Source organism: Octopus bimaculoides, chromosome 2 (assembly GCF_046866305.1).
Source record: "Octopus bimaculoides isolate indiv1 chromosome 2, ASM4686630v1, whole genome shotgun sequence".
Lineage (NCBI taxonomy): Eukaryota > Metazoa > Mollusca > Cephalopoda > Octopoda > Octopodidae > Octopus > Octopus bimaculoides.
In genome coordinates this window covers 34,597,074-34,712,606 of record NC_142929.1, presented here as the reverse complement: position 1 = coordinate 34,712,606, position 115,533 = coordinate 34,597,074, and the positions used below count along the sequence as shown (strand labels likewise).

The 115,533-nt window shown below is 36.1% G+C and overlaps 1 protein-coding gene and 1 long non-coding RNA gene across 2 annotated transcripts; one reads left to right on the top strand and one right to left on the bottom strand.

Moving 5' to 3' along the window:
• The first annotated feature begins 29,925 nt into the window (after positions 1-29,925).
• On the top strand, positions 29,926-114,441 carry LOC106879526 (BCL2/adenovirus E1B 19 kDa protein-interacting protein 3-like). The gene is made up of 6 exons (XM_052976195.2): positions 29,926-30,503; positions 77,135-77,294; positions 92,775-92,826; positions 96,763-96,827; positions 97,646-97,792; positions 112,030-114,441. The coding sequence occupies exons 1-6, from the start codon at positions 30,461-30,463 to the stop codon at positions 112,094-112,096; spliced, it is 534 nt and encodes a 177-aa protein (XP_052832155.1). The 5' UTR covers positions 29,926-30,460; the 3' UTR covers positions 112,097-114,441.
• On the bottom strand, positions 47,991-49,365 carry LOC149137027 (uncharacterized). Its single transcript, XR_016238556.1, has 2 exons — positions 49,228-49,365; positions 47,991-48,140 (listed from the first exon to the last, which is right to left on the bottom strand). It is a non-coding gene; the product is annotated as an uncharacterized LOC149137027 (long non-coding RNA).
• Positions 114,442-115,533: the final 1,092 nt, after the last annotated feature.

Sequence of the window (115,533 nt, the reverse complement as noted above, 5' to 3'; positions counted from 1 at the left end):
GATGATGATGATGATGATGACGATGACGACGACGATGACGACGACGTTGACGACGACGATGACGACGACTACGACGACGACGACGACGACGATGATGATGATGATGATGATGATGATGATGATGATGATGATGCATTTACTTTCCAGAGGTGTAGACAATAGATCTTCTGCCATCATATCACCAATCAGCATTAACACCAACTTTTAAATAAACTTCAATTAAATTTCAGTTTCCTTCTTCCAACGGATAATACACAGAACACGATACTATTCTCTCCGAATTTGACCTTACATCATTGTTTTGTACGATGTTTATATTCACATCTTAAGTCCTGTAGGATACCCCAGTGTATTTTTGTTAAATAATAGCAACTGCACAAACATGTGATTATATTGCCGATTCTGGCTACCCTTCTCCAGTTTCATTGCTAGCAACTAACTGTTTATTGTTTTATAACATATAAAAACACAGTTATGTCCGTCTTCTCATATTCTATGAATGTCCTTGTAATACGAGGGTCGGCTTAGGTTTAAGCATGTCACGTAGCTATTTTTTCCTTGCTTATTATCCTATTTTCCAGCGAACAAGTCAATGTGCTCTATAGTGAAATCATATAGTGTAAACAGACATCAATACTATCTTTCAAATCTTGCGGCATTTCACATGTAATTTTTGGGTCCTCCAAAGTTGTCTTCATGTATAAGTCCACCTACTCTTTTTGGTTGCAAATTTTGGTCCACTATGAGTGTGTGTGTGCGTTTGTGTGCATGTGTGAGGGCGTGTGTACACGTGCATACAAAAAGATGTACGCATGTGTACTGATGTATGTACGTATACATGACAACACAACCCTTCACTCACACATTCTTTTTCTTTCTCTCTCTCTCTCTCTCTCTCTCTCTCTCTCTCTTCCTCTCTCTCTCTCTCTCTCTCTCTCTCTCTCTTCCTCTCTCTCTCTCTCTCTCTCTCTCTCTCTCTTCCTCTCTCTCTCTCTCACACACACACGTCCATTTCATACACACACACACACACACACACACACACACACACACACACACACACACATATATATATATATATATATATATATATATATATATATATATATATATATACATATGTATGTATGTATGTATGTATGTATGTATGTATGTATGTATGTATATATAAATGTATATATGTATGTATTATGATAGTTTGCATACAGAGACAGACAGGCAGACACACACTCACATACACACAAACACACACACACTCACACACACACACACACACACACACACACACACACACACAAAGAAATAGACAGCTCTTCATGTTACTGAAAGTTTTGTGAACGTGAAAAGACACTAGTTACTCGGATATATGAAGACAAAAGTTTGAGTACCACAAGGAGCTAAATCAACTTGTTGATAAATACAACTGCAGCTATGTACTGAGTGCAACATCCTTTCGTTTGTTCATACACACACACATACACACAAACGATGTTGCACGTGTCGCTGCCCATGACCATCCTAAGAGGAAGCGTAAAGAGAAAGAGGATAAGAGGCCGTCAAAGTCGTTTATGGACTGACGACATCAAAGAATAAACTGGAAAGAAGAGCTGGCCGAGCAAAACAGGGAACTGGAAAGTCTTGCCAAGTCAAATCCTAAAAACATGGAGGGTACTTGGCTCTCGGCTGATGGCATGTGTGTGTGTGTTGTGTGTGTGTGTGTGTGTGTGTGTGTGTGTGTGTGTGTGTGTGTGTGTGTGTGTGTGTGTGTAATGAATATATCCTTTATAAATGTCATATTCCTATGGCCCAGCGGTGGTTAGGGTGTTGCACTCACGATCGGGAGATTGTGGTTTCAATTCCTGGACAGGGCGGGGCGTTGAGTTCTTGAGCGAAACACAGCATCTCACGTTGCTCTACGATCGCTTCGACACCTGACTTGTAATACACCGTTTAACTTTTCAGGCAACATCGATTTGATGGGGGGGAGTGACCTAATGTACAGCACATGCATTTGATCACCACAAGCAAGTCATTTGTGCAGGCTTGTTCAGCAAGACATTACAGAATCGTATCATATCATCATATTCCCGCACAAGTTTTTATTCTTGGAAAATACATTTCATATTAAACCAGTCAGCATATTCTTCATTTTGTAGACACTGGTATTTTAACAATTTGTTCTTATTTTGTTGTATACCATATTTCATGTAAAATCGCTTGTTACAAAAGATGTCGTAAGGCCTTAGTCGAGTAAATTTCGGCTATTAAAATCATTCCTTTATTCATTTGTTTTTGCTTTTACTTTTTTTTAATGTCAACCTTATACAAAATTCTCAAATTTGTACATGTATGCTTTCGTTTATAAAAGCAAAGTTCTGATACATTCAATATGAAAAAAATAAATAGTGCAAATATAACAGCATGTGTTAAATTACTGGAATTATTTTACAGTGATGAAGCTCGTCTATTATCTCTCATTAGTTCTCTGAGTAAATAAGCCACTGATGTGCTTTCTTCTAATTAAGACAAATTATGCCTTAATGCTCTTTTAAATAGCAAATGGCATTTTAAAAACAACGTTGTTCTTGTCCAACATCCACATGGTTGCTATAATAGATAACTTATATAGACGTTGACAAATTTTGGAGGGTTTTTTTTCTTTACCAACATGAAATTTCTCCCTGTTTCTTGAATATAAATTTCGTTTTATTCATATTATTTTGGACTGTTATATCACGTGTTACGTGTGGTATATATGAGTGTGCAATGTATGTTGTGTTTCTGTGAGTAGTGTCTGTGTTACTAAAGCTGTAATTAGATGCCAAGCACATAGTACGCTGTCATACGTCATTATCCATTATCTTCTCATTTTCGTTATCGTCTTATTTATTATCATCACCATCGTTCTGTGTTCAAGCAAATCAGTTACAACTTTCATCTCTTATAGAGATGAAAGTAGCAACTATACTGAGAAGTAATGTTTGTCGCCACTTCAACATGGCTGTTTCGTACGAACCGACAAACATTATTTCATTTTGTGTTCGTTTACGATCGGACACTCGTCATAATCATTGAGCGTCTGACGCATACCGGATATCCTGTTTTCTTTTTTTTTTTTCTTTTTTATAGATTTTACAGCTGGAGGTCTTTCCTGTAAGAAACCATTTAACAGTAAACGTATATTATTTATTAAGCCACCGGCCCTAGAAAGGTTCTATCCGACAAGGCTAAAGATTTCCCTCTACTCCATGCTGCTTCTGTTCTTTCGCTCTTCTATTTATTTATTTATTTATTTATTTATTTATTCGGCATGGTGTTAACAGTCGGATGCCTCTTCTATCACAGAATCAACATACAATGTAGATTAGGTGTATTTAATTGAGAGTTTCTCTGTGAAACGACTACCCTGAATAATTTACCCAGAGATTCCGCTTTCCTCGACATAGGACTAAATTCTGTAGATATAAGGATTGGGCTAAAGGTGACAAACCATTATTCCCATTCTCGAGCCACTCGAAATAATGGTTTGTTTCTGTGATATGCTGGGAGGGTTGTTAGTTACAGTTACTACCAAGAGTGACAGTGATAATTCCCATCAAATGTCCCCACTTTTTTCTTCCTATTTTTATTCTAGGTCCCTGCTTTTCTAGATGGGTTGTCTTGGTTTCCATCTTTCAGAATTCATTTGCCCATATGATTAAGAACTATTTTCATATACGGTTGCGTTTGAATAGGTAGTCCGTGTGTATGACAGAGCTGAGAAGCTATGTCACTACATTATGATTCAAAGATGGCTGAGCTAACGTGGGAGCCACTTTTTAAAGTTAAGTCAATAAAAGGGGTTGTTGTTGTACACGTAATGGTGATTCTATTTAATTTGTCATGGTCAAGGTTGATGAAGGGTAGCGGGCACTGGCTATTAAATGACGTGGTCGTTGTATCGTGTGCGCATCTCAATAATACTAAAACTCTAGAAATGTTTGAGTGTAGCCGAAATATCTCAGAAACAGCACATTCTATCTTAATTTTTTTTTTCTTTTTGCATATTTATTTTCATACTTACCTTCGGCAGTGTAGTACAAATTTTTGTCATATTTGTACCTCTATTTAAACGATTAAATAAATTGTTGTTTCTTATTTCTTGACGAAAAAAACATGGCTTCCGTGACGTCAACACACATAAACACATACAGAATACACACACATGTAATGAATGTCCTGGCGTGTCAATCAACACAAACACACGTCCACTATCTGTGACATATTCACACACATAAGAGAGAGAAAGAGAGAGAGAAAAAGAGAGAGCGAAAAGAGAGAGAGAGAGAGAGAGAGAGAGAGAGAGAGAGAGAGAGAGTGAGTGAGTGAAGGGGTGTGTTGTCATGTATGCATACATACATCTATACACATGCGTACATCTTTTTTGTACGTACGTGTGCATGTGTGTGCGTTATAGAGAGAGTGTATGTGTGTGAGAGAGAGTGTATGTGTGTGAGAGAGAGTGTATGTGTGTGAGAGAGACTGTATGTGTGTGAGAGAGAGTGTATGTGTGTGAGAGAGAGAGAGAGAGTGAGTGAACGTGTGTGTTCTCTTGTATGTGCAAGTGGCACTCTCTCTCTCTCTCTCTCTCTCTCTCTCTCTCTCTCTCTCTCTCTCTCTCTCACACACACACACACACACATGTCCATTTCGTATACACGTCCATGCATCTTTCACTTTCTCCTCTCTTTCACTCTAAAACAAAAGTAACAGGTGATTTTCAGGAAATAAATTGTTAACAAAAAGCTTCTACTCATGTAAAATTCGCACACAAAAGTTTTCAGAATTGCCGAAATGGCCAGTGGGGAAGGGTTTTCAATTTAGTTGAAGTTAGCATAATTCACTTACTTATGATTAGATTTTATTAAATTTTCATTAGATTTGTAGAGAACGACCGTGCGAACCAAAGGAGAATGGTGACGAATGGAAACAGGCTCCTTTTAACGCGTCGCACGGTCGACACAAAAATATAATATATTATATGTAGTAAACAGTTGAACGATGGTGTTGATGTCGTCGCTGGAAACTGGCTGGTTGGTGTTACGTGGTCAACGACCAGACCTTAGAAGGTCTGAAGCCGCGACCTAGTGGCGCGGATAAAGCAGGCTATTTATAGGTACAGATAGGCTCCAGAAGTAACAGAAAAACACTCTCTCGCGTGACCTTATTAGATGGCCACGATTGGTCGGTATGCACCCTGGCGCGAAACAGAACTGGAGACAAATGCCGCACAAATAAGAATCAGTCAGGTGATGACACAGCGGGGGCCAAGGCGGGAAAGAGTTGTTACCTGCTACGTTCGCATTTGTAAATAAATAACCGAGAGAAGTGGTTTCACTACATAGCGTCGCACCAGTCGGTTTGTCAAAGACAAACAGACGAAACAGGAAATAATAGTAGTGAAAAAACTGAAAGAACGGTTGGTCCTATATCTGGCACTTAGTCACCATTTAAGAGAAGCTATGTGAACAGAATCACGTCGGCTGTATGAACAGAATCACGTCGGGTGCGTGAACAGAATTACGTCGGGGTCACCAGTTTGTAGAGAACGACCGTGCGAACCAAAGGAGAATGGTGACGAATGGAAACAGGCTTTTAACGCGTCGCACGGTCGATACAAAAATATAATATATTATATGTTATAATACTATAACATAGAGAACTAGGAAATGCCAGTAAGGAAAAGATAGAGAGTCAACTGATAAAGATGTAAACAGTAAGGTTGATTAGAGCATTAAACTGTATGTCTGTGTGTGAGTGAATGCGACATAATATAACACAATATAAGACAGGCCGTCATGTAAACAAAAGAGTGTATGTATACAAATATATGTATGTGAATGCAAGAGATACAGACAGACAGGGAGACTGCTACTATGAGACCTCTGCTACTATGAGACAGAGATCTTTCGCCGGCCAAGCAAGATGAGAGAACGAACACACACACACACACGAACATATCCTGGTTCCATCATTTTTCTAGCAACTCGAAGCAAGTTGTTAGAATTGAATGTAGTGGCTAATATTATTTATTAACACCAGCAAATAAAAAAATGTTATAGTTAAACAAGTCATCGTTTTGTCATTTCTCAGGCAAACACATGTCTATCGCACCGACACTAAACAAAAACATACCACATTTTGGTGACTCCACTGCAGATTTAAGCCCTTATTTTTTCTGTAAATCCTATTTTGACATTAAATGAGTCAACTTCCGGTACAAATGTTTACATTTTGTAACTCTCTAAGAAAAAAAAAGCGTTGATAGTTCCAATTAAATAAGTCCAGAAGTTAGGTTAAATATAGATACATGCATAAGTACCAACTGGCAAACAATTCTGTGAATACTTTATCTGGCAAACAATTCTGTGAATAATTTCTGGCAACGCTGGTTTGTAAGTCTAGTATATAATATAATTATTATATAAGTCTAGTATATAATATAATCTAGTATATAATATAGTGCAGTGAACCAATGATTGCAATGATAGAAGACTGTAACCAAACAATTATTATTGCTCACTAAATGAGATATAAGATATAAATATTTTTCTAAATCTACACACTTACTTGTTACGATAAAATATGTTGTCACCACGTACCCAATTGGTTATGGGACTCAATCATAATAACTTCACCAATTCAAAATCTTTTAGGACTGATTTGTCTGGTATTGCAATATATCAGATCTCATAACTTAATAGCCATGAAATTTGAGAGATTCACATTGTACTTTTACATATTTATATTGAATAAGATATTATAGTCAACTAATCCCACTCGGCCAAATTGACAATTACGCGTCCTTTATAATTTATAATTGGGAGAGGGGATCAGAATCCACTTGTGTAACAAAAGCTAATCTATGAGTCAATCTTCATAACACTATTAGCTGAACAATCCAATCAAGAGTGTTGAATAAAATATTCATATGAACAGTGACAAATAGGTTCTTCATTTATTCAATATCACCTCAGTTCTGCAAGCGTGTGTGAAACTAATACGATATTTATCAATGATTGTTCTTCTCATGTTGTTCATAATGTTTATTGTACTAACACTATATAATACATACATATACATATATACTCGTGCGTACGTACGTACGTACGTACGAATGTATGTATGTATGTATGTATGTATGTATGTATGTATGCATGTATGTATGTCCCACCGGTAACCTTTGAACTTTTTTCCCCTTAAGTGTCTAGCAGCAGCTGTGGAGTTGCTATATCCGGGATTTCTGCGTATTGGTGTGTTATCGGTAGCAAGTATCCAGCCCGTTAGATATATGTAACGCCAGTGACTTGTTAATCACTGTTTTTTCTATATCAGAAGAGACGAAATTTGTCTAATCACGCACTAATAGTGGATACGTGCTACCGATGACGCGCAAATACGCAGAAATCCTAGATCTAGCAATTCCAGTACCGCTCTGGACGTTTTTCATCTGCTACTGATACTTCTGTACCTTTTAGGACAATACGTCTATACGAGATGCTTTCTCAAGTCCAATACCGCAGTGCTGTGGCTTTCATATAATATATTCACATTAAGTAAGATATACGGATTACATTCCCTCTCTTTCTCTCCTTCCTCTCTCTCTCTTTCTCTCTCTCCATATATACATACACATATAGATACACACATCTATTTATATATATATATATATATATAGGAAAATGTAAAAAAGCCAGAATGCTGAACTGGGAGCATAATTTAATGAAGATTTTTTCTAACCGGTTTTCATTGCGATGAAGCAAATTATCAAGAAGAAGGAGAATGAAAATGTTTTTTTACAAAGAAGTACAAAAAAGTACAAAATGAAGAAAATAATATATAAAACAATAATATATAAAAAAAATAAATATACCCATACATTATATTGTCTTTGAGCTTTTGTAGTTCAATAGTAGTTCATGTATAAATTGGTAGGAAAAATAAGGATGCATGAGAGTTGAGAGTTTTGTTAGGTTTAAAAAAAGGGGTTAAAAGTTTGTGTTAAGCAGGAAATGTGGTGTCAAAACAGGAAGTGTGTATATATATATATATACATATATATATATATATATGTGTGTGAGTGTGTGTGTGTGTGGAGAGAGAGAGAAAGAGTGAAATATAGATAGATAGATAGATAAATAGATAGACTGATATATAGATAGACACACAGGCAAACAGACAGACAAGCAGACAGACAGACGATTGTCGTGTTCTTCTACTTCCACGTTGTCAATGGCATTTCTGACTCTCCGTCTATGAACTCTCAAATGGCTATTCAGTTCAGTTGTAGATCTGCATAGTTTGAAGAATAGGCAATAGACGAAAGTTATAGCTTACTGTACGCTTGCAGCTGGTTACGCCTGCGCACGTTGCAACCATTCCAGCGTCGTAAGACTTTTAGTTGATGGAATAACAAATGAGGTCACCATAAGGAGATATCTGTACATCATTGGATTATAGTAATAAACGCTTGTACAACACGAGTTGTATAAGTCTCTGAGTCTCTGTGGTTAGTATCCAGTATCAGGCCGAACCAAGATGACCAGTTATCGCTTGGAGCCGCTGGTTTTACATGAGAGCGTTCCTCTTGTAGAAGGATGCAGTGACAATAGCTAGGGCACCCTCACATGCATACATGCATATAACATACATATTACACACATACATACATACATACATACATACATACATACATATGCATTTGAGAGTGAACGCGTGTATGCATAGACAGAAAGAGACAGACAGACAGACAGGCATGCAGGCAGGCAGGCAGGCAGACAGACAGACAGACAGACATATAGATAGATAGATAGATAGATAGATAGATAGTTAGATTTTTGTTTTTGGTAAAAGTAGTACTAAGTTAGCAAGGCAGGGCTCTTTCTAACAAGAAAGAGCGAATCAAGTCTACAACACATGGTTTAAGGCAAAGTATAAATAAATCTATGTCTCAAACTTCGTAACGCAAATTATTTGAACAATGCAATCATTGTCGGAAACTTTTTATTTGTTACTTTTCAACGTCTCTTTCAAAATGGCTGGCTTACTATACAAATCAAATAGCAACACAAACAGTTAGAAAATAGGAACAGTTGTCATGAAGATAGCTTTTATTGTTGATTAGATTCAAAGGATTCTTTTTGTCTGTGAGAAAGAGAGTGAGTGAAGAGAGCTATGCTTACGTGAGTCCCAATGAATTATTGCAGAGCTTTTTTTTTTTTTGATACTGAACAAACGAGAACTAATTTGACAGTTCAGATTTGAAATCAGAAATGTTAAATATCGACTACATGTAGCTGTAAGGTTTTGAGTTACTCTGTACTGTCAAAATTAGTTCTACCACTAGAGTTGAGGAATGGAATGACAGAGCGGGGTGTGTACGTGTGCGTGCGTGTGTGAAAGAGAAAGTATACATGGGAGTTCAAAATTAGCTGGTTGCAAGTATATCGAAACTGAGCCTAGGTTTCATGTCACATCCGCTGGGACACCACTTAAGAATGGCATAACTAAAGCAAATAACTCTGTGGAATCTATTTCCACCTCTTTCATTGTGTTTTTGACCGTGAATTTAGATCTTGTAGCGAATTTAGAGTAAGGTAAATGAATAGTTCCACCACGAAGTTCAGTCCTTATTGCATCATGGTGGCTTGTGTGCTTTAATTACCCTGAGAACTATCTAGAGGAACGCAAGCTCTTAGTAGGATCTTCAATACTGGACAGGTCAAAGGATAGAGACCAGATTAATATGGACCACCTCTTTCCACGGGTAAATAGGGATTTGTGTAAAGCTAACACCCCTACCTAGAAAGAAGTGAAGTTACAAAAACATCGATGACAATTCAAAGGCTTTCTCTTTGAGAAAAGACATCCCAGAGTCGAGATGAAAAAAGTTGTCAACGGTTAATACTCCATAGGAGCGAAGGGCTAAAGCAAGTAAAATGAACAGTTAGATGTAGCATTCGTTTTCCATATTTCAAAGAGGAAGTCGTTGTTTCCTCCCAGGTAAATCCTAATTCAGGAAATCTAATAATCACAAACGTTTCAACCGAGACCACCACGTCTTTTTGTGTATTTAAGTCGACACTGCCCAATGTGTCTTTTTTCCTTTCGTTTTTAACGGTAAGATGCAAATTGAGGAAGTTTTGACTACTCTTTCTAACAGGTCGAACTACCACATAACTACTATAGGCTATCTAAAACTGGCTAAGATTCGCATTATGAGAAGGAAGCAAACCGCTACTTCACATCGTCTGCCAATATTTGAAACTGGATTCCTGTTCTCTTTACTGAACAGTTATTTTAAATATCTCTGTTCCTACCACATTCATGAGTATTTCATTCATATACTAACACATTTATTTGTTAAAAAAATACAATTGGACAAGTTTTCGGATTTCTTTTAGATTCATTCCTATTGTGATCACATTGTTGAGGAAGATAAATTTGGCCAAATAAATGGCGGCATGAGTTTTGTTATCATGACCCAGACTCACATTTAAAAGCTAATTATTTTGTGAATCATAAGTATCCATGGAGCTTTGCTTATCTCCGATTCTTTTGGCAAGAAACGGATGAGTTAGCTCGTTATCAGATTACGAAGCTAGTTTGTCTAAGGTAGTTCTTTTCCTAGAGTAAGATAAATTTTGTATCATTAAGCAGCGAATCACTTGTAAAATGAACTGTGCTGAAGCTGCTCTATAGCTATGAATGATACCATTTGAGATATCTTATTCGAACTAGGTGGACTCGTATTATAGCCACATAACTCAGAGTTAGTTGACATATTGACTAGTTGTTGAGTACACTATCCATTCAGCCATCTGCATTGTACAAAGCTCATTGGAAGACTTGAAAATAGCACTTGCATATTAATGAACTATTCATTAAAATATACAATGCTTCTGCGGTTAGCACCGTGGCACAAACGATAAGTTTCTGTGAGGCAATGTTTTTTTGGTTTTTTTTTCACCGAACGAAATCAATTCGCTTCAATGGTGTCGTTATTGCTCTTTAGAAAGTCATGGACGACGTGCAACTCCAGGCGATGGCGTTATACTACTATAACTTATAGTAGAATAGCATGGATTTTATCCTCCCTATATGGTAGCCACATTGGCCACCCCCTTTCTTAAATGTAAAATACCTCTGAATACATCAAACATAAATATATATATAAAGATGCTGTTCAGTGCGGTTCGCACAACCCGCACAATCCACGCTACACCACTGAGATTTTTTCTTTAAACAACTTAAATACTTCTATCAGTCAACATTTTGTGCATAGTTTATTTTCCTTCGCTATGTATATTCTGCTAGTCTGGTATGAAAAGGAAAACCAAAAGCCACTTATAAACATAGATTCAAGATAGAATTTTTATTAATCCAAATGCAGTAGATAAACCACTTGTTGAAATCCAAACCAGAAAGTCAACGAATGGAGACAATGAAGTTTCAAATATCCTATGTAACCTAAATAGCTTTGTTCTCTAAAATTTATTATAATTATCTAATTCTATCTTTACTCCTATCCTCCCTTCTACTATCTCTTTAACACCCTTTCATTTGGCTCTCCTTTCTTCACTCTTTCCTATTTAGCTCTGAATACTTACTCTATTGGCAGTTTAGTAAGCTTGCAGTCAACCTCAGAGCATCGTTTGATGGGAACTTGGCTTCTATAGCAACAGTGAAAGCGACATGTGAAAACAGCAAACAACTGGTTGCTGCAAACTACAAACAATCAATACATGGTAGAAGGGTTTATAAGTCCAGTAAGATAATCTCCCTAATGATGGAACCATACAACATCACAAGCCTTCTTGAGTGGACGGTTTAATAGGAGTAACTCCAGCACATAGCTGTTTAAATTTAACCTGGAATTTACTCTGTTGCAAGCACTTGAACCAGGCTTCTGGGAATAATTCGGTCCTCTTGATGCACTGATATTGTGTGTCGGAGGAGGGGAAGGTCTCCCAGTAGATCCCCAACGTCAAATAGAACAGAGGGTTTCGCTCCGTGAATAACGGCTCGGATGTTTTTTTTTCTTTCAGCTGGTGTGTAACTCCGTATCATTCCCATTCCCACCATTCACACGAGTTCTTGACTGGGGCCGCTAAGAACAGATTCCCGCGCTCATGTATATATCTAGCTGGATTACTTACAGGAATCAGAAGTGTTGGTTAACGCTTTTCTCTTTCCTCTGCGCAAGCAAAATCTTCCATCAAATGAAATGTGAAATAAAATGAGACATGACTCATGATCATTCTGCTCGGCAGTTCTTTCCCGTCTTTATGAACATTCGTGGACTTCGGTCCAACCTAGATCCCCGTTCAACACTTCTTCCTAACACACAAACTATGCATCTTTTCCCTTTCCAAAACACAATTCTCTCACATTTTATATGTAACTCATTTCTACTGCTCAGGTTACTTTCTTTTTACCAATTTTGATCTGAAAGTTAGCGTCAGTACATATTAAAATCAACAATTTTCGTTAATTTCCACTCTTATTTCGATATCAACAAGAGAACTTCTAATTACAGTGGCTTAAAATCTAGTTTGCCGCTCTCCGGACACCTCCTGTCATAAACACAGATATAAAAAATAAGTATTGTAAAATAATGATTCATAATTTCGTAGACACAGTTCACTGAGGAGTCCTACAGTTTGCTCTATGAACACGTTTCGCCGAAAATCGACTGATGAGTTCTTTAAATATAAGGGAGAGTGGATAGTATCATTGATAGCTTACAACAATGAACTAAGCTAGAACTAAAAGAAGAAAATCAAAAGACGTAGTAAACACTTATTAAATATCGATTTCTTGTGTGAAGGTGGGGAAGAATATATTTGAATACGAAGTAGGGCGTGTAAATGGTTTCGAGTGTCTTTTTGATTTCTGAAGTTATTTTCATTGCTTTCAACTTCGAATGCCTTCTTTGAAACCATCCTTGCAAAACTTTGGTCTTGTTACATATCAAAAGCAACGCCATTCAGTTGTTACTGAAGAACTCTTCAGTGACAATTGAACTACGTTACTTTTGATTTGTTTCAAGACCGAGGATAAAAGTTATGGTGAACTTCAAATCAATATTTACTTCAATATTTCAAATACCATAGTAGTAATGGAATGACTGAAACAGCTGAGTGCTTTATAGTATTTTGTTTTATTTCTTCTGCTTTTGAATTGATACTCTTCTCTCTCGGACCCGTCTTAGCTTTTCACTCCACAGAAATTAAAAAAACAAAAATAAAATGTCATAAGAGTCTGTTCAATTAACTAGACTTTAACTCTGCCATACTAAACAGCAGCCTCGTCTCGATGTAAACAGTCGATATTTTGGAAAGTTCACTGAGATTTCAGATGATAAAAATACAGTATAGATGGCAACAAATTTAATCTTTTGGATTGAAAGAAATATATGATATACACAAACCAGAGCAAATATGCAAGATATTTCGACTGTTAACTTTTAACAGCATAGACCATCAGAAACTGGTGATTTTCTTAAAGAAAACTGGTTTCGATCCACTTTCAAGCATCGGGTCTCTCTTTTGTACAGCGGTATCTTACCGATAGTCAGAATAGGTGGCCACATCACGTTTTTTGGTTCAACAAAGATGTTCGTTTTTGCTGCTTTAGTATGTATTGGTCTTGGAGTCTGTACTTCAAAAATTTAACGTTTTCAAATGTAATAATCGTAATATCTACCTATGCCCACCATGTAAAAGTTGTGGTATCAACTTCTCGAAAATTGAGATGGTGTATGTAAAATAGGCGAATATTAGACGACGAGTGCAAAGACTATCCTGAACAAATCGATAAGCTTGCAACTTGACTCTTTAATACGTAGGTTCATGCCAACTAATATTTTCTGTTAGAACTGAAGGTATTGTTATATTGTTTGAGTCCTGTCTTGATCTAAGTAGATGAAATCCAGGACGAGATAAAACCAAGATGAGGAATCACATCTAGAAAGGTCGGATAGCATCAGCGAGTTTATACAGCGTTCTAATAGTGTTCTAATACCCGACCACTTCACTTTACTTCTAACATGAATATTTTACTAATCTGGAAAGTTTTAATTTATCTTGGGGGTTGAGGGGTTATTTTTGTTTTTTGTTTGTTCTTTTACACTTTATGGAAAGGACAGCATCCGATTCGAAAGCTCTTAGTCCTTATTTGCTTCTGCTTTGACGTTTGTCGTGGTTGTTACTTTAAAAATGTCATTCCTTGGTCAGGCAATGGTTAAAGGCTTTTATATGTAAAGTGTGCTTTGTTGCAACTGGTCTCCTTGCAGTCTTCTAACAAGAGATGTTGATTTCCGAAATAACGATCCAATACCTCAGGATAATATACTAACTTCATCCGAGAAAGTCACTAAATACCGATGATCAACTTTGCCGAAAGTAAACTGCTGAGAAGTCTGGAGTGGATATCGTTCAGTTTATACGCCTTGATTATTCTTTCGTCTCGGATGTAGTTATCGAAAACCAGAACAAATCGACGATATAGGTTGTAAATTCAACTGACGACAGCATGTTCACTTTGCAGAGCAGCTAGGTGAAATTTTATCAAAAGGTCCTTCATATCATGCGCGTATGTCAGAGAGAGAGGGAGAGAGAGAGAGAGAGTGAGAGAGAGAGAGAGGGAGAGAGAGAGAGAGAGAGAAAGAAAGAAAGAAAGAAAGAAAGAAAGAAAGAAAGAAAGAAAGTTTGCTGTGTTGCCATGCTGCACTTCTACCATCTGAGCCCAAAAAACTGTAATTTTCCTCAAATCTCCGTTAAAATGCCTTAGCACTAAGAATATAATTTTTTCCCCCTTAATACCAAAGAAGCAGTCCACAATGCTTGTTTCTACCAATTGTCAGTAATTCTTCTATGTCTAGAATTACTAACTAGTTCCCACTCTATTATATTGTCTTCTATATTTAACTTCATAGCAAACATAACCGTCTTTCTTTCCTTTTCAGACTCACAGTTACCTTTTATAAACGTGTAAGACTGACATAATTTTCTTGGGTAATTTTTATTAAAAGATTACAGTAAGCTTCCTGCTCCGAAAACGATGCGCCCAGTTGCCAGTAATTGCATTTCTAAATAAACATCATAACTAAGTCGACCGTACAGTTTACAAATAATCTACCTAGTCTCTTATATGAAATTGTTGATAACTTACACTATTCCTATCCGCTAACTTAATGGGGATTTATCTAAATAGGCAGTAGCCAATACGCTGTGGTTTGGTCATATCTATTTTGTTAAATCTGAGCTTGATTTATCTAACTGCTGGAAATGTCAGAAATGATTGAGAAGGAACTTGCATGGTCTCCTACTGACATCATACAGTCCTAATATATCTAAGTTGCCATTAAATCTAATGAGTGGAACACTGACAGGAATGACTCGAAATGTTACCAAGAATGCCTGAAAAATTTGTACCGTTTACATCTGTAGGAACGTAAACGGCATTATGACAATGTTTTGGTCGCCTGATATATATATATATCAAGAACAAAGAGCCTACCCATCGAGTCTAGGAATATAGTTTTTTCACTTAAAAGGCTTAGCATTTCAGAACTAACACTAAAAAATACTTCAGACCAGATTTACAGAGATAAAAAAATAGCAGTCTTCAATAAGAAAAGAGTGTCTATGACTCGGAAACCATTCTGGCGACTTTATATCTGTTCTATATCGCTAAAGATCATGTGGAAAATTAGCTTGTTTCTACATTAATTCCACATCACACATATTGCCATCGATATGCTTGTACAATAACTGCGGCTTTGGTTTTGCATAAAATATTTCAAAAGTGTTTGAACGTTATGATTTAAAGAGGTGGCTGTTGTTTAGTCCCATGTCAGCTATGTTTGAGAAAACCTATTGCCAAAGGCTTTCCAACCGTAACCAACCTGTCTTGTTCTTATGTATAGTGTATCTGGGATACTTTTTCAGGTAAACTGTATCTGTCGTCCTTTTTTATTATCATTAAGTATTTATTTGTATTCTTTAGGGTGACATTCTGTACTTTGATGAAACAGCATTGAGTAGTCGCATAACAGAAGTTCTAAGACCTTTTACTATTTCAGACACTAAAATTATTGTCTGTCCTCATTCTGTCTTTGCCAGACTATCAAAATACCAATCTTAAGAAGCCCGTCAGACACACACGCCCACCACCGTCACCACCACCCCACATACACACACATACACACACACATACACACAAGCATGCACACACAGAGACATTCACAGATTTGGGGGAAAATTGAAAAGCGGCTGATGATACTAATTTACTCGTTTCATCTATTCGTAAACTATGTATTCCATAAAATTGTGACCAACTTTGAAAGTATTAGAAGTGTTTGTTTTTCAATTTATTACTGTAGCTCGAAAAAAAACTTAATTTTCCGTATTGTGCACACAAGTCAACTATCGCAGATAAACTTCCCAAACGAAATTGAGAATTTTGTAACATTTATTATGAAGTTTTAACGTATTCAGAATTTCTGTATAAGATCAGAATGCAAGAAAACGGTCCGGAATTATTAACTGCAGTACTATTTGTGTATCTTTTATTGAAACATGTAATTTCTATTAACAGATGCAATGATATATTTTCATTCAAACATGTTAAAATATATAATATATTTATTAAGAAATATAAACCATTTGAAAGTTTGAAAGAGCATTTTACTTAATTTGCATATTTGAAATAGCTAATTTGCAACCTTGACTCGTTAGAATTCAGATTACGCTATCAAATGTAAGGCTTATTTATTCACACTATTTTGAATTAATCATGCATTATCTCATAGCTTCGGGATTTTGATGAAGTGATTGTATATTTTAAGAGTGACGTTATAGGGTAGGTATGAGAGGCAGGATTTGGCTGGTTTGAACATAAAACAGAATATTTAGACTAGATATGGACAGTTTTAATGTTAAAGAATTAAGTAAATATCGAACTTAGTCTTCTTAAAAGGACACTTTAGCATAAGTGACCAACGTAATAAGTTTAATTAGTGTAAAGCGTACAAGACTTGGTATATTTCATTTACACATATTCATTAGCTGAAATTTGTTTTTTGACCATATCTAACATTCGCAGATGAATTGTTTTGCTGTAAGCTGCATTTTCAAGTCTGTTGTACAAATACACAATAAGTTATACGTTTGATTTGAATACGAAACTGAAAAACTTGTGAAAAAATGTAATAATTGATGTACTTTCTTGATATCTCAATTATTTAAATAAAGGGATTAAAATTTTTTTAAATGGTTGACCAAATTACATTTTATAGCAGGTTTTGCTTGTTTTTAAAGCAGAATTTTTTCTCTTAGGCTATAAAGCTGTCTACTGCTGGACGTATCTCTCTTTAAGACTTTTCTACGAGATGCATTCCAAGTGTTGAGATTTTTTAAGAAGAGGCCGTTATAACTGTCCTAGATTATTGTAATTTACTATATCATTATTATATATCTAATAAGGTGACCTGCCAACTTTCATTATTCCAGATTGAACGAACCGGCTGTAACACCACTTTGAACACACCCTAGTAAACACTGCTTCTCACAGTTGACTAATTTGCCGAATGCAATCGGGACTTTGTAAGGTCGCCATGCAATAAAATTTTGTATTAAACTGGCTCAAAAACCACAACAGAAACTAATGAAATGCTCCAGACTGCTTACGGATTAAATTTTTCGCTGACACAAGCGGTTCAATGACGGTAGAGAAGAAGTGAGAGACAATGAAAAGCGTGGGAGGGAGAGGGACGTCAAAAAATTCGCATATAGATTTCGAGTTAACGTAGCAACTGTACACAGAATTATTCATGAACATCTGAACATGCGCAAAATTTGAGCAAAATTTGTTCCCAGGGTGCTCAGTGTCGATCATTCTGGAAATCAACAACTTGTCATAAACGGGCATAAAAACTGTCCCTCGTCTTCCCTACATTCCAGACCTTGCTCCCTGTGATTTTTGGTTGTTCCCCAAGCTGAAGGAGAACCTCAGGGGCAGTTGTTTTGGAGATGAATGAAGCTGTGACAAGGGTCCTGGACATCTTCACTTTGGAGGATTTCTATGGGGCTTTCACGGGGTGGGTGGAGCGCTACAAGTGCATTGAAGCAAGAGGATCCTACTTCGAAGGAGTTTAGAATTTTGTGCTTCTTGGAAATTAATAAATGTCTCTCCTGAAAAAAATCTGAAAACCTCTGGACATCATCTTGCACATTCACCTGCCAGTTGCCAATTCAGTCCAAACCAGTCTTGTGTATACCCTTATTGTCTTCATGTATTCCTCGATGCCATCTCTTCATATCATTTTCTCTCTGCTTCTCTTTTTCAATCTCTGTCGTGGAATCCATCCCTTGATCTTTATCGTCCGTTTAAATGACCCGTCCAACTGTGATTTATTTTTTATCATTTCTTGAAGGATAAGGGCAGCAGAATCGTTAGCACGCTGGACGAAATGCTTAGCGTCATTTCTTCCGGCTCTTAGTGTTCTGAGTTCAAATTCCGCCAAGGTCGACTTTGCATTTCATCCTTTCGAGGTTGATAAAATAAGTACCAGTTGAGCACTGAGATAGACTTACTCTTCCCATCAAAATTTCAGGCCTTTATGCCTACAGTAGGAAGTATTTATTCTGGAAATATATCCCTAACTGATGCCTTCCTCTTATAGCCACAAATTCAATTCTATCTTTCAGCATAATACTAGTTTCAAATTTTGGCACAAAGCCAGCAGTTTCGAGGGAGGAGGCTAGTCGATGACATCGACCCCAGGGCTCAACAAGCACTTATTCTATCGACCTCGAAAGAAGGAAAGACAAAGTCGACCCCCGGCGGCATCTGAACTCAGAACATAATGTCGGACAAATTTTTTCGCGGCATTTTGTCCGGTACTGTAACGATTCGGCTAGCACGCCACCTTATATTTCAGTATGATATTGAGCATTCTTCTTTCCATAGTACACTGTATTGTTCTAATCTTCTTTCTCATCCTCTAGTTCACCCTCCATTTTCCACTTCAAAGTATATGACAAACTGCATGCAAATGCAACACACATGGAAAGATAACGACAGAAAGCACAGTAATAACGAAAATAGATAATTGTGAGTATCTGAGTTACACAGTCAATATGACATGCAAAAGAGTTGAGAAACACTGGAGTCAGATAATGTGACAGACACAGAGGTAAGGCAGCGAGCTGACAGAATCGTTAGCACGCCGAGCAAAATGCGGTATTTCGTCTGTCGTTACGTTCTGAGTTCAAATTCCGCCGAGGTCGACTTTGCCTTTCATCCTTTCGGGTTAGATAAAATGAGTACCAGTTGAGCACTGGAGTCGATATAATTGATTTACACCTCCCCGAAATTGCTGGCCTTGTGCCACAATTTGAAACAATATGACATAGAGGCAGGAGTGGCTGCGTGGTAAGTAGCTTGCTTACCAACCATATGGCTCCGGGTTCAGTCCCACTGCGTGGCACCTTGGGCAAGTATCTTCTACTATAGCCTCGGGCCGACCAAAGCCTTGTGTGTGGATTTGGTAGACGGAAACTGAAAGAAGCTTGTCGTATGTATGTATGTATGTATGTATGCATGTATGTATGCATGCATGCATGTATGTATGTTTGCGTGTCTGTGTTTGTCTCCCCCCCACCATCGCTTGACAACCGATGTTGGTGTGTTTACATCCCCGTAACTTAGCGGCTCGGCAAAAGAGACCGATAGAATAAGTACTAGGCTTACAAAGAATAAGTCCTGGGGTCATTTCTTCGACTAAAGGCGGTGCTCCAGCATGGCCGCAGTCAAATGACTGAAATAAAGAAAAAAGAAAAAAAAAAGAATACAGAAGAGTTGAGAACTAAATCAGATAGTTAATATGCCAGACACAGGAAGGCGGCGAGCTGCCAGAAACATTAGCACACCGGACGAAATACTTGGTGGTATTTTGTCTGTCTTTACGTTCTGAGTTCAAATTCTGCCGAGGTCGACTTTGCTTATCATCCTTTCGGGGTCGATAAATTAAGTACCATTTACGCACTGGGGTCGATGTAATCAACTTAATCACTTTGTCTGTCCTTGTTTGTCCCCTCTTTGTTTAGCCCCTTGTGGGTAATAAAGAAATAAGAAACGTTAGCACGCCGGGCGAAATGCTTGGCGATATTTCGTCTGTCTTTACGTCCTGAGTTCAAATTCCGCTGAGGTCGACTTTGCCTTTCATCCTTTCGGGGTCGATAAATTAAGTACCAGCTGCGTACTGGGTCGATCTAATCGACTGCCTCCTCCCAAAAAAAAGTTCGGGCCCTGTGCCTAGAGTAGAAAAGAATATGCCAGACGCAGGAGAGTTGAGAAGAAGAATAGCAAGATGGATTTGTTTCTTAAAGTATAGCAATATTTTTTGCATCAAAAAAAAAAATAATAATCTTATTAAAAGGAATTTGAATTCCGATTATTTCAGAACATGTTGTCCATTATACATATATCTTTTACTTGTTTCAGCCATTTTACTGCAGCCTTGCTGGGGCACCGCCTTGAATGGTTTTAGTCAAAGAAATTAAACCCAGCAGTTACTGGGGGTTTTTTAAGGCCTAATACTTATTCTATCGACCTCTTTAGCAGAACCGCTAAGTCACGGGGAAGTAAATACACCGACACCGGTTGTCAAGTGGTGGTGGGGGACAAACACAGATACAAAGACACACACACACATACAAATATATACATATACATACGACGGGCTTCTTTCAGTTTCCGTCTACCAAATCCACTCACAACGCTTTGGTTGGCCCGAGGCTATAGCAGAAGACACTTGCCCAAGGTGCCACACAGTGAGACTGAACTCAGAATCATGTGTTTGAGAAGCAAACTTCTTACCACACAGCCACGCCTGGGTTTATAAGATGCCACCAGTTTTCTACATGTTCCATATATTTGAACTTCCGTTACTCTAATCGATTATTTGATTCTCATAGGACTGCAAAAGATGTCAGCAACTTGGTTTTAGTTTATAGATGGATAATCAATAACAGAATAGGAACGAAGATTATGAGGATTTTACTATATTTATTTATAGGGAAACGGCAGACATATATAAGCTAGCTACGACTATTTTACGACATAAATTTGATTTAGATAATAAATCAGTACATTTACGTCTTACATCACAAAACTAAAAAAAAAAAAAAAGCTAAATGAGCAAATAGGTTTTCTTTTTAATTTCTCGACTACATCTAAACATTTAGTCTTACTAACTGAGAACGTTGCTACTGTTTTGATGTAGTCAAAAAATTAAACAAGAGCACAGTTGCTGACAAGGTTTATGATTTGTCATTTGGCATACCAAATCAACTGCACTTTTGATTTCACGTTCAGTAGTATAGATAAACTTGCCCTTATCGCCTAATAAGGTTACGCTGCTATCTGCTTATACCAAAACTGTCTGCCAATAAACCCAGCATTTTCGAAATCAGCATTTTAAAATTTATTTTTGTTTTCTTTTCTTTTCTTCGAAGTCACTGAAATCATCCTTTGCTGGATCGTTGTCATCAGACATGTTTGTATGTATATATATATATATGTAAACATATATGAGTGAGTGTGTGTGTTGTACGTGTGTGTATTTGTGTGTGTGTGTGTGTGTGTGTGTGTGTGTGTGTGTGTGTGTGTGTGTGTGTGTGTGTGTGTTTTGGATGTGTGTGTGTAGAAAGAGAGACAGAGAGATGAGTTTGTATTATGTATATATATATATATATATATATATATATTGTTGTTGGCACTCCGTCGCTTACGACGTCGAGGGTTCCAGTTGATCCAATCAACGGAACAGCCTGCTCGTGAAATTAACGTGCAAGTGGCTGAGCACTCTCCACAGACACGTGTACCCTTAGCGTAGTTCTCGGGGATATTCAGCGTGAGACAGTGTGACAAGGCTGGCCCTTTGAAATACAGGTACAACAATATATATATATATATATATATATATATATATATATATATATATATATATATAAAAACAAATAGTAAATGAGTATATGCATATATACGTACAGGTATGTGCATACCGACATCCACCTGTATGTATAGGTGCATATCTGGGTACAGGACATTGCAAACAAACGTAGACGAGAACACACGAGCCACATAGAGAACATCTCCTTCATCAGCCACCCACGTTTTAACACCGGCGGTTCGACGAGCTTGGGCAGGACGCATCGCTAAAACGGCTCGTCCCATGGATCGCAGATTAAATTTGTATACGCAAATTAAATCTCGCCATGGAGGAGTGTTGTGGCGGACAAAAAACAAGACAGGAAAACAAACAGAAAAGGCTTTACGGCCAGACGAGAAAAATTATGTGTGTAAGAACGCGATGAGGCACGGACCCGAGAGAGACAAAGTGGTGCGTGCGTTGCTTGGCGAAAGCCAAGGAAGGAAAGGATTATTGACCGGAAGCATGTGACCATGCCGGTGTAAAGGGAAGAGAGAGAAACAGAGGGAGGAAGTAGAAGAATAGGTGAGCAACGAGAGGAAAAGAGAAAGAGAGGAAAAACGAGGAGGAAAAAGAGATACGTAGTAGTAACAGAGGAAGAACGAGAGGGGTAAAGCGAGATACGTAGTAGTACAGAGGAAGAACGAGGGGGGGAAGGAAAGAGAAAGAGATAGAGTAGCGTCGGAGGATATGAGTTACGAAAACTACTTACATTTGGAAGATGCTGCGTTCAATCATGTAAAAACAAATAGTAAATGAGTATATGCATATATACGTACAGGTATGTGCATACCGACATCCACATATAAGCAAAATAGTTAGTTGTAAAAAAGTGACTGTTGAATGTTACTACTAGTTTAACCCCAGGCAGATTCTCCGCCAGCTGGTTATCAATGCAATACTCTGCACCCTTTATATACAATATATTGTTAACAGATACCACTCTCTAGCAAATAACAGGATCGCGAGACTGACTCAGTTTCGAGCTATTTGGCTCAACCTCAGTCACAAGCACCTGCATGCCAGAGCGATAGAGAGAGTCCGCCACCACAAACAATATATTGTAAACAAAGTAACCATCGGTCACTGATCTGCAACAAGCAAAATAGCTACTTGTGAATATACATACATACATACATACATACATACATACATTCATACATACATACATACATACATACATACATACGTGTGTGAGTATGTGTGTGTGTATGTATGTATGTATGTAGGGTTCAGGAATGAAATGAATTTCATTCCAAGGTCGAGAAGTTACACTCAAAATTTATTCTTAGGACTTCCAAATGGTTTTTCAATATCTTGAAGTATTTCCACAAGCAATGTTTTGTCATCTTCACGGACTAGGTCCAGAAACTTGAGGAACTGTACAGGTCTTTGCTTTCAACACGGTGACTCCGCATTGATAATATCCTTGTAAATGATACTTGTGACATTTACAACCTGTTGAAATTGAAAATTCCACAGGTAACGACATGTTCAAATCGTTGAAAGACTTAAAATATCAGCCAAATATCCCAGGTTAACGACAAAATATTTATCTTGAAAATTGTTCACAAAAGAGAAAATAGTTAACTCCTGAAGAATTTGAAATTTCATCCCAAACTTCCTCTATACATGCGAAAACATGGCTCAACCAGCGTAACCTCCATGTGGTACATTAAAACACAATGTTCCGCTCCAAACTGAACAGAGAATTTTCCAGATAACTGATAAAAATGATCGTTTGCAGGACTATTCCAATCACTCTTTTAAGCTTATTTGACAGTATTTTAGGTGCTAAAGTGTAACGACATAGAACACAAATGTAGTCAAGAAAAAGGTAATTAAAATTCAATAAAATGACAGATCTATCGAACTTTCAAAGAGGTCAAATCACTTGGCAGGCGCTAGCGTAACGAAAACAGCCGAAATATTTGGTGTATCAAGAAGTACTGTCTCGAAAGTAATGACAGCCTTTGAGAAAGAGGGAAAAACCTCCTCGTCGAAACGAAACACCGGAAGAAAATCAAAACTTTTAGATAGGGACCGTCTGACTCTTACGCGAATTGTTAGAAAGAATCACAAAAGTACAGCTCCCAAAATTACTGCAGAGTTCAGTGACCACCTCGAGAACCCAGTTTCCACAAAAATTGTTCGTCGTGAGCTACACAAAGCCAGATTTCACGGGAGGGCTGCAATCAGAAAACTACTACTTTCAAAAACAAACGTTGCAAAGCGTTTAGACTGGAGTAAAAACCTACAGAATTGGTCCCTAGAGCAGTGGAAGAATGTTATTTTCTCGGACGAGTCATCCTTTATCCTATTTCCGACTACCGGCCGAATATACGGGTGGAGATTTTGACCCAGACTGCCTTCTTCCAACTATTAAACATGGAGGAGGATCTGTGATGATCTGGTGGTGGGGGCTATATCTTGGAAATCCGCCGGCCCAATGGTTTCCCTTCATGGCAGAATTAATAGTCAAGACAATTTAAGCATTTTATCGGATCAAATTCATCCGATGGTTACGGAACTGTTTTCGAAGCGAAATGCAATCTTTCAGGATGATAATGCACCAATTCACACAGCTGAAGTTGTTACTGAATGGCACGAGGAACATTCTAGTGAAGTTGAACATCTTATCTGGCCACTACAGTCCCCATATCACAATATTATTGAACATTTATGGTGCATTTTATAAAAAACAAGTAAGGAGTTGATATCCTCCACCATCATCACTGCAAGAACTGGAGACTGTTTTAGCTGAAGAATGGACAAAAATTCCTTTGGAAACAATTCAAAGTTTGTACGAGTTCATAGCTTGTGCAATAATTACTACCAAAGGCGGTCCTACCCAATATTAAAATAAATTTGTTTGAAATTTTAAGGTGCTTCCATTATTTTGTCCAACCCCTGTATTTGTGTGTATATATATATATATATATATATATATATATATATATATATATATATATATATATACAAATATTCTATAATTATAAACATAATTTATAATTAGGAGTCAGCTAACTGTTTCACCATATACCGAATTTAGAAATAGGAGTTAAAAATTACTTTTCAACTACCGTAAGAATCTCCCAGACAGTAACACACTTTTTTTCATGTAGGCAAAGAGAAAACTAATGAACCAACACGACTTCGATTAGCCACAGACGCGTTTCGAGATTAAAATATTTAATTTACTTCCCGTCATCAGTGTGGCATTTCCATTACAAAATTTGAAAGTGCTGGGGTTAAATACGCACACGATCGAGCGACATCGTGCAACCGATATCCAAGATGCCTACGTAAAAAAGTGCGTTACTGTCTGGGAGATTCTTAAACTAGTAGAAAAGGAATTTTCAACTCCTATTTCTAAATTCGGTATGTGGTGAAGCAATTAGCTGACCCCTAATTATAATTATGTTTATAATTAGAGAATATTTGTATAATTTTACCTATAAAGGTTATTTTAACGTACCGATCTACTTGGTAAAATTATTAATAAATTGATTGATTAATTAATTTTACCCCTTTGTTATTAATTTTAAATTACACACACACACACACACACACACACACACACACACACACACAGACGACTCCAGTACTGAAACAAATACCTCAAGGAAATTAATATACCTTAATCAATATACCCACTGTGAAGATGCGTGGCTTAGTGGTTAGGGCAATCGGCTTACAATCGTAAGGTTGTGAGTTCAATTCCCGACGACGCGTTGTGTCCTTGAGCAAGACACTTTATTTTCACGTTGCTCCAGTCCACTCAGCTGACAAAAATGAATAGTACATGTATTTCAAAGGGCCAGCCTTGTCACACTCGGTGTTATGCTGAATCTCCCTAAGAACTACGTTAAGGGTACACGTGTCTGTGGAGTGCTCAGCCACTTCTACGTTAATTTCACGAACAAGCTGTTCCGTTGATCGTAACAGCTGGGATCCTCGTCGTTGTAACTGACGGAGTGTTCATTCTTCCTTCATACCCTAACGACTTCACAAGTTCGGGTTGTTGCAAAAAAAGATGTGTTGCATTGGTAACCATATCAATTGAACTTGCTCAAGCAGCAGAACCTTCTGTGATTAAGTGGATGTGAAAATTTGCAAACTAAAGGGTTGGAAATGTGAGGTATTGATACACCTGAAATTGAAACTTTTATGAAACCATTTCTTTTTTTTTGTTCTCTCTCTCTCTCTCTATTCTTTTCTATTCTAGGCACAAGGCTCGAAACTGGTACTTAATGTATCGACCCCGAAAGAATGAAAGGCAAAGTCGACCTCGGCGGAATTTGAACTCAGAATGTAAAGACAGACGAAATACCGCAAAGCATTTCGCCCGGCGTGCTAACGTTTCTGCCTCCTCACCGCCTTTCTCTCAGCAAAATATTCTTTTCTACTCTAGGCACAAGGCCCGAAATTTTGGGGGAGGAGGCCAGTCGATTAGATCGACCTCAGTACGCAACTGGTACTTAATTTATCGACCCTGAAAGGATGAAAGGCAAAGTCGACCTCGGCGGAATTTGAACTCAGAATGTAAAGACAGACGAAATACCGCAAAGCATTTCGCCCGGCGTGCTAACGTTTCTGCCAGCTCACCGCCTTTCTCTCGGCAAAATATTGTCGTAGCAAGACGGGATGGTTGCAAAGTAACCTTAAAAGACTTGCAGGATTGAAGGTGTGTGAAAGGATTTAATATTGTATTCCCCGAAGTAGAGATGTTTGTGGATGCATTCTACCGAGTACTTTTTAGTTCTGAATTATTTATGTTTGCCAAAATACTATATTTTGTGTCTGAGAAAGATAATCAAAGATAATTTATTATTGATTCTTGTAGTTTTGATTTCAAATTTTGGCACAAGGCTAGCAATTTTGGAGGAGAGGGGGAAAGTTGATTACATCGACCCCAGGGCTCAACTGGTACTTATTTTATCGACCCTGAGACATCCTCTCAAAGCAAAGTCGACCTCGGCGGAATTTGAACTCACAACGTGAAGATGTACGAAATACTGCCACGCATTTCGTCCGGCGTGTTAATGATTCTTCCAGTTCGCTGCCTTAAATTGATTCTTGTAATATTTAAAATATTCATAAGCTTCATATATCTCTATAAAACATACGTTTTAAAATTAAGTTGTTTTTTAATCATTTTAAGCTGTTGGGTGGAGCTCGAGTTTCTTTAGCTGTAAAATAGTTTGGTATCGGTTCTGAAGCCATGGCATAAAGGCACCCTCATTGGTTCGTTATTGTTATAGTTATTTCCGCTGATATTGGATATTGATAGCAACACAATTGTAAGAGTTGAAGTTGTGCTTGGTAATGGTTGTTTTTTTGCAATCATTGCATCCATTCGTTGATCTTCAACTTGATTTTACGATAGCATACTTCTCTTTCTTTCTTTCTTTTTTACATGAGCTCATAGCCCACAAATTGCATATATATGTAAAAAGAGGACCAACTTCATGGGAAAGTTTGAAACAAGTTGATGATGAGATTTGCAGAACATATCGAGAAGCGTGTTTCAAGTTAGGTTTGCTTGCAAATGATCAGACAGACAGACAGACAGGTATATCCCTTTTACTTGTCCCCCCACCACCGCTTAACAACCGGTGTTAGTGTGTTTGCATCTCCGTAACTTAGCAGTTCGGCAAAGAGACCGAAAGAATAAATACCAGGCTTTAAAAAAAAAGTACTAGGGTCGATTCATTCGACTAAAAATTCTTCAAGGTAGTGCCCCGGCATGGCCAGTCACACGACTATATTCCCGCGTATCTTACTCCTATTTCTATCAATAGTAATGATTGCGTAAAAGTAAAAATTTAATCGTGACAAAAGCTTTCTCTCTCTCTCTCTCTCTCTTTCTCTCTATCTCTCTCTCTCTCTCTCTCTCTCCCTCTCTCTAATAGTCATCAACTAACTGCTCAATGGTTCACGAATACATGAAATTGACATTTCGGTGATCCACTTGTGAGCCGCGATCTTCCTGTTAACAACATTAATTTTTGTTGTTTGAATGCAATGTGGTTGAATATGTACTGTCGTTATTATTATTGTCTACAATAATTATCATTTCCGACAGAGCCACCAGACCACACATTTTAGAGGATGACCTAGTCGATTATAGTACTTTTAACTGTTAGTTTAATTTATCAATACGAAAAGGATGAAGAGAATAAAAAAATCTAACCCGGTTGAATTTGAACTCAGAATGTGAAGGGACATAGCTTAATACTGCGATGGATTTTGAAAAAAATATTTTTACATTGGTAAAAAACAAAAAAATTGATAGTGAAAAAGTTTAGATCATTAAATCGATTCGCAGTGTATTGTTGAACTTATTTTATCGATATCGATCCCAAAGAGAATGATAAAGTCGATCCAGATGGTATTTGAACTCACTCAGAACGTCGAATGACAAACTATAGCAATACGATAGTACGTGGGTTCATTGAAAACTGCTGAAATATTCAGTTACATAAACAAAGCGTTCTTAACTGTCCTTTTTCAACAGGCTATTTACCTTCTCGCCAATGGTCTCTCCTATGAGCCATTTTGTAATCACGTCAAACATCACACACACATACATACGTCTGTCTATTTATATTATATGATATAATCACAGTAAAGCTCGAAGGCTGTCAGCGTTCGACAAGAATGAAATGTGCACAAAACAAAACTCAGGGTTATGTAATTTTACTGTGCACAATGTAGGAAAGATATATTTAGTTGATTTACCTCAATTTTGCAATTTTTAAAAATTTATAACCCTTGGTTATGCTACCTGACGATATGCCACGTGTGTTTGTTTCTCTGTCTCGCATTAAAACATTTTCAGGGAGGTAATTCTTACAAACCTTCACTGGCTACATTTTATTTTTCCTTATTTTTAATAAATGAATGAATACTATTATGCATGTGAAAAATAATCAGACAAAAGATTGATTAGAAAAAAAAAAGAATACTTTTAATGTTTCACTTATTTTTTTAAATATTACTTTTCATAAAAATAGCAAAAATCCAGGGTAAAGTCAAGACAAAAATCAATGTTTTTATCTAACAGAAAAAAAAAATTATAAAAATAATTTCTTCTATGTAAAAGGTGAGATATTCTAGATTTAATTGATTTCAGTACATCACTGGAAGAGTTTTTTAATCGCCCAGGTACGGTAGAAAAATTTACCACCACAGTTGCATGCGAAATCAAAGCGTAAAATGACGTATCTTAGAACCACAAGGGATTAAATTACTGCTTACCCGCAATTCGGCCCTTATCGAACGGACTATGATCAACGTTTCCTAACTCTGTCAACAGTTTTGCTAGAAAGAGATGGGGTCTTTATATATATATATATATATATATATATTTAAAAAAGCACCTAAGACATTATAAAAAAAAAAAAAGACCCACTGTACCAAGGACTATGTTATTCTAAGTCTCCATCCAGTTTTAAAACGGTAGGGTGTGACTTTAGGAAGATTTGGCTGTTTTTACTCTGTAGAGTGATCAAATAAATAAAGGTTCTCTCACGTCGTCTGAGATTCTACTAAGATGAAATAGACGTCATTTTTATGGCATGAGTACTCTAGTGTAAATACGACAGTGTGTTTACAACCTTATTTTTATGAAAACTGGCCGTTTACGTTGTTATACCTATGTTACCTTGACATATAATACTATCAGTAGTGGGATCATGATAGTAATAATAATACTAATAATTCTGAGATAGATAAACAAATTAAAATTGTCTTCTTTCGTCCCTAAGATTGTTTATTATGGTTAAAAACAGTCAATCCAACAAATCACTTTGATTTTATTTTATCCAATCATCATCCCCTAAAGAGGTCATGTGATCGACTACGTCATTACCATCACCACCATCATCATCAGTAATATATTGAACAAGAAGCTTACATTTGGAAAACATCAACAAAGTATCGTGACTCGGTGGAATTGTCTGCCTGCTTCTTGAAAAGCAGATTTGTTTGATACTGCTACTGTTATTATCGTCGTTATCTGTAAATCATTAATAATATTAGCAACGTGATTATTAATTGCAACACAAAGCCAAGTTGCTGGCTGACTTAAAGCAACGAGATTAACATAAAGACGTACACTGCTAGATAGACATCTGTTTCTAACAATTTTCTATTTATTTTATTATTTCGCTGATTTCTTTAAAGAAAAAAAAAGCTGAAGAAAATTGAGGTAGAAAGTATAAAAAGGAGCAAAAAAAATATTACGTAATTAAATTGAGAAGAGGTTTTAACCAACGAAATTGATTTTAAACTTGTATTTGTCAACAAAAAGCGAAAAGCGAAATATCAACAAAGGTGAAAGAAGAACGAAGAAATAAACAACTCCGAACTACACAAACAACATCGACAGAAGCGAAGTGGAAAACAATCGCCACGATGGCAGATAATCAGTTTTCTGAATTGGATGACGATCTAACCGGTAAGTAAAATATGGTTGTCTCCATTTCTTTACATATGATAAAAGGTCTAAGCCATTTTCCCTCCACCTCAGATCCTTATTTATGAATGATGCAAGGTTCGGTATATTAGCAAAACAAGAGGGGAAAAAAGCTATAACAGTATTGTTGATTTATAGGTCTTCTTCGTTGACAGGCATACTGTTTTCGTGTTTTAAAGAAGGAAAAAAACATGGGTAGTCGCCACACAGAAACATACGAAAGAAAAGCTGTAATCTATGTTAATTCAAATAACAAAAACAAATCGAGATGAAACACTGTTGGAGCATCTGCGTACGTGATCTCTCGATCTCCGAAAAACAGCAACCTAATCTCCTCCAGATCCCACCGTAATGTCTTTAAAAAAGGGACGGGTAGATACCTTGGATAATGTTAATTCCTAGTTACACAATGTTGAACGAATTAAAACGCAAGAGTCGAGGCTGGTATGTCAGCATGATCAGGACATATATATATCAACAAAAATAAAAGACATGTTTATTGCTTAGAACTATGATTTTTACTACCTTAAGTAATTACATTGTTTCAGTTCAAATTTTTTCCTTTTTTTTTTACGTTTACATGTATATATATGTGTTGTTTTTATTTCATTGATATGTCTGTTTCATTTGTTCAGTCCTGCTGCTACAGCTGTTTGTTGTCATTATTTCAGTTGTGAGCGTGTGTGTATGTGTGTGTTTTCTCTCTTTATTTCATGCCAGTCAATGTCTATGTCATCACTTGTTTCTGTTGTTTAGCCCCGAGACACTCCTGACCGAGTAGATCTATGATGATAGACACTCTTGCCGTAACTACCCTGTCTATCTTTCCTTTTTTTTTTTTTTTTACAAGAATATTGTTATCCAATTTACCTATGATTTTAAGGCGCGATAGAGTATGGTTCAAGGGAGTTTTGCTGCATTTCAAACAGATCCAACCAAAAAAGGAGTCGGCCTCTATATTCGCTCGACCTGCAACAAATAACAACCAAATCTCAAATAACACCCTACCTACACTCCAAAAGAAATGATGCATTGGATAATGTAATCCCAGATGCATCCTGTCTAAATGAATATCAGGGTTGTCAAGGCTAGAACGCCTTTGATTTACAGATCTGCTTGTCTTTTTTCTTCTTTTTTTTTTTTTACAATTTTATTTTTTTCGATATCAGTCTGGAGCTGAACAACAACCACGGATACTCTTTACCGCGTCATCTGTTTATTATTATCGTTGGCAGATATCAATGAGGTTCTGCTTTTGTTTTTCCTCAACAATGGTGTTATTAATAATTAGCAACAAAGATAAACATACCGAATCGATGCAATCGATAAATCTTCCTCACTAAATTATTATTGTTATTAAAATTGTTATATATGTAGGTAGACAAATAGGTTGGTATATATATATATATATATATATATATATATATATATATATATATATATATATATATATACATGCATATATATGTGTATGTGAGTGTATATACGCACATACACATACCTACCTACATACATGCATATATATATATATATATATATATATATATGTATACATTCACTAGATTATATTATGTGAAATGTAACGAGCTAGGCTGATACCACCAGCTCTCTCTCTCTCTCTCTCTCTCACACACACACACACACACACACACACACACACACACACACACACACACACACATACTGTGTGGTGTGTGTTTACATACATGCAGTGTCAATGTTTTTTCCACGCGCTTAATCACCCTCATTGAAAAAGGTGACAGAAGGCCCGAAGAGTAATAAAATTTATAAAGAAAAACATTCGAAAGCTGAATAGCTTAATGTTGACACATTACAATCAACAACAGTTACTCGGCTGTTATTATGGCACAAACTATTCTAGACAATAAATGTCAGAAATCTTGGAAAAAAAAAAAAAAAGAAAAAACAAGTTTGATGGGTTTGTTTTTACGCACACCGAATAGAAAATATAATCTTTGCCTGTCGAAGTTGTCGTTGTCTGTGTTGTTTAGCCCTAGGTCAGTCCTGATCGAATAGAGCTATGATGATCAAATACATTTTAGTTGTGACCGTCACGTATGCTTCCTTTGTGCATGCAACCCAAGACCGAATTTGATTGTTAAAGTGTCAAATATCTTAAAATCTCCCTAGAGTCCTTTCCTTTCGCGCCAGCCATGTTGCGGTTATTTCAGCTAAACAACATCCAGACATACATGCATACTATACATTAGCTAGCTTCTCTTCTTAAAAAAAAAAATTATATTCTTGGCCAGCAGTACTGGTTGTTTCATTAAAATTTCCTGATGGCCAAATTGTCGCTGCTAACTTGCTTTCTGTCATGCAATTCTTCTATTACGTATCCTAGAAATTGGTTGCTGCTGACGCTGTTGTTAAATATGCTATGTTTAATAGCCTTTATACCCCATGGGTGGAGCCTCCTTAATATATTTATATATGGTATGATGGTTCACTTAAATAGGTTTGCACTCATATCATGTATACTTGTATGTTTACGTATGTTTCCTGCAACTATACCTATCCTTCCTCGCCTGTAGTATAATAATTGAGGCAGATTTCATCAGAAATTTCTGGATATCCATGCTGTAGCTGTTGACTTCATTGTATTCGCAATAAAATTTATCTTTTCTTACAACAAAACATAAACAGACAAGTGCATTTCTCTCTCTCTTTCTCTCTCTCCTTTCTTTCTTTCTATCACATTTGTGGTTAATTTTCATAAACACGATTGATTTCTAGTCAGTATTCACTATAAACAAGCTCACATTAATGTTTGTTGATATCATATGCGTTTCCTTTTTCCTCAGTCCTTGTCAGCCCCATTTTCTGTAGACATATTGATTCCTAACTTTGGCACAAGACCACGCCCTTTTATGAGCGTATTTTTAAGAGTACATCTGACTTTTGTGTTTTAATTGTCTAAATAGCCTCAACATTCAACTTGATAATAATTATTACAATGTACGTATATTTTATACAAACTGTCCACATATTTAAACAGTAAAAAACCTAAATGTGTATCTACTTTATCTTCCATATAATAATGGAATTTCTGTCCAAGATTTGAATTTAAATTTCAACACTTTAAATCTCTAATAGGCTCATTCGGGCGGGTTGGTGTTGCACCAATCCGAAAATTAGGGAGTCAACAAGCTAAAAATACTCCTAGATGAAACCTGCTCTCAGTTAAGACAACAGGCGAGGAATGATATAACTGCAGCAAGCAGACGTAAACACAGTCTGCAGAGACGGCAACAAACCGAATCCCCAGAACTTGTCTGGAGTACTTCCTTGCTTTATCGATCCTAGAAAGATGAAAAACAGAGCCAGTCTTTTCCGGGTTTTGAAATCGCAACGTAAAGAACCGTCTAGAAACTACAAATCATATTTTGTCCGACATTCTATAGTTTAATATATATATAAATATGGGCCGTTACAAATGCGTGTGTATAGATGTGTGTGTATATATATATATATATATATATATATATATATATATATATATATATATATATATATATATATATATATATATATACAAACAGGTACGTTTACAAACGGGAGACAGAACGTAATGCGTAAAATGTAAAATAGCCTATAATTATTGGCGATTGTATGGAGAGAGAAATGTACATTTACATTTGTTTACTTTCTCCAGCGAAATCGTTACAAACTGAAGTTTTACCACATCAAATTTATCTATGTTCACACACACACACACACACACACACAAATTTATAACACTCCTGTATTATTTTCGGATTTGTTGACTAATTCTTTTCTTCTTTTTTTATTAATAAACCTAATCTAATCTGTGTTATTACGTTTTCGTGTTGTTTATGAGGCTATCTGTCAGCAAACAACATATTTCTTGTCTCAGCTAAAGGTGTGTTATTTGTTGAACCCTGAAGCGCTGCAACAACTGCCCTACTTGAAAAACTACTGTTGTTGCTATCGCCTTGTATTAACATCGATTATTGTTGTTGTTTAACAATGTTTTTGTTTGTTTGTTTTGTTTTTGTTTACTTAGGTCTCCATATTTTAACGCATCCCTTTCAGTTTGGACAGTAAATGTGTTTAGAGAGAATTTTAACTGCTATTTCTAGCAAGGTTGAACTTATCTTCCTGTATGGTTCATATAACATCAGCCTTAATTGAGTTCCACTGGATTAGTTTCGCCTAATATATATATTTGTACATAAATACATACACAAACATATGTATGTCTGTACGTACGTATGAGTATTAAAGAAATTACGCACATTTTAAAATTGCAATTCTAAATTTATCTAACTACACATAATTATGATTTCTTCAGTTCCTAAAATCTAACGTAGCGTGTGTGTGTGTGTGTGTGTGTGTGTGTGTGTGTGTGTGTGTTATAATTTTTTAAAGAAAAGAATATATTTATATTAAACTACCTGACTGTTCTGGAAATACGTACAGCAAACAAGCCAATAAAAGAACCTCTCCGCAATTGGTCGACCAACTAGAAATAGCAGTCAAATCACACCCTACCTTCTGAGAATTCCCTTTTCTTTTTTTTTTTTTCTTAAGATACATTAAATATATATAAAAAAAAACAGACTGGTTAAAACTAGAACGCCTTCGATAGAATGTCTGTACATCAACAACATAATTTAGTATGTTGCTGTGCCCTGCATGGGTGATAGACTGATTGCATCGTATAGTTGAACATATAATGCGCAGCCTTTCTCGAGAAGCAGGTTGCATGAGACGTGGGGGTCATTATTGAGCGGGCTGTACTACTAAAAAAATTTCAAGGTAATTTTTCGTTGGCTGTGCCATTAAGAAAGTTCCGCGGGCCGCAGTTTACCCATTTCTGGTATAACACTATCACCTGGCCTTTGACAGCCTTTAACGGAACCCACTCTATTGCAAAGAGTTCGGGTTAGGTTTTCCATTTGAGGATGCCTTCCCCCCCCCCACCGACTAAAAGGTAAATTAATTTTTTTTAAATATGCATTCTGAGGCAGGAGTCTACGAGAACCTCGAGGAACAAATGCTTAGCAGACAGCCTGGTTGAAAAAAGTAGCAATCAATATGTGTTTGTATAAATATATATATATATATAATAATAATAATACAAATGATATTTAAGCATATGCAGGGATACATACATATATGTATATGCCCCGAACTGCTTTCTGCTTATGTTTTCAGTTTGTATACATTATTGCAAGTAACATATTTTTATTTTATTTTTCTCTCACTCGTAGTAAGAAGTCTCATAGTGCCTCCTGATAGATAGATAGCACGCCTCAATGTTTTTGTTTACATCTTAGTTGTATATGGATTGCTTGATATCTCTGCTTGCTTTTTTTATCTATATAGTTTTTCAATTTTTTTTTTTTTTTTACGTTTTAACTTTCTTGACATGTATTACATACATACATACATACATACATACATACATACATACGTACGTACTTGTGTGTCTGTGCGCGCGCGCGCATAACATGTACGTGACAGAAATCTAGTGGCCTGCTTTTGTTGTCATCCAGCAGAGGATACTGTTGTTGCTACAAACCACCACCGCTGCTACTACAATTAACACTGCTGCTGCTGCTACTACTACTACTACTACTACTACTACTACTACTACTACTACTACTACTATATGATGTTATTGGCTTTAATTTTTCATAAACCAAGCTTATAATCAAAGAAAGCAACTAGGACTATATCACCCAGATGCGATGTACGTTATCAAACGTGTCCTTCCGGGTTGAAGACGGGGGTGTATTATCATTATTATTATGGATTTCGGGGAAATTTGGTTGTTATTTCTAGCAAGTCAAACCACCACGTCGGTGCTCTCTCATTGGTCCGTTGTAAACCATGTATAATAATAATAATAATAATAATAATAATAATAATAATAATAATAATAATAATAATAATAATAATAATAAAAGCTATGGGTTTTGTTTTTCTTTTTGTTTTGTTTTTTTTTGCCTAGCAGAACTTGTTACTACTACTGCTGCGAAATTTTTGGTGTTGTTTAATCTCAAATCAGATCTTCATTGATGCATTCCAACCATAGGTTCGAGAATAGGGGGTGCAAGTGTACCTTCTAATTCTAATGTGTGTGTGTGTGTGTGTTCGGGGTGCAATGAAAACGCTTTGAACATCCTCCTGAAAAACTGTGCATCTCCCAAGCAGATTTCGTTCCTGCACTTATTCTAACCCCAGCCATTCTGGTTATTTCAGTTTGTTTGTTTGTACGTTTTGTTTTGTTTTTTTGTTGTTTTTTTTTTAAGAGTAGGCGTAGGAGTGGCTGTGTGGTAAGTAGCTTGCTTACCAACCACATGGTTCTGGGTTCAGTCCCACTGCGTGGCACCTTGGGCAAGTGTCTTCTACTATAAGCCTCGGGCCGACCAAAGCCTTGTGAGTGGATTTGGTAGACGGAAACTGAAAGAAGCTCGTCGAATATATATGTATATATATATATGTGTGTGTGTGTTTGTATGTTTGTGTGTCTGTGTTCGCCCCCCCCCCCCAACATCGCTTGACAACCGATGGTAGTGTGTTTACGTCCCCGTAACTTAGCGGTTCGGCAAAAAAGACCGACAGAATAAGTACCAGGTTTACAAAGAATAAGTCCTGGGGTCGATTCGCTCGACTAAAGGCGGTGCTCCAGCATGGCCGCAGTCAAATGACTGAAACAAGTAAAAGAGTAAAAGAGTATCTTATAAACACTTTGCCGTCCTTGTTAAAAGACAAGGGAGTGAGAGATGAGATTTGAGACTGATTTTAGCTGTTATTTTTGGTGGGGGCGAACTGTTGTTGGTTCGCAACTTGGGTATTATTTCGTATCTACTGCACTCAAAATACGCGCAGAATGGCTAAGATAGTGTTAACATGTATATTACGGGTAGTATTTAGAAGCAACCACAGGTACACACACACACACACACACACACACTTGTGTCGTACATGACATGAGTGTCTCTTATTAGTCATTCCATTCCAGTGCTGGCATGTCTGCTAGTCTGATCAACGTCAAGTCTCTCCCTCTCTCTCTCTCTCTTTCTCTCTCTCTCTCTCTCTCTCTCTTACACACACACATACGCGCGCGCGCTTTCATTCTCCCCTCTCTTCCTTTCACTTTCTTTCTCTCTTTGTTTCTCTCTCTGTCTCTCTTTCTCCTTCCCTCTTCCCTCTGTCTTTTCTCTTCTCCCTCCCTTTCTATCTCTTTTTCTTCCTTCTCCTCACCCCCCCCCATTTCTCTCACACTTTCTTTCTCCCCTCGCTTTTCCTCTCTTTCTCTCTCTCTCTCTCCTCTCTCTGTCTCATCTTCTTTCTTCTTCCCTTTCTCTTTTCCTTTACCCCTCTTTTTCTCTGTCTCTTTTTCCCTCTCTCCTACTCTCTTTCTTTTCCCCTCTGCCTCTCTCTCTATCCTCCTCCTCTTTACAAGTAAATATTTAACTACCTACTTGACTGATTTGCTTTGAGATATTTGGCTTCTTTCAAAAACTCATGTAAATGCTGTTCGTTCTAAATCATATTACTCCACTGGCTTCAATCATTGGACTAAGACCACGCTGGGACATCCCCTTCAGTGATCTGATCTGTTGATAGGCGATTTAATCGAACTCCGATACTTGTAAACTAGTCTATAATTTAATCGTACCCAGAGGCTTGAAAGGCAGAGTCAGTCTCAACAGGATTTGAGCTCAGATTGTCAAAGATCACATCAACTCTATATTCCTACAACACCAGTACCGTCTTATGGCATGAGCACACTAGTCAGTTGCCTGTAGGCCTTACTGGTTTAGGGTCCCAGTTCTAATCTGTGGTTTGCTATCAATAAATAAATACTGTAAAGCCCAATGCATTGATTTTCCCCGGGAGTTTATAATGTTGCTAAGACAGCCCTGTACGACGCATGCATGTATAGTCATTTGTTATTCTTGGTTAGCAGCAGGTCACTAGTGATCGAGTGGATCTGTGATCATAGACGTTCGAGTCCTGACCATCCAATCTTTTTTCAAACATATTGTATCTAGGTCTACATTATCTTGTGTACGCTGTTTTGTTTTTGTATTTTAAGACTATATGATGATTTCATTTCTAACAGATTAGTTAACCTTTGCCCGAAACAGAAATTTTAAACAAATTACTGACAAAGTTTAAAGCCAATATAGAAAAAACAACTACAAACCAAAACAGACCAAAAACCGTAATTTTAATACAAGTTGTATATTTATGAATTTGTCATGTTGAGAATTATTTATCTTATAACGAATCAAAGATACGAAAAATACATATTCACAACATTCTCCCCTACAGGGCATTCACCCTGGAGGTTATGAGCTCAGAAGAGAGTGCCTTATGTTTAGGGGATCGTGTATTTTCCCAGAAACAGAAATAAAATATTTAAACTAGGTGAAATACTTAATCTTCAGTACATTTTCAAAAGAAACAAATCTTTGTCAGGATTAGAATATAAATAGCACATCAGTGAGTAGAAACATGATTGATGGTGTACCAAAGTCCAATACGATTTCATTATGTTTCAAAAACCAAAAGAAAAGATCAGCATAAATGTACTCTACCAAAGATGCTGGAGGAGCATTCTGAGAATGTACTGCCAAGACCATATAACCAATGAAGACATATTAAAGAGCGCTAACACAATACTACTTAGCGAAATCATCACAGAACGAAGATTAGAACTAGTAGGCTACATACTTCGGCTACGAGTATAACACCATTGTTCAAGAACAGCTTTTAAAGCAGTGGTTCTCAACCAGGGTCCATATAAGATTTTGTTGTTAAAATTTATTTTCGATAAATTGGTTATATTTCTACAATACGCAAAACATTTTAACATTTTTTATGCAATTCTTAATAATATTTAATTATAAAAATATAAGACTTTTTAAGCATCAAATGGCTTTGAGGCTCCACCCTAGTTAAACAGGAATCAAAGAGGTCCATAGTCAAAGAAATGGTTGAGAACCACTGTTTTAAATGAAGGCCACTGAAGGGAGAAAGAAAGAGGGGTTAAGTTCATTTAAATATCTAAAAAGAGGCACGCGCTGAATGAGACAGTTATCAGAAATACAGGTAATAAACCACCGAGCCAAATTAGATTCTATTAAACTTTTTAAAAATAAAAAAATATGCTAAGAGATCGTTTGTAAAACGTCTTCGATGAATGAGGGACACTGAACAACAAAAGTTTGAGAACCACTAATATGATTAGTATTTTTGTTTCTGCCAATTCATTGTGTCGGCCATTTAAGCTTTACTTTTCATCCCCCAGAACCGACAAAAAACATGCATCTGTCCGGTACAGGAGTCCGTTTTATATTCTTTGTGAAGTATTCATAAACCTCGTACTGCATTTTCAAATACAGTCCCTTAAATGTGGCGTCGACCGAAAGTTCTCAAACGGCCCTTCCCTTTTATTATTGAGACGATAAAACAGGGCTTGCATTCTTACATACCTTCTTTCTTCACCATGGTATTGGACAACTTTAAGAAATTGGAAACCATCTTAATTTTATTAAACATGCTAATTTGTCTACCTCTCTTTCAAATCAGCTGTGAGAAACGTTAACGTAGAAGTGACCCTTAATTCTGCAGTATCCCACCTTCCTCTACTTGATGGTTGATTCTGAAGCTAAGGCTCCCCCAAAAGAAAGCCTCCAAATTTGTTGTCCACTTTGCATTAAACTCCACACTGCTCCCACTAGGTAAAATTACCCCTAAAATTATTCTTTTATTGTACATAAATTTTAACGACAAACTTTTACACGGAACTCCAAGGGCCATATGGATCCCGGTTGAGAACCACTGCATTCGGGTAAACTGATAAAAAAATGTTTTCAAAAACTGTTTCGATTACTCATCAACCCACGATCATATACCAAGATGACTGTGTTTTCATGCGGATGTATTTGTTGTCTGTTGTGCAACTGATAGCTTTAGATTAGATTATTAGATATAGGCAACCTTCTTCGAGAAGTAGGCCACATGAGGACATGGTTCATAATCAAGCAGACTTGCACTACCAAAACATTCAAGGTAATTTTTCGTTAGGCGTGTTATTCGGAAAGTCCCGCGGGTCGAAGTTTGCCCATAACTGCTCTAGAGAGTCGTGTGTGTATGAGAGAGACAGACAGACAAACAGACCGAGAGAGACAGAGAGGAAGACGATTTGTTTAATTTCATGTTGCCGGTGATGAAAGTGGCAGAATACACGGCTCTGTTTTATACGTAAGATGTGATGTAATTAATATAAATGTAGGTCATGTTGTACAGATGTATAAAAATGAAAAATGAGTTTTTACTGAAATAAGTTACTATCCGGCTCTAAACAATGGAATTAACAGAGCTTAGCCAAAGACTGTCTACGTTTTTAAACGTACCAGACGTACTTTATCATACTCATTTTCTAAACATGTGAATGCAGCCATTGGGATGATTCATACCTAAATTTTTACCTTTTACTTGTTTCAGTCTTTGGATTGCGGCCATACTGGGGTATCGCCTTCAATGGTTTAATCGAACAAACCGACCCCAGTAGTTATTTTTCTAAGTCTGGTACTTGTTCTATCGGTCATTTTTGCCGAACACTACTAAGTCACCGATACGTAAACAAACTAACATCGGTTGTCAAGCGGTGGCTTGGGTGAAGGGGGACAAATACAAACGCTAAGAGGTACTTTTTGGTTATCTCACCCCACCCCACCCCGTTAAAAAATTGGGTTATCTCCCAAACTAAAAAAATTGTTTAACCCTCAGTAAAACGAAAAGAAATGAAAAATTGATAAACATGAAAAGCGAAAAGATTAAACGTCTTATTGAATCTAATAACATTTTTATAACAAATCAGACCATTCCTATTGAGGAGGCCAAAAGTCAACAATGTGTTGAAGTACTGAATCAAAAGGATCTAACCCTTTTAATTCAATTTCTTGTCGTCACATAAAATCAACTTTTTTAGTGGGGAGATAACCCAATTTTTTAATGGGAATTTTTTAATGGGGGTGAGGTGACCAAAAAGTACCGACTCACACACACACATACGGCGCGCTTGCATACAGTTTCCGTCTACCAAATTCATTCACAAAGCTATTGTAGAAGATATTTGCCCTAAATTCCACGCAGTGGGACTGAACCCAAAACTTTGTGGTTGCAAAGCGAATTTCTTAACGACACAACCATAACTGATTACATCGACTCAGAACTCAACTGGTACTTATGTTATTGATCTCGAAAGGATGAAATGTAAAGTCGAGCACGGAGAAATTTGAACTCAGATCGTAAAGAGCCAGAAGAAATACCACTAAGCACTTTGCCCGTCGGATACTAGAGGAAGGTTCAGGAAAGATGAAAGGAGATAAAAAAAAGAGCCAGGAAAAAATGCGTTAGGTTATACCTACATACATACATACATACGTAGATAGAGAGAGAGAGAGAAAGAGGGAGGGAGGGAGGGAGGGAGAGAGAGCTTTTAAAACAACTTGTTGCAACTTGGTAAAATAACCGAACCAAACCAAAAAGCCAACCTCAACAAAAATCTGAATTGACTATGTCAAGCGGCGTGACGTAAATTTCGCACGATTTACGGATTCTGACAAGCTATAGTGACAACAATCCTTTCTAATATAGGCACAATACTTGAAACCTATGGTCAACCCTTCGTAATAATAATGGTGTCTGATTTAGGCGCAAGGCTAGTAATTTTGAGGAGAGTGGTTAATAGATATCATTGACCCCAGTACTTTATGAGTAATTTATTTTTTCGACCACGGAGGGATGAAAGGTTAAGTTGATTTCGATGAGATTTTAACTGTGAATGTAAGCAGTCAGAAAAAATACCGCAAGCTATTTTTTTCCGACACTCTAAAGATTCTGTCAATCCACTGGCTACGTATAAGGCCAGCAATTTTGAGTGGAATTAGTCGATTAAATCGAACCCACTATTTGATTGGCACCTTAATTTATCAACTTCCGAAGGATAGAAAAGTCAACCCCGGCGAGGTTTGAACTCAGAATGTAATGCGACACAATTAAATATTGCCCAGTCTGACAATCTGTCGAGCTTCGCAAGGCCAGCGTTTTTGAAGGGATTGAATACCACCAGCCCTAGTACTTTATTTTATCGACTCAAAGGATAAAAAGGCAGGATTTGAACTCATAGTGTTAAAGTGTCGGAATAAATAACGGAAAGTGTTTTGTTTTGTTTTTGTTTTTGTTTTTTTTTCTGACGCTTTACCGATTCTACCAGCTCACCGCCCACTTCGGAACTATATTATTATGAACTCTTTATTACTGTCACAAGAGCGACAGATGAAAGAACATTACAAGGACACGTTAGAAAAACTGCTTTTATATAGGAAATGAAATGAAAGAAAAATATGATAGTATACACATATTAGAAAGATCCAAAAGTAGGTTCATCACCTAGGGTCAATCAAGGGGCCCACGGATTTGATATTTCCCAGACTACCAAGGAATATGTACGCTTTGCCCAGCTGATTTCTCCAACCGTCAGGCGCATACTAAGCGGAGGCCGGCTTGCTAGCCATTCTGTTTCACCTTCCAGGCACAAGGCTACAAATTGGTCTGGTGATCTGATATAGTCAATTAAATCGACGCCGGTACGACTAGTAATTATTCTATCGACATACTGGGAAGATGAAAAGCAAAGCCTGATTTCGACGGAGTTTGAAATTGAAACGTAGATGGATGTAAGTAAATAGCTTAGTGCGTTAAACGCGTTATTCTTCTGATTCTAACAGCATTAGGGCTTGGAATTTTAGGGAAAACGTGTCGTAGATTTAATCGACATTAATGCCTAGTTGGAATTTAATTTTATCGATCCTGGAATGATGAAACACAAAGTAGGCCTTTGAGAGCTTTGAATTTATAACTAATGGAACTTAACTAATTATTGCAAGGCAATTAGCTCTGGCTCTATATCGATTCCACCAAAATAAGAATAATTTCTAAAATAAACACAATATCACACACAATTCTTGAGGGGAAAGAAAGAGGATTGAATAATAAAACGAGTCGAATACCTGGTTTGGTATTACTTCCTGAGTGATGAAAGGCAATGTCAATCTCGATGAGAAATGATACGAATGGATGTAGAAGGAGATTTGGCTGATATTTCTAGCAAATCGAGTGTCCACGTACAGTTTCACTTGTTAGCAGCTTACTTTATTGTTTCTAGTTTGTTTTGTTACACCATGTTTCTTTATTATTGTTGATGTTGTTATTTGTCCCCAGTTCAGTTCTGTTCAAAATGCTCCAATCGTATTTTTAGACAATGTATCTAGGACTACATTATTTAATGCCCGTATTGTTTTTTATGGGGGTAGGGGGTTAAGATGATATGGTGCGGTTTGTCAAGAATTTGACTGCTATTTTCAGCCGATAGAGCGACCACGAAGAGACTCTTTGTCTTTGGTTTGCATTTGTTGTACCTGTTGTTTAACCCTCAGATCATCCCTGGTTGAGCAGACTGGTGATCAAAGTCGTCCATCCATTTTTGTAAAGACAATAGCACGAGTGTTTTGAAGAGGATTCAGCTGCTATTTCTAATATGTCGAGGCTCCCTCGTTGACTTGAGAATTCATTTGCTATTGTTGTTTAGCCTCAGACCAACCTTCATTGAGTAGACGTCATTATTTGTTGTTTCTAAGGTAGAAACGTAAGAGTATTGGACAACAATACTTTGAAAGTATTAAGTCGGGTTTTCCTTTCGAAATTCTCGCCAGGGTCTAACTTAGCCACTTTTCTGAGATGGCTTTCCGTGCCTTTCTCAAAACAATATAACTAAAAGGAATAAATTGGCTTTGATTGGGAATCGAACCAAAACTCGGGTACTCATCGTTGTCCTTCAGCCCTTTATTTCAATAAATGATAATGATCTTGTGCAGAAAACAAAATAAAATAAATTGAAAGATCGTTTTGTTTAGCCCCCTAGTCAGCTCTGATCAAGCATCTCTGTCTTAAGATAAAAACATTCAACCAAGACCTTACTGAGTTTTCTTTTCTTTCCTTTTTTTTTTTTTTTTTTTTTGCAGAAATTAATTATCTAGGATTACATTTATTCCATGGGGTCCTTTTTATAATATTAGACTGTGTGGTTTGATAGAGATCTTACTGCTATTTCTAGTATGTCTTGTAACTACTTAGAGCCTCTTAGGTTGACTCGTAGATGGTGCGTTGATAGAGAAAGAAGAGCGAGGATAAGAAGAAACGAGAGGAGAGGAGGTATGCAATGGAAAACATTGCAGATCACAAACACACAGCTTCACGCAAGCATATACACACAGCACATTACATTGACGCATCACCGTACGATGTCTAACAATAGCAACTGGTATAATTGTATCTTATGAATCAACCAACATTGATATAATATCGTGACTAGTTGTTTAAGTAACTCGTGAGAGAGCTGTGGGATCAATTTAGTAATACTCATTGCTTCGTGTTTTATGCATTTAGATTTATCCCGATGCAATTCTCAGATCCCGACTTAGTTTCTTTCTCTGGGACAATGATTTCATCGACTCCTAAAACTGAGCGTGCGTTCATCCTTCCTGAAGTTGATGAAATAAAATATGTATCGAGCTTGCAATGAGTTCGATTCGATCGATATAGAGTAAGTTGCTCAGTCATTGACTACTAGACCAATAAGTTCATGCGTTCGCTCAACTTTGCTAGAAATAGTAGTCAAATTTCCTTCAAACCACACTTTGTCTTCTTCAAAACAGAAGATCATGTTGGGCAATACAGTTCTAAATATTCAAAAAGATAGGATAGTCATGGCTAGAATGCCTTTGACAATAAATCCGCTCGATCAAGGTTCACTTACGGATAAATACACAACTTTACTAAACTAAATTTTCTTCCATCCCTCATACCCCGTTCACTGCATTGTTGATTGTATCTTTGACGATCCAACAAGACCTGAGATCAAATTCATTCCAGCCATGACCAGCCCGTCTTTTACTCAGGCCTAAGTTATTTGGACTACCTTATCTAATGCAGGGGTTTTCAAACTTTTTGACTTGCGGACCCCTTTATATTTCAGGCTTTACCTTAGGGACCCCCTTATAAACGCTTATGAAATTTATACATAAATATTTGCTTAAAATAACATATTTTTACATTTATTTATTTAACAGTATTTAACAAATAGGTTTATTGTCAATTAAAAGATTTCGATTAAAAAACATATAATAAAATCAAATTGCCCATAAAAAGTATTTGCTGCCTACGGACCCCCTGTCTTGTCCTTGCGGACCCCCTGTGGTCCGCGGACCACAGTTTGAAAACCCCTGATCTAAAGAGTGATCTCTTTCTAAAAATAGTAGAATATGAATAATCTTATTTCGGGTTTGGTTACTCCTTTTAAATAAGTCGAGGCAACTGTGCTAAAACAGTGTCGTTGGCAACGACCTGTTTAACGTTTGAGTGGTTAGCATAGGAAAAAGTCATTCGGCTTATTGGCAAAATTTTTATTATTATAATCAACAGTAAAGTGTTTGCCGACTACTTCAAGTTGTGTGACAAGAAATTTTAATTCATTAAAATTACTTGTAGTAAAAAGGAAAATAACAACCTTGTCCTCAATGACTAATTCTGATCAGGAAAGGCAGGGGAGACGACCTTGAATATAATTTTGAATAAATGCGAAGTATAGTAAGTGTAATATTTGTTAATATGATGACAACTTCGAACTTGTTAAACTTTCAAACTTGCTCGAACTTGTTAAACTTCATCAGCAAACCATAGTTTTAATGGTTAGTGTCAGATCTTGGAATGATTTGAAAGAATATTAGCATCTTAGTGAATGAACGAACTCTAGGTGTCATTAATAACTGAATGTCTGTACGGTAGTAACTGTACAAACAGTAAGCCTTTTGACGGACATATGTCTGTGTTTGGTCTTAATAGATTTCATCAGCAAAGTATAGTGAAATAGTTACTACTAAATCTTAGTAGTAGTAGTAGTAGTAGTAGTAGTAGTAGTAGTAGTAGTAGTAGTAGTAGTAGTAGTAGTAGAAGAAGAAGAAGAAGAAAGGCAGCGAGCTGGCAGAATCGTTAGCACGCCGGGCACAATGCTTAGCGGTATTTCGCCCATCTTGACGTTCTGTGTTCGGATTCCGCTGAGGTCGATTTTGCCTTTCATCCTTTCGGGGTCGATAAAAATAAGTACCAGTTGAGCAATGGAATCGATGTAATCGACTTACCCTTCTCCCGAAATTGCTGGCTTCGTGCCAAAATTTGAAACCAGTAGTAGTAGTAGTAGTAGTAGTAGTAGTAGTAGTAGTAGTGTTATCGTTGTAGTTTGGTGGTGGTGATGTTTGTTTGAGAACGCTACCTTAGTCTCCGGAGTCTCAACTGCAAAACGATTTTTCTGTGGTTTACAGAACAAAATCTGATTTTTTTTTTTCTTTGCCTAAGTTTGTATGCAAGCATTTGTTCCAGTCTTTTGGGGTTTGATACCAATTGTCTCCTTCCAATTCTGCTGTGCTCTTGCTGCCAACTATTAACCTTACCGACTCTGTTGCATATTTAGGAAGCATCCTATGTTTAGAGGTAGGAATAAATTTTTTAACAATAGCCGTACTAACTGCCTGGTTTGGTATACAGCATTGAAAAATTTCAACTCTTCATCGGTAATAGCAGCACACATATGGTTTCTTATAATAACCATTTTCGAAGAAATTTCAATGGCATTTTTCCATAAATACAAAATGAAATTAAAATGTTCATGCAGTGAATATTATTATGGATCCTGGTTCAGTCCCACTGCGTGGCATCATAGACAAGTGTCTTCTACTATAGCCTCGAGCCGACCAAAGCCTTGTGAGTAGATTTGGTAGACGGAAACTGAAAGAAACGGAGTGACACAAAATCTGAGACTTTCGTGCCAACGTATAAAACTCTCGGACCTTGATTCACTCTGTTGCTTCAATTAAATATAAATAAAAAATATACATATACTCATATTTGGAGTTTTTCTTGTTTGCACCAACATACCTATATATATATATATTTGTTAGGAAGGGCATCCAGCTGTAGAAACTTTGCCAGATCAGATTGGAGCCTGGTGCAGCCTTCTGGCTCGCCAGTCCTCAGTCAAACCGTCCAACCCGTGCCAGCATGGAAAGCGGACGTTAAACGACGATGATGATGATGATGATGATTTGTATGTGTGTGTGTGTGATTTATGTCTGTATTTGTCCTCTACCACCGCTTGGCAACTGGTGTTGGTGTGCTTACGTCTTCCGTAACTTAGTGGTTCGGCAAAAATAACCGATAGAATAAGTACTAGGCTTTAAAAAAAAAGTATTCCCTGGGGTCGCTTTGTTCGATTAAAACCCGTCAAGGCGGTGCTCCAGCATGGCTGCAGTCAAATGACCGAAACAAGAAACAAATAAATATAAATGTAGTGTGCGACAAAAAAAGTTTAATTTCATCAATTTTTTTAAACATTCATTTTTCTTATATCCAAAGTTATCTATGTAACAAATGACTGTTGGAAAACATTGTTACATAGATACAAAAGAGGACTTGTAATGGTAATATCAATTGACGCTGAAAGATTGCAATATTATTAAATTGGATAATTTTCATATATGACATTTAAACATGTACATCTTTTAGAACATTGTCATTTTATAAGATTTTGCTGGCAAATTTTTAAATTAACATAAACATTTTTTATTTACATGAAAGAAAATTACCAGAGAACTTGCATCTAACTCTTCGAAATCTCTCTGCTAAAATTGTATTGAAACCATCTGTGGGGATTTTTTTCTCTTTTTTTTATCACAGCAACTGGTCGCACACCACAAGGTTTAACGGAACCTACTGAAGCCAGCCAGCACGCTCGCAGCTTAACCATGGACGATGGCGTGGCTAAGGCGTTGAAAAAGTCAAGCGCCCTCACGGGCATCACCTGACACCTCGGTGATGCGAGCTACCAACGTTGACAAGGACTTCGCGGTTAGTGGCCCGGTCCCTCCGAACGTCTCAAACGCTACAGGTTGGAAGAGATAGTTTACTGCCAGGTCCCGATACTTCAGGGTTTTCGTCCGTTTGGCTACGGAAGCAGTGACTTTCCCATTTACTGCAGCATCCAGAATGTGGGAGAGAGCAAAGGAGTCGCAGACTGTGGGGTCCCTAATGAGACACCTACTTCTAACCCAGGGACAGAGGATAAGATAATCTGGTCTCTTTCCAGCACTTCTGGATAACCCCAACGGCTACAGAACCGAAAGGATATTAATCTGAGCGAGAACTCGCTTAATGATTAGGTTTAGCTCAGTGTGACGAGCGAAGCAACCAGCATTCAGGGAGCAAGACAGACCGTGAAGACTTGTGGGGTCGAGGGGCCTACCACGGTGGAACCTCAATCCCCTACAGACGTCAGCCCCTACTCTGAGTGCGATTGAGATGTATTCATCGAGACTCGTAAAGTTGATATTGATACAGTTTGTTATATTAATATGATTACCTGAGAAATTTGAGATCAGTTCGAACACAAATACAAGTATAATAGACCCAACTTCAATTGTCGTTTTGGGAATGCAACAGAAGTTAGCTTAGAGAAATCAATACAAAACAGGACATAAGAGCTGATATTTCACATTTGTTTAATAAACACATAAAAAAAAAATACCTGAAGTTGGTTAGTTATTAAATCTTAGACTGAACCAGTTAATCCATTCGTCTTTGCTACACAGGTTAACATTATTTTCTCTTCAAGTACGCCTTCAGATGTAATTAACTGTCTCTGTTTCGCTAACTGCCTACGGGGGTATTATAATGAATGTACCATTTTTAGCACACAAAGTTACTGCCACATATAAGATACATTTTGGACACCTACATGATCAAAGTGATACATTGCACGGTTTGTTTTGTATTTTTTGTTTTTGACTTTTTCTTTTTCTTATTTGGTATGATACAAAAATCAATAATCACATTAAGAAATTTTAGAGAAACTAGTGAGTACGCGTGGAAAATCCCACCGGTGATAAATATTTAGTCTTATAGTTAATTGCTTTCGACAAACGATAAAGGAACTAATTGAATAAAATGCATGCTCTTTATCATTAGTTAGTTAGACAGACAGATAGGTAGGTAAGCAGGTAGGCAGGCAGGCGTGTGTGTTTACATATATACATACGTGTGTGTGTGTGTAAAATCAACAGTTCAATTTCTACTCAGTAGAAATGGTAACTAAGCTACCTGTTAGTGTTTCCATGAAATATAGACAACGTGAAAATATCAAAGCTCAGCTAAACTAATCGAAATAGCAATACTTCTACGAAACTCAGATACATTCAAAGTACCACAGCAGCTAAATGCTTGGGAGAGACAACGAAAGTGTGCGTGAGAGAGAGATGGAAATACTGCTAATTGTATTATTAGAAGCTTGATCATTGTGACCAGGGAATAAATCTTATGTTTCGGACAAAGGTTCTTTGACAGAGCAGTAATATAATGTCTGTTGAAAGAGTCAAAAGAAATGAGTGAAGTATGGATTGTGAGGGAGGAAGGCCGAGAGGTAGGTGGGTGGGTGGTATGGAAGGAAGAGTAATGATTGAGTTAACCAGCGGCAATACATATAGTTAGACAGTTACTAGCCAAGAAATCGGCGGGTGATGCGAAGAAAAGTTCGATGATTGTTTGACATATCTGGTGGAGCGGGGGATGAAAAATGCACACTGGCGAGAAACTCTTTCGGGAGCCTGCACATGGACGCTTGACCTGCTGGAAATTGCAACTAAGTCTCCTTTAAATCATGCCCTATTGTCTTCAAAAACAAAATGAATAGAACCCATTGAGCAATTTAGTCATTGGTATACAAAAAGACATGACAGGTATGGCTGGAATGTTTCTGATCGTAATTCTCCTCAACATGACCTGATGGGGAGCTAAAATTTTTTTTTTTAAATATCCATCGATGACTGCAGCCTTCAGTCCATGTCGAAATGTTATTGTGATGTCACTATCCTCAACTAGTGTCAAAACATTTCGAGTCACTGAGTCAATGTAAAAACATCGTGAAGTCAATATCCTCAACCAATATCAAAACATGATCGTGACGTCAGTATCCTCAGTCAATGTCAAAATATTTGATGTCACTATCTTCAACTAATGTCAAAAAATATCGTGAAGTCAATATCCTCACCCAATGTCAAAACATTATCGTCAAGTCACTACCCTCAGCCAATGTCAATACATTTTCAAGTCACTGTTCTCAGTTGATGTCAAAATGTTGTCATTATCTTCAGCTTAGTTTATGATCTGGGCTCAATTCTTGACTATATATATTTCAGCACATTGAGATTCGTCAAATAAATACCAGTTTGGATTTACAATAAACTGACAAATCTGGAGTCTTGTATCACGTGTCATTATTTTATTATGATGTGGTTGTGCTGTTGTTTATCCTAGGATCACTCTTAATTGAATAGACAGACTTTTTATGAAAAGCATTCAAGCCGTGACCATCCCACCATTTTGTGGGTGGAGGGAGGAATTTGAGGTTAAATTATGAGTTTTCTTTCCTTTCTGAAGATGCAAATGTATGATTTGAAGAAGGAAATTTAACTACTATTTCTAGTAGTCCTTGTTACCGACCACGTAAAGAGTCCTTCGTTGGCTTAATTGCTACGATGATATTGTCGCAAGTGGTGATTATAGCAATGGCGGGTGTCGTCGTCGTCGGTGCAACGACGGTGGTGGTGGTGGCTGTGACGATGGGGTAGTACTACTGCTGTTTATATAACAACACATCTATCTCCCAGTCGTTACACTGTTGTTTATACATGCGCAATATGCGTGTTACTTGATAAATATGTCATCTATTCTCGCATTGTTTTCTGTATAAACTTAGTTATAATACATGTGCACATGAATAATAGTTATGATTGTGAAAATTTTCCACAGAAAAATTATCATCAGTGTGAACAATACCGTCAACACCACCGGGCACCAGCACCACCACCGCCACCTCGGCGAAGGAACCTCAGCACCATCCACGATCCATCACGAATAGCAACCAGACCTCCCTCCACTATAAATAGACATTAAATAATGCATTCTGGGGTACATAAATGCCTTAAAAAAATATTTATTACAAAAAAAAAGACGGTATAGTTATCATTAGAATGCCTTTTGGTTGTTAAGTCCGGCCCTATCAGAGATGAAGTAGGGCTGAACAACTGCTGTTTTTCTTGTTATGTAATAGCTTATTTCATATCCCGCTGTGACCGACTTTTTTTTTCTATCGATAAAATAAATGAATATTTGAGGAAGTGGGAGGTTAGATTTAATTGAACGTACCCTCTCTCTCTCTAACATGTATCTAAGTTTCTTTGTATGTTAGAAACCAAATTTATATGTGCAGTTGGTTACTTTCTGTCAACGCTCAATGCGATTCTTCTTGTTTACATGCTTGATCGACATCACACTGTCATCAATCTTATTGTTAAGAATCTGCGTTCTCATCAATAGTAATGTCACTACAACTTTCTTATTCGACTTACACAGAGCGCGCGTGTATTTGTGTGCATATGCTCTATATACAAACATGCTTTTAACGTGTTATCTTACCTGTCTGGATGTGCTGTTAATTTTTAAACAACGCAAATACTGATAAATTGCGCACTTGATAATTTTAAGCCTGCACAGAATAAATATGTTGCTATTGTTTAGTTCAGGGATAGATAGAAATGTCACGATAGAATTGGTAGCTCAGCTTGATGATAGCTCAATATCTGGTATTGGTATATATAAACATAAAATACTTGACTGACTCACACATTCTCTCTCTCTCTCTTTCTTTCTCTCTCTCTCTCTCTCTCCTTCTCTCTTTCTTTTTCTCTCTCTCTCTCTCTCTCTCTCTCTTTCTCCCTCTCTCTTTGACACGCCTATGAAACGGCCATGTAGATAAATAGGGTATCAAACTTTCTATATGTCTATCAGGAGTTCAAACCTGTTTCTAGTACTTCGTTCTTTTCAAGCAGTATGCATTTCGCCTGTCGGACAAAATGCTTAGTGGCATTTCTTCCGGCTTTGTGTTCTGAGTTCAGATACCGCTGCTGTCGACCATCTTTTCGAGGTCAATAAGATGTTCCAATCAAGCACTGGGGTCGATGTAATTTATTTACCCACGCCCGTAAAATTACTGGCCTTGTGCTAAAATTTGAAACCCTTATTCTACACTGCTCCCTGTTCATCTAATCGTCGCGAATTATCAAATCATCACAGAACCTTTCTTGTGATAGACTAGCGTCTATTCCAGGGTAGTAGTGGTGTATCTCTCGTCTGTTTCACGGCACGAAACGGCGGTTGAGTAATCACAAGCACTAGCTCTGAAAACTAGTTGACATATATTCAACCAGCTATGCATGCATGAAGTAGGAAGCGTTAGGAACGGAGGTCCTCATTTTTGGCATTGATTTATATTTAATGTAAACTATTTAACATCACTCCCATCTGTTATTTCACCATGAGGATATGTAACTTCATCTGGCACCCATATAGACAGATGCACAGACAGACAAGTCAGACACGCCCGCTGACAATTATACATACACAAACTTGCTGTTATATGCATTTACATTGCATAAAACCAGTCACGTAAAACAAAATATGTACATCCATGTAAGTACTTGGTGTCGATGTGACCGACTAAACTCTTAAGGTGCGGTGCTTCCTTGCTCTACGGTAGTCGCAGATCATTCAAGCAAACCAGTACAAGTAAAATAGAGTGGCGGGGCTCGGGTATGTGTATATGTATATATGTGCTTGCTGTGTTTATGTCAGAAAGTTATAGTTTATTCGAATTTCACCTTGCAGCTGATTGTCATTGTGGAAATTAAATAGAGACAGAGAGACAACATTAACCTAATACTTATGGCTGTGTCCTTAACAAATTTGCTTCGCAACGCTGTGGCTTCAGGTTCGTTCCTACCGCGTGACACTTAAGTACAATGTTGACCAATGTATAATAGCCCCCAGGTTGACCAATATATTTCTGTATGTGTTTAGCGGTTCTCCACATATAGATAGTTAAAATAAGTATCAGGCTTAAAACTAGGTACAGAGGTGTGGTGGGGGGTCGATATCATCGACTAATGTTTGAAGGCAGTGCCCCAGCTGTGCCGCAATCCAATAGCTGGAAACCACGAAAAGAAAGAATAAGAGAATGCAATTGTTGTTACATTTGTTTTGCAAATGTACGTGCGTGTACAATAATAAATAATTTTGATATGTGGATATAATATTATATATATATATATATATATATATATATATATATATATATATATATATATATATATATATTACGATCCCTTTTGATAGAATTTCTACCGCCACCCGCCTTTTTCTCCTTCTTTTCCCAAAAAGAAAAACTCTACTTTGTATTTTGTCCCGTGTTCAGCCCTGTGTGGCCAATAAAGAAACATATTATACATACATACATACATACATACATATATACACATGCAAACATACATACATATATACATATGTGCATGCATACATATATGCATACACAAATATATGCATACACAAATATATGCATACACAAATATATGCATACATACATGCATGCATACATACACGCATATATGTATACATACATACATATGTGTATGCTTGTAACCCTACATGAATGAGAACCGGGCTTATCATTCGAAAGCAGATGGAGTAAACTGATCATAATAAATCAAATCTTTTGGAATTGAAATCTGCATTTAAAAGTCATTGATCTTTTTTTTTTTGTGTGTTTTTATTATTTATTATTTTTTTTTTTTTTATATATTTTTATTTCAATTGTTTCATACCAAAAAAAAAATACCGAAAAAAACTAATAGAAAGGAATAAGGAAAAAAAAAAAGCAAATTTCTTAAAAGTACATGACCTATTCTGCCAGCTTTGTAGCTAATGTAGGTTATATATACCGTAGCTTTTTCACGTCTAACCAACCACGTTGACACAACAGCTCTAAGGAGGGGGAGGCAGACACAACAGTCTGTTAATATAATGAAGGATATGGCACTTCTTTTTGTCTTCTTTTTCTTTTTTTATTGTCAAAGAAGCTAACCTCACCTTAGATACGGTCGAGCAGACAAATGTTTTCCAACCTTAGCAATTATGTTTTTTTTATTTTTTGTTTTCTTTTTCTTAGGTGTGCCCTGCCAATTTGAGGGGTTTTTTTTTCCTTTTCTTTTTCTTTTTAACATAATAAGGTGTTGATATAAAGAAATTTGGTTGTTATTTCTAGCAGGCCGATGGGACTAGTTTAGAAGCGTCCGGTAACGACAGTAGATAATCATAAAACCAGCGCTGTCACCATCATTCCGACTGAAGTTTTGGCATCGATCCCGCTTTGTTAGAATTTTACGATTGCGTGATTGTTTCTTTGTTGGCGGGGGGAGGGGGGTCGCCATCATCGTCGTCGTTGGTGTTTAACCCCAGGTCAGCCCTCGTCATATACACCTCCAACCCTTTTTATTTTATTTGCCTTTGTCTTTTTTTTTTTCTTCATACATAATTTATCTTGGACTGTATTTATTATCTATCCAATGATGCGGTTGCCTCTAATTTTACGAGATCTACAAGCTATATACAACCGTTTGTAAAGGCCCGTTCTTTTTTTATGTCATTAATTAGGCGGCAAATTGGCAGAATCATTAGCACGCCGGACGAAATGCTTAGCGGTATTTCGTCTGCCACTGCGTTCTGTGTTCAAATTCCGCCGAGGTCGACTTTGCCTTTCATCCTTTCGGGGTCGATAAATTAAGTACCAGTTACGCACTGGGGTCGATATAATCGACTTAATCCGTTTGTCTGTCCTTGTTTGTCCCCTCTGTGAGTAGCCCCTTGTGGGCAGTAAAGAAATAGGTATTTCGTCTGCCGTAACGTTCTGAGTTCAAATTCCGCCGAGGTCGACTTTACCTTTCATCCTTTCGGGGTCGATAAATTAAGTACCAGCAACACACTGGGGTCGATGTAATCGACTTAACCCTTTGTCTGTTCTTGTTTGTCCCCTCTATGTTTAGCCCCTTGTGGGCAATAAAGAAATAAGAATCATTAGCACGCCGGGCGAAATACTTGGTGGCATTTCGTCCGTCTTTATGTTCTGTGTTCAAATTCCACCGAGATCGACTTTGCCTTTCGTCCTTTCGAAGTCAATAAAATAAGTACCAGTTGAAAACTGAGATTGATTTACCCCCTCCCTCGAAATTGCCGGCCTTGTGGCAAAATTTGAAACTGATATTATTTCCACTCATGACCGTCTGTCTCATCTTGTGTATACGTGTGTGTGTTGGAGTCGTCTTTGTAGCATTATAGCTCCCATCTCGCCCCGGACAAATCAATGCACCGGGCCCTATTGACAGTAAGCCACAGCATATATAGATTAGAATTGGGCCCTTAGACTTGCAAGGCCCCAAATGGAAATGTTCGTTGTCCCTATGCCTTAAATCGGCGCTTGTGTGTGTGTGTGTGTGTGTGTATGTGTGCGAGAGAGAGAGAGAGAGAGAGAGAGAGAGAGAAACTAGATTGTCCGATATCTCCCATTTTGTTTATATCTGAAGCGATATGATGGTGTAGTTTGAGAGAGACTTGACTGATATTTTCTGTCAAGGTCCAGTAAGTTGATCTGGCAGCGTTATTTTGTTTTCCTCTGGTTGTTTTGATTGGTTCGATTTATCATCTATCTCACCTGGAGTGCGCAGTTAGATAAATTGTTTACATGATAGTTTAAATGTCGCACACTACTACTATTGTTGTTGTTGTTGTTGTTACTGGAGTGGGTACGGCTTTTTTTTTGCTGGTGCTGATTGTGCAGGTGTACGAAAATATTGTAAACAGACGGTTATTTACAAAATAAACAAAATCAGCGAAAGCGAAGCTCCACATTTATTGCCGTTGTTTTCAGATTACTCATAAATTTCCTTATTAGATATATTTATATAATGTGTGAATATATATATATATAATGCTTTGTTGACGCAAAACCCGAACCCGATTACACGCATACTACAATTACTTATAATGTTTTGTTTGCTTATTTGTTTTTTGTTTTTTTTCCTCTCTCCTCCTCAAGGCCAAATTTTGTCGGTAAACGAACTGATGGTGGTGTCTAACATTTTCTATTATTATTTATTAACATATTCTTGCTTATGCTTTCGCTTTGCTCCTCGCCCTCCGTCGCCCAATCCTAGGCACTATCATTTCATCGTGCGCCCTTCCTTTATCATAGCTGTGAAGTAAGATATTTCTTGTGTATATATATATACTTATATAAGTGCTTCTCTGTCGGTTTCGACGGTGAGTAGACTTGTTGTTACATCAACTGAATTACCTGCTCTCATTGAATTAGCGTATCTCTGTCCGAGTATTTCACAAACACATGTTCTTCCAAGTCCCTGTACAGGTGGTAATAGGTGTAGGCCAGATGTGAAATGCAGGCCCCCATTTCATCAGATAAAAGCTCCGTAGTAGATGTAGGAAATGTACCCATCCCATTTCAAACTGCTCATAAAGTTGCTGACGTCATAAGAATTTATAAACTTTCGAGAGAACGTGAAATAATTATTTTTCTGTCCCACGAGCAGCCTTTGGCTTTTTTCTATCCAAAGGGATTTTGAACCTATATTCTATAGCTTTATGTGCTACGAGACCCACTGTTCCAAAAAAGAATTATTGCTCATAAAATATTTTACTAATCAGGGATTTATGATTCATTTGTGGATTACGAGTATACACAGTAACGTAGTTAGAGCCAGGGAGTCCACCCTGGGCGATGCTTTTATAAGAGTGACACTTTGGGGTGTGCTATATAAGCCCAAATAGGTGTGGGAGGAGCAGGGATAGTGGAAAATTCAAGAGCTGTCTCGAGGGGCACATGCTACGCCACTGTACATACAAGTAACAAGCCGTATAAAAGAATTAGAACCATTTATAAAAACGGTAATCCTTTACTCATGGATCCTTCCTTTTCCACTAGCATAACCCATGTGGACTCCCGTCTGTTCCGGCCCGCCCTTAACAATTTTGATACCAACCCGTCTGAGGCCGCCCTTAGCTCTATGGTACAAACTTCCTGGTTTAAAGTGATCTCAATTATAACTTCCCATCAAAATTTCATGTTAATTTACGTTTCAAACACCAGCTTAGCAATGACAAAATCAATTTTATTAAAGTCCTTATATTTTGCAAAACGAATTGAAATCAGAGCAAGTTATTTCAAAACGAATATGTCAAGTAATGGCCAAGGTGTGACATGACTGCATCTTTGCATTGGAAAACACAATCCTGTCTACTTTGATACTACCCAATTTCATATAAATGTCAATAGTAAAGAATTACTTACAATATGTGTGTGTGTACGTATGCATGCGTGTGTGTATATATATATATATATATAATCATATGCACATACAAAATGATGATACAGTGACATATATACACACAAGTGGATAAATGTACTAAGAAAAGCGCACTCAGTACATTATGTAGAGTTTTGCAGTCTGGAAGTCAACGACCTTAGAAGTCGTTGACTGCATGCACACGCACATACACACACGGACACACATATGCACACAGACATGCACACATAGAGCTGTCTTTGTTGCATCATTGGGCCATGAGTGGAGAAGGAAGTGTTGCCGTCTAACAAATTTGTTGAAAGGTGGGTGAATGTCGGGGAAAATGGCCAGTGTGGAAGGACCCATTTTGAGCATGCGCCTGTGAAAAATAAAAGAAGGACCCTTGCCCTGTTGGTCAGACACTCGTGACTTTTGTGAGTTTTTCCACGAGTAGCCTTAAAGCACCTCCCCCTATTGGGAGTTTTATTTGTTTAATTTTCTACGTTATTTTTTGTTTATACACTTTTAAAACCCATTTGTATCGTCCTGTCTTTGTCTCTTCGTGTAACTTTATGTAAGCCCTTGTGGCCAATAAAAGAATTAATTATTGGGCCATAAGCAAATCAGTGTGCTGTGCCCTATTGTATTTACTTATTGACAGCAAGCTACAGCATACATAGATTACAATTGGTGCCTTAACCCTTGGGTCCCCTCAGGAAACGGCTCAGCGTGCAGTTGTGTGTGTGTGTAACTTGGTCATGATTTGGTGGCTTTATGAGAGGTGATGAAAAGTTCCTGGCTTTGGGTAAAAGAAAATACAGGAAGATCAGTTAATTATGATTTTACTCAACATATTCCCTTCTCAGATTCATACACTTACTGCAGTGGTTCTTCAGTTTTTCTAAGCCTTGTAGGAGAACTCAGAATGTTGGACCTCCAATCAGGCCTTTCGCGACACCCTTAAAGCCAAGAACTTTTCGGCACCCCTTCGCATTAAATACATATATATCTGACTTGTAGTAAATAAAAATAATACATACAAGAACGAGATTACGTGTGTAAACACGGTGTGCACAGCTGCCAACCCCTCTACTCACGTGGACACACAAAACACAACACGCACCCATTTCTTACATTTACTAATAATAAAAACAGTACAAAAAGTAGATTGTACAATTATCTATCATATGTGTGCGTGCATATATAGAGAGAGATAGATAGATATATATTATACAAATGTAATGTTTTTTACCAGTTAAATCTATTTGTTTTGAAAGTAATTTTTATATAAACCTGACCTTGACATTTCCGTCATTCTAGATTAACAATGGAAACGTTATTTTTGTTTACATTTCTTTTTCTTTTTTTTTATTTGATTGGAAAATGTTATAAGTTAGGGTAACAGGGTTCAGTAGAAGTCTTCCTTTTGTTTTTATATAATGATGATAATATGTTGTTGTTATTATTATTATACTACAACCATTCTTTGTTCATCTTTGTCTTAAATACGCAGTTGCAAGATGCTTATGTATGAATGAGAGCGTATGTGTGTGTGTGAAACGCCGGTGTTAAAACGGAGGTAGCTGATGAAGTAGAATGTTCTCTATGTGGCTTGTGTGTTTTCTCGTCTCTGTTTTGTTTGCAATGTCCTGTACCCAGATATGCACCTATACATACAGGTGGATGTCGGTATGCACATACCTGTACGTATATATGCATATACTCATTTACTATTTGTTTATATATATATATATATATAAACTCTCTCTCTCTCACACACACACACACACACATACATACATACATACATACATACATACATACATACATACATACATACATACATACACACATACATACATACGAAGAGAGGAGGCAGCGCAATGATATTTCTTTATTTCTTTTAAATTGCATATTATCTTCTTTGCTAGACTGTTTATTAACGAAGGTAATTTAATTTCTGAAGCTTAGGTGCGAACAGAGAGATAGCGAGCTGCAGCACGATTCTGCTTACGCATTTCCTTTGATTCAGAAGATTGAATGACAACTGAGTAGGGCGGGATTTGATCTTTGTATGTAACACATACATTAAAGAGGAACGAAACACCTTTAAATGCTTTCCTAGCTAGTTTACATCGATTTTCTTTTGTCTATCATTCGTGACTTCATTTTTTTTTTCTCTTTGTTGAAAAGAAAATGTTAATTATAATGTTGAGCATTTAACATAGTTGCAGACGATATAATGCTGGTTGGTGCAGACGATAGCATACTGGTTGGTGCAGACGATAGCATACTGGTTGGTGCAGAAATGCGAACTAGTTGCCTCTGTTTCAACTATGCATGACCTTGTCTTTTCTTTCCTTTGTGTTGCATTTGAGTAGAAGCAGGTTGTTCAAGAAAGAAGTTCGTTAATTAGCTACTAAGGTGTAATTATTCATTTCACTGCTAGACATTTTCGCTCGGTTGAACATTGATCTAACCGAAAAATTATTGAAATAAATTAAATTTTATTCCATTAAATTTAATTCATCTCATTAGAGTATTGTTATTTTGTTAACAATTTTGTTTTCTTTAATAATGAAAATAATAAATGTAAATGCATATTGTAATAAATCATTTTTATCCTCTCTTTCTCTCTCTCTCTCTCTCTCTCTGACTGGAATTGCTTTAGAATTTATTCTAATTTTCAGTATAAACACAAGTATACATATGGGGAAGGAGGGAGATTGGGAAGATTCGATTAGATGAACCCCGCTTATTTTTACTGAAGCCCCGGACGGGTGGAAGGCTGGATTTGAACTCGTAAAACAACGTAAAATACCAAAACGCAATAAGTTCAACGCTACTTGATCTATAAGCAATTCTTCTCTCCCCCCCCTCTCTCTCTCTCCACTTCTTCCCCCTTATCTTTCTAATCACTCGTTCCTCTCTCCAAGCACTTTCATTTTTTTTCTGTCTTCCAATGGTTCTTTGTTTATTGAACTCCAACGTTTCAAAATAGATTTATATTTTCAATGCAACGATATTTTTAGCCGAATTATTTCGTGCAGCCAATGTCTTATCGGATGTTCGGATATTTTGAGTGGGCAAAATTCGGGCAGCTCAGTTGCACGGGTAAGATATATAAATTATCTGTGATTAAAAAGGATCAAGAAAGAGTCTTGATGAACGTAAGGTATACTCGTGGGTATGCGCAAACATACACTCATACATACTTAGATATACGTGTACGTGTGTGTGTGTGTGTGTGTTTACAAGCATACATATGGATTTCAGGGGAGTGATGGAGCTACAGTATGGACCAAAAGAACCGTGACATTTTCAGATAGCATTAATACTGCTCGGCACCGCAGTTGGGTGCTGAACTCCTCATCAGCTGACGACCCCCTCTCGTCAACTGATGGGGAGAATATCCTGAAGTGCAAGCTCTATATCAGTCGTGGACAAACGGTGGCCTTTGGGACTTTATGAATGGCTCACCTAACAAGAGATTGTCTTGAAATTTTTAGTAGTGCCTGATGAGTCATGCTTCATGTAACCCGTTTCTCGGAAAAGGTTGCACATGCCTGTTCTATGTAATTGTCACGCTTAAACTCACACACACACACATACAATGTTTATTGTGATTGTCATAAGGTATTACAGATAATTATTTGTACAGATCAAAGCATCACCAAAACCACAGTGGTTTAATACTTAAGACCTAATGAATTAAACAAAATCCTTATTAACTTTGTGGCTGAGACATAATAGGGATTGGGAAGTGTGGCATTTATGAGTGAACTGAATTTGTTACAAGTGAATATCAGTATCAAGTTATTTTATTGGCTCAAATATCAGCTTAAGTTGCCAAAGTAAAAAGAGATACTGACCTTGTCTACTTAACTGTAAAATTTGAGAGCCTCTGTAACTGGTCACTCAACCTTAGAAAAGAAAACCTGATGCATTAAGTAATATTGTCCCCCATATCCTAATTTTCTGAAATAAAAGACAAGCTTAAATGCTTTTGTTCTCCAGGCATGGCTGTGTAGTAAGAAGTTTGTTTCCCAGCCACATTGCTTCAAGTTCAGTCCCATTATATGGCATCTTGAGCAAATGTTTTCTACTATAGCCCTGGTCCAATCAAAGCTTTGTGTGTGGATTTGATAAACAAAAATTTTTAAAAAGCCTTTTGTGTGTGTGTGTCTGTCTGTCTGTCTGTCTGTCTCCCCAGTGCTTGACAACTGATTTTGGTTTCTTTACTTCTCCATAACTTAACAGTTCAGCAAAAGAAACTGGTAGTAGAATAAGTGCCAGACTTTCAAAATAAGTGGGGTTAGTTTGTTTAACTAAAATCCTTCAAGACATCTTTTATTTTCATCTTCTATGGTTTAGTATGACAGTGATGGATTGGCAGACTTAGTGTGTGATATCTGTTTTGGATCTTTGTGTTCTAAGTTCAAATGTCACCTACATGTTACTGATAGCCAGAGGGTAATCACTCAACTTTGGGACACTATTATCTCCACTGCTACCACCAATGTCATATCTGCAATTGGCCAGTATAGACAGGTACACTTACAAACAGCACAGATAAGGTGACAATGGCATGCTGAGCCTTTCATCTAACAGTGGATCAACAGTTGTTGAATGGAAATGGTGTTAATAATGTGTGTGTATGTTTCAAAATAGTATTACTTACATAATCTTTAGCATGTGTATGTTAGTGCAGGGGGTATGTATATTGGGCCTAGATTAATCATTAAGCAAGTGCTTACAGCGCTAAGGAAATGTAGGGCATCACAAACAGTTTTTGTTTGTGTGTGTTGGATTAACCATATTGGAAATGGTAAACTGTAGCAGGCTTTTTCAAAAACAAGAAATGAATAATAAAAATTGCCGAAAATTGTTGTTCTAATTATAAGTAAACAATTTGCCTTTACTTTTAAAAAACAGGATGTACTTTATATAGTTGTGGTATCTGGCCTTAAAGAAAAGGACATTTTTCATCTTTTTACATTACATTCAGTGCTTGTATTGTGTCAGTTAGACAAGAGAACGGTTAAGAAGGCACCATTGTTGAGTTGTGCTTAGGGCATCAGAAAAAACTCTTAATCCTACCCTGGTATGTATGGTACACACACACACACACACACATTCATTCATTCATATTTCACTTAAGCATAGCTATACTAATAACCTTGTATTAGAAATCAATATAAAAAAACATTAGTCGAGTACAGAGTGAAATAAGAAATTAAATAAATGACAAGCACACAAGAAATTATGTAATGAACTTCATTAGCTTACAGTTGTTTCTGCTATAAGATGCATTTCACTCTTAGCTGAATGCTTGTGTATCTATCTTTATACACATATGTATGTATGTATGTATGTATACATGTGTGTGTGCGTGGATGGATTGATGGGTGGATGGGTGGGTGGGTGGGTAGATAGATAGATAGTGTGTGTCCTGTTGTGCTTTATGAAACAAAAAATGGAAACAATATAGCTTATATAATTACCTCCTATTTAAAGCATATTTTGAACTCACGCATACACATGATGTTCACATGGTTGGCAAAAAACAGTTAAGTTTCTATTTATAATAAGTAACTTTATTATTCTATGCAAGTTCAAATACATACATACATACATACATACATACATACATACATACCCACCCACCCATGCAGAATTTGGGCAGGAGTATTTATTTTGATAATAAAAGATAAGTATTAGACATTGTATAAAAAAAAAAACTATTAACAAAGAATTGAACACCACACAGATCTTTCATTGAAACTATGTGAATTATTAAAATATTTGAACCCAGAATCATGTGGTTGGGAAGTAAACTTCTTATGACACAACTACACCTGTACTTGTATGGAAGACAATAATTCCAAAAAGGGTTTGATTGCAGAAAGTAAATCAGAGACTATTTCAAGTATAATTGATTTCTAGCTCAAGTACAATATCAGGGATTTGGTATCTGGAGTACAAGGGATTACCATTAGATTGAATCAGTAAATGACCAGTGCTTTTACAAGATTGGATTCAATTTATCACCTGGTTAAGCATCCCCACTTGGCCTTTGAGTACCTTTAGCTAAATTCACTTTGTTACCAACATTTGGAACAGGTCTTTGGTATGGAGATTATATCTCCTCTTTCTTCTCACTAACAGCATCTTCCTAACCGGAATTTATTTGTATCTTAGTGTCAGATTTTCTACAACCAGATGCCCTTCCTGTTGCTAACCCTCACCTGTTTCCAGACAAGTTAATAGTTCCCCATGGCCAGTCATGTTTTCTCACAGAAGACTGGAAATGAACAACCTTGCTTATATAACCAATAATCCTCATTTACAACCATCACATAATGTCTAGACAAGGTTACACCACAAACACATACATATTGCCTCTAGCCATGATTGGCTTGGGGCAGTGTGGAAGACACTTGCCCAAGGCCCCACACAGTGGAGCTGAACCCCAGACAAACATGGTTGGAAAACAGACTTCTTCACCACACAGCTATACCATATATATCGGAGTGATTGGCGTTAGGAAGGGCATCCAGCTGTAGAAACTCTGCCAAATCAGATTGAAGCCTGGTGTAGCCATCTGGTTCGTCAGTCCTCAGTCAAATCGTCCAACCCATGCTAGCATGGAAAGCAGACGTTAAACGATGATGATGATATATATATATATATGTATATATATATATATATATATCATTCAGCCTCTTTCTTCTGGTTCTTTCATCATGTTAAACTGTTAATCCCTACGAATATTTTTCTCTCTCTGTTTTTTTTCATTCCCTCTCTATTTTTTACCTCTCAACCCTTTCTGTTGAAGAAACATCAAAGACTTATCTATTCTTATCTTATTTATTCCTCCCAAACTTCAAACTAATACATCTGCTTGCTGTTTCCTCACCTGTCTTCGTCTTTTGTTTTCTATAAATTTAAACTATATATATAGATATATGTAAAAGTTGCAATGGAATTGTGTCAGTAACCTGGTCACAGATAGTGTGATAAAAAATTTTGACACAAATAACAAATGATTAAATGAATCACTGTTATTGTGTGTATTTTCTGAATGGCTTTAATGAGTTTTCCAAGCTGTAATTGCATTCAACACACAGTCTCAGATCAAATCACTTGCCAGATAAGTACAACTCTGAAATATGATATTAGCTTGAACAAACAAAAAAAAGAATACTCTGTACTATGATAATAGGGTGTATTTACATTTCAAGTAAAAAACAAATTCAGTGTTACATATTTGCTACTCTGAGTTTCTGGAAATCATCTTTAGGAAATGGAGTAGCGTGTAACATTGAATCTCTCAGTTTGTCTTCATCTTCTTTTTCTTCTTCGTCTTCCATCTTTAAGTTCTGATTTCAAAATCTACCAGGATCAACTTTGCCTTTCATCCTTTCGGAGTCCAGTCAAGTATTGGGGGTCGATGTAATTGACTTGCTCACTCTCCTCAAAAACTGCTGACCCTGTACAAAAATCTGAAATGCCACCACCACAATCATCATCATCATCATCATCATCATCAAGGCGGCGATTTGGCAGAATCATTAGCGTAAGAGATGAAATGCTTAGCAGCACTTTGTCCATCTTTACATTTCTGAGTTCTAATTCTACCAAGGTTGACTTTGCCTTTCACCCTTTCAGGACCTTCTAGGGTATAGTGGATTATATTGAGTCAAGGATTTATTTTGAGTTGTACTTATTTTTATTAACCTCAGAAAGATAAAAGGCAAAGTGGGATCTAAGCAGGATTTGAACTCAGAATGTAAAGGAATGTAACAAATACTTCATATAAAGTGTTTTTGTGTTTGACACTCCACTGATATATATCATCTCTTTATCATTATTATTTTTTTTTTATACATGTATATTGTGGCCGTTGCCAGTACCGCCTGACTGGCCTTCGTGCGGGTGACACGTAAAAGCACCCACTACACTCTCTGAGTGGTTGGCGTTAGGAAGGGCATCCAGCTGTAGAAACTCTGCCAAATCAGATTGGAGCCTGGTGTTGCCATCCAGTTTCACCAGTCCTCAGTCAAATCATCCAACCCATACTAGCATGGAAAGCGGACGTTAAACGATGATGATGATGATGATGATGATGATGATTGTATGATTTTTTATACATGTATATTATACAATTATTTTTTTCATACATGTATATTATAAACTTTTGCAATAAGAATGCAAACAAGTGAAAAAGTAATCTTTAGTCAATTATTTAAAAAATAATTGTAAAAAAAAACAATGTGCCATTGTTTTGTTTATAAAGTCTATTATTTTATATGAATAGCATTGGTGACATGTAACATTCCACTTCAATCAAAAAACACTAGAAAAATGTAGTAAATATAAAAATTAAATAAAATCTACAGAAAAAAAAACAGCTTATAATAATCATTTATAGTTAACTCTTTAATGGTCTCTCCATTAAATGTTTACACTTACGTAACTTATTTTTTTTTATGAATAATATCACGGAATTATTTATTCTCTAAATAATTCTTTTTTTTTTTTTTTTGTTCCTGCATCATTGTTCATTCTTCTGCACTCTTGTACATTATTTTGTGATTTTTTCTATCATGTCTTTAATAAGTACAGTGAAACCTATGCTTTGCTGATGAGATCACAATAAGCTTGAAACATGTCCAGAACTATCACCCATATTTGCCAGAAAGATGAAATAGTATTAGCCATTAACTAACATTGTTTTTCCTCACTACATAATTATTTCCACTTAGTTTGTTTTTTTTCTGTATGCGCTGTACTAAATATTTTATCTTTTAATTGTTTCAGTCATTGGACTGTGGCCATGCTGGGGTACTGCCCTGAAGGGTTTTAGTTAAATAAATCAATGCCAGTACTTATTTTTATTTTAAAATTTAGTATTTATTTTATTAATCTTTTGTGCCAAACTGTTATGGGGACATAAACAAACTAACAGCAGTTGTCAGATGATGAGGTATAACATCAGTTGTCAGATGGTGAGGTATAACAAACACAGATACAAAGAAAAAAACATAGAAAGATATATATAGATAGATAGATAGATAGATAGATAGATAGATAGATAGATAGATAGATAGATGATGGGCTTCCACAAAGTTTCCATTTACCAAATTTACTCACAAACCATTGCTTGATCCAGGGCTAAAGTAGAGACACTTGCCCAGGATGCTGTTCACTGGGGTTTAACGTGAAACCAAGTAGCTTCAAAGTGAGTTTCTTGACCACATAGTCATACCTGTACCTTTACTAATAGTTAACTTAGCTAAACAAATAGTTCTAACATAGCCATGTAGCTTTAATTATTATGAAATACTTGCTATTGTTGTTGTTTAGTCCTCAGGTAAGTCCTGATCAAACTTTTGATTGAAGGAGTTTTAGTTACAAGCATCCAACCTTTAAGGCATAGTTTCACTCAGACTGGCTACAGTATCCGAAAATGTCCCTTTTTATTTTTCCTTGGATGGTGGCAGAATGTGACTTGAGGGCAGTCTAACTGCTTTTTTCAGACAGACTCACATAGAGACCCCTACCTTTTCTAAATTGAAACAAACTGAGCAATTACATAGAGACTCTTCTCTCTCTCTCTCTCTCTCTCTCTCTCTCTCTTTCCTTGGATGGTGGCAGAATGTGATTTGAGGGCAGTTTAACTGCTTTTTCAAACAGACTCACATAGAGACCCCCTACCTTTTCTAAATTGAAACAAACTGAGCAATTACATAGAGACTCCTTTGTGTCTGTGTGTGTAGATCCTTTTTTTCCTTGAATGGTGGCAGAATGTAATTTGAGGGCAGTTTAACTGCTTTTTCAGACAGACTCACATAGAGACCCTTACCTTTTCTAAATCGAAACAAACTGAGCAATTACATAGAGACTCTTCTCTCTCTCTTTCTCTCTTTCCTTGGATGGTGGCAGAATGTGATTTGAGGGCAGTTTAACTGCTTTTTCAAACAGACTCACATAGAGACCCCTATCTTTTCTAAATTGAAACAAACTGAGCAATTACATAGACTCCTCTGTGTGTGTGTAGATAGATAGATAGGTAAGTAGAGATAGATAGATAGATAGATAGATACACATGCATACCTACATACATTTATGTGACTACTCATCACTCATGCTCTCTCATACCAACCTAACATTATGCTTCTAAATTGCTAGCTTCCATTCTCATAATCCATATCATTACTGTCTCATTACATCCTATTAATATTGTCTCTTCTATTGCTCTTCCAGCACTTCCCCTTTCCTCCCTCCTCTTCCATATTGCTATCCCTTTCATCCTGTCTCCTTCATATTCTTTTTCCTTTATCTTTTTTTTATGCTAGTTCTTCTACAGGCATCCTCACTTCTATCCTCTCAGTTAGTCACATTGCTCCATATGAATGGAAGAAACTCAATGCAGTGGGGAAGCCCTTTTATTTTGTAAATTACAAGGCAAACTGCATTAGTTCTAGTGTTGTGATAAAAGTAGACTCAGTAAAGTGGTTGGTGAATGAGTGGAGACAATGTAGAGTTGAAACAACCCTTAGTCTTGCCTCGTTGAAAGACCTGACAACCTCATTTGTGGCTGATGATACCACAGTAAAATGCAAGCAGTAGTACACTCTGCTTGCAGTGGTTGAAGAAAGGAAAGACATCCTGTTATAGAAGCAATGCTAAATATAGCAATGTTCAAATAAGACACAAGTCTCCCAACATATCTCGGACAACTCTGAATAAAAACTTACTGAAAACATTGGAGCATGAAAACCTGTCCAACTCATGCCAGTTCAGAAAGCAGATTAAATCAGTGGTACACACACACACACAGACATACAGATGGCACAAATATTCTGACTGTGCAGTTTTCATTATATAAATCAGCAATAGCAAGACAAGTTGGCCCTGTATGCTTTGTAATGATCAGCCTTTTCTTTTGTCTTTTTTCTATTTTTCTATCATCAGTTCTATCTCACTGAACTATCATTGTCAGCCTATGACTTGTTCTATTGCAAAAGCTATAAACATTATAGCACACACACACACACATACACACACATAGTGCATGGCAACAGCACTAGTGAACTCACCAAATTTTGTGAGTTACTTGGTGACCTCAATGGTGTCAGTGCCTTATAAAAAGTATCCAGGACACTGTAAAGTTGTTTGACAGTTCTTCTACAGACATCTTCACATTGGGGTTTGGCACAGTCCTCTGGTTTGCTGGCTTTTATTGAACCATCCAACCCCTGCCAGCATGGAAAACAAGCATCAAATAATAATAATGATTTTGAAAAATGTTTTGCTTCTACTTTAAATTTCATTTACAAATAACTTTAAAAACAAAAAAAAATTCAGAATGCTCATTATAGAAGTAAACAAGGAATTCCTTTGTTATCAAAAAACAATATAATTTATCCAGATCCACAGATTTTTTATCATATCAGCTTAAAGATAGCAGCTTTCTTTTTTACCCCCCCCCCCCCACAACTGCTAGTTTGAAACAGACAACTTTTTTTTACATAATAGTAGTAATATGTAAATTATCTCTCTATTTTGTACAATGGGTGCTCTATTCTTTAACATGTGAAACTTACTTCATCATGATATATAAATATATATAAAAGAAATTGTAAAGGTATTGGTAACTTATGTATGGGGTATTTACCTACACATGCTCTGTTGTACAATTACAATAGATGTATGTTATAGTAAATGTATATTATCAAAGAGTACTACCAGCAAAGCACTATTTATGCAAATAGGATTTTCCAGTTGATTGAGTCACAATATAAACAATTTCTTTATGGACAGAAGACAGGTGGGTATGCAGTCCATGAAGTCCCAAAAAGGGCTGAAAATTTTTACTACCCCTCCAGATTGGATACTTATTTGCATTTGTCTGGTGTATTTGATTGTGCACACACACATACACTCAAAACTTGTACTACTACAATTGAGATATGCTATACAATTGAGTATATTTTCCACAAAAACTCATCATCATCATCATCATCATCATCATTTTAGCACCACAATGGCCGTGACTGCTGAGGACATGCGTAAGCTTACAAGTAATAAAGCTAGTATGCTTCGCTGGATGTGTAATGTCAAAGTGCATACATGACAGAGTGTAAGCACCGCAAAAGAAAAGTTGGACATAAGAAGCATCAAATGTGGTGTGCAAGAGAGACAACTGTGCTGGTATGGTCATGTGTTGCATATGGATGAAGACAGCTGTGTAAGTGTCACACCCTAACAGTGGAGGGAACCTGTGGAAGAGGTAGACCCAGGAAGACATGGGATGAAGTTGGGCCTCAAGGAGGCAATGACAAGTGACTGAGACCTTTGGAGATATGCTGTGCTTAAGAATACCTGGCAAGCCAAGTGAGACTGTAACCGTGGCCTATGCCAGTGTCGCATAACCAGCCCAATTAGGAGTACCCTTCAATTATCGGACAATAAACTGTGCTTCAAAAGACCTGTTGAGTCAAGTGAAATCATTGTCATGGTCAATACCAGTACCATCTGAATGGCAACCATGCTGGTGGCACATAAAAAGCACCATTTGAGGATGGTTGTTGCCAGTACCACTTGACTGGCCCTCATGATACTCTTCCTAACACCAACCATCTCGCAGAGTGACCTGAGTGCTTTTTACATAGCACCAGTATAGGCGAGGTCAGTTTTGACATGGTTTGAACAGCTGGATGCCCTTACAAATTCCAACCACTTTACAGTGTGGATTTGATGCTTTTTATGTGGCACCAACACTGGCAGGGTCATCAAGTAACTTGCAAGACAAAGAACCTTTCAGAGGGAAGAAGGCATTGGAGGATGATGAAAGGTTAGAGTGTGACAGAAACAGGTGTCTTTGCATATATATATATATATATATATATATATATATATATATATATATATATATATATATATATATATATATATATATATATATATATATATATATATATATATATATATATATGTATGTATGTATACAGTGAGCTTCCATACAGTTTTCAATCTACCAAAATTCACTCACAAAACATTGGTCTGCTCTGGCCTATAGCAGAAGACACTTTCCCAAGATGCCACACAGTAGGGTTAAGCTTGAAACGACACAATTGAGAAGGGAGCTTCTTAACTACATAGACATGCCTGCACCTATGTATGTGTATATATATATATACATACATACGTACACGCGCACAAGCATACACACATTTATGTTCTTATATACATATGTTTTATCTTCTGTATAAGTTGCTTATTAATTTGTGTGTGTATATATATATATGTGTGCATATATATATATATGTATGTATGTATACACACACACACACACACACACACAAATTTTCTGCTAGTCTAACAGAGTTGCTGCTCTAAAACAATAATAGCAGTTGCATTAGTTAATCAATATTGTTTGTACATATCCTATGTGTTATATGATAGCTTTTATAATTGAGAGAAGAGGAATTCTTATCATATAAAAAAATCTGTATTACATAAAGCAATTTCATAGCAGCGTTTTCAAGCTGAGTTACTATGGTTGGTTGCCTGTTGATGAAATTGCAGTTGACTTAGTTTTTAATAACGAGGCGTATCGAACTAGTAAGGAAGTTTATGTACCTTCTTTTGCTATAGTAACAAGTCACTATTTTAGTTTCTTATATTAATCATCTTCGTAGAATTTCCTTTATGAACTACCATCTTACTTTCAAGAGATTTTTTAAGACCTACTTGCTGTGTATTAATTTAAACTGGATACTTTTAATTTTCACTATCAACTGAGTTGTTTGTTTAAGAGATGAAACTGGTCAAAAAGTGGCACAAAAAGTTTTCACACTGTTATTCTATAGTATTTTTTTTTGAAAGATGTATATAAAAAAAATATCCAACTGGGTGGGATATTCAAATGAAAAAAAGATACAATGTACAGCGCCATGTTTGTCAAGTTATTTGGACAAATAATGTACTACTCAATTGGATGTTTATCTTAAAGGAAAGTTTGATATCGCTTTCTACTGGCCTCTTTCTTTCACAAGGAATTTTCCAAATGAACAAAAAAAAAGAAAAGAAAGAATAACTTTGTTAAGATTTTTTGTTGTTCTTTTTTTTTTTTCTTTTATAAATGTTTAAACAGAACATCAATCTACCAATCTCATCACACTTACAGGGTCTATAAAGGTCATAGGATTCAGCCCCTTCCTACTAACTGCAAGAAATTTTAAACCTGGAAGTAACCATCAATTTTGTTTTGTAAAAGAAGAAAAACAACTATATCTGTTCACATGGTATAAATAGAGATTTTGTAAGTCTTAATAGGATCCAAATACACTAATGCCAGGAATGTCAAAAAGATGAACCCATAAACTCTTCAACAAAGTGACAGCAATAATAATAATAATAATAATAATAATAATAATCCTTTTTACTAGAGGCACAGGACCTAAATTTTTTTGTAGGGGGAGGGAAGTCTAATCATTTACATCAACCCCAGTGCTCAACTGGTACTTATTTTATTGACCCCAAAAGGATGAAAGGCAAAATCAACTTCTAAGGATTTGAACTTGGAATGTAAAGACAAATGAAATGCCACTAAGCATTTTGGCATAAGGCCTGAAATTTGGTGGGTGCAGGGCTTGTAGATTACATCAACCCCACTGTTCAACTAATACTTATTTCATCAACCCCAAGGAGATGAAAAGCAAAGTTGTTTGGGCAGGATTTGAACTCAGACTATAAAAATGGACAAAATGTTGCTAAATATTTTGCCTGGTGTAATGATTCTGCCAGTTCACCACCTTTAATAATAATAATAATAATAATCCTTTCTACCATAGGCCTAAAATTTGGGGCATGGGGGCTAGTCACTTTGTATCAACCTCAGTGTTCAACTTATTTCATCAACCCCAAAAGGATGAAAGGCAAAGTCAACTTTGGTGGAATTTGAACTCAGAATGTAAAGACAGATGAAAATATCTCTAAGCATTTTGTCCAGCATGCTAACAATTCTGCCAGTTTGCCACTTTTAGTAGTAGTAGTAGTAGTAGTAGTAGTAGTAGTAGTAGTAGTAGTAGTAGTAGTAGTATAATGGTGATGATGGTTTCAAATCTTGGCACAAGGCCAACATTGTCAGGGATTACATCAGCCCCAGTGCCAAACTGGCACCTATTTCATTAACCCCAAAAGGATGAAAGGCAAAGTCAGCCTTGGCAGATTTTGAACTCAGAATGTAAAGACAGATGAAAATGCTGCTAAGCATATTGCACAGCATGTTAACGATTCTGCCAATTGGCCACTTCTTACACATCAACCCCAGTGTCTATTTTTATAGCCTGAAATTTTGGGGAAGGAGTAATTCAATAATATTGACCCCAGTACTTGACTGGTACTTAACTTATTCTTTTCTACTCTAGGCCCAAAGCCCGAAATTTTTGGGGAAGGGGCCAGTCGATTAGATCAACTCCAGTATGCAACTGGTACTTAATTTATCGACCCCAAAAGGATGAAAAGCAAAGTCGACCTCAGCAGAATTTGAACTCAGAACGTAGCAGCAGACAGAATACTGCTGAGCATTTCACCCAGCATGCTAATGATTCTGCCAGCTTACCACCTTGTCAATAATAATAATAATATTAATAATAATAATAATAATAGTAATAGTAATAGTAATAATAATAATAATAATAACAATATATATATATATATATATATATATATATATAGCTGTTTAGTTAAGAAGTTTACTTCTTAACCACATAGTTTCTCACTACATAGCTTTTTGGGTAAGTGTCTTCTTCTTTAGACCTAGGTCAAAACAGTCTTTATGTGGATTTGGTCGATGGAAACTGAAAGAAGCTTATCAAATGTGCATGTGTATGTGTGCACACATATGTGTATGTGTATGTGTATACATGCACACACACAAGTGTGTGTATATATGTGTGTATTTGTTTGTATCTCCTTGTCTTGACGTCATGAGATACTTATAAACAAGTATCACCGGCTTACAAATATACAAGTCCTTTGTTTCTAGTCTTTGGTATAAACATATCTAGCCATGATGTTTATCTAATGTATACATTACTATATACACCCTCTCTAACTGTCTTTCTTTCTCTTTTACTTTCCTCTCTGCCCCTCTCTCTCTCTCTCTCTCTCTCTCTCTCTCTCTCTCTCTCTCTCTCTCTCTCTCTCTCTCTCTCCATGTGTATATATATAATTATATATATATATATATATATATATATATATATATATATATGTGTGTGTGAGAAAGAGAGATGTGAGCATAGGTACAAATGAAGATGGAGAAAATAGTACCTCCTCAAATATTAAAGAAAGAATGAAATGTAGTGTTTTTTTAAAGCTGAAAATTTTTTCAATCTGTTACTCCAACTTTCCTACCACTAATCATCTGTCAGAAGGAAACTTATGGAACAATATAATGGTTTATAATGGTTTATGATAAAACCATAGGTGTGTTCTAAAAGTTCACTTCTGTCTGACGATCAGTTACATGAAACTCAGAGTAAAAGTTTGCCAGGTGCAATAGTCAGCATGAAACCATTGCTAACGCGCTGACTATCACATGCCATAATCAGGATTATATTCCTTTCCATTCACCCCCTGCAAACTCCTCACAGTCATATTAAGGGTATCAAATACCCAATGATTGGAGAAGTAGACAGAGCCAGTTGAATAGTTCGAAGCATGCTTACATGTGCAAAATGTTCCGAATTAATTGACAGACCTTTAATTAAGTGGAATGATAGAGTATAGCTAAAGTAATTATTAATGCCAAATCTAATTTCCGAGAAGATGCAAAAAAGATGCACTCAGAATGCTAAATACTTTTGAAGTAGTTTTACATTGAGAATAATAACTAAAATACTTAATTTCTTCAGATAATCACTTTTTGACCATTTTTACCAATGGTGGAACTTTGGTCTCATTCAAATTCAAACCAGAGATTTTGTTTTATGTTCTGTCACTGTTTTATTGTAAATGTCTGTGAGATTTTTGTTATATTAAGAAACAAAACACACATATACACACACACACACACAAAATTATTTTTCTCAATTGAAATAATAATGTTTTAGTTTGACCTTGAATCTTCAAGCTTTGCTTACAATTTATGCAACTGCACAACACAAATGCTGTGAAACTGTCTGGAATTTATTTTCATTTTTATGACGAATAAGCTATTGAGTTAGTAAGTCGTAATACTTAAGGCATGTATTATTTTATCTTTTTAAATGTTTTTTAGACAGAGGGTGTAATTTGAAAGATATTTGGCAGCTATTTCTAGCTGTTTAAGTGACCATATAGATGCCTGCCTCGTTGGCTTGAAAAAGTACATGTTGCTGTGGTGTCTGAATAGATGGTAAATGTTAAGTATGAATAATATGCACATCTATTAGGGAAGATACCTGATAAATGTCTGGTTTATAAGTAAATTCAAACTAACATTTTACTTAAGAATCTCTGAAACATAATTTTTCTACTCAGACATTCTTGAATCAGTATAAATTCTATGTTGGTTGTTAAAACCTCTATAAACTTAATATATGAGTTGGCCAGGAAGCTTTTATATGGCTGCTTGACCTACAGGAAGTAATAGCTTTTTTTTTTTTTCAAATTACACCCTACTATAGGTGCAGGTATGGCTGTGTGGTAGGAAGTTTGCTTCTCAACCACAAGGTTCCAGGTTCAGTCCCACTGCATGACATCTTGGACAAGTGTCCTCTGCTATAGCTTTGGACCAACCAAAGCCCTTGTGAATGGATTTAGTAGATAGAAACTGGATGAAGCCAATCATAATTTGAATCTGGGTTTTGTCCCCTCTAATGGGGCCCAGATCTACCTCAATGCCATAGCAACTGCCCTCACACCATCTCACCATCTTGCCTGGTTTTGGATGTCCTCCCTTCTCAAGCCAACCCTCCCAATCTCCTCCTCCACCTGTCCCTTCCACATTTTCCTCTGTCTACCTCACTTTTGCCATCAATTCACCTCAAACTCTAGCACCCTCTTCAGAACATGCTCCTCATCCACTTCTCAACACATGCTTTACCACCACACTCCATTCACCCTTGCCAGCTATTCCACTGATTCCTCTAACCCCAGCATCCCAATCAAGTCTTCAGTCCTCCTCTTATCAAACAGCCTCATGCCACGCATATCTCTCACCAGTCCCAAGGTGATGTAAGTGGGGTGGAAGGAGAAGTGTTAGTGAGTAAGGTAGATCCATGTGGTATACGTGGGAGGAGGGTAATGGCAAATGCGGTGTTGTGTAGGAGATGTGAGAAATGGATTCAAAGAAGATGTACAAAAATGAAGAAGGCGACCCCAAGACTGGCAAGTGAGTTTGTTTGTGGAAGATGTGAGAAAGGAGCTGGAGGGCTGGCAAAGTCAGTGGAAACACTGTGTGATGGGAAATGGTGAGAGGGTCTTGTTATTTGAGAGATAGAGTGGATGTAAGTGGTGAATGTGAAGCAGCTGTGATAGCAAGAGTGAGACTTGGCTGGGTGAAGTTCAAGGAATGTGGAGCATTATTATATGGGAAAAGGTTCTCATTGACGACAAAAGGAAAGGTCTATAGTTGAGTGAGAGCTGCAATGCCGCATGGGAGTGAGACATGGTATTTGAGAGAGAGAGAGAGAGAGAGATGACAATTTTGAGAAGCCCATCATTTATATATATATATATATATATATATATATATATACATGTGTGTGTCTTTGTTTGTCCCCCACCACTACTTCACAACCAGTGTTAGTGTGTTTACATCCCTGTAACTTAGCAGTTTGGCAAAGGGGACTGATAGATTAAGTACTAGCCTTAAAAAATAAGTGCTTGGGTTGATTCATTCAGCTAAATCTCTTCAAGGCAGTGCCTCTGTATGGCCACAGTCTAGTGACTGAAAAAAGTAAAAGATAAAAGATACCAACATAAAAAAAAAGAAAAAGAAACATTACCACCTGGGAAAAAAGTCAGGTAGGTCACAGCTAGAATGTCTTTGACCATAGGTCTACTTGATTATGACTGATTTATGTACTAAACACCACCTTCTTGCTTATAAAAATGTTATGGAATATAATGAAACTTGTACTTCTAAATTAGCCTTACTAAGTTGAACTGTTCAATTATATTTCCACACAGGTTCTTGGGTAGAATTATGCCACCAGTCACTGCCAGCAGACACAGACACATTTTCTGAATCTATTCATAATGGTAATATGGAGAAATTGCTTATGGAAGCCCAGCAGGAATCATGTTCTTCTTCACAAGCAAATAGTGCAGTATCATCTAACAGAGGCAGGTAAGTCAATATTTATAGTAGTGCGGGCTACTATTTAATTATTGTTTGATTATTTAGCATTGGTTATTAAAGGTAAACTAATCAGTATATTCATAGATTTGTTTTTGTAATTTTTTGATTTCTGACATAGGCACAAGGTTCCAAATTTGATGGGAGGGATTTTAGTCTATTAAAATTGACACCCGGGTACCCACTCAGTACTTATTTTATTGACCACAGAAGAAGGAATTCAAAATCAGACTGTAAGGCAAATGTTCTCAACCACCAGACCACAGACCTTATGAGGCTCTGGGTTATTTGGTGCCAGGCTGCTTAGAAAGAATAAATTTTTTAATTCTATTTCTATTGCCTATAGCAATATACAGAGTGCTTTTGTATTATATATATCATGTATATGTATTATATAAATAATAATTAAATTATATATTGTGCATTTTATTGTATTTTGTTATGCATGTGATCCCATGGTCCATGGAAAAATTGTTTTGCATGAAATTGGTCATTGATACAAAAAACATTAGGGACCACTGCTACAAGGTGTTATTTCCAATGCTTTATCAATTCTGCATTTTATAGCAATCTTTAGAATCCAAAAGAATAACACAATACTGACCAATCGCCTTTTAAAAATGATAAATTTGCACTACATTTCAAGAATTATTTTCACAAAAAAAATTTAAATACTTTATATATCAAGCAATTTTTCTGTTTTCATTTTTTTTTTGTATCTATGCTCATAAAATTTTTTCTGCTAAAAGTTAGCAATTAGCATAGTTGTGATATTTGTGCAAATTTGACTGTAAATTTGGACATTTGCCTATTTGCTTTTGAATTGTTGGCACATGTGTTTAATAACCTTGATCCCCTCCCTTTACTAATGTTAACCTCATACGAATGGCATTTATTTTTCGCTAGACATATCTGAGACAAACATGCAAGCGTTTGATTTTATACTTCCACTCTCAGTAGTCTAGTTGTCCGTAGTCTAGATTCTTAAACTCTTTTATGAAACATGGTAGTTATTTGTTTACATATATTATACAGTAGCTGCTGAATTATATTTAGGTTTAAAAAATTCTTCAGTCTGTCTTATCTTTTGTTTTCTGTTTCTTAAAATACATTCTGATTCCAAACAGAAAAGAAATGACAGGCAAAAATAAAGAAAATTATATTCTTGAAAATATAATCTTTGCATGGAAACAAACTGGCCAAGTAGAGAATTAATAATGTGTATATATATATATATATATATATATACATATAAACAATTGCAGTGTGAAAGGTGTTTATACTTTTTCCTTTCCTATCATTTCTCCATGTGCAGTTAACACAACCCCACCATTTACTGACTTATATATATATATATATATTCATTCCCACTGCGTGGCACCTTGGGCAAGTGTCTTCCACTATAGCCTCGGGCCGACCAAAGCCTTGTGAGTGGATTTGGTAGATGGAAACTGAAAGAAGCCCGTCGTATATATGTATATATATATATGTATGTATGTGTGTATGTTTGTGTGTCTGTGTTTGTCCCCCCAACATCGCTTGGCAACCGATGGTGGTGTGTTTACGTCCCCGTAACTTAGCGGTTCACCAAAAGAGACCGATAGAATAAGTACTAGGCTTCCAAAGAATAAGTCCTGGGGTCGATTTGCTCGACTAAAGGCGGTGCTCCAGCATGGCCGCAGTCAAATGACTGAAACAAGTAAAAGAGTAAAGAGAGAGAGAGTATAGAAAGAGAGAGAAAGAGACGGGGTTGGGGTCACATGACTATGTAATTAAGAAATTTGATTTAAAACCACATGGTTTATGGTTCATACCCACTACATGGACACTATTGGATGGTGACTTTCTACAATGCTTTCTGTGTGGAATTTGATAAATAGAAACTGGAAGATTATGTGTTTCCCCTTGTCCTGACATGAATGCACTTAGTGCAAACAATAGTCATTGTCATTCAAATGGTGTCCTTTGTTTGCAATTCTCTATGAAAGTATTTTCCCTTATTGAGCTGTTCATTCTTCAAAAGACCAGAGTAAATATTACCTTACTTGGAATAGGTGACAATTGATGACAAGAAGTGCATTCGGCTATAGAAAATTCTGCCTCAAAGTTTTGTTGAGGCAACTATAAAAATGGACATTAAAATGATGATGACTGTATACATATACACACATACAGACGCACACTTGCATTTAGCCCATGTCATCATCTATTTAAGTTGTGGAAACTACTGCCCACATCTAAAAGTCTCCCCAAGAACTCCACACTGAGCCATCCTTACCACCAAGGAGACTTGTGACGCCTCAACTAGATTGAAGGTGACTCAGTTAAGTCTCAGAACACCTCTCTCTCTCTCTCTCTCTCTCTCTCTCTCTCTCTCTCTCTCTCTCTCTCTTTTATTAGTGTAAAAGGCCATGTGCCCTAACTAAAAAAAAACAACCATTAGAAAACAATCATGGAAAAATTTTAATCAAATATTTATTCATAATATTGAATGAAGCAACTAGAGAACATCTACATGGTCACTCAACTTGCTGAAAATAGCAGCCTTATTTCTTTCAGATGATATCCTACCATTTAAAAAAAAAAGAGATGCTAGATGATGTTGTCCTAAATATAGTATGCTTTGAAAATAGATGGTATGATCATAGCTTTAACACCTTTGATCAGAGAGGGATTTGGCTGTTATTTCTAGCAGATTCAGAAAGCCATAGAAGCACCCACACTGATTCCAGCCTTTGTTTCCAATAAAAATGGTAGTTCTTGAAACATCAGCTCAACACTTTCATACTAGTACTAATTGCATTATACTAGTACTAATTGCATTACATCATAAATAAATAAACCTTATCTACTACTTGCAGTGAGTCTATAAAATCGCTTTCATAAACTTTCAGTCAAAAAATGCTCGTCTTATTAGCTACTCCAGTGCATCCTGTACATTTATAGTTACATTTTCTTGACAATCTGCCAGAAATCAGGAAACTACCATGTTAAAAATCTATAAGTTATTGAATGTAAACATTTCCGTAACAAATACAAAGCAGTCTCTCATTGGTTAATATTTCTCCTTTTAAAACAAAACTTGCTAAACATATATGACTTGTCATTGCATGAGCCTATCTTTAATCTTTAGTTCACCCTAACATTAGTCTTTTAATACTTTGAAGATAATATCAATATTTCCTTGCTGAGTCAGTTAATGACATTGTCACATTTTACTATGTTACATTTCAAAAAATGTTACAAAAAGCCACATGTTCCCAAATCTTTTAACCCTTTAGCATTCTGATTATTCTGTTAAAAGTAATACTTATTCACCCACATTGTTTTGAGCTAACCATAGCAGAAACTGCATGAAGGCCCATTTTGTGTGTGAATAAGTATTACATTTGAATAAGTATTACAACAATTGTTTTGTTGTTGTTGTCCATCACTTAACAACTGGTGTTAGTTTGTTCATGTCCTTGTTACTTAATGATTCAGCAAGAAGAGAGCAATAGAATAAGTACATGATTAAACATAAGTACTGGGGTCAATTTGTTCAACTAAAAAGCACCTTTTAAGGTGGTACCCCACCATTGCCACCAAAACTGGAACAAATAAAAGAATAAAGGAATAAATTAAGGGGAACAAACATCAGTAATGTTTTGAAATTCTGTGTTTGGGTATGCTTTACAGGAACTTATTTTATGAAGACCAGAAATATGAAAGAAGTTAACTCAGATGGTAAGGTTTAGTCCAGGCCCTCTCTGTCTACTTTTTTTCATTTCAACTTCCAAATAATTTTCTTTACAGTTAATATAATACAGTGTATAAGGTGGTTAGCTGGCAGAATTATTAGCATGCCAGGTAAAATGCTTAGCAGCATTTCATCCGTCTTCACATTCTGAGTTCAAATTCCACTGTGGTCAACTTTGCCTGTCATCCTTTCAGGGTCAATAAGATAAGTACCAGTTAAGTACTGAAGTCAATGTAATCAACTTAGCCCTTCCCTGGAAATTGCTGGTCTTGTGCAAAAATTTGAAAGCAATATAAGGGTAAAGGATAAAGACTGCCTTCGTTCATGAATGACCATGGGATTGTACCTACTAAGTTACCCTCTGAGGCACAAATCCAGACAAGGTTGTTTATGGGAGACCAGCAGCCACCCATGCATATTAACCTCCCCTGCCTATGCCACTGATGTTATCCAAGGGAAAGGCAAAGGGGCCGATACAGCTTGGCACCAGTGATGTCACAACTCATTTCTACAGCTGAGTGAACTGGAGCAACGTGAAATAAAGTGTCTTGCTCAAGAACACAACATACAGCCTGGTCTGGGAATCAAACTCACTACCTCGTGATTGTGAATCCGACACTCTAACCACTGAGCCATGCACCTTGACCTATATACCAATACTGTGCATAATGAAAGCGTTTTGAAAGAAGTTTCAAAACTAGTTGTGGCTTATTCTGACTTCTGCCTGAACTAAACTAATTCCAATATATTCCAACACTCTTTAGTGCAGGTTGTACTAAGCACAAGTATATATATATATATATATGTATATATATATATATATATATATATATATATATATATATATATATATATATATATATATATATATATGCAGGGCAGGGAATCGTCAATTAGTAATAAAATTAATAATTAACAATTTTGCCGGGTAGCTCAGTATGAAAAAACCTTTTCGGTAAAAAACATTTATAATCATAAATATATAGGGATTGACAGTAACCTGCTTCTCCAACATACTGAGAATTCAGAAATAGCAGTCAAAGAACTACTGATTTCAAAACTACAAATTATTACTCCAGATTGATAGCGATATTTTTGAGACACACAGAACAAAAAACAGTAGAGAAGAGTTAAAAAACCACCTGCCTTTAGTTAATTTAGTACGATCGTTTCACAGTTAAGAGTAAAGAATACTCTATTCTGATCTTCAGCTAAATAAAGGGATTTTGAACTTACTGGCCGATAAATTTCTTAACGTCTTCCTCACGTGGTATTGATGTTCACATGGTCAAAATTAACGTGAGTTATTTTGACATTAACAAATTTATTAGAATATTTAGCTGAAGATCAGAATAGAGTATTCTTTACTCTTAACTGTGAAACGATCGTACTAAATTAACTAAAGGCAGGTGGTTTTTTAACTCTTCTCTACTGTTTTTTGTTCTGTGTGTATCAAAAATATCGCTATCAATCTGGAGTAATAATTTGTAGTTTTGAAATCAGTAGTTCTTTGACTGCTATTTCTGAATTCTCAGTATGTTGGAGAAGCAGGTTACTGTCAATCCCTATATATTTATGATATATATATATATATATATATATATACAAAGCAACAAAACAGATAGTAAGTAATACTTATAAAGAGATATATCAGTGTAAGAGACAATGTTACTGTGAAATCTATGTAAGAACATTGACCTTAATAAATATAGCTTGGCACAGCCTAGCTATTGCTATTCTCGCCTTACTCTCTAATAGACGGATTGCAATTAATTACTGGAGCTGAATTTCATTTCCTCACTTTGGATTCTTATGTCATATAAATCACACCACATTTCAGCTACTGTGTGTCTCAGCTACAAAAAATTGTTTTATTCATAGCTAAACTGGCACATTGACTTTTATTATGTTGTATCATGGTCATACAGATGTTAATGTTTTTCTGGTTACCACTACTGTCTTCATGGTGTCTCTCTGCTTTTTATTTCTTTTTTATCTCCCCCCCACCCCCGTCGCGCTTTTAACTTTGTGATATACTGATTTTTCTACTCCACTGTCCACAGAACCTGGAAGGATAATTGGTGTTTTTTTTGTTTGTTTTTAGTTTCTTTTAGACTTGTTAGTATGCTCTTGGTCTTCTCCTACTCCTTCTTCCACTCCCCTTTCTTCTACTCCTTTTTTTTTCCTACTCCTCCTTTGTCTTGTTAGTGTTTTCTTTTTGAGTCCTTTTTTTTTCTATTCTTCATTTTGCTACTCCTGTTTTTATCTTTGAATCTTGTTCTTATTCCTCTTAAGTTTCTATTATATCTTCTTTTTCCTGTTGCTCTTTCTCTTCTGTCTGTGTACTATTTTTGATTTTCTTTTTCTTTTTCATATCATTATTTCTCATTTTTTTACTTTACCTTTTTTGATCCACTTCTTCATCTTAAACTTTTCTCACGTTAGCCTCTTCCTCTTCCTGCCTCCTATCCTTGCTATTTATATTATAAATATTACTAGGTACTTATTGTAAAGGTGTTGTCTTTTGTGACATTTAACCTCCCTTTAATTATTAAATCTTTTGTAGCCTTTTGTTTTAACGAAATATATGCAATTATTTTTCTCAAAAGTCTCTCTTTCTCTCTCTCTCTCTCTTTCTCTCTCTCTCTCTCTCTCTCTCTCTCTCAAACACACACACACACACATGTCCTTTCTATTATGGGCACAAGGCCTGAATTTTGTGGGGAAGGGGCTAGTCAATTTTATCCAGCCCAAAAGGATGAAAGGCAAAATCAGCCCAGGGTGTAAAGACAGGCAGAATGCCACTAAGCATTTTGCATGACATGTTTGTGTGTGTGTGGTACCTTAGGCAAATCTATCTTCTATTATAAACCCAGTGGACACACCAGGTTCCATACCATAGTCTGTTATATTAGTAATATATATATATATATGTATCCCATGTACAGGTTTACATGTGTGCATGTACATAGTTATATATACTATGCTTACTGACAACTCACTTATGAATCAATGTGTATAATTAAAGAAAACTCTTTCCTTAATAGACTATTAACTTGCTACAACAGTGTTGTTGTTCTATGCAAGTAGTTCTTTAATTAGTTCTGAGCTAATCTGCTTCCATTGCACCAATGGTTTCACCATTATCCCTCTGGTTGCTATTTCTAGCATATTGGGCAGTTGCATAGAGACTCCTGCAGTGGCTTGAGCCAATAAAGGAGCTTTTATGTGGTAATTTCATCTGCAAGAAATAGCAACCACATATCTTTTCAATCACACTGTGGTGTTTATAAAATAAATGGATAGAAATCCCTTTCATAAGTTTGCTCTGCTAGGGTTGAGATGAGACTTAACAAGTGTCTTCTACAATATAGCCTTAGGTTGACCAAATCTTAATGAGGAATCAGTTGTGTGTGTGTGTGCATGTGTATTACTATATATATATATATATATATATATATATATATATATATATATATATACATACACATACATATGTACATGCACGCACACACATATATATATATATATACATACATATGTATATGTACAACCATCCAGATCTCTGAATACCTTATTTTTTCTCATACATATATACATATATACATATATATATATATATATATATATATATACATATATATACATATATACATATACATATACATATATATACATATGTACATACTGCAGCCATGCTGGAGCACCGCCTATAAATATATATACATACATACATACATACATACATACATACATACATATATATATATATATATATATATATAGATAGATAGATAGATAGATAGATATACACATACACACACACACACATATACATACACACACACACATATACATATATATATATATATATATATATATATATATACACACATATATGTATATAGTCATCTGTTGTCACTTCATTTTGATGTTGAATGAATTTTATACAATTAATGATTTTTAATTTGAGAAAACTTTTTTTTGAAATGTATGTATGTATGAAAGATGGAGAGATGGATGAGAAGCTGCCAAAACGGATATTTTATGGGGGAACTGATCAGAGGGAAAAAACCTCAGCATAAACCTGGGAAACAGTTTAAGTATGTCATAAAAGGCAACTTTAAAGCTTCATCATCATCCTTTAATGTCCGTTTTCCATGTTTGCATGGGTTAGACAGTTTGACCAGAGCTGGGCAGCTACACCAGGTCCCAGTCCAATTTGGCTTGGTTTCTTTGACTGGATGCCCTTCCTAACTCCAACCACTTTACAGAGTGTGTTGGGTGCTTTTAACATGCCACCAGCATGAGCACTTTCATGTGGCACTGGCACAAGTGTTTTTTACGTGGCACCAATGCAAGTGCTATTTACGTGGCCTGGGCACAGGATTCTTGTAGGTCAATCTTCTTCACCAGGGAATGCAGCCTTAACATCTGCAGTGGAGGACGGGGTTTTTTGAGTACAGGAAACATTGGCAGGAAGCCATACATCATGGAGAGAGGCTATCAAGTACAGACAGTATCTTTGAGCAAAAGTGAATGGAGGATATTGCTTTGAAGCACTCACTCCATAAGCAGGTCTCAAACACAGTGCCAGCAAGAAGTGAAGTGTGAGGATGATTTCTTCTCTCAAGAACTGAGTTTGCCAGTGATCTAAGGTTACATGAGCCAGAGAGAAATGGAGTTGCTGTGAGATGGTTCTACCACCGTGTGCACCATGAAATATTTGTACTGGAAAGAGAAATAAGTGTTGCACTTGTGAATGTTCCTACAGAATAAAAGCTGGGCTGAAAAGCCACCTGCATGCACATGATCATGCAATGCTCAATGAAGAGAAGACAGCAAGCTGGCAGAAATGTTAGCATACCGGGTGAAATGCATAGCGGTGTTTCATCTCTCTTTACACTCTAAGTTCAAATTCCACTGAGGTCGACTTTGCCTTTCATCCTTTCGGGGTCGATAAATTAAGTACCAGTTGCATACTGGGGATCAATCTAATCGACTGGCCGCCTCCCCCAAAATTTCAGGCCTTGTGCCTAGAGTAGAAGAATATGTTCAATGAAGAGATGACATTCTTCTGACAAGAAGTTGCTGTCAGCACATGTGTGTATGTATGTGTGTACAAAGATGTGTGTGTGTTTGAAGAGAATCCAAAGAGACTGGTAGTGGCCTGCATTGACAAGGCTTGTATTTAAAAAGATTGACAAAAATAGTACAGTGAAATTCTTGTGGGAAGTAGAAAATCCACTCCCCACAGCAATTTCACTGTATTCTTTTTATTAATTTATGTGTGTATGTGTTTATTTGTGTGGTGTGTGTGTGTGTGTGTGTGTGTGTGTGTGTGTATATATATATATATATATATATATAGCAATTAGAAAATGGAGGATAATATGCTGTACCCAACAACTTGCTGACAGTGTATCCCAGCATATTATCGTCCATTTTCTAATTGCTATATAAATTTAGGGTAAAACAATCCCCCCCCTTTTACACGCACCCACTTATTACACTTGGTATAACACTAGTGTAACAATAATTGGGTACCCCTCCCCCGGGCAGTATATTGGATAGATACTATCCCTTAGTGGGTTGAATCCTCAACCCCTAACTCTCTTGCATTATATATATATATATATGGGAGAATATACGAAAAAAACAACAACAGACGAGGACAGGTGGTGTAAATAACAAAAGGATGTATTAGTATGACGCTCGGGAATACGGAAAGTCTTTGACGTTTCGAGCTACGCTCTTCAACAGAAAGAATACGGAGACAAGGAGAAAAACACGGAGAAAAAAAATTGAATGTTGTTCAGTCAACGGTCAATCATAATAATGGCTGATCATAACAATGGCTGACCGGAAGTTAGAAATTCTTTTTTCAGGAGAGCTAAGAAAAGGGGGAGATAACAAACGGTGATCGAAGAACGCGGGGCTGTATGTGGGAGATAGAATGCTGGTGATCTAGATGTATGTAGTGTGAAAATGGGGAAGGGAGAAAGTAGTTGGTCAGTTGTAGTGTGCGTGGTGTGATGCGAGGGCATTGGTGTGGTGTGATGTGAGGGTGTTGGGAGGTGGGGAAGGCATGGGTGGAGTGTGGGTTAGGCTGAGGGTGGGGTAGAGGTAGGGGTCTGTGGGTAGGGGTGGATGTAAGGAATTGGATGGGGTGGAGTGGGAAGGTAGAGTAGGAGTGTGGTGGGATGAGCTTATGAGGGGGTGTTGACGATGAAGGGGGAAGGGGAAGGTGGATGTAAGAGAGGGGGAAGATGGGTATGGGAGGGGAGAGAAAGAGAGGAGAGAGGGTGGGTATAAGAGAGGGAAGGTGAGTATGGGGGGAGAAAGAGGGGGAAGGTGGGTATGGGGGGGAGAAAGAGAGGAAGAGAAAGAGAGTGAGAGAGAGGGAAAGAGAGAAGAGAGTAAGAGTGTAGAGAGTAAGAGTGAGAGGGAAAGAGAGAAGAGAGTGAGAGAGTAGAGAGTAAGAGAGAGGAGAGAAAGAGTAGGGGTGAAGAGAAGTAGGAGTGAAGAGACATACAAAGAAGTAGGAGTCGGAGCAGGAGGGGAGGTGGGGGAGGGGGAGAGATGGGCGGGAGAGAGAGACAGGAGGAGGGGGTTAGATGAAGAGGGGAGGGGAGTTGAGCCCATGTGGCGCAAAGGAGCGAAGAGAGAAGATTAATCCCTGTTCACTGCGCAAACGGGAGTCCGGATGGCCCCTGTGCATGGACAATCCAAACACAGACAGGTGTTGCTGCAAGGAGTGGCCGGCAGAACGGAAATATATATATATATTCACAGTCACATGTTTTTATCTTTAATTAATAATTTAATAATGAGCTATAAAAGGATTATTGGATAGTCTAAAATTTAATATAAGTATATCTACTCATCTAGTCTCATTGCAAAGTGTAAACAAGTATCTGTATTCTTTCTTTGTATACAGAAACATTTTAGGATTGTCCTGACTAGTTTTATCACTTATCGGTGATTCATCAAAGGTCGCCTACTATCATTTGTTTTTTAGTATGGGTACTTTTCCCCCAATTAGTCATCAAAAAGAGATGAAACAAGTCAGGACAGTCTTAAAATCTTTCTGCTCTGAGATATATCAACATGTTGATATACTTGTTTACATTTCACAGCAAGGCTAAAATTGTAGGCATACCTACATTAAATTTCAGATTATCTTATAAGCACTGTGTCGTATATAATTAATTAAAGCTAAATAGATACCTGAATACATACACATATATACATGTACATGTGTGTGTGCTACAGTTAATAGCTTGACTCATTCTAAATCTGCATTAAGAAGAGATTAAAGAAGCTTTTTCTTAACTTCCCACAAAAATCACAATCCATTCAACATCTAAATCTGGCAACAACAAATAACTATCTTCTATTTCAGAAATAATGGTCTGCTTTTTAAATTTTGGATTGAAAAAATTCTTTAAAATGCATGCATAAATCATATATCTGCTCTCTCTCTCTCTCTCTCTCTCTATATATATATATATATATATATATATATATATATATATATATATATATATATATATATATACCTGTACATATATACATACCTGTACCTTTTATATGCATATACTCATTTATTATTTGTTTTATATATATATATATATATATATATATATATATATATATTCTCTCTTTTACTCTTTTACTTGTTTCAGTCATTTGACTGTGGCCATGCTGGAGCACCGCCTTTAGTCGAGCAAATCGACCCCAGGACTTATTCTTTGGAAGCCTAGTACTTATTCTATCGGTCTCTTTTGCCAAACTGCTAAGTTACGGGGGATGTAAACACACTAGCATCGGTTGTCAAGCGATGTTGGGGGGACAAACACAGACACAAACACACACACACACACACACACACACACACACACACACACACACACACACACACACACATATATATATGTGTGTGTACATATATATCAAAGAAAAAGGAAAAATATCTTATAACTGATTGGAACAGCAGGTATCATTGAAATGTTCATTCAGTAATTTTTCAATGAAACCATCTTTCTACAAGCTCTTTACTGTGATTAATGTTATAGATATTTGAAATGTAACTGTTCCAACAAGATATCAAAGCCAGTCCATAGACTAGGTTTTCCTAAATGCTAGCCATCACTCTTCATTGCACACACACACACACACACACACTTTCTTATCTATATCTCTATAAATTGAATTTGAGAGGTGCAGGTTTCAATTCCGTGTGGAGACTTTCTGGTCATTTTTTTCTGTCTTCTAAAGGGCATTTACTAGATTTTCTAAGCTATCTTCATAGACTTCCTGAGTTTGAGAATTCCTTTATTTTCCATAGAATACCCACAAATTTGGCATGTATAAGTTTGTTTACAGTATGTGTGTGTGTGTGGCTTAAATATAGAGTATTATATATTTATCATGCAATATCTGTGTTCTAATCCTGATCTGTATCCTCTGGTTTCAGAAATTGTAACAAGTCACTCCTTGCCTAATTGTTTTATCTGCCCCTGACCTCACCTGTTAAGGGACATATCAAATTGCAGACAAAAATATTCCATCCTATCTCGGTCTCACTAAAACCTGTCTTTTGCCCCAACCAACCTCTTTTGTTATCTCTTTCATTAATATGGAACTATACTATCTGAAATGTATGTCTAACACTGTTGAAGTAATGTTTGACAAATTCTTAGCAGTTTTTATTTTCTCTCCATTTGTTATCTTTCAAAGACAATATCCATTACTTACTATCCATTCATAACTGATAAGCAGGAATAAATTAATTAGTCAAATACAACTCACCCTATTTTCTTTTCTTTTCTTTTTTTTTTTTTTTTTCACTTTCCATACTTAGTGCAGGCATGGTTATGTGGTTAAGAAATTTGTTTCCCGATCACATGGTTTTAGGTTCTGTCCCACTGCATGGCACCTTGGGCAAGTGTTTTCTACTACATCCCCAGAGTGACTGATCCTAGCCTCGTGATTGATTTAGTAGACAGAAATTGAAAGAAACCAAATGTGCAAATGTGTGTGTGTGTGTGTGGATGGAGGGGGTGGGTCATGTCTCCTTGTCATAACATCACATAATAATCATAAAATGAGCATCAACATCATGCAAACAAATGCCATTTTTTTTTCCATGAAATCATGTCTGGCCATGGAGGGGTATTACTTTGCTTGGAAACAGGTGAGGATGGGCAACAGGAAATTTGCTTTAATGAGTCCCATCTGACCTGTGCAAGCATGGAAAAAGGGACATTAAAAATATGATGATGATGACGACAACGATGGCAGTGCCAATAGTGATGATACTTCACAAATAATCTTTGATAAGAACAATTTTAATAATTTCCCAAATTTTGGTATTTTTATAATTGAATTTGGTTTTTTTAACTTTCATTCTTGAATTGATGAAAGATAATCATTCCGACTCCCTCCATTACTCTTTTTTTTTTCTTTTCCCTTGCGCTCTTAACAGCTGCAAATAAGAGGAGATTTTAGTTTTTCATCTGTTCAATATTAAAAAGATAGCACACATTGCAGATGCACTGTTTGTATTAGCATATAAAAGAGTGCTAATTTGAATAACAGTAGAACCTCTAGATCAATAAAAGCTGATTTATACATTAGTCTTCTGAGCCATGGATCTTCAAATGTTGTCTATAATAATGATCATTAAGGACCCCAAAGCAACATATCAACACCTACATAAATATCTTACTGCTTGTTTGTCATGCTGCCTGTGTAATCTTTATGAATTACTATATCATGATATAAAAATCTTGAATTAATTTTTGTGCATAGTATGAAAGCAGTGCTTCAGTATAACTGAAACAATTAAAACAAAATATATATCTGTCTTTCCTTCTATTTGTGCTACCATATCTATCCATTCATCCATCAACCAATGTTCCCATATCTCTCTGTCAATGTTATTATATCCATCTGTCTGGTTGTCCCTCATTCAATCAATCAATATATTAGAATTGTAAAAAAAAAATCACCTCACATTATTTAGTTACATTCCAAGTCCAAACCCTTTCATCCTTTTGCGATTGATAAAATAAAGATGCCTTTCAAATACTGGAGTTGGTACAATAAGCAATCTTTTTTCCTTAAATTTTCAGACCTTGTTGTTATCATTATTATTATTATTATCATTCAGTAGTTTTATTTTTATAACGTGCTTTCACTTCACTACCGAGTGCAGCTCTGTGTGCCTTGGGTATGTGCTGTGGTTTGCTGTGATGCTCTTATGGTTACTGTATTGAAAGTGTTTTGCGTAGGATGTGTGCAGTGCCCAGTAGTGCAATTTTCTGTATGTTATATATATTTGTAAGTCCTGGTGTTTTTGTTATGTATTTGTCTGAATATTTTTTTATTATACCTAAGGCCCCTACTATGATAGGAATTGTTTCTGTTTTTAGATTCCACATTCGAGTTACCTCTATTTCCAAGTCTTTGTATTTTGAAACTTTCTCCATTTCTTTTAAGGAAACGTTGTCATCTGCTGGTATTGATACATCAATTAGAAAGCATTTTTTTCCTTCATGATCTTTCTTATTATTATTATTTCCTTCATGATCTTTCTTATTCTTATTATTATTATTATTATTATTATTATTATTATTATTACTATTATTATAACAAGCTGGCAGGATCATTAGCAAGCCAGATAAAACGTGTATTTCATCCATCTTTACATTCTGAGTGCAAATGCTGCTGGGGTTGACTTTGCCTTTCATCCTTTTGGGGGTCAATAAAATAAGTACCAGTCAAGCACTGGGATCAATGTTATCAACTTACCCTCTCCCCCCAAACTTGCTGGCTTTGTGCCAAATTTTGAAACCATTATTGGCAAGCTGGCAGAATTGTTAGCATGCTGGATGAAACACTTAGTCATATTTTGCCCATTGCTACATTCTGAGTTCAAATTCTGCCAAGGTCGACTTTGCTTTTCATTCTTTCAGGGTCAATAAATTAAGTACCAGTGAAACACTGGGTACAATGTAATCAACTCATCCCTTCCCTCCCCTTGCGGCAAAATTTGAAGCCATAATCATCATTATTATTATTATTATTATTATTATTATTATTATTACAACAGGGCAGCAGGCTGGCAGAATTGTTAGAGTATTGGGAAAAAAATGCCTTGAGGCATCTACTTTCTGCTTCCTTACATTTAGTGTTCAACTCTAACCAAGGTCAACTTTACCTTTCATTCTTCTGGGATTAATAAAATATAGAACCAGTCAAGTACTGAGTTTGATTCAACTGACCAAGCTCTTTGCCTCAAAATTGCTGGCCTTGTGCCTAAATTAAAAACCATTATTATTATTTGAGCAATAGATAACAGAATTGCAGAACAGTGGATAAAATCCTTGCTATGTCTAGTAACATACCTTAATGTTCTGAGTTCAAATCTTACTGGAATCAATGTTACTTTTTGTATCTGTATCTGTATTATATTTACATCTTGACATTTTGCAAAGTAGCTACCACTCCTTTATGAAAGTTGAATTACTAAAGATTAGTGATGGCAACTAACTATAAAATTCTGACTCTAACAATGTGAAATCTTAAATTTTCAGAACTATCGAACCCATGTTTTTTTTTGTTTTGTTTATTTTTATTTTGGTTGCTTTCTTTCCTAGGAAAAGGTGTAAAACATAAATCCATCTATTGTTTTCAGATATTTTTTTTCTTTTTTTCTTTTTTAGTCCCAAGATTTCAAACAGTCCTAAGGAATGGGCAACCCATGAGATGAGTCAGGTAAATAATGTGCTCTGATTTTAACCCTTTTGTTATTATATTTGTTGAAACACACACTGCATTTGTTTCTGTTAATTTTGAAAATAATGAAGAATTTAATAAAACAACTTTGCCTTTATCAAAATAGTGTTAGATTACTTTAAACAGGGCAAAAGGATTAAGGTAGTAGGGTGTAATTTGAGAGAGATTTTAGCTGATGTTTCTAGCACACTGTGTAGTTGCAAAGTGAGGACTTCATTCAGCCAATATCTTGGCTTATTTTGTTTGGGTTTTTATTCTTGTGAGGTGGTATTATGCAATTTTAGTTTCATCTGATGAATGGAAAAATAATACTGGACAAAGTTGAATTTTCAATTGAGCAATTATTCATTTTTTTGTTTTTAAGTGTTTTTCTTTTCACCTTATTCTTCTCTCTCTCTCTCTCTCTCTCTCTCTCTCTCTTAGACAATATTTATTTTTTAGCTTCTCCATATATGTATAGCATCAATATCAATGTAGTTGGGGGTTATTTATTGTGTAGCTATGGACTTTTACCTCCTTAACATACACAGACAATTGTTTCAGAATTTGTTTGTCATCTATATATCTGTTTAGGAGTTTAAAGTTCAAATTTAAACCTGTAAAGGTTTTACAAGAATTTTTCCAAATATGTTGTTTGTTGTTGTTTTTTTTTTGTTTTTTTCTTTTCTTTTCTTTCTTCCAACATCCATGTTCCTTGCTGAAATGGGTAAGACAGTTTAACAGGACATACTGTGCTCCAATATCTGTTTTGTTATGGTTTCTACACTCTATAAAGTGTACACAGTGCTTTTTATTCTGGCAACAGCGCTTGTGTTGTCACTATGTATATAAATAAATATATATATATATGTTTACATGGTCTGATCAACAAGTATTCAGATTGTTGCTATAGTAATGAAGCTAAAGCACACAGAGTGAAGCCACTTGGCATAGACTGACCTAGAGCTCTACTGTGCATGCGCATTAAGTTTTAACATTCTAGCTCACTTCTGCTGTTTAAGGAAGGAAGGAAGATGTGTAGTATGTGATCATCATATTGGCCATGACAGAAAGCTGAGCAGAGAATCTGCATCCAGTTTTGCCAAAAGCTTGGCAATACCAGCTCAGAGGCCTATGCAAAGTTTTCGTTCTCAACACAAATCAAGGAGATCTTGTGCAACAGAAACCCGAGTGTCTTTTTGGTCAGCTGAAAGCAGTTTTGGTACAAACTTGGCAGACATGTGTCTCATACTCAAATCTTCAGTGATAATGGACTGAACTGAAATGTAACTAATCTGCACATCCTCTGATAACTCACGGATGGTGATTCGACGATTTCCTCTCACAGCTGCATGCACATCTGCGATGTTTTTCTGTTCTGCTGGTTGAAGATCTCCCAGAACATTCGTCAATATTGACATTTTTTTGGCCATCTTCAAAACGTCTGAACCACTCGTATGTGTGCGGCTCATACATTTCTGTCCATATGCTTTCTGCAACTTTGCATAGGCCTCCGAGCATGTATCGTCATGACAACTTTCTCTGTCATGGTCAATGTGATGATCATACATTACACACCTTCTTTCCAAGCACTGCTGTAAACAGCAGAAGTGAACTAGAACATTAAACTTTGTGTGCTTTAGCTTTGTTACTATGGCAACAGTCCAGATACTTATTGATCAGACCTCATATATATATATATATATATATATATATATATATATATATATATATATATATAGACACCATCTGCTGGCATGCCCCAATGTTTCATGCTACAGAAAAAATTCAAATATGGATTAAAAGCAGCTCAAGCTATATAAACAAAATCGAACACACATACACAAAGTGTGTTGTTAGTTCATGGGTCAGCTAGTTTTAGGTGTAAGAGAATAAATCATTTAGTGTATAGTCTAAACCATTTAGCATTTTGTCATAGTTGGTTATATGATTTGCAATGTGCCTTGTTCAATATGTGGCATTGATAAGTCAAAACAATGATGAAACATCAATGTCTGTTGCTCTGAGAAAGGACCTGATGTGAGTTGTCTCACTTGACTGTGACTTACTTTCAGGTGGGTTTTTTTTTTTTTTTAACACCACGCACATAGAGAATATATTCTCTTACACCTAAAGGTGGCGAGCTGGCAGAAACGTTAGCACGCCGGGCAAAATGCTTAGCGGTATTTCATCTGTCTTTATGTTCTGAGTTCAAGTTCTGCAGAGGTTGACTTTGCTTTTCATCCTTTCGGGGTCGATAAATTAAGTACCGATTGTATACTGGGGTCGATCTAATCAACTGGACCCTTCCCCAGGAACTAGCAACACACATAAATTGTGTATCAATTTTGTTTATATACCCCAAGCTGCTTCTAATTCATGTTTGAATATGAATATATATATATATATATATATATATATATATATATATATATATATATATATATATATATATATATGCATACATACATGCATACATACATGCATATATACATACATACATAACGCACATAAAGACAGGGTGGTTACAGCGAGAATATTTTTGACTGACCTGGTCTAAGTAACAACAATATATGATATAAATATACTATACAGAGATTGAATACAGATGGTGTTGATATTGTTTTACATATCAGCTGAGATTGTGACCCAGTTTTCATTCTTTGCTATTGTCATTTCACTTTACTTCAAATACTAACTCTACATGAAATCTATCCTTGAAATCCTATTTCCTCCTCCCTGTAAGCTGAAGTCTTGCACTATTTTGGAGAGCCTGTGAAAATCATAAATATTGTTACTCTTTCTCTTCAGACTGAATAGTAATAATTATTCTTTCTAATTCTGGCAGAAGTTTAGTAATTTTAAGGCAGTGGGGTGGGGGATTAGTCAATTACATTGACCCCCTAGCACTTGACTGATATTTTATTTTATCAAGTCCCAAAAAAGCAAAAGACAAAGTTAACTTTAGTGGTATCTGAACTCAGAACGTAAAAATCTAGAACAAATGCCTCAAAACATTTTGTCCAATGTGCTAATGATTCTGTCAGCTTGCCACCATAATAATGATTTCAAATTTTAGTACAAGACCAACAATTTCAGGTGAGAGGGCAAGTCAATTACATCACCCCCTACCCGCAGGGCACAACTTAATTTATCAACCCCCAAAAACAAAGTCAGCCTTGGCAGCATTTGAACTCAGTGCATAATGAGTCAGAAGAAATACCACTAAGCTTTTTGACTGATGTGCTATCAATTCTGCCAACTTTCCAAATGATAATAATAATCCTTTCTACTATAAGTGCAAGGCCTGAAATTTTGGGGGAGGAGGCTAGTCAGTTACATCAACCCCCAGTGTGTAACCGGTACTTATTTCTTCAACCCTGAAAGGATGAAAGACAAAGTCGACTTTGGCAGAATTTGAACTGAGAACATAAAAGACAGATGAAATGCTGCTAAGCATTTTGCCCAGTGTGCTAACTATTCTACCAGCTTGCCACCTTTCCAAATAATAATAATAATAATTTTTTTCCAATACAGCCACAAAGCCAACAGCCTTTGAGGATAATTGATACCATCAAACCCAGTATTTGACTGGTGCGTTAGTTTACTGACCCTTGAAGAACATATAGAAATACTGCAAAGCATTTTTATCAATGCTATGAATTGCATATTGTTCATTTGAGTGATAGTTTTTGTTTGGAGGGGAAGGGGTTAAGCCAGGAAGGATCTTATTGAAAACTGTATTGTAATGTGTAAATGAAGCTTTTCATGTGTGATTGCAAGCAGACATTGCAAAGTATGCAGAGGGTGACTGGACTGTATGATCCTTTTTTGATTCTTTAAATATTTCTGTTGTTAAGTAAATAAAAATGTGATTATGTACATACATAAAAAATGTAGACATCAAATTAAATCATTTTTTCCCCCATTTTGCAGGGAGAATCTGTAGGGACAGATTGGATATGGGATTGGTCAAGTAGGCCAGAAATTCAGCCTGTTGGGTGAGCATTATTGCCTTTCATTCATTCGTTTGTTTGTTCATTCATTCGTACATACATATGTTGTCCTAATTAAAAATAACATTTAATCCTTTAGCATTTAAACCGACCATATTCAGCCTAATATCCTACTTGTTTTATGTTCAAAGTGGCTGCAACTGGCCTCTCACACTTAGTCTACAATGTTATTCTGAAAATAAACAATCACTTCATTGAAATCTGAAAGCCACAAGAAACTGCATGATTAATTTGAAACAATAAGTATTACATTTGACAGAGTAATTTGAATGCTAAAGGATTAAAAGAGTCTTGAAAAATATTTAGTAATTACATAAAAATCAACCATCTCTAAAGAAGTTCCTTTATTGGCTTACATTATTTTTGCTTTGCTCTCTTCCTACAAAATTTCTTCTCTAAGTAACAAGCATAAATGAAATTATGAAATAACCACTAATATTTTCAACATAAATCATATTATTGACAATGAGCACCAATATGAAACAGCAAAGAGAAAAAAAGCCCAGTAATGGAGATACAAACCATATAATTATTATATATTGGATATGAGTAAAATAACCTATTCTACTAATGCTAAGTGACTGGTGGATTATTTTGTAGAAATAAATTGATAGAGTTAAAATAACAAAAATAAATTACAGTGTCTTATTTGAAAAGTTGGAATGGCGAGCATTCTTTTGTGTAATTGGTAACATGGCAAGTGACAGGGCTGTCCATTAGTTTGCCAATTGTTATTCTTTTCTGGCCAAATTGCTACTTGTAATATCTAATGTTACATTTCCATTTTCATTTTTTTTCTCCAGAGATTTAAGTGGATATTTCAAACACCCACGCCGCCATAGACTGAGTGTGCGTAATACCAAAGTTTTGCGTAATGGTGTGTTCTGTATGGAAAATCTGCCAACTTTATTAATATCCCATGCTTGTTCATTTGTTTTGGGGGCAGCAGTGTAAGTATTTTCTTTAATTGTCTTTATTTTTATTTTTCTTCTTTTAAATGTATTTTCGTAAGCATTGTTATCATCATCACTTTAATGCCCACTTTTCCATGCTTGCAAGGGTCAGACGAAATTTGTCAAGGTAAATTTTCTACAACTACATGCTCTTCTTGTCACTGATTATCACCTGTTTCCAAGCAAGGTAATATTTCCACATATCTAAATTTCACAGAAAACTGGAAACAAACAACATTGCTTGTATGATGGTATTGCTTGCTTACCACTATCATATGACATCAAGACAAGGAGACACGCAAACATGCACACACGCATTTACATATATATGACAGGCTTCTTACGAAATCCATGCACATGGCTTTGGTTGGCCCAAAACTATAGTAGAGGGAACTTACTTGAGGCACCATGCAGTGGGACTGAACCCAAAACCACATGGCTGGGAAGCAAGCTTCTTAACAACACATCCACCCTGGTGCCTCATAGCTATGCCTGCACAAATAATAGATATTGTCATAAGGAATACTTACATAAATTATTGGCACTTTCTGTTCATACATTAATTGGAATAAGGCATGGACATTATGGACTGCAATCCAGAGGTCTCTACCAAATGGAGTGTCTGGAGGGTCTCCAGAGATAATGTGAAAAGTTATTGAAAATATCAATATCACTAAGGTCCTCACAGTATTTGTGACCCAGGGGTTTCCAAAATTTCAATCTGGATCTAGATGGACTTTTAATAAATACTACAACAATAAGATATTTTTTTATCTTTTATCTTTTACTTGTTTCAATCAATGGACTGCAGCCATGCTGGAGCACCTCCTTAAAAGAATTTAGCGAAACATAAGTACCCCAGTACTTATGTTTTCCTTTTAAGTCTGACTTATTCTATCAGTTTCTGTTACCAAACTACTAAGTTATAAGGATGTAAACAAACCATGACTGGTTGTTAAGCAGTGGAGGAAGAGTGACAGATACATGCACACACGTAAACATCACACACACACACACACAGATATGGTGATGCAAACAGGAAAAATAGAACTCAGAATATGAGTATACTTTTATTAATATTTAACAGAACCAACAAAGTAACTTAAGGGCCAAGAGTTTGCTGCATTGGCCTTTTTGGCCCTTGAATCACTCTGTTGCTTCTGCTAAATATTAATATATATATATATATATATATATATATATATATATATATATATATATATATATATATATACAGAGAGAGAGAGGTTATGAGAGGTGATGGTGTCAAGAAGACCCAAAGGTGTCAGGTAATGCTGAGTAAGTGCTATGGACAGACTATAGTTGAGCTCCAGGTTCGATAATTATACGAACGAGGAGTCCAACATAGGTCATATATTAGCATGCATATATATATATATAAAAATTAACAGAATGAGATAAAAAAAATCAAAGGCTATGAAAGATTTCAGAACATTTAGCTGTAAGACCTTCTCTTTATAAATGTTCTGAAATCTTTCATTGCCTTGGATTTTTTATATCTCATTCTGTTAATTTATATGTATATATATATATATATGATAATACAAATGATATGTGAGCATATGCATATATACATACATATATGTATATACCTACATCTACATGTATATATAGATGCATATCCGGGTACAGGATGTCAAAAAAACGTGGACAAAAAAGGAACGGAAACATAAAGCACAAAAAACAGACTTTTTTTACGGACAACAGAATGAACACATAGGAAAACAGACAAGCCACATATGGAACTTTTCCTTCATCAGCTGCCTCTATTCTAAACTAGGCGTTTATATATATATATATATTTATATTTATATTTATATATATATATATATATATATATATATATATATATATATAAACAATATATGAGTATATGCATATATATGTACATGTATGTATATACCTTCATCCACATGTACATATAGATACATAACTGGGTACATGACGTGGCAAAAGAACCCCCGCGTTTCGAAGAATTAAGGCAGTACGCATCATTAAAATGGTTCTTCCCACGAACACAAATTGGATTGTTTTCGTGGAGGGTAGTGGTGGACGGAAAACAAGACAGGAAGACGAAATGGTGAAATAAACAAACAAAAAGGCTGTACAGCCAGACGTGAAGTGTGTATGTATTGAACGCTGTGAAGCACGAACAGGAGGGGCAAAGACGTACGTGCGAGCTTGAGGAGTCCAAGAACGAAAATGAGCAACGGGAGGTAGAGAGGGAGAGAGATAGTAGTAGTAACAGTGGGAGGCGAAGGACGAGCAGCGAGAGATAGTAGTGACAGGAAGAGGCGAAGAACAGTAGAGGGAAGAATGAGAGGGGGAGATAGAGATAGAGAGAATCGCGTTAGAAAAATAGTTAAAACTTACTGTATAAAGGTTAACGCGTGCGTTCTGTCGTGATACAAACAATATATGAGTATATGCATATATATGTACATGTATGTATATACCTTCATCCACATGTACATATAGATACATAACTGGGTACATGACGTGGCAAAAGAACATGGACAAAATGGTAAACAAGGTGCAACAAACAAGCAGGCCACATAGAAACATCCCCTTCATCAGCTGCCACCATTAAAACCCCGGCGTTTCGAAGAATTAAGGCAGTACGCATCGTTAAAATGGTTCTTCCCACAAACACAAATTGGATTGTTTTCGTGGAGGGTAGTGGTGGACGGAAAACAAGACAGGAAGACGAAACGGTGAAATAAACAAACAAAAGGCTGTACAGCCAGACGTGAAGTGTGTATGTATTGAACACTGTGAAGCACGAAGAGGAGGGGCAAAGACATACGTGTGAGCTTGAGGAGTCCAAGAACGAAAATGAGCAACAGGAGGTAGAGAGGGAGAGAGATAGTACTAGTAACAGTGGGAGGCGAAGGACGAGCAGCGAGAGATAGAGAGAGATAGTAGTGACAGGGAGAGGCGAAGAACAGTAGAGGGAAGAATGAGAGGGGGAGATAGAGATAGAGAGAGTCGCGTTAGAAAAATAGTTAAAACTTACTGTATAAAGGTTAACGTGTGCGTTCTGTCGTGATACAAACAATATATGAGTATATATATATATATATATATATATATATATATATATATATATATATATATATATATATATCAATTAGAAAATGGAGGATAATATGCTGAACCCAACGACTTGCAGACAGTGTATCCCGTTGAATTCATTAACTTAATTCGTAACTGAAGTGACAAAAAACCACGAAGTAACATGGTTTATCATAAACACTTGTACTTTGTGGTTTTTTGTCACTTTAGCTATGAATTAAATTAATGAATTCAACGGGATACACTGTCTGCAAGTCGTTGGGTTCAGCATATTATCCTCCATTTTCTAATTGATATATAAATTTAGGGTTAAAAAAAACCCTTTTACCCGTTCCCACTTATTACACTTGGTATAACACTAGTGTAACAATAATTGGGTACCCTCCCAGCAGTATATTGGATAGATACTATCCCTTAGTGGGTTGAATCCGCAACCCCTAACTCTCTTACATTATATATATATATATATATATATATATATATATATATTTATATTTATATAAGGGCATTACTATACAATAACACCTCACGCTATGAGGGACTCTAAGGTCAGACTACTATAAAAATCACATTTTTACCAAATGCGAGGAAATGCAACTCTCAAAACCAACCCTTAAAAACGAACTAAAATATAGATCATGATTTCGTAGTTATTGTAGTATTATACAACTTCTACTCGTCAGTATAATATGGTCAAGAAAAATAGAAATAAACAATGAATCAACATACCAAACAAACACCATGTATCCAGCATAGCATATAGACGACTGGTCATCGCTATTTCCCTATGTAAGTGGCGGGAATTTCGAATTGCATCTCGGTAAATATGCCTCTTACTCAGAATAAATTCAGCACTGAATATATTCTGATAAATTCTTGTAAAAGAATTCGTCCTATTATTGAATATATATATATATATATATATATATATATATATATATATAACAGGCTTCCACACAGTTTCCATCAACCAAATTTATTCACTTTGGTCAGCCCAGTGCTATAGTGGAAGACATTTTCCTAAGGTGGCACAGAGAGACTGAACCTGAAACTATGTGGTTGCAAAGCAAGTTTCTTAACTATATATAGTCATGTCTGCACCTATATTTACATAAATAATGGGTATTCTCTGTTTGTCTAACTCATCCAAACCAGCATGTTATCTCATAAACTGCATTTAGTCATCAATAAATACCATTTTCATTTTATAGTTGACATAATTAACATCAGAAAAGATATCAACTGTAAGCTGAGGTTACAAATAATTTATGTACATTGTTGCCATATTTATTATCCTACACATTACTGTATAAACCAAAAGTAAAGAATTAACATGAGTTGAATAGACAGTAAATATTATCACAATACATATGCACATAAACTATTGCTACTTTCTGTCTATTCATTATCATATGTTGGTTAGACTCATAATAAATATGTATTAAATTATGAGTACTCTCTTTTTACATACTATAATATCAGATAGACAGATAGTAAATGTTACCACAAAAAATACATGCATAAATTATTATTACTTAATTGTTTATGCAATAACATGATGGATAATAAATACAGCAACAAGTGACATATATCTTTTACTTATTTCAGTCATTGAACTGTGGCCATGCTGGGGCACTGCCTTGATAAGTCTAGTCAAACAAATCAATCCTAGCGCTTATTTTTAGCTGGGTACTTAATCTACTGGGTTCTTTTACAGAACCCCTAGGTTACAGGGTACATAAACAAATCAACACTAGTTGTCAAAGGGACAAACATACACACAAACACACACACACAGATATATACATACATATAATAAGGTGAGCTGGCAGAATCATTAGCATGCTAGATTAAATGCTTAGCGGTATTTCACCCATCACTACATTCCAAGTTCAAATTCCACCAAGGTTGACTTTACCTTTCATCCTTCCAGGGTTGATAAATTAAGTACCAGTTAAGTACTGGGGTTGATGTGCCTATAGTAGAAAGAATATATATATATAGTCCAATTCATGCCAGCATGGAAAACTAATGATAAATCATGATGATGCTGTTGATGATATACACATGACAATCTTCTTTCATTTTCTATCTACCAAATCCACTCACAAAGCTTTGGTCATCCTGGGGCTATTCAGTCCCACTACGTTGACTGGACCAGAAGCAAATTTCTCCCACACAGCCACATCTATGCCTACGTATATAAATTGCTTGTTTTGTACACTTTGTTTACAGTTGATAATTTTATCTAGTGTAAATAATGCCAGCTAAGATGTGGATATCAATATTTATTTTCAACTACACTTGATTGCAGCCTGCAGTTTTTGAAACAACTTGTTAGTCTGTATGTGTAATGTAAGCTAACGTGATAAATATACTGCAAATTGGTGGTTGAATGTAAGTGTGGTAGAGATAGATTGAGAAAGACAGGATTTGAGAACAATGGAGCTCAAGGATGAGATGACACTCTTGAGAAGTAAAATACACTGGAAAACAATTTGCTATGTACACCCACAAACATTCAACCATGGATAGGATGGGTATGTAACAAAGTGGAGGAGAATAATGGCACTTTACCTTCATTAAAGCATTAGGTTATTTTTGTTTTTAAAATTACATTTCATTTCTGGAAGCAGATTTTGAACTCTTTTGTATTTATCTTGACTACCTAATAGCATGGCTCTGCACCACATTACGAATTTTACTTTTTCTACAGTTGTTGTTGTGGAGGCACAATGGCCCAGTGATTAGGGCAGCGGACTCGTGGTCATAGGATCGCGGTTTCGATTCCCAGACCGGGTGTTGTGAGTGTTTATTGAGCGAAAACACCTAAAGTTCCACAAGGCTCCAGCATGGGATGGTGGCGAACCTTGCTGTACTCTTTCACCACAACTTTCTCTTACTTCTTGTTTCTGTTGTGCCTGTAATTCAAAGGGTCAGCCTTGTCACACTGTGTCACGCTGAATATCCCCGAGAACTACGTTAAGGGTACACGTGTCTGTGGAGTGCTCAGCCACTTGCACGTTAATTTCACGAGCAGGTTGTTCCGTTGAGTGGATCAACTGGAACCCTCGACGTTGTAAGCGACGGAGTGCCAACAACAACAGTTGTTGTTATGGAGGAAGTAGTTTTAAACAACCCTTTGAATAGCCAACATAGAAACATTTTCTCATCATGACATCGTATGGGCCATAAGTTTCCTTTGAAATCATACAAGATATAGTCTGATAAATTTGTAAAGTCCCCGGAAACTGCATCATCATCATTGTTTTCACATCCACTTTTCCATTCTTACATGGATCAGACAGAATTCATTAAGGCAGATTTTTTTATGGCCAGTTGTCTTTCCTGTTGCCAAACCTCACTTGTTGCCAAGTAAACTAATATTTCTTCATGACCAGACATATTTCACAGAATATCGGAAATAAATGACACCACTTGGCAGTGACACTCATTTACTATTATCACACAATGTCAAGCCAAAGACGAGCACACACACGCACATACACACACAGTAAGCTTCTTTCAGTTTCATTGTACTAAATCTAATCACAAGGCTTTGGTCAGCCTGGTACTTTAGTAGAAGATGTTTACCTAAGGTGCCAGGCAATGGGACTGAACCTGAAATCATATGGTTGATGTTCTATCGTAGGGTGAAAAAAACCATTTAAATAGCCATTCTAATCTTCAGAGGGGAAAGGCTGTTGCTTAATAAATCATGAAACTTTTTTTCTATCAAACAGCTAGAGTAGAGTTGTTTTGTCCTGAAACAATGAACTGCCTACAACAGGCTACAGAACTGCAAAAGTACAATCTAGTTTCTCTACACTTTGCCATTGTGTATCTACATATAAAGGCAGAAGTAATAAATAAATGCTAATTAAAATATGGCCAATTTCTTATTGGGCAAATCTGTTAGTGGAAAGTACCTCAGGCTTTTGACCTGAAATTGCCATATCTAATGCACCTCTCCTAAAAAAAATATAGATAAAAAAGGAGTATGGAAATAAATGCAGGATTATATATGAAGAGTTGCCATGTTGTCACTAGTTATTTTGATTTTATCTGCCCTATCAAACAGCAAATTAATTTCCTGCATGACTGCTTCAATGAAAAAGTAACAAGTACACTACAAAAGAATTGGAAATTGGAAAGTGAATTATCAACCATGTGAAGCAACAGATAATAAAAAGCAACCAATTATTGATGTGCCATAGTTTCACTCTATAAGGACTAACCTTGAGACAAACAACAAAAATAGCAGTAGTAGTGACAGCAACAACTGTCTAGTCACAAACAAGAAGTTTAATATTCAAAAGAGCTTGATGTTTGTGCTAAGTATGTCACGGTTCAATAAATTATGATTCTAAAGCAGGAAATTTGGCTACCAGTTAGCTGAGTAACAGTAGAGACTGTATTATACAAGAGATTGTATGTGTTCAGTGGTGAGTGGATGAAATAACATAGGAACACTAAGTAAATGTAAGATTAACCCTTTTGCGTTCAAATTAATCTATCAAATGTAATTCTTATTTATTGTTTTGAATTAATCATGCATTATCTTGTAGCTTCAAGATTTTAATGATGTGATTGTTTATTTTTGAATGTAACTGTAGGGTAGGTGTGAGAGGCTAGAACTGGCCAGGTTGAGCATAAAATAGATAGAATATTTGGACTGGATATGGCCGGTTTAAATACTAAAGGGTTCATTCTTGTATGAAGTCAGGTAGGGCTGATGAGAAGTGAAAGACCTTATTTTCTCAACATTAACAATTTCATTTTCCAATCATCTTTTGTTTCCTCACCCTCACCCCACACACACACTTGTCTGCTCATATTTCCTATGGGCTTGTATGTATATTTACAAGGGGTGTTGATAAGTTCCTGGCTTTGGGTTAAAGACAATACAGGAGGATCAGTTAATTATGATTTTATTCAACATATTTCCCCTCTCAGGTTCACATGTGGCCCTTCAGTTTTTGTAAACCCTGTAAAAGAATTCAGAAGAATTCAGACCTTTCACAATACCCTTAAAGCCAGGACTTTTTCAGCAGCCCCTCCTACATGTGTGTGTGTTTATGCATGTGCATGTGTATTACTGTAGCAAATCCATGGCTGAATGGATAAGAAGGTTGCTTCACAATAATGCGATTAAGAGTTTAATCCCATTACTTTGGATGAGTGTCTTTTACAAAACTGTCCGATGAACAGGAACGTGAAACTCCGAGTAACAGTCTTTTGTTATATTTCTGCTGCTTTTAAATAAAGTATATATATATATATATATATATATATATATATATATATATATATATATATATAATTAACATAATATGGTAAAAATTCGATATTAATTAATATCAATTTAATACCAGGAAACTAGCACATTAAAAGAATCAGAAGGTTCTTGAAAAAATTTTTCAAGATCCTAAAAAGATTATAGTACTTGTGTATATAAGACTGACCAGTGACCGGTCTGTCAAAATGCTAGAAGAAGCTCACTTAAAAAATTCTCAAATACGGATTCAGCGGAGCAAAAACAGGCGGGCTAGACCAGTGAAAATTGTACATACCTCGATTGGTATGTACAATTTTCACTGGTCTAGCCCACTTCTTTTTGCTCCGCTGAATCCGTATTTGAGAATTTTTTAAGTGAGCTTCTTCTAGCATTTTGACAGACCGGTCACTGGTCAATCTTATATATATATATATATATATATATATATATCAGTTAATGAATGATAATAGAGGCATGTGGCTTAGTAGTTAGAGTGTTGGATCTTAAGATTGTGGTTTCGAATTCTGGACCAGCTGATACATTGTGTTCTTGAGTAAAACACTTCATTTCACATTACTCCAGTCCACTCAGCCGGTAAAAATGAGCAATCCTGCAACAGGTCAGTGACCCATCCAAGTGAGGAATATATACGCCACAGAAACCAGGAAACTGACCCTGTGAGTCTATATGACTCAGAAAAGATCTTTATCCCAAGGCTGTATAGTAGAAGACGTTTGCTCAAAGTGCCATGCAGTGGAACTGAACCCAAAACTGTATGGCTGGGAATTGAACATCTTAACCACACAGCCATGACACCCATTCATATCTATATAAGCATACACACATATATTTGTGCATACAATATATATCTAGATCTATATGAGCATACATGTATACAGTGTATGGAATTATGTCATTACACAATCATTTTTTGGTTGCTATGGTGATAATTATAACCTAGCAGACAGTAGCATCTGTTCATATTTTGACTGAAACGTTATATATTTAGTCAATAAAATGGTTATTCATAATTATTGCTAACAATTAGAGTTGGCCTTTGGCCTAAGTGGAAAACATCACTATTAATGTTATTGGTGTTATATAGTGAGCTACTGTTTATATCAGTTTCTTTATATCAGAATCACAAAGTTATTGATAAACACATGTAGCCTGCTCCTTGCAATTATTTTAGAAATTAGTATTATAATTTTTATTATTATTGTTGTTAGCATGTCAAACAAAATGTCTTGTGGTATTTATTGCAGCACTTGACAATCTGAGTTCATATTTTGCTGGGGGCCTCTTAACTCTTTATATTCAATGAAATAAAATACCAGTGATGTACTGATATCAATGTTATAGACTAACTCCATTCCCTTAAAATTAGTGGTCTCGTACCTAAATTAGAAACTGTTATTATTAATATCATTATTGCATGGTTTCATTCATACCCACCTATAAATACAACAAAAATTATGACGATGATGATGATATATATATATGTGTGTATATATATATATATATATATATATATATATATATATATATATATATATACATATATATATATACAATCGTTGCCATTTTATAATTTTAATTTCATGCATGTGCATTGTTTGTTTTTGATTTTGTTAACTACACAGTATAGTAGGGACAGTTGGACACCGTCTGTGAGAAAAAGAGCACCACGACACAATTCACTCTGCCAGAAATTTAGAAATGACATGCTGTACTGCTTGGCATTCATGCTGGAGGCTCCAATATCAACATTTCAGAGTGTTTGGGTGTCAATCTGAGGACAGTGCACAGGATTCAGAAAGAGTTGGATGGGTCTAATGGTGATTACAAAGGTATGGCAGTTTGGAAAATTCACTGATTGTTCTGATAAGAAAAGAACTCCTGAATTTGTTGGTGAGATCTAAGCCATGATTGACAATGATCCCTCCAGGTCAATTAGGTCCATCGCCAGGAACATAGGAGTGTCTGAGTTTCTTAGACAGGTAGTGGATGAAGACATTCGGTATTCCTCATACAAGATAAGAAAGGGACAATTTTTATCTCAAGCCATCAAGGACAAGAGGAAAGACCGTGCTACGAAGCTTTAGAACACACTCAAGCATCCCCTCTGATGGAACATGCTTTGGTTTTTCACAGATGAGAAAAATTTCTGCTAAGATCAGATGGTGAACACACAGAACAACTGTTGGCTTGCTGTGTCCCCAAAACATGTACTGAGAGTAATAAAACTCCAACATCCAGTCAACATCATGGTGTCTGGATTGATGACTAGTGATGGCAACATTATACCTCCATTCATCTTCTCATACAGCCTGACTCAACACGGAGGCCTACGTCAAGTGCCTGGGGGAGGTAATGCTGCCCTGGGTGAAGAGGGTGGCTGCTGGAAGACCCTATGTCTGGCAACAGGACTCTGCACCATGCTACACAAGCAGGAGAACCCAGTCATGGCTGTCAGACAATTTCTGTGACCACAATACCCTTGATTATTATGTGCAGGGCACAGTTGAGTGAGAGGCCAACAAAATTCCTTGTAACACCAAAGATGAACTGAAGGCAAGGATTATGGCAGCATTGACCAACTTAAACAAAGAGACTGTCCAGAAGAGTTGCAGGAGATTCCGAAGTTGTCTGAGGGCATATTTTATTGCATAAATTTACTCTTTAGTATTTCAAGATATTTTTATGTAATTTTGTTAAGAATACCTGTTAAAATTAGATGTTAGTGTTATTTTCATTTTTGCGTAATTTAGACAATTTATTCACTGCACCTTATATATATTCTTTTATTCTTCTTAAACTTGTTTCAGTCATTTGACTGCAGCCATGCTGAGGCACCACTTTGAAGGGTTTTAGTCAAATAAATTGGCCCCAGGACTTCTTTTTTTTTGAGCCTAGTACTTGTTCTGTCAGTCTCTTTTTGCCGAGCTGCTAACTTACGAGGACATAAACGCACCAACACCAGTTGTCAAAGCAGTGGGAGCAGACAAACACAGACACAAAGACACACACATAGATACATATACATGTATACATATGACAAGCTTCTTTCAGGTTCCATCTATCAAATTCACTCACAAGGCTTTGTTTGGCCTGAGGCTATAGTAGAAGACACTTGCCCAAGATGTCACGCATTGGGACTGAACCCAGAACTATGTGGATGGGAAGCAAGCTTCTTACCACACAGCCTGCCTGTGCCTATACATAATTTCATTCAGATGTTAACCCTGGAGTTTAGTGGCATTTTGTCCATCTTTAAGTTCTGTGTTCAAATTGCACTGAGGTCGACTTTGCCTTTCGTCCTTTCAGAGTTGGTAAAATAAGTACCCGCTGAATATGGAGATCAATTCAATCAACTTACCCTGCTCCCAAAATTGCTGGCCTCATGCCAAAATTTGAAACCATTATTACTTATATATTTTGTTCTCAACATAGTTATGTTCATGTACACTTCTTTCAGGGTGCATTTTTCTGGTGAGAACTTGAAATGTAAACAAGACAACAACAAAAAGTAATAATTAAATTATATCAAAAATGATAGAGCTTATGTTTCCCCTGGTATGAAAGTAGACATCCAATACATTCCAGAAAGTTCCCTGTTAATTATCTAAAAAGGAATATTTTTCTTCTATTTGGGCTTGGTAAAACTTCAAAGCTCTTGGAGTGAGGTAAAGGCACATCTGCTCACAGCAACATTCAATAATAATAATTATAATTATAATAAATGCCCTGATGTAATACTAGGTAGTGGCTCTCATGGCTTCTGATCTTAACTGATTGAAAGTGTTATCATGTACATTGTTTTGTCTTGGTATAAAGATGGGCTACAGCAAATATTCTGCTCAATACCGCAGATTTGCTTGTCAGTTGTTTGACCTTAACTAGATGAGCAAGTCCCTTGGTGGCTGGTGATATATGCATCCTTGATCACAAGCAGAAGTAGTGGAGGAGCATCATAACCATGTGTTGAGAGGAATTTTTTGGTGTTTGAATAATTCACCTCTAGAAACATGGGTGTTTCATTCAACATCCTTAAACAACCCTTATTCAGAGACCTTTTGAGCAGGATGGGCTACTCAACCTGAAGAAAATTCTAACTGGGCCCCACCTGGAAGGTCACATGCTGTTATCTTGATATGAAATCACCATGTCACACACGTATAGTTGTGATGCATGTGCCTAGTGTACCTTTATCAGATGGGTAGTCACGATGGGCATATTGGGCTTCGTATATTTGTAGCCCAGTGTTACTTTGATAGAATGTGCTGCTCTCTCACTCAATAATAATAGTAAGACACTATAATGAATTAAAGGAATCTTAGCCTGAAGATGTAGGTATTTGTCAACCAGAACCAACTAAAAAAAAATGTTAACTGGTACTTTTTGATACATGAGAAAACAATACTGAGATTGGCTAAGAGGCGGAGACATGGAGTCTCCTAACCTGACCTAGACAGTAATCTTTCATGTTTTATTCCCTTTTAATTATGTCTTGTTTTAATTATTGTGTATTTTATCATACCATTTTATTTCTGTGCTAATATTTGTACTTTTAAAATCTTAATTTATCCTCTTATATATATATATATATATATACATACACACGTATATGTATTATGTAACGTCTTTCACCCACTTCCTTTACTGTTGTATAACTTGTCTGTCATACCACTAAGTTTTCTATGTAAACTCACAATGAACATTTCACATTTTCTGTATCTCTTCAAACTCTTGTAGCTAATAAAGAAAAGATGGTTGTGATTGTTGTTATAAAGATGTGATTAAAATCTCACATCATCATCATTGTTTAAACGTTCACTTTTCCATGTTTGCATAGAACAGACTGAATTCATTGAGGCAGATTTTCTAGTCAGATGCTCTTCCTGTTGCTAACCCAGCTCTCACTTGTTACCAAGCAAGGTGATATTTTCCCCCATGGCCTGACATGTTTCCCTGAAACATTGGAAACAAGTAACACCATTTGTGTGACAGTGATGCCAACTTTACAACCATTGCACAATGTCAGGGCAAGGAGATATACATATACATATATGCCCACAAACATATAGATATAGATATAAATATATATGGGAGTCTGTGTGTATATATATATATGTGTGTGTATATGTGTATATATATATATATATATATATATATGTAGAAACTCTGCCAAATCAGATTGGAGCCTGATGTAGCCATCTGGTTTCACCAGTCCTCAGTCAAATCGTCCAACCCATGCTAGCATGGAAAGCAGACGTTAAACGATGATGATGATGATATATATACACACACACTTAGATAAATATAGATGGGTGGGTCGATGTGTGTATGTATATATATATATATATGCGAGTAAAAATAAATACAAAAAAGGTGGTTTTTTTGTATGATTGTGTATAGAGGAATATATTATTTTGTTTAAAAGAGTTCCAACACTGTCTGTTTTTTATGTTTTATTTATATTCCTGCAGAACCAATGTGGGGTATAGAATATGGGGTATATATATATATATATATATATACTAGCAGTAATACCCATTGTTGATCAGGTTATTACTTATACTATTTCTCCAGAACATATATATGTGTGTGAGTGTGTGTGTATACACACACACACGCATATAAAATCTGAAGCATGTTTGGAAAGTGGACTTCTTAACAGCACAGCCATGCCTGTACTTAAACTCCTTTATCCTTTTATTGATTCCTGGTCATATTCTGGAAGCAGATCAAGCAAACTTACTATACCCTCTAACTTACAATTTTATAGTTGTATGCAAAAGTTAGATATCATTATAATATTTATTTATTTTTATTTTTTCATTTCTTCTTTCTTTTCCAGAATGTTCATGTACTTGAAAAAATATTGCAACTGGGCAGCTGTGATTGCTCACCATGCTTTGGATTGAAGTGCAAAGATAAGATTTTTTTTCAATGGGGGGGGGGGGGTAAAAAAACAAACAAAAAGAAAACTTGAAGTATGCACCTACAAATAAAAACAAACAACACCAACAACAGGCCTGTTGCATAAACTAATTTAAACAACAATATCAGGTTCCATACAAACAGAGAACTGCATTTTTTTTTTCTTTTTCGTTATAATTCTCATTTTTATTTCTTTTTGGCTTGGGGAAATAATTTTAACTCCATTCCTCTCTTTTTTACTCTCTCTTCTCTGTTTTATGTTTTTAAATATTTTTCTTTTTTTTTTTTTGAAACTGAAAACAGAAAGAAGGCCTGCTTTGCAGCTGGGTTTTTTTGTTTTTATTTTTGTCTTAACAATACCTTATTATTATTATTATTATTATTATTATTATTATTATTATTTTGAGGGCTGTGGAGATGGCCAATACAGAAGAATGCCGGACTGGTTGCTTCAGTATCTCACTGTTCTGTGTTCAAATCCTGCCGGAGTCAACTTAGTCAACTTTCTGCCTTTCATTCCTCCAAAAATATATGTACCAGTTTATATACTAAGGCCAATATCATATTATTACAATGTCCCCTTCTTTGTAAAATAGACCTCCAACATTGTAAAGAAAGTCTTTTTTTTTTTTGAGAATTTTTATGGCCAAAGTTAGGAATTTTTCTGTAACTTAGGTATGTAAATACAACAACAAAAGCAAAAATTGCAGTGTAAACATGAGCATTTTCTTGAACAGCACAAATGTATTGTTGCACCACAAGAATATATATTTACAAGTATGCACTACTTATGTGCATATGATTTCGTATTATTTTTCTTTCTAAATTTGGTACTTTTTAATAGTTTGACATTTAAATTGGTATTTTAAACAATTTCACTTGTAAATAATATTTGTTTTTGATTATTTTATGATCTAAGTTCATTTTTGAAACATTAGCTTTTCTTTTCTCTCCTGGTAATTTTAAGTTGCGATCTTGGAATTTTAAAAACTATTATAATCTTCCAATGGTCTCTCTTTCTCTCTCATGTACATTCACAACACACACACACATACATTGCTACATTCTAGAAACCTACATATATATATATATGTATATATATATATATATATATATATATATATATATATATATATATATATATATATATATAACCCATAGAGAAACAATTATTATACTTAGTAAGTAGTCTTGTATCATTAAAAAGACAAATCTAGTAGGTAGTGTAAAGGGGAAAAACTGGAATGAAAGATAGCAAGATAGCAAAGCAAGATAACAAAAGGAGAATGAAAACATGAATTTAGGACCATTTCTTAATTTTCTAAGAAACAAACTGAATGTGCAGATTTTTATCAACTTTATCATTGTAATTATTTTTATTATGGCAGGTGCCATGTTGTGGCCATAAATTTTTAGGGCCAGTGTTTGTCAAAGCTGGTTTCTTAATTCCCAATTAGAGCCTGCCTTATTTGTGTATGCCACTATTTACAACACTTGGGAAATGCATGAATGTCACAACATCTTACATTTCTTTCCCCTTTAAACAATTATTATTATTATTATTATTATTATTATTATTATCATTATTATTATTGTTACTACTATTATCATCATTTAAGGCAGTGAGCTGGCAGAATCATTAGCACACCAAGCGGAATGCTTAGTAGTATTTCATCCGTCGTCATATTCTGAGTTCAAATTCCGCCAAGGTTGACTTTGCTTTTCATCCTTTCGGGGTCAATGAAATAAGTACCAGTTGAGTACTAGGGTCGATGTAATCTACTATCCCCCTTCCCCAAATTTGAGGCCTTGTGCCTATAGTAGAAAGGACTATTATTATTATCGTTATTATTGTTACTATTATTAAGAGGCGGGTTGGCAGAATCATTATTATGCTAGACAAAATGTTTAGAAGCATTTCTTCCAGCTTTTTACATTCTGAGTTCAAGTCCTGCTGAGGTTGACTTTGCCTTTCAACCTTTTGGGGTTGATAAAATCAGTACCAGCGGAGCTCTGGGGTCAGTGTAACTGACTTCCCCTTCCCCTACATTTTCTGGCCTTGTGCCAAAAATTTGAAACCATTATTATTATCATGATGAACTTAAGGTCCACTTTTAAATGTATTTACATAACTTGCTGATGTATATGTACACTGCTGAGATGTATTTTGTAAGTCTATGTGTTGGAAACTTGTGAGAAAAATTGTTATGATAAGGGATCTGTTTTGAGAATACAGTGTGACTGCAAAGCTTGGTTGGAACCTCAGCAGTGAAAAACAAGGAACAAAAAAGAAAAACAAAAAAAAAGGGAGTCGCTGGAATTAGGGAAACTAATACAGATGGTATAATTGTGTGAACAGATTTGGGGGGGTTTTTTTTTTTTTGATAGAAAAAGACAAAAAAATGACAAGAAAAAAATTTGAAAAGCTCCACAGATGAAAGACATGAATTTTCAATTCTATTTTTATCTATTCTATAATGTTTTTATTGAGGGGGAAAAACAAAACAAACAAGAAAAAAAAAACAAGAAAACAATTTTGCATATTGAGTTATTTTAGATTACGTTTTCTGTTGAACTTCTTCAAAAATTATCTATCTACTCACTCTGTCTGTTTTTCGCTTAGCTTCTGTGATTCTCAAACAAAGCTGTCAGTCATTGCATGCATTTAATCTATGAAAAAAGATATTTATGATATTTGAAAATATCAACATATATGTTTCGAAACAATGTTTTCTAACTCTAACATAACATTAAAAATAAAAGATAATTATAATGCTTAAGTGAAGTATAACCAAGTCTATCTATAAATTACAGTTACTAGTGGCAATCATCGTAGAGTAAAGAAAGGCATGCCCTTGGCAAGTTGAATCTGTGACAGTTTCAATTCCGAGTCTTAGCCACTTTACTCAACATACGTTGTTAATGCCCTTGGGAAAGGCATTAATGTCACAACTTCATATTTTTCCTCCTCTGTGGCTTTGTGGCTTTGTAAGAAATAAATAGTTGTTATTGGTAAATGTCACAATAACTGCAGCAGTTGTGCACTGTCAACATTTTATCTTATTTCATTTTTTTTCTAAATTTTTAATTTTATCTTTTATATATTTCTTTCTTTAGTGATTTTTTTTTTCATGTTATTTAATTTTCCCTTACTTTACAATAAAAAATATGAGAGATTTGATACAGTTTAAAACTGATTAATCTTTTTTTACTTTTAAAATTAGCATAAAGTTTTGGTTTTTCTTTCTCTTTAATGGCAACAACAAAAGCCTGAACTTGGAAAGTCTGCTTTCTTGTTTAAATAGACCAAATTTACATTTTCTTTATACATGTAAATTTCAAATATTATATATTTATATGTATATACTTATAAATTTATATGTATATTCTTATAAATTTACAAGTATATACTTATAAGTTT

What these genes read in the sequence shown, in the direction of transcription:
- LOC106879526 (XM_052976195.2), top strand. Translation starts at nt 30,461, where the DNA reads ATGGCAGATAATCAGTTTTCTGAATTGGATGACGATCTAACCG. An exon ending in CCAGAAATTCAGCCTGTTGG is followed by an intron (nt 96,828 to 97,645) that starts GTGAGCATTATT and finishes TTTTTTCTCCAG; the next exon opens with AGATTTAAGTGGATATTTCA. An exon ending in TTTGTTTTGGGGGCAGCAGT is followed by an intron (nt 97,793 to 112,029) that starts GTAAGTATTTTC and finishes TTTCTTTTCCAG; the next exon opens with AATGTTCATGTACTTGAAAA.